This window comes from Schistocerca gregaria, chromosome 2 (genome assembly GCF_023897955.1).
Source record: "Schistocerca gregaria isolate iqSchGreg1 chromosome 2, iqSchGreg1.2, whole genome shotgun sequence".
NCBI classification, from domain to species: Eukaryota; Metazoa; Arthropoda; class Insecta; order Orthoptera; family Acrididae; genus Schistocerca; species Schistocerca gregaria.
Window position 1 is genome coordinate 32,541,465 of NC_064921.1, and position 144,179 is coordinate 32,685,643.

At 43.7% G+C, this 144,179-nt stretch overlaps 1 protein-coding gene across 1 annotated transcript; it reads right to left on the reverse strand.

The window, feature by feature from the left end:
* Positions 1-40,289: 40,289 nt before the first annotated feature.
* On the reverse strand, positions 40,290-90,467 carry LOC126335922 (uncharacterized). Its single transcript, XM_049999396.1, has 4 exons — positions 90,375-90,467; positions 53,997-54,160; positions 53,375-53,463; positions 40,290-40,738 (listed from the first exon to the last, which is right to left on the reverse strand). Exons 2-4 carry the CDS (start codon positions 53,999-54,001, stop codon positions 40,437-40,439), a joined length of 396 nt encoding a protein of 131 aa, XP_049855353.1. The 5' UTR covers positions 54,002-54,160; positions 90,375-90,467; the 3' UTR covers positions 40,290-40,436.
* Between the last annotated feature and the right edge of the window lie 53,712 nt (positions 90,468-144,179).

The window sequence follows — 144,179 nt, forward strand, 5'->3', positions numbered from 1 at the left end:
AATTAAAAAAATGGGAGAAACAAATACTAAAACACTTATTTCCATATTTCTAAGCGAGAAGTCAAATAGCAATTTCCATAAATGTAGCTTTATAATTTCTTTGTTAGTGCTTAGAAGTCAAATATAAATATTCGTAGGTTTCGCCTAGGGATCGAATTTTTAAAAAATGGGAGAAACACATACTGAAACACGAATTTCCAAATTTCTAAGCAAGAAGTCAAATAGCAATTTCCATAAATGTAGCTTTATAATTTCTTTATTAGTGCTTCATTAATGATTTATTTTGACAAAAATTAACCCCATATCTTACCCTCTTGTTGTTGTTGTTGTGGTCTTCAGTCCTGAGACTGGTTTAATGCAGCTCTCCATGCTACTCTATCCTGTGCAAGCTTCTTCATCTCCCAGTACCTAGTGCAACCTACATCCTTCTGAATCTGCTTAGTGTATATATCTCTTGGTCCCCCTCTACGATTTTTACCCTCCACACTGCCCTCCAATACTAAATTGGTGATCCCTTGATGCCTCAGAACATGTCCTACCAACCGATCCCTTCCTCTGGTCAGGTTGTGCCACAAACTTCTCTTCTCCCCAATCCTATTCAATACTTCCTCATTAGTTATGTGATCTATCCATCTAATCTTCAACATTCTTCTGTAGCACCACATTTCGAAAGCTTCTATTCTCTTCTTGTCCAAACTATTTATCGTCAATGTTTCACTTCCATACATGGCTACACTCCATACAAATACTTTCATAAATGACTTCCTGACACTTAAATCTATACTCGATGTTAACGAATTTCTCTTCTTCAGAAACGCTTTCCTTGCCATTGCCAGTCTACATTTTATATCCTCTCTACTTCGACCATCATCAGTTATTTTGCTCCCCCAATAGCAAAACTCCTTTACTACTTTAAGTGTCTAATTTCCTAATCTAATTCCCTCAGCAGCGCCCGACTTAATTCGACTACATTCCATTATCCTCGTTTTGCTTTTGTTGATCTTCATCTTATATCCTCCTTTCAAGACACTATCCATTCCCTTCAACTGCTCTTCCAAGTCCTTTGCTGTCTTTGACAGAATTACGATGTCATCGGCGAACCTCAAAGTTTTTATTTCTTCTCCATGGATTTTAATACCTACCCCGAATTTTTCTTTTGTTTCCTTTACTGCTTGCTCTATATAGAGATTGAATAACATCGGGGAGAGGCTACAACCCTGTTTTACTCCCTTCCCAACAACTGCTTCCCTTTCAAGTCCCTCGACTCTTATAACTGCCATCTGGTTTCTGTACAAATTGTGAATAGCATTTCGCTCCCTGTATCTTACCCCTGCCACCTTTAGAATTTGGAAGAGATTATTCCAGTCAACATTGTCAAAAGCTTTCTCTAAGTCTACGAATGCTAGAAGCGTAGGTTTGCCTTTCCTTAATCTTTCTTCTAAGGTAATTCGTAAGGTCAGTATTGCCTCACGTGTTCCGACATTTCTACGGAATCCAAACTGATCTTCCCCGAGGTCGGCTTCTACTAGTTTTTCCATTCGTCTGTAAAGAATTCGTGTTAGTATTTTGCAGCTGTGGCTTATTAAACTGATTGTTCGGTAATATTCACATCTGTCAACACCTGCTTTCTTTGGGATTGGAATTATTATATTCTTCTTGAAGTGTGAGGGTATTTCGCCTGTTTCATATATCTTGCTCGCCAGATGGTAGAGTTTTGTCAGGACTGGCTCTCCCAAGGCCGTCAGTAGTTCCAATGGAATGTCATCTACTCCGGGGGCCTTGTTTCGAATCAGGTCTTTTAGTGCTCTGTCAAACTCTTCACGCAATATCACATCTCCCATTTCATCTTCATCTACATCCTCTTCCATTTCCATAATATTTTCCTCAAGTACATCGCCCTTGTATAGACCCTCTATATACTCCTTCCACCTTCCTGCTTTCCCTTCTTTGGTTAGAACTGGGTTTCCATCTGAGTTCTTGATGTTCGTACAAGTGGTTCTCCATTCTCCAAAGGTCTCTTTAATTTTCCTGTAGGCAGTATCTAACTTACCCCTAGTGAGATAAGCCTCTATATCCTTACATTTGTCCTCTAGCCATCCCTGCTTAGCCATTTACCCTCTTAATGGATGAATTTCCGAATATGCTGAAGCACATATTTTTTTATTTCTGACTGGAAAGCCAAATATCAGTTTTAGTAATGTTTTACTAATTTTACCTTCAAAATTGTCTTAATAGCGATATATTTTCAAAAAAACTTTGAACCCCTACTTCATCATTGCAGTGGCAGAATTTCGAACAACCCTTTACTAAAAAGATGCCTACAGTACAAAGTAAACTTCACTTCGCCGGACGCGGTGGTCTAGCGGTTAAGGCGCTCTGTCCAGAACCGCGGGACTGCTACGGTCGCAGGTTCGAATCCTGCCTCGGGCATGGATGTGTGTGATGTCCTTAGGTTAGTTAGGTTTAAGTAGTTCTAAGTTCTAGGGGACTAATGACCACAGCAGTTAAGTCCCATAGTGCTCAGAGCCATTTGAACCATTTTGAAACATCACTTCAACATTTCAAGTGTCTATCCTTAGCGGTTGGGGCTGGACGATGATGAATCAGGAAGTCAGCTAGTCAGAACATTGCCTTTTACGTAGGTATATCGAATCCTGGAGCGTCTTTTTGATTATTTCTCAGTTTTTGTGCTATTGGTAATTTCTGCTTGTGATCACGTTTATAACAGCATTTTTATGTGTTTGTAATATTGTTTGTAATAGCATTTACATATGTTTGAAAGGTTTTTGCAGTGATGCTTATATTTTTACAATGAGTTTCATTCGCGAAAAATTTGTGGTAATTAGTACCAACAGTGTGTGATTTTTTTCGTTTCTCATACAAAGATGTTTCTGTTGATTCTTCTATTGTTTTTTACTTGTCGTTAAGTGATGTAACTTATCCTTTTTTCTTTTCAGATATCAACAAAGTGTTCTACATATTTATGTTTTCATTATGTTTGTTCATTAAGAATTACGTTTGGATGCACGTATGTTTGGGTGTACATTTCAAGTTCCTCCAGAATACTTGTTGCATATCCTTTGGATACTTTACATAGAATTTGTACTCTCTTTCCTATTTTTGCTGCATTGTAATTTGGTTTTGTAGGTGCATGTAAAATGTGGACTGACAGCCTCACACTACTGGGTGTGCTCCTTGAACCTTCCTCTGAAATTTCTGTTTGTGTGTTGTAAAATACACTAAAATTGTCGTATGAGACCCTGTAAAATCGTGGATTTGATAAAATAGGGATTTTAGCTTTCTCTGATGGTATTTTTGTTTTAAAATTATTATTAGTAAAAATTCTTAGTTTTGCTTCCTTTTTTAGTAAATAGATTGAACATTTTTTTGAAGTTTGGAAAATATATGGTGCTGTGACGTAGGTAGGATTGTTTGTGATACCTTCCTCTCCTTTTGGCGTTATTTGTTTGAGTGTGTCGTGTGGTTTCAAATTTGTGAACTGGTGTTCGTATAGTTTGCACACCATTCTTAGGTTAATCGTACTCTGCTATGCAATGTGTATCCATGTTTTCATTTCCTTTTGTATCGTGTCAGAGTCAAGTGGAAAAATTGTAATTCTATTAATCATTGATGTGAAAATGTATAATTATGCGGATTTGGATGATTAGAGTTCATTTATGATAATGTCTGTTGTTGTGGGTTCGTGTATATTTCAGATCTGTGGTAGTTGTTACTGTCACTAATTGCGAAGTCCAGAAAATTTATTGACTTGTTTTGTTCTACTTCCAGAGTGAAATTAACTTTTCATAGAATTTCATCATATAATCTAAGGAAAGATTGTAACATCATTCCAGGAAACTAATAGTGATGTAAATATGCCTAGTTAATCGTTAACCGCTGCAAAGCTTGGAAAAACATACTTAATATGCCATTCTTGGATCTAATACGTGGTGCAGAACATTCAGAAAGAAAGCTTTTGGATTTAACATCCCCAAATAATTGCTTGGGGTGATTATGTTGCTATATTTTCTAAGAGGAATATATTATTCACCAAAAGTAAACTTTTTTTTTCAATTAAGATTTTGTTTTGTAAGAGAAACGCTTCTTATTTCCATTACTTACAATTATGGGCTGACAAAATACCGTACACAATACTTTTGAGTATTTACATAAAGGATACGTAGGAGAGCCTCTTGTGTTGACTGTGGACCAGAATTGGACAACTAAGGTGGAAGAATGCATGAAGTACACTAAAGAAGTGGTTCGCGGTGAATAAACGTGCTGGAATTACAATCAGCGGGAGCCATATGCTACTATCTAGTCGCTAGAATACGCTACAGACTGTAGTGAGATTATTTTCGGCAGTAGGTGCGGCTCCCAGTAGAAAAGGCATACTTCATTTCCACAACAACGGAAATACCAGGTGCTTGTGTGATTTCTGATCAATTATCAGTCACCGACAAAACGCCTTTCACTATGTTTCATATGTAAGACTGTACTTAAAACAGCATCCACCTACAAATCATCATGAGACGATTGTTCAGAGAACAGCACCAAGTGGGTCGTGCTAATGGAAGTTAGAAAATAATAGAAATCTTTCGAATATTTCTAATCACGTAGAATACTCAACTACACATATAGGAACCATCGATTACCGTTGCTGATAATGATGTTTCTACAACGCGTCGTAATAACGCCTGTTGACTAGGCACACTTAGTGTCACGTAACTATTTGGATACCCATGTTTAACTCATGCATTATAGGCCGCTGAAGGTACTTCTAACAAAGAACTGACCAGATCCTCCATGAGCCAAAATAAATAAATAAATAAATAAAAATCATTGGATCGAAACGGCTTTCATATATAAATTGAGTCTTACAAGAAAAGCAGTTCTAGGTACAAGGTGTTGTTTTAAAATTCTACGAATTTGTATATTGTGGTTATACTTACAACATGAGTTTGTTCACATAGGCATTTCAATCGCTACAGTATCAATAGATTGGTAGCTGTTACCCAAAGAGAACGCCCACAGCTAGCGAAAAATTTTAAACATTGTCTGCTATAAAGCGCTTTCAGTTGTTGAAGATGGACTATCAGAGAATGCTCTCTTTGGTTACTGACTGATAAACTCCCTTTCATTTCTTCTGGTGGACTCAAAATCTGGGCCAAAGTGTCAATAGCTTTACTTGGCTGTATAAGTGAGAACTATATTCTGCGATTCTCCTGTCTCCACATGCTGGTGCTGACCGGGAAAACCAAATTAAAATACCGTAATTTAAGCAAAATGAAGCACATTAAGGAAATGTAAATAAACTGACATAAATTTACAATAAGCTTACGCAGATTTCACATACTTAAGAATGTGATCAAAATTGCGTGTGTACCTTTTGATGGAAACTTCTTTCCTTTTTGAACAACGCTTAATACTGAATGTGTCTGCCAATGTTATTCCTGTCAGATGGCTGCAATGGAAACCATAAATTGTGAGCTGTTGCTGGTGATAGATTTCTGAAAGCTTTGTTATTATTGTCATTACCATTATTATTATTATTATTATTATTATTGATACTATCACTATTAGTGCAGTGGTCAAGTTACTTCCAGTATTGCCTTTATGCGTTCGTAGTCAGTGTTATCTACTCACATTGAGACTTCAGTCACTCAAATCATTTTAACGCTATTTGTCATATTAAAATCATCATTTTTTAGGTAGCTGTGATGTGAAAAACTTAATGTATGCGTGAAATCCTCGTCCGATGTAGGTGAAGGTCTGTTGGCCCTAATGAGATCAGGTTGAATAAACAGATAAATAAAATTCTAAATGTTTGCTGTTTTGGGCATCATCGATTTCGAGTAAAAAGGCCAACCATAAATTTAAGGATATGTTACTTACCACTCTTATAGCACTGTAGATTTAGGGTTAAGTCGCTATTGTTTTCTGTTTTCTGTACCTTCAGGCAGGCTGGTAGGCCCCGACCACGTAAGTCAAGGCTAATGTCTCGTTACTTGAGAGGACATTGTTGACGGTTTCGTCGCTGAACTGCTAGCTCGGTTACGGCGGCGTCCTTTGACGCTGCGAGTACGTGACGTCGTAAGGAAATTACAAATTCAAAGCAGAGCAAACGGGGAGTCATTGTAGCGACTGTGGCAAAAGGTAGGCTGTTGTTTCCCTGTGCCTGGTAACGAGTAATGGCAATGCTGGTCAGTTGTTTACGTGCTGTTGTCGTGAGATTCTTTGGGATGTGGTGGGGGTCGGTGAAACCACGAATAGGCGGCAAAGTAAAACGCCTGTGTTGGCAAAGTGCTGAGTGCGTGTCACTGGACACGGGTGTCGCAGCGGACGATCGCCACGTCCTCCCACGTTCACCAAACGACGTCGTCACTTCCGACTTCCGTGGGCACGGGATCACCTAGACTTGACCGCTGATCAATGAAAATGAGTGCGTTGTCGGGTGGATCACTTTCCTTGTTACATAAATTCGCTGATCGTCTCCGGACACGTCGTCATCCAGAGGAACAGCTATCTGAATCGTTCTCAGTGCTACGATTGCTGGCTGATGGTGACAGTATTGTGGCGTGGGAAACAATCTTCCGTGGGACCTAAGTAACTGAAGGTAGCGTGAGAGCTGAGCGTTACGTGAATGTGGACCACCTGCACCCCTTCATATTTGAAGCCGTCCCCGACGGCGATGGCATTTTCTATTACTTTGTAGAAGTCTCGGCTTGTCAGCGCAAGTTCTTTCTTTTCGCAAATGCAGCATAACCCATAGTGAGACATTATCCCTTTCCCATAAAGAACACTCTGGAACTTGCATCTGTCATTTGTAGTTATAACTTGTTAAAAGCTGAGGCCCAATCTGCAAACCAATTACATACGTAGTAGACCTGTCCTAGTATCAACCATTTTTAACGTATGCTGGACACTACACCACTTAAGCATATCTGTTTTTCAATACAGAATGAGAATTCTAACAACCACTCCAGAAAATAAGGCGGCGTTATAAAATTCGTGGTGGATAACGATAAGAAAATTTGTGAACCGTTACGGGACGAGGATATTGACCGAGCTCTTCATCCTATTCAGAAAACCAGAATCAACGAGGACCAGTTGCCATCCGAAGGGAGAATTTTCCTTCCGTTTGTTAGTACGATCACAGATTGCATTGGAAAACTTGAAACTATTTTAAGATCCACCAGGAAGATAAAAGAATATTTAAGAACGCCAAAAGATATGCGACATGTTTTAGCTATACCGGTTGTATATAGAATTCCTTGTACATACTGTAACCACGAAAAGAAGTGTTAACGCCCGTTTAGTTGAACATAAGAAGAATTGGCGTCTGTGCAATCGCCAGTAGCGGAATATGTGTATGAAGGGGGTAAACATGATACAAAATTCAGTGAGACAGCCATCATACGGAGAAAACGCCACTACCAACACCGTATGTATAGAAAAGCTAATGACATTTGTAAACATAATAATTTTAACAGAAGAGAAGAAGGCGCAACTAGCAAAATATGGATGTCGACTTTGCATCGGCAGTGGGATGATTGATCACTTTCAGTCGATAGTCTTGGCACAAATAGTTGGGTAGCTAGTGTGTCCCTTGATGGGCTGTTGTGCCCCTACGTCACCAGCCATCTGACTGGTTTTAAGCGCCCCTCCACGGATTCCTCTCCTGTGCCAACCTCTTCATCTCAGAGTAGCACTTGCAACCTACGTCCTCAATTATTTGCTGGATGTATAGCGGTCTATATCTTCCTATACAGTTCTTACCCTTATCAGCTCCCTGTTATTCCATTATAATAGATGTCCTATCATCCCGTCCCTTTTTTTGACAGTGTTTTGCATGTATTCCTTTCCCTGACGATTCTGTGGAGAACATCTTCATTCTTTACCTTATCAGTCCACCTAATTTTCAACATTCTTCTGTAGCACTGCATTTCAAATGCTTCGATTCTCTTCTCTTGCCGGCCGGAGTGGCCGAGCGGTTCTAGGCGCTACAGTCTGGAACCGTGTGACCGCTACGATCGCAGGTTCGAATCCTGGCTCTGGCATGGCTGTGTGTGATGTCCTTAGGTTAATTAGGTTTAAGTAGTTCTAAGATCTAGGGGGCTGATGACCTCAGCAGTAAGTCCCATCTTGGTCAGAGCCATTTGAACCACTTGAACCATCTCTTCTCTTCCTGTTTTCCCACAGTCAATATTTCACTACCATCTAATGTTACGGTCCAAATTTTTATTCTCAGAAATTTCTTCCTCATTAAAACCCATGTTAGATACTAGTAGAATCCTCTTTCCCACAGACGCTCTTTTTGCCATTGCTAGTCTACCTTTTATGCCTTCTTGTTCCGTCCATCATCGGTTCTTATGCTGCGTAGGTAGCACAATTTCGTAACTTCGTCTATTTCGTGATCCCCAATTCTGATGTTCAGTTTCCTTATACTACCTGCATATTCTGCTCTCGCCTGAGTTTTGGTAGGAGTACGACGCTTCTCCTCTGATTCGGCGCTTCACCTCTGACGCCGTCTGCTGCAGCCGGAGACAAAATGTTCGGGGTAAGGCTTACATATCGACCATAGCCTGTCCGCCTGGGAGTTTTACCTGACGTATGAGAAAAACTATAATGCTAATTAATATCCTCTTGCTACTTGAACCGATCTATCCTTTGTTCGATAAATTATTTACTTTGCTTCTACTCCAGAAGTTATTTGAGGTGGTGAAGGTAAAGGGGACACACTGTCTAAGAAATCATGTCAATGGGGAAAAGATGTCCCAGTTACAGTAGATCGAGATATCTCATCCAAATGGGAACGTAGACATACAACGACATTTCGTTATCAGGATCAGAAACACGCGACATATGCGCAACCTTGTTGTGAAGGGGAGGCAGGATTCGGTTACGATTGTGGATGAGGTGGTAATCAGTTACTGTTGGTTGCCTTTTACAATTACACACAATGTGTTTTAACCAGTAATTCCAAATTCAAAAATAAATAAAAATACCACACATTGTTAATGAAGGAATAACCAACTGTGTACAATTTAGCAACTTACCATTAAATGCAGATACAACAGATAATGTTTTAAAAGCAAGTTTTAAAATCAAGCCAGTGTGATCTAGGCAGAAGGCCTTACACGCCAGGAATGGAAATAAATTTAGAATTGTTTAAAACTCGCTGCAACTTACAAATTACAGATATTGAAATATTAAAGGAACGTCACCATAAACACAGTAGAAGGCATCAGATGCCAGGAATGGCAGTAAACAAGGTTTTAAAGGCTTAATGCGTAAATAAAAATACCAAATTAGAATTTTAAGGCAAGTGACCACAATCACAGCTGAAAGACTTACACGCCAAGAATGGCAATAAATTAAGAATTGTGTAAGAACTCGTTGGAATTTACATTTTACAGGTATTGAAGTATTAAACGTAAGTCGCCACAAACACACCAGAAGGCATCAGACGCCAGGAATTGCATTAGACAAGGTTTTAAGGCATACTACTAAAATACAGATACCAAATTAGAATTTTAAGACAGATGACCACAATTACGGCTGAAGGCCTTACAAGCAGGAACAGCAATAATATTAAAAAAATTAGAAACCTGCTGTAAAATAGCAAAGACAGTAGCAAAGGTTAAATAAAAAACAGGCAACTGATCACCAAACGGGTGAAATAAGATGATGGTAAACTTTTTAACACAACCCTTAACATCCACTGAACACTACACTGCTAGATTTATTCGAGAAGGCGACCAGAACTGTTAACTAGGCATATATAACTTTTCATGTAGGCATTACAAGTTATTCTAATAAATAATACAATAACAAAACACAAGGACCCGAACATAAGTTTCTTAAAGGGTACTGAGGCATATTACACCCGCAGAAGGAGTGGACTGAAGGAGCGTTCCACTGAACTGTTGGCCATCAGACCTCCTTTTACAGCACACATGTCTTACAAGAACCAAGAGGCCACAGACGGTGCTCCATCAATCGACCTCTTAGACGTTCCGGCAACAAACACTTTCACAAGCGATGAGATAGACAGCCAAGAGTTGTATTCACTTCATAAGATGGTAACTCAAACTAGTGGCAGTCTAACGAATGACTAATGATAATCTTTCTGAAGCTACCAATTGCAACGATGGAACAATACGCCAAAGCCGGAACCGGCGATGTGCACTATGTCCAAAAATACTGTGTTTAGAGCGCGCGGAACGAGAAAGGAATCACTACCACCAGAGTAGAAGAATCTCAATCGGCGTACAATCAAGAAAGCTGTCAAATCTACACGCCTTAACGGTCAGCAGCGGCAAGGCGAGGATACGTACCCTGTCGTTACATACACTAACCCCCAGGGCAAGTAACTGGGGCGTTAGCGGCCACCAGGCAAGAAAAATTAGTGTTGGTTGAACTTAACAAGTTGTAACAATTAGAACGCAGTAACTAGTAATAAGCCGAGGAAAGCTGAACAGATCCGCCTTCTCCAAGCACTCCACTCGCTGCTCTTCGCCTCGGTGACACTGCAAGCACCAACACGAACCCTGCCGGCCAGAGTGGCCGAGCGGTTCTAGGCGCTACAGTCTGGAACCACGCGACTGCTATGGACGCTGGTTTCAGTCCTGCCTCGGGCATGGATGTGTGGATGTCCTTAGTTATGTTTAAGTAGTTCTAAGTTCTAGGGGACTGATGACCTCAGAAGTTAAGTCCTATAGTGCTCAGAGCCATTTAAACCTTTTTTTATTTTTTATTTTTATTTTTTTACACGGACCCAAGTCACTGGAGCGGACAGGACACGTTTGCGAAACAGAGTGGCGCCAGTCAACACGAGAAGGAGATAAACAACCGCAACCACGTCAACTAAACGATACGGTATGGCCTCCAAGAGGGGGCGGAAACCTACAAACGGCACCAACGCGAGCCGTAGCACGGCTCAGTATGACTCTGTGTGTTGGCTAGAAATTATTGTCTAGAGACCGTCTCAATTTTTTCTGAGAGCTTATCCACATACTGAAGAGCTTAGCTTGTAGCACCATGAGAAAGCCTTCGTTCAACTATAGTATGTTAGGGAGGGGCCCAAATATAAACAGCAAGACAAAAACGGTGGACCGCGCAGAAGATGAGGAGGAAAGGGAATGACGCTTCACAGGTGCACGTGATGTTGTCTCTGTGATTACAATACCCGATCAAATGTACAGAAATCTTGGCGTGTGGTGCCACTGATCAACACGACTGTATCCCCTCTGGCCTGGATCAGCGAACCGGTTAGATTGCTAAGGCTGCCGTAAAGCGGTTGCATTCTCTCCTGACACAAGCTGCCGCACGACTGTTGCAAATGGTCCTGGACGTTCTGAATACTGGCGCTCAGATGAGTACACACCCGAGCAGCTCCCACGTACGTTATGTCAGAGATAGACCTGGGAAGGTCGCTGGGCACGGGAGTAACCCAACATCACGCTGACAGTCTCATGTGTGGAGAAACACTGTGTTACTCAAAAATAAAATTCCACCACCATACCGTTTTGTGAGAGTTAACACATAAGGCCGCAGTACGTCCCTGCCGTCAATGTTCCCTCAAGCGCGACCGGTTGCGTCCTCAGGTCATACGCGGTGGCTCACCACACACTGACGCCAAGAGTAAATCTGCTGTGCCTCTTCAAAGAAAACAGTGGGGGAACGGGGTGTCTGGCCATGTCGCAGCCGTAGTTGCTCACTTCCCAGTCACAGCACCGCTCCAAGCGAAGCCGTCTGCGTTGTGGTGTTAACGGCAGCCTACACAATTCCGTAGTCTGACGGGCGATAGAGCCTGAACAGTGGTTGGGAATGACATAGAATGTTGCTGGGATTTCTTTACTTGTTCTGTAAATGGCCGACGCAGTTGTACATTGTAGCGATCCTCGCTTGTGGCGGTGACACGTGATCGACAGGGAACCGGACGAGGAGACTGCCTGCCCTCATGTTCGTTTGCTGTCCAGCATCGAGACACTGCCACATACCAATGCCCCACAAATCTGTATACTGCCAGATTGGACCACGCGGACAGATGGAGACCCCAAGTGAGGTCCCTTTCACACTGTGCCAGTTGATCGCGCTCTCTCACACTAGTACTAAGCGTCTCCGTGTCCGTCACAGTGATCACTCATTGTGTGACAGTGTTCACGCTCATTTCATTCATTACGACGCCTGGTAACGTCACTGAACCCGAACACTACGAATTCAGCCTGTAGGCCGCTCTCTCACAGAGAATTGCAGATTCTGTCATGAACGTACCAGCCGATGGCGTATGAATTCGTATCCAACAACAGTCCATGTCTTCTTTGTCCTTCAGTTTTTTTTCTTTTCTTGCCAGGCCTTACGTTGTCTAGATTCCAGTGTCACACACAAAGTACTCTTTTACTACTCTTTTTACGTAATATTGTTTATTTTACTCACTAATTTCTTAAACGTTTCCCACTTCAATAACACCGAACTGCTGTACCATCACCAGCTCCGGCCTGAGGTGGAAGAGAGACCCACGGAGTCAAACCACGTCGCACGGCCGGCGGCAACGAGTCGCGAGATGAACTGCGCTCTGCAGCTGCTGCCGCGGTGTGGTCCGGAGAAGCGTTCATCCTGGACTCCGATAAGACATCCACTGTCATTGTTTCTCTGTCTACCCCAATCAGACACCTGAAGCGCCCAGGAAAGAGCAGGTTAGGCCGGCACGAAGATCGTACCGCTATGAGGGCTAGCAAGCTACTCCCCTCACAGCTCTAAGAAAACAGACATCAGAACACTCTCCGCTGGTAATCTTGACGCCAAGGAAGGCGGGGTGTGATATCGCAACCAAAGTCGACATTCACTACAGCAGCGTCGCTAGTTAAACATGGTGTGTGAGGTTTCCTGGTTGTACTGAGAACACGCGGAAGAGAAATTATTATGTCATATATTACTCAAAATTGGTCCTTTCTTTCTTCTAGACAAGAAGACGAAAAAGCTTTCCTTCTTATAAAATTCAATGTTATGAGCCGTACATACACTAAATCGGGTTTGCGTCAAAATAAAACTTTTCAGGAGTTAGTACTATTGAGTAACAACTCGCTTAAAATAGTCCCTTTAACATCTGTCCAGCTTTGTTTTAACAGAGATACACCTGTTTGAATGCAGCCGAAACAAATACGATGCAGATAAAAACGTTTTTCATTAATGTCACCTCCACTTGCAATTTACTTTCGAGTTCCCTGACGTCATACGTAGTTCTTTCAGATTAACTCGGCGTTCTTTTACGTGAGGAGCGCTGTTCATCGAATGATCAGTCGTCTCTCGTGTTTACTTTTCATCTGCAGACTTCTGGTTCCACCCATTCCCTCATGAAATATTCTGAAGAGGCAAAGTGCACTAGGCGGCCAAAAAAAATGGGCTATTTCTGCCGATCCCTCTTCCGTGCAATGTTTGGTATAGATGATGTGTCACCTGGTCACCAGAATGTGCAGGACTGGAGTCTTGGTGGAGGAACACTCCCGTCTTCATAGCCAAAGGAACCTCTTCGTGCAATGCCGGATGTTCGCCTTCAGAGAAGTGTGGATAACGGGCCACTGCAGGAGGGTTCGGTAACACAACAGGCCAAATTAACTGATTGTCTCTCATGCCACACCACTATTTACAGTCTCCCCTACCGTTTCCCCTCCAGCCCGCCTCCCCCCACCGATGCGAGACACGACTGTTGTGGATACCGAAGTGGCTTTATCGGTAAATTGTGCTGATCGGACTAGTCGACGGTTTCCACTCAGCCGACAAAATTCAAATCGCCTGCCCCGTTTACTTCTCCAAAGTGTTGAATACACTGTAAGTTAAAGAGGCCGCGCATACGTAATGTCTGCTAATTCTTGTCCGATACATACAGAAATTATGCATCTGCTGGTTGAAGCTGTATGTCCTTCCAATTGAATAATGTCTTCTACTTCGTCCACGCTCTGTCGATTTGATGCATGACTACTGGGCACTGCAGCACTCACACGCAGCTTACAGAAGATCCGACTAAACGCCCTTGAATCTGGTACGCCAGTGCTAGGAAATCGTCAGCCGAATTCTCTACAAGTAGCAGCAACTTTTCCATTGCAAAACCCATCCACAAATACCATATAAGCTTACTCGTCACTTTTAAACACGTAAGCATGCTTCAGCGATACAGGAAACTGGCCAAGAAATCACAATCGCAGTAGAAAAAATCAGTTAAGTAAACTCGGGCTCAAATTGACAACCTGAACTTTAAAGTAAAACAATGTTTCTGAATTTCTTCCCCTAAACGTTTTTACGAGTTTTTATTGTTTTCTCAAAATCGGTGCACGCTACTTGACCGAATTAGCCGCCTCGCTGGCGCAAGCAGCCATCCTCTGCCACCAGAGGGCCAGCGGTCGCAGCACGCAGCGCGGCGGTATGTGACGCAACTACGGTGTGCCGGTGCGTGAGACACCCGCAAAACAGTGGAAGCATGAATTCCAACTCGTCCACACGTGTGGCAAGCTCTCATTCAGCAAGTCTCTGTTAGTCCAGCACCGTGCAACACGGTTCAATATAAAATGCAAAATTAACAACACCTTCAGCCCTCTATATTTTGAATTTATGCGACCAATTTCAGTGTGTCACTACGCCATCTTCAGATGAACTGACCAACGTGTAGGAGAAATCCAACGTCATGTGCAGTGGAAATAGTGACTAGAATTAAGTAAATGACATCCGTAGACTTCAACTTTCAACAGCGCTAAGCCTTCATTCATGAAGACTGCCAGTAGCAGACTGGCTCCCTCAGGATCGCAGAGCACACATGAACGCTGCGGCATTTGCAGCCATCCAATGGCTTTGGTTAAGTGCCATCGATCGTCCCGGATTGGTCCCATTCCATTTTTATCTGTTTCCAGAACTTAAAGAACACTTCCGAGGATCAGCTAAGACATTTTGCAATGTCGAGTTTGTAAACTTGAGAGCTGGTTGGATAACCTCGAAGGGCAGACAGGTTGTCTACCGCAGTCGTTGTCAAGACTTTATTAGTAAACTCTGGTTATTTGGACATATAGTTGACAACAGTGTGACAGTAATTACGGAAATACGCAGTTCATTATTTTGTTGAAGAATGGAAATTATTTGGGACTCTAAAGTGGAATGTAATTCTGCAGTTTCTCGTGTTCTGATAGTAAGAAGCGAGTGGCATCCCGTATAAACAAACTAATTGGAAATGTAATTATTTCTAGAATATCTGTTCCTCGTTAAGAGATTATTACACTCTGCTGTTTTCTGCGCAGGGGACAATAACCGCAGAAAACTTATGCATTCCACTCAGAGCTGTGGAAGCAAATAGGCATCTCGCGTGTACTGCAATCTTAGCACAAATGAGATTAGTGACACGTCACTTGTGGTAACACAAATGAGGTATGAAGGAGAGAAATTTTGGAGAGAAAGAGTTTATCATACGCACGTATATAAATCTCCCTCCCTCCCTACATCTCTTTATCTCTCTCTCTCTCTCTCGCTCGCTCGCTCGCTCTCTCTCTCTTTCTCTCTTTGTTTCTCTCTATCTCTCTCTCACTCTTTTTCAAACTGCCGCACATGGCATCCCTTGTGTGGAAGATCTTTGAAGTCGAAGTACTTCGGAATTATGAAGCTAGATTTTATCAGCGAGAACTGCGTAAGGACTGCGGTACTACTGGACTGTGAATGACCAGAGACCAAATTTTCCGTTAGAATGAGAGTAGTATCGGTGATTGAGGAATAGAAAGTGCTACAGTGATATGAGAAGAAACGTTAGTGTTGTGTGTGGGGTCCATGGGATTGCTTTGTTAACCATCACTTCGAGATCCTGTATGCTGCGAGACGGCGCAGCATGCAGAGCACCGTTAGGCAGCAGGCAGCAGCCGGCGCGGTTAGCAGCACGAGAGCGGAATTGTAGGCCGCGGTGCAGCGGCAATCAGCGGCAGTACGTCGAGCAGGAAAAGTGGTGTAAGTGTTGCGCTTGCATACAGCAATCTAAGATCTGTGACGGGTACATTAGTATAAGTAAAAAGTCTGGGGTAAAGGAAGTAAGCCACCGTAAGCATAGCTGACACCTTGACAACTCGCGGTGGTCAGGATAAGAGGTCTATCCTAAAAATAATTTTGCAAGAAGAAAAAGAATGTAAGGAGGAAGTAAGAAAAGTGCAAAAAGGATGCAAGGAAGAATAAAGAAAAACTCAAAATAAAATAGATAAGTTGTTAATAGAAGTCAATGTAGGCATATCTCAAATTAACGGTACAAATCATGAAGCTTAAAGTGAGGAATGTAGTAAGGAAATACATTATGAAACAAAAGAACAGGGAAAAATTTACAAGTTTGTAAGACAGAAATGAGTAGAAAGACTGGCCATAAAACATAGAAGTTACTTAAGGATTTTAAGAATCAAAATGGTGTAATACAAACAATTAATGATAGTAGTGATTTAGGACAAGAGCAAAGCAAAGTCATCACGAGTAATTGACAGAGTATCGAAAATGTGCGTGAAATACTCAGTTGTAATACTTCACAGGCAACACAAGTACGATGCGGAGCAAGCTGAGAGAAATAGAGCAGCCGGCCGGAGTGGCCGTGCGGTTCTAGGCGCTACACTCTGGAACTGAGCGACCGCTACGGTCGCAGGTTCGAACCCTGCCTCGGGCATGGATGTGTGTGATGTCGTTAGGCTAGTTACGTTTAATTAGTTCCAAGTTCTAAGCGACTGATGAACTCACAAGTTAAGTCGCATAGTGATCAGAGCCATTTGAACCATTAGAAATAGAGCACAAAGTACTTCCTGAGATGCAAGACAAAATAGAAAATAAAGTTAAAGAAAAAGTAGAAATTTGGTGTGAACAAGAAAGAAAGTAGTTGTCACTATAAACTACGTAGCAAATGACGCTAATGCTCATAAATTCCACCATTTTGTTTAGTAAAGCCCGATTGAAAAAGCAGGAGGGGGAGGAGTAACACCTCTTAAAAAAACCTTGGTTCACCTGGCCCGGGCGAAAGAACCTCGTGATGGCCCCTTGCCAGGGACACGGTGAAGACCTCAACGGCAGTGAAGGCGGAGATGAAGATCATCGCTACGGCGGAACTAGCGGAAGAGCCAACCTTGCTTTTTGGGATACTATAAAAGCTATCGTCGAAGGGTATTTGGACAAAGGGCACGACGGTTCCACAGGTTAGTAGCGGTACTCCTACAGCATCTGTTCCATGTGTTAGTGGCGGCTGATCTATAAAACTCAGAAGTGAAACTCTTGAGCTTCACAAGACTGAAATCTTAATTTTAATCACAAACCTAGTCCAAATAAGTCAACGTGGATACAACAAAGACAAATTACCCCAGTGGGTCAAATCCCACGGTTGAAAAACCACAAGTGGTCTCTTCGGATTCTGGGGAGACCACAGAAGAGTGGTTGGAGGTAAATCGGAGTGCCTCAAAACCACGTAATAACAAAATCAAACCAAAATAAATAATTTGACTAATGACATTTAATGTAAATTATCTCTTAAAATTGGGAAACCTAAAACACATCTTGGACAAATCCGAGAACGTAAAATCAAATTTATCACATTTCAGTAATCACGATACGCAGATGAAAATGCTTTTGGTTCAGGAGGATAAATTATATACAAAGGAAAATCTGGAAAACGAGCAATGGCGTTTGTCCACTATTTGGAACTAGACTTATAATAGATGCATCATTACTTGATTCAGTCACGACATTAAAATTTTACTCTGGTCGGCATTCTACGGTGACAATAAAATCAGCTAATAAGATATACACTCTAATCAACAGACATCATTAACAAAAACAAAGTAGAAAAAGTAAAAGATCTCTGGCACCAATTAGATAATATTCTGCAAAAATTCCATAATAACCATGTCAAAATCCTTATGGGCGATTTCAATGCAAAAATTAGTAAAGAAAAGAAACATCGACAGTGGGTAGGTAAATGGTCAGAACATACACAAACCAACCGGAATGGCATGCGACTCATTGAAATATGAAAAAACAACGAGCTATTTTCCGCATCGACATTTTTAAAGAAAAGAGCCTGAAAACAAATACTTGGATCCCTCGTAAATACAGTAGAAATCATGAAACGTAAAGCCCCTAACGGATTAGACCTACATTCCGAAGATTACCCAACCAAATTCTCCCTAGAGGTTTTTTTTTTCATCAATCTACTGATTGGTTTGATGCGGCCCGCCACGAATTCCTCCCCTGTGCTAACCTCTTCATCTCAGAGTAGCACATGCAACCTACGTCCTCAATTATTTGCTTGACGTATTCCAATCTCTGTCTTCCTCTACAGTTTTTGCCCTCAACAGCTCCCTCTAGTACCATGGAAGTCATTCCCTCATGTCTTAGCAGATGTCCTGTCATCCTGTCCCTTCTCCTTATCAGTGTTTTCCACATATTCCTTTCCTCTCCGATTCTGCGTAGAACCTCCTCATTCCTTACCTTTTCAATCCACCTAATTTTCAACATTCGTCTATAGCACCAAAATCTCAAATGCTTCGATTCTCTTCTGTTCCGGTTTTCCCACAGTCCATGTTTCACTACCATACAATGCTGTACTCCAGACGTACATCCTCGGAAATTTCTTCCTCAAATTAAGTATCTGATATTAGTAGATTTCCCTTGGCCAGAAATGCCTTTTCTTTCCATAGCGAGTCTGCTTTTGATGTCCTCCTTGCTACGTCCGTCATTGGTTATTTTACTGCCTAGGTAGCAGAATTCCTTAACTTCATTGACTTCGTGACCATCTATCCTGATGTTAAGTTTCTCGCTGTTCTCATTTCTACTACTTCTCATTACCTTCGTCTTTCTCCGATTTACTCTCAAACCATACTGTGTACTCATTAGACTGTTCATTCCGTTCAGCAGATCATTTAATTCTTCTTCACTTTCACTCAGGATAGCAATGTCATCAGCGAATCGTATCATTGATATCCTTTCACCTTGTATTTTAATTCCACTCCTGAACCTTTCTTGTATTTCCATCATTGCTTCCTCGATGTACAGATAGAAGAGTAGGGGCGAAAGGCTACAGCCTTGTCTTACTCCCTTCTTAATACGAGCACTTCGTTCTTGATAGTCCACTCTTATTATTCCCTCTTGGTTGTTGTACATATTGTATATGACCCGTCTCTCCCTATAGCTTACCCCTACTTTTTTCAGAATCTTGAACAGCTTGCACCATTTTATATTGTCGAACGCTTTTTCCACGTCGACAAATCCTATGAACGTGTCTTGATTTTTCTTTAGCCTTGCTTCCATTATTAGCCGTAACGTCAGAATTGCCTCTCTCGTGCCTTTACTTTTCCTAAAGTCAAACTGATCGTCACCTAGCGCATTCTCAATTTTCTTTTCCATTCTTCTATATATTATTCTTGTATGCAGCTTCGATGCATGAGCTGTTAAGCTGATTGTGCGATAATTCTCGCACTTGTCAGCTCTTGCCGTCTTCGGAATTGTGTGGATGATGCTTTTCCGAAAGGCAGATGGTATGTCGCCAGACTCATATATTCTACACACCAACGTGAATAGTCGTTTTGTTGCCACTTTCCCTAATGATTTTAAAAATTCTGATGGAATGTTATCTATCCTTTCTTCTTTATTTGACCGTAAGTCCTCCAAAGCTCTTTTAAATTCCGATTCTAATACTGGATACCCTATCTCTTCTAAATAGACTCCTGTTTCTTCTTCTATCGCATCAGACAAATCTTCACTCTCATAGAGGCTTTCAATGTATTCTTTCCACCTATGTGCTCTCTCCTCTGCATTTAACAGTGGAATTCCCGTTGCACTCTTAATGTTACCACCGTTGCTTTTAATGTCACCAAATGTTGTTTTGACTTTCCTGTATGCTGAGTCTGTCCTTCCGACAATCATATTTTTTTCAATGTCTTCACATTTTTCCTGTAGCCATTTCGTCTTAGCTTCCCTGCACTTCCTGTTTATTTCATTCCTCGCGGAACATGTTTGTACTTCCTCCTTTCATCAATCAACTGAAGTATGTCTTCTGTTACCCATGGTTTCTTCGCAGCTACCTTCTTTGTACCTGTGTTTTCCTTCCCAACTTCTGTGATGGCCCTTTTTAGAGACGTCCATTCCTCTTCAACTGTGTTGCCTACTCCGCTATTCCTTATTGCTGTATCTATAGCGTTAGAAAACTTCAAACGCATCTCGTCATTCCTTAGAACTTCCGTATCCCACTTCTTTGCGTATTGATTCTTCCTGACTAATGTCTTGAACCTCAGCCTACTCTTCATCACTACTATATTGTGATCTGAGTCTATATCTGCTCCTGGGTACGCCTTACAATCCAGTATCTGATTTCGGAATCTCTGTCTGGCCATGATGTAATCTAATTGAAATCTTCCCGTATCTCCCAGCCTTTTCCAAGTATACCTCCTCCTCTTGTGGTTCTTGAACAGGGTGTTCGCTATTACTAGCTGAAACGTGTTACAGAACTCAATTAGTCTTTCTCCTCTTTCATCCCTTGCCCCAAGCCCATATCCTCCTGTAACCTTTTCTTCTACTCCTTCCCCTACAACTGCATTCCAGTCGCCCATGACTATTAGATTTTCACCCCCCTTTACATACTGCATTACCCTTTCAATATTATCATACACTTTCTCTATCTGTTCATCTTCAGCTTGCGGCGTCGGCATGTATATCTGAACTACCGTTGTCGGTGTTGGTCTGCTGTCGATTCTGATTAGAACAACCCGGTCACTGAACTGTTCACAGTAACAGACCCTCTGCCCTACCTTCCTATTCATAACGAATCCTACACCTGTTATACCATTTTCTGTCGCTGTTGATATTACCCGATACTCATCTGACCAGAAATCCTTGTCTTCCTTCCACTTCACTTCACTGACCCCAACTATATCTAGCTTGAACCTTTGCATTTCCCTTTTCAGATTTTCTGGTTTCCCTACCACGTTCAAGCTTCTGACATTCCACTCCCCGACTCGTAGAACATTATCCTTTCGTTGATTATTCAATCTTTTTCTCGTGGTAACCTCCCCCTTGGCAGTCCCCTCCCGGAAATCCGAATGGGGCACTATTCCGGAATCTTTTGCCAATGGAGAGATCATCATGACACTTCTTCAACTACAGGCCACATGTCCTGTGGATATACGTTACGTGTCTTTAATGCAGTGGTTTCCATTGCCTTCTGCATCCTCATGTCGTTGACCATTGCTGATTCTTCCGCCTTTAGGGGCAATTTCCCACCCGTAGGACAAGAGAGTGCCCTGAACCTCTATCCGTTCCTCCGCCCTCTTTGACAAGGCCGTTGGCAGAATGAGGCTGACGTCTTATGCCGGAAGTCTTCGGCCGCCAATGCTGATTATTTATTGAAATTTAGGCAGTGGCGGGGATCGAACCCGGGACCGAAAACGTTTTGATTATGAATCAAAGACGCTACCCCTTTTTTTGTTTTTAATCTCATTTTGTTCGTTATTGTTCGTTTCAATTGTTCGTGGCGGACGTCACCTGACGCCCGTTAAAGTTCGTTATTGATCCATTAACTCAGTTTTTTTATTACAGAGGGCAGCTAACCCTCTGACCGAACACGCTGAGCTACCGTGCCAGCAGCCCCTAGACCACGGGTACATACCTAGATGCTATTCCAGAAAAAAGAAAATTCGTCAAGAAATCTCCACACCGTAAATATTATGTACAAACGATAAATGGTAATGAACGATTTACAAATTAAACACAAAACTTAAAACCACAAAATTTCTCAACAACTGCAAGCAGAACTTTTAAAAGCAGTTGAAACTGCAGCCCCGCAAACAAGGACACGTGAACACCCGTGGTGGACAGGTGAGTGTGGCCAACTGATAAATCTCAGACAACAGGCGTGGCAAAATTGGTTGTGCAACAAAAATCAAAATATCCTGGAAGATCTCAAAGATACCAGGAAATCAGTCACAAAAGCAAAACGAACAGTGCGTAAAAAACACGAAGACAAAATTATGCAAGACATAGAAGATGAGTCCAAGAAAAACAATTCCCGAATTTTCTACAGATTATTCAAACAAAAATTAACAAAGTACTCTCCTCCCACACTCCAATTCAAAAATGAACATTGGGAAATTGCCCATAACAACCCCGAGAACTGTGAAATTCTAGGAAAATACTTTTCTAAATTACTTAAGTGTGGAAAGCCTGCAGAAAAATTTGAGTTTCGTCATACACAACGAAACCATGACTCAAAGCCACCACGTTTACAGGATATTACAGAGATACTTCAGTCGTTAAAAAATAACAAAGCGTCAGGAGAAGACCGAATCATCGCAGAATTATGGAAAAATGCGGGAGAAAATCTTATTGCAAAACTCAAAGAAATTATAGAAGAAATCTGGAAAACTGAAGAAATCCCCACAGATCGGCAGACAGCAGTCATACATCCTCTGTACAAAAAATGAAGTAAAACAGACCACAACAACTATCGTGGAATCTCTTTGTTGTCAGTAACATACAAAATTCTATCTAAAGCCCTTATAAACCGAGCAGAACCTCAGCTGGATTCAAAACTAGGCGAATACCAAGGGGGATTCAGGAAAGGTCGATCATGCGTAGATCCTTAACTTAAAAAACTCAATGAAATATTTGCATAGTTGTTGTTGTTGTTGTGATCTTCAGTCCTGAGACTGGTTTCAAGCAGCTTCCCTCGCTACCCTATCCTGTGCAAGTTTCTTCATCTCCCAGTACCTACTGCAACCTACATCCTTCTGAATCTGCTTAGTGTAGTCATCTCTTGGTCTCCCTCTAAGATTTTTACACTCCACGCTGCCCTCCAATGCTAAATTTGTGATCCCTTGATGCCTCACAACATGTCCTACCAACCGATCCCTTCTTCTGCTCAAGTTGTGCCACAAACTTCTCTTCTCCCCAATCCTATTCAATACTTCCTCATTAGTTATGTGATCTACCCATCTAATCTTCAGCATTCTTCTGTAGCACCACATTTCGAAAGCTTCTATTCTCTTCTTGTCCAAACTATTTATCGTCCATGTTCCACTTCCATACAAAGCTACACTCCATACAAATACTTTCAGTAATGACTTCCTGACACTTAAATCCATACTCGATGTTAACAGATTTCTCTTCTTCAGAAACGCTTTCCTTGCCATTGCCAGTCTACATTTTATATCTTCTCTACTTCGACAATCATCAGTTATTTTGCTCCCCAAATAGCAAAACTCCTTTACTACTTTAAGTGTCTCATTTCCTAATCTAATTCCTTCAGCATCACCCGACTTAATTCGACTACATTCCATTATCCTCGTTTTGCTTTTGTTGCTGTTCATCTTATACCCTATTTTCAAGACACTGTCCATTCCGTTCAACTGCTCTTCCAAGTCCTTTGCTGTCTCCGACAGAATTACAATGTCACCAGCGAACCTCAACGTTCATATTTCTTCGCCATGGATTTTAATATCTACTCCAAATTTTTCTTTTGTTTCCTTTACTGCTTGCTCAATATACAGATTGAATAACATTCGCAGTACCAGCACAGCAAGGCCGTTTTGGTTATTGTTACAAGGCCAGATCAGTCAATCATCCAGACTGTTGCCCTTGCAACTACTGAAAAGGCTGCTGCCCCTCTTCAGGAACCACGCGTTTGTCTGGCCCCTCAACAGATACCCCTCCGTTGTGGTTGCACCTACGGTACGGCCATCTGTATCGCTGAGGCACCCAAGCCTCCCAACCAACCGCAAGGTCCATGGTTCATGGGGGGAGATGTAGTTATTGCCAATTTTGATATCAGAAGCTGCATCCTTGATGTCAGTCAGAAATTTTGTTTTTCAAATGAAATTTCTAATCCTTTTTTTGCCGCCTACTCTTATAATAATTCTAGCTGTTTCTGTGTATCAGTAATGTCTTGAGCGATGAGTGCCATGTCGTCAGCAAATGCTGAACAGTCTAATTCTACGGCCTTGCGTTTTCGTCTCAGTCTTTCTGCTGGTGCACCTGCTTTTCTCCATTCTCGAACGACTTTTACTAGAGAACAGTTGAAAAGCAGTGAGGATAGTCCATCCCCTTGTCGTACTTCTGTGTCTATTTCAAATTCTGTACTCAATTCTAATGAGGAAGTATTGAATAGCATTGGAGAGAAGAGGAGTTTGTGGCACAACTAGAGCAGAAGAAGGGATCGGTGGGTAGGACATGTTCTGAGGCGTCAAGGGATCACCAATTTAGTATTGGAGGGCAGCGTAGAGGGTAAAAATCGTAGAGGGAGACCAAGAGATGACTACACTAAGCAGATTCAGAAGGATGTAGGTTGCAGTGGGTACTGGGAGATGAAGAACCTTGCACAGGATAGAGTAGCATGGAGAGCTGCACCAAACCAGTCTCAGAACTGAAGACCACAACAACAACAATAACTACATCTCTCGAGTTAAAGAATTTAAATATTTAGGTGAATGGGTTGCAGAAAATTGTAATGAAAAGAAATCTGTCAGGCTAAGAGTCAAGAAAATGGAGGCGGCGTCTGAGTTAACAAGAAACGTTCACAACAAAAAGAGTCTCTCATGAAACTGAAAAATATAACACATCACAACCGTAATTAAACCGGAAGCTCTCTACGCATCTGAGACATTAAATCTTCAACACAGAACCCTGAAAGGGGAATTAGATGTGAAAGAACATAAAATAATGAGGAAAATCCTAGGACCGAGTACTAAAGAAGTTGTATATTATCCAAAACCCAATGCAAAAATATATAAAAATATTTCCAAAATAACAGACACAATACGCATGAGTAGAATCCAATTGACGGGGCATTTAGGAAGAATGGACTCAAACAGGCAAACGCACAAAATCCACACATTTTTAAAGAGCAAAACTACAAGATCGAACTGGCAGAAACATACGGAAAAAGACCTGAGAGACTTAGGGTCTCCAAACCTACATGACAGAAATGAAATCAGAAAAACCACACACACAGGATTTTGAGGAAGAAGAGAGAAAAGTAACCGACATACGTAGTCTGCGCAACGAAAACTAGCCCATTCGTTGTGTATGAAGGAATACTGGGTGAAAAAGAAGGCCAACAAATGTTGATTACGCGTGGTCCTAAATGATTCATCCGCGAAGAAAAGGAACTATACAGCCAGTAGCCTTGATCTGACAATTTGAGGGCAACATTCCTGAAAACGACTGAACAACAAAAAATCGAATTCGTGGCCAGTAGGTTAGAAGAGGCAAAATCATGGGGAACTGAGGTCAGTAACACGTGTAAAAAATATAAAGAATTTGTTCAAGCATTCTTGAATCTAGACTAGTCTTGCAACACACAAAACAGAGCGAGAGCAGAAGTAATTGTGGACAGAAGGTTTGATGGTGAAAAAGTCAATATACTACAAACTGATAGCAGCAAGATACTAGAAATTTCGTACTGAAGTTCAATGGCGTCAAGATATCAATAAACATTGACACTTGTTGTCTAGGGATAGCGTCTTTTTTTGATAATAAAAACATCCTCTGTCCCGAGTTCTAAAACCGCCACCATTTAAATTATGATTAATAATTAGCACTGCCGGCCGAAGACTTCCGTCATTAGAAGTCACCCTTATTCTGCCAATGGCCTTGTCAAAGAGGGTGGAGGAGCGAACAGAGGTTCAGGGTACTCTCTTGTCCTTGGGGTGGGAAATTGCCCCTACAGGCGGAAGATTCAGTAATGATCAACGGCATGAGGATGCAGAAGGCAGTGGAAACCATTGCATCGAAGAGACACAACGTGTATTCTCAGGACAGGTGACCTGTAATTGAAAAAGTGTCATGATGGTCTCTGCACTGGCAAAAAGTTTCCGGAATAGTCCCGCATTCGAATCTCCAGGAGTTGACTGCTAAAGGCCATGTGAAAAAAACACGACTAACCAACAACTAGGTAACGTTTTACGAGTCAAGGTGTGGAATATCAGAAGCTTGAACTTGGTAGGGAAGCTAGAAAGTCTGAAAAGTGTAATAGAAAGGCTCAATATAGATGTAGGAGTCAGTGAAGTGAAATGGAAAGAAGACTTCTGGTCAGAGGGGCGTAGGATGATAACAAAAGCAGCAGGAGTAGGATTCGTTACAAATAGAGAAGTAGGACAAGGAATGTGTTACAGTAGGAGGAGTAGGATTCGTTACAAATAGAGAAGTAGGACAAGGAATGTGTTACAGTGAACAGTTCAGTTATAGGGTTGTTCACATTAGAATCGGCAGCAAGCCAACATCGACAGCAATAGTTCAGATACGCACCCCGCCGTCGCAAGCTGAAGATGAAGAGATGGAGAAAGTATAAGACGATATTGAAAGGGTAATACAGTACGTAAGGGGAGATGAAAGCCTAGTAAGAAGGGACTAGAACACAGTTGCAGGGAAAGCAGTAGAAGGAAAGGTTACAAAAAAATATAGGCTTGGGTCAAGGAATGAGAGACTAATTGAGTTCTGTAATAAATTTCAGCTAGTAACAGCGAATATTTCATTCAAGAGGAGAATGAATATTTTGAAAAGGTTGTGTATGCTCGTCTTTGAAAGTCAGCAAAAAATATGCAGCCATTACATGAACGACAAGTGTAGAAGATTGCAGCCTGGTGAACATTTACTAGAACTTGTGCATTCCACTGTAGTCGGTGGAAGCAAATAGGCACTTCGCGTGTACTGAAATCTTAATACAAATAATATCATTGACACATCATCTGTGGTAACATAGAGGAGGTATGAAGGAGAGAAATTTTCGAGAGAAAGGGTTTATCAGACGCACGTATATAAATCTCCCAGTCTCTCTCTTTTTCCACGTGCCGTACCAAGAAGAATAATGATGTAGAATGTTAATAAAGTTAAGCTTTGTACATAATGTGACACTTAATAATAAGACACTTTAAATTGTTTGATTGTCAGTCACATTATATACAAGTTCTTTAACTGTGGTTGCGCGACCTGTGAGGTTAATTGTCTTTAAGCACCTCATGGTAAGTCCCAATGATATGCAGTTAATTTTCCACAGTGGGTGTGGCAGATTGGAGACTGTAAATCAAGGAAGCTCACGTTTAGTGACAAGAACGATAAAATTTGTGGAAACTTTTGCTGTTAGCTCACTGAAATCAGATGCCTCTGACTTCCACAAAAAAGCTGAGTGGTGGTAAGGAAGTAGCAATTTTCGAGAAACCGTTCTGTAGACAGAGAGACAATAGCTGAAATCATAGATGGATTTGATGTTAAAGGCAAAATTAGAAAACATAATTCGTGGAACTCCAAGTACATTATCCAAAGTGAAGTTTATACGAAAGTATCGAAGCCATTTTAAATTAGAACTGTCATTATACAAGAGGAAGACGTGTTTCTGTACTGTTTAACTGTATTTTAGAAACAAATTAGAATTAATGTTTGGAGCTAAATATCAAAAACCGAACAATAACGCTGTGTAGGAAATCCACCTGGCTTTTGCACACAATTGTGCAATACTTCCCAAAAATGTGATAGGTAGCATTCACTGAAGTAAACATTCTGAGATCAATAGCGAACAGGTCTCAGAACTTGAACTGAAGAAACAAAATTCGTAGCCAACACAAAAAGCAAGAAAATACATAGGAACAGAAATATGCGAAATAGAGCGACTTAGTAACTATAAATATCTTCCAGAAATTATACATCAGAATGGACTAGAAAAATTGGGAATATCTATAAGAGTTAATAAAATGGAAAGAGCATATCTACAACAAGGAACGCACATCTTTAAATACAAAACTGAAACAACGTACTATATTGGTACATCACTGTGCTCATATGCCGGTGATTACTTAATAATACAATATAATCCAGAAAGAAGAGAGATATTTGGAAGATGGATTGTTAGAAAACTAATGGGTAGGATACAAGATGCAGATGATTGAAAAATGAGATGTAATGAGCAGGCCTGTCAAAACATACACAAAATATCAAAATTGTGTGTGAATTCCTAAGGGACGGAACTGCTGAGGTCGTCGCTCCCTAGACTTACACACTACGTAAACTAACTTAAATAAAATTATGCAAAGAGCAACACACACACACACATACCAGAGGGAGGACTCTAACCTCCGGCGGGAGGGCCCGCGCAATCCGTGACATGGCGCCTCGAACTGCGTGGTCACTCGGCGCGGCTCGCAAAATTTGAGAAGTGATGGCAAACTAGACGTTAATTTTCGTCATCTTTGAATACCTCTACCAAATGAATAAGAATAGGACAATGAAACAAACATTCCTATATTTCCGGAAAAGAAATCAATCATAGCATAAATTACAGAAATAAGAAAAGAATCAGAGAAAATTCCAAGGAATCAGAAACAACAGAAAGAAAGCTTTTTAAGAGTAAAATACTAAATTTAGAGGCCACAAGAAATAAGAAATCGACACAACATTCACAGAACAGAGGGAGAGACAAAATGAAGATAAAAGAATAAGTTTTGGAAAACCTAGAGCCGCGCTAAGTGGCCGTGCATATAGGGGTGCCGCGTCACGGATTGCGCGGCTCCTCCCGCCCCAGGTTCGAGTCCTCCCTCGGGCATGGGTGAGTGTGTGCGTGTGTGTTGTTCTTAGGATAGTTTAGGTTAAGTAGTGTGTAACCTTAGGGACTGATGACCTTAGCAGTTTTGTCCCTTAGCAGTCGACACACATTTGAACATTTGGAAAACTAGAAATAACAATGGAGAAGAGAAACGTATATTTTTATACGATCCTAGTTAGTCAGAAGATAAAAAAGGCATGACAGCATGACAGTAATAAATAATTCCATCACAGTCTAAGAGAAGGGTGAAAATTATCAAAAGCTGACTGCTCAGTCTATACCGGAGCTGAGGTTTTATAACGAGTATACAACAGAGTTCTGGTCAGAAAGGCTATACCCTAGACGCCACCGATTCCCATTCTCTTTAACACATTGACGTGGGCCCTCTCAACCTATATACCTATATGACATGGTATTTTCGGTCAGGAAATCCCTTCCTGTCTTTATCTCGACAATGCGTCGTGACACATTAGTTACAAAAATATTCAAAACACATATGTATTCTACACCATGAAATCGAATGAAATACACCTCCTCACTTGTACATTTATTTTAAGACACTGGGATTATGTTCATGAAGACGCTGGTTTGCGTGGTGAGTTAACTATAAGAGATTGAATCAGAGATCAGAAATGGAGTGAGTTAAGACCGTATTGCTGAGGGTTGTTATAGCAAGGCGCCGCTGGTAGGTCAGTGCTGTGTTGGCTTCGTTCCTACAGCAGGCACGCGAGTGTGAGGAGCATGGAAGCGGCGGCGCTGCGATCGCCTCCTACTCGTCGACTCGTTGTCTCTCACTGAAGCGCATAGGCGTGTAAGGCCAGTCGTGTCGCAGGACGTAAGTTCGGAGAGTGATCTAGCTGTTGTCTATTATAATGTAGCACTGACAGGGCGATATGACCCACTGTCGGGACCTGATGGCCACTAAGGAAACTGTGTTGCGTCAGGCTCTGTAGGGTGCGAAAAGAATATTAAGTGATGCATCGTATACTGTTGTGTCCCTTCTACCTAAACGTGCGCTATTCCTGTTTTTCTTTAGACATTACAACTCATGTTTATGGATTAGTAGTAACTTGTGTACCTTATTACTCATTTCTGTAACTTTTTCGACGACTGCTGTAAATTTATTTTCATAACTTTGTCAACATTTGCAGAACAAACTTCATATTTGTGTCCTGCTTTCTTTTGCTGTCTTTCCACATTCAGTACCGTTTCAAAAGTCTTTGTATCTCAATGTAATTGTTAGGTTTCTCTGAATGGTGCTTAAATTTTAAAATAAACCTACAGCAGGTGTCGACAAAACTTTATACGCACACGTACATAAATACACAAAAAATAACATAAACACATACAAACATTCTACGAACAGAACTAATAACCATACTCTGGAACGTTAAGCTCAAAAAGGATTAAGAAAAGGCTTGTATATGTACACCAAAACATTTGCAAGAGAAGGTTTTATATATATATATATATATATATATATATATATATATATATATATATATATATATATATATACTGCGAATGGCTGAAAGCAAGGACAGACTACAGTAGTTGTATTTCCCAAGGAGATGCAACGCATAGTCCTGGCTGAATGATTGTGGCATCTTTTTGGGTAAAATATTCCAGAGGTGAAACAATCACTCACTCGGCTCTCCAGCTGTGAAGTGCTCAGAAGGAAGCTGACGTCAGGAAACACAAACCTGACGACCCACAGATCAGTACATGTAATGCTAGATACCTTACTCATGTAGGTAGGGTACAGAGTTTAAACTGGTGGAAGTTGGATATAACGGGACTTAGTGAAGTGGGGTGCCATTAACAACAAACTATCATGGTGATATCCGTACAGGCTTATTTCATAAAATTAAATTGGAGTAATGCAGGAGTAGGTTCAAAAACGAACGAGAAAATGGGAATGCAGGTTAGCTACCACATTGAACGCCTTTTAGTAACCAACGCAGAAACAATGCTAACACTCACGACAGTAATGCATACTAGTTCTGCAAATGATGGAAAGATTGAAACAGCGTATAATGCAGAAAAACGAGAGGGGCGTTCACTAAGTAATGGAACACTTTTTTTCTGAAAGAAGGTTGGTTCTATTCAGGATTTCAATACACAATATTCTTCCCATCTGAGATCTTCTTTTCATATATTCAATATTCTGTAAATTCTTTTCGACTTACATGTATATCAGATCACTGTTTACAATGCCCAGTTAGATTATTAATCATTTTATTGGCTGATATTGGTTAGTACAAGGTATTATCAATCTGTGTAGTACTGCTTGGCTAGGGAGGTAATTAGAGCAGAACGCTGACAGAAAGGGCCACATGGCCACGCGTTCCTCTGAAGCCACTGTCAGTGTCAGCTAAGGAGGGGCTGCGAAGAGAGTTGTTGTGTCCTGCAGGAGCAAACATTTATCGCCCTGACGGAAAGCAGAGCGATGAGGGGTACGTTTACAACGCTGGAGGCGGCAGGAACTCCATAGAACGGAGAGTGTGGGTAAGCGACTACATTCTGCTCGGTCACATAAATTTCAGAGTAGCGAAGCAGACCGAAGAGTATCAGTGGCGGAACAAGGCGAAAATATATCCTTTTAGTGTACAGAAATGCCTGGGGTCACGAACGATGGTCGCGAGCTGGCCTCTGAGGATCTTCTCACTCAAAGTACCAGGTTACACTCCCGACCGAGAAGCAAAGATGCAGATTTGATTGGTGAAGCCCTAACGATGTAGAAGGGGCAATGGAAACTACGAGAAAATCCTCATAAAGGAGTGTGAACTTCAAGCGATTGGTGGGCAGATTCATGACGCATGTAATGGGAGGTAATGTTGTTGCAAAAGCGGGGAGTAGGGGTACGAAGTGTTGACAAACTTCCCTGTGGCGATTCAAGACACTTCCCTCTGAGGATCAACCTAGTGACTACACTTGCAAGACCCACAGCGCGTAATCGGGTGGTTAGATTGTAGGTGGTCTTTATGTCGCCACATGAAGTCGTTTCTCTGTGAACATAGTTGATTCTTCGATTACTGACGCATTCTTTACCTCTCTATGAAGTCTGACACACACTGAAGTGCTTCTTTACAGATTAGTACCTGAGTCGAGTTTCTGTTCCTGCCTAAAGAGCGAAGCCAAACCTTGTCTCATATTCTATCTTCTCCGAGGTAGTTTTAGCAACAGGAGTTTGCCGTTGGCACATTGTGTCCACTGTGTAGGCAGAGAATTGGAGGTACGCCATATACAACATCTGCTCAGTGGCCAATGCCGAAACAAGCAGATCAATGATCCAGTATAGCTGCTGTCTGTACTTCAATAGACTATATTCGCATTTCGGCGGATAGGTAAACACTCGCAGTGTGATTCCATTTGTTTGCCTACTGAGCTTTTCCCGAAACTGTCATTTAGGGTGCACATCATTTGTTTCCCACCGCTAATCAGTACCAGCCGCCTCTGTGTTCATCAAAGAAAAGGGAGGGGGGAAGCGGTCTAAAATAAAAACTCGATATTAAAGTTAAGATAGAATTGACTTTGTGTACTTCATATTTATATAATGTTTTGCACTCTAAATTGTGTGTCTTTTTTTTTTTTTTTTTTTTTTTGTAACATCCCAGTAGGAATACTAGGTTTGATGTGTTAAACTAAGCTGAAGTAAAACCACAACACTTCGTATTATGGAAATCCCGAGGAGTAGATTGTTAATGACAAGGTCGTTTTAATCATTCGTAGGAGCGAGAATTCCACTGTGGAGACAACATTAGGCAATCACACTTCCACGTGTTATATGTTACATACACCAGAGGCGTTTACGCCCACTATTTTGGCTACAAACCCTATTTTTTAAGATAATCTCCGTTGAGTTTAACGACCTTACGCCACCTTACTGGGAGGGCACGTAGACCCGCATGGTACCACTCCACTGGTCAACATCTGCTGCATCAGTAACCTCCCCATCATCGACCTAATGGTTCCCACAGAATTCATTGGTCCGTAAAGATCGAAATCGGAAGATGCAAGATCCAGGCTATAGGATGGATGTGAATTAACAATTCACTGAAATTTTGTGAGCTCCTCTCGGGTGTGCAGGCTTGTGTGAGGCGTTCCATTGTCATGCTGAAGGACAACTTCGTTCGCATTTTTGTGGCGAGGAACGTGCGGATGTCGTTTCTTCAATTTCCTGTAGAAAGCACAATACAGTTTCGAGTTGATCGTTGCACCATGAAGGTGAACATCAAACAGAATAACCCTTTCAGAGTCCCAGAAGACTGTAGCCACGGCTATACCGGCAGAGGGTGCGGCTTTGAACGTTTTCTTAGAAGGGGTGGGGGAGGGAGTGCCATTTCATTGATTGGCGTTTTGTTGCCAGTTCAAAGTGACGGACCCATGTTTCATCGCCTGTGACGATGTTCTACGAAATATTGCCACAGTCTGCCTCCTAACGCACAATCAATTGTGCACAGACCGTCCTTTGTTTCTCTTTATGTCTTCTGCTAAGCAGCGAGGATCCCAATAGGCTCACCCCATCTCATGGAGGCGTACGTCAGCGACCACCAGCAGAGACGTCCAGTTGAGCAGCGAGGTGTCGATTGTGATACTTCGATCACCTCCAGTGAGAGTGTCCACACGTTTCAACGTTGTAGGAGCCACAGCTGTGTGTGGCCAGCCATCATGCAGGACATTTGACAGGTTTGCTCAACCTCGTTGCGATGGTGACAGACAGCTCGAACAATGACTCGCTCCAAAGACATTTTACAGGCACCTTCGAATATCTGCTATGCTATGGTTTTCCTCTAAAAGAAACTTGATGAGAGCTTCCTGCTTGGAACGCACCTCCTACACAGATGCCACTTAATAGGCTATGTATAGAGCAGCCACCTAGGGGAGGTTCATTATACTATAGATAAACCGATATGTTCTACGACGTCCCACAACAGATTCTACATTTCTTTAACTGAAGTGGCCGAGAAAGATGTGTTTTGCATTAATGGTTCACGTACATTATTCAGCTAGTTAAAACAGATGAAAATTTAATTATTACAGGGGACTTTAATTCGATATCAGGAAAAGGGAGAGAAGGCCAAACATAGTAGTGAATGGGCTGGTGGAATTAAATAAAATAGGTAGCCGCCTGGTACAACTTTGTAGACAGCATAGTTACATCATTGTCAATACTTCGTTTGAGAATCATAGTGGATGGTTATATATGTGAAACATACCTGCAGACACCGCGAGGATCCAGACTGATTCTGTGACAGTAAAACAGAGATATGGCTAGAAGGTTTTAAACTGCTAAACATATTCATGGAAAAACGTGATCTGTGACTATTTTACAGCTTATGAACTGCATTTTAAAACTGAATAAATAGCAAAAGGGTAAGAAATTACTGATATGGTTGAGAGATTTCAGGGCACTCTTACTTCTGATTTGGTGTAGGGAATACGATCTATGACGACTTGACTTCATACATTGTGATGAAATGGTGGACAGCAGTTTATGGTCGTGTTTGCATGCTCAGGGGAAAGAAATGCGGTAAGCTTTACCTGTGTCCAAAGGAACAGGGTGCCGACTGAAATGACTGCAGTAAAAGCGCGGTGTTGGTGGGGCGACAAAGCGCGTTTTTTCTGGTGGACGGTGAGGAGACATTTCCAGATGGGCCGTGCCGCTGTCGCATTGTGCAGAAACATCTACATCTACATGACTACTCTGCAATTCACATTTAAGTGCTTGGCAGAGGGTTCACCGAACCACAATCATACTATCTCTCTACTATTCCACTCCCTAACAGCGCGCGGGAAAAACGAACACCTAAACCTTTCTGTTCGAGCTCTGATTTCTCTTATTTTATTTTGATGATCATTTCTACCTATGTAGGTTGGGCTCAACAAAATATTTTCGCATTCGGAAGAGAAAGTTGGTGACTGAAATTTCGTAAAAAGATCTCGCCGCGACGAAAAACGTCTTTGCTGTAATGACTTCCATCCCAATTCGCGTATCATATCTGCCACACTCTCTCCCCTATTACGTGATAATACAAAACGAGCTGCCCTTTTCTGCACCCTTTCGATGTCCTCCGTAAATCCCACCTGGTAAGGATCCCACACCGCACAGCAATATTCTAACAGAGGACGAACGAGTGTAGTGTAAGCTGTCTCTTTAGTGGACTTGTTGCATCTTCTAAGTGTCCTGCCAATGAAACGCAACCTTTGGCTCGCCTTCCCGACAATATTATCTATGTGGCCCTTCCAACTGAAGTTGTTCGTAATTTTAACACCCAGGTACTTAGTTGAATTGGTAGCCTTGAGAATTGTACTATTTATCGAGTAATCGAATTCCAACGGATTTCTTTTGGAACTCATGTGGATCACCTCACACTTTTCGTTATTTAGCGTCAACTGCTACCTGCCACACCATACAGCAATATTTTCTAAATCGCTTTGCAACTGATACTGGTCTTCGGATGACCTTACTAGACGATAAATTACAGCATCATCTACGAACAACCTAAGAGAACTGCTCAGATTGTCACCCAGGTCATTTATATAGATCAGGAACAGTAGAGGTCCCAGGACGCTTCCCTGGGGAACACCTGATATCACTTCAGTTTTACTCGATGATTTGCCGTCTATTACTACGAACTGCGACCTTCCTGACAGGAAATCAAGAAACCAGTCGCACAACTGAGACGATACCCCATAGGCCCGCAGCTTGATTAGAAGTCGCTTGTGAGGAACGGTGCCAAAAGCTTTCCCGAAATCTAGAAATATGGAATCAACTTGAGATCCCCTGTCGATAGCAGCCACTACTTCGTGCGAATAAAGAGCTACCTGCGTTGCACAAGAGCGATGTTTTCTGAAGCCATGCTGATTACGTATCAATAGATCGTTCCCTTCGAGGTGATTCATAATGTTTTAATACAGTATATGCTCCAAAACCCTACTGCAAACCGACGTCAATGATATAGGTCTGTACTTTGATGGATTGCTCCTACTACCCTTCTTAAACACTGGTGCGACCTGCCCAATTTTCCAATCTGTAGGTACAGATCTATCGGTGAGCGAGCGGTTGTATATGAGTGCTAAGTAGAGAGCTATTGTATCAGCGTAATCTGAAAGGAACCTAATCGGTATACAATCTGGACCTGAAGACTTGCCCGTATCAAGGGATTTGAGTTGCTTCGCAACCCGTAAAGTATCTAGTTCTAAGAAACTCATGCTAGCAGATGTTCGTGTTTCAAATTCTGGAATATTCCATTCGTCTTCCCTGGTGAAGAAATTTCGGAAAACTGCGTTCAATAACTCCGCTTTAGCGGCACAGTCGTCGGTAACAGTACCATCGGCACTGCTTAGCGAAGGTATTGACTGCGTCTTGCCGCTTGTGTACTTTACATACGACCAGAATTTCTTCGGATTTTCTACCAAATTTCGAGACAATGTTTCGTTGTGGAACCTATTAAAGGCATCTCGCATCGAAGTCCGTGCCAAATTTCGCGCGTCTGTAAATTTTAGCCAATCTTCGGGATTTCGCGTTCTTCTGAACTTCGCATGCTTTTGCCGTTGCCTCTGCACACATTAAACTTTGGCGCCAGACGTCCAGGTATACGGCCTAGGGCCGAAAAGTCGCCGACAGCGCATTGTAGGCCTTGTTAGCGAGCAATCCGCCAAAAGAAATGTAAACGTTCTGCAAACGTCGGTGGGACAGGAAAACTGGGGCCCAGGCGTCCAGACTCTGTTTCAAAACATGTTTTGTGAATGCGATTTTATGGCCGTTCCCTGCAAACTTCGAAATGGCCGCAACAGGGGAGATAACAAGCTGTTTATGGAGGGCTGTGCTTTACCGTGTATTGTGTTAGCAAAAGACACAGCAAACGTGTGGGAAAGAGGCCAAGAAGCTGAACTTTTTTTCCGTTTTCTGCCAGTTAAGTTTAAGTCTCTGATTGGTCAAATCGGTTTGCACTGCAAAGACAATTCACCGAGCATAGAATCCCGAGCTCCAGATCGTGATTGACTTCTGCGAAATGAAGGGAAGTCAAAAAAGAGAAATGTGCTTTTGGAACCGATCTGAGGAGGCAACACAGAGAAAGGGAGATCGTGACTCTTGTACAAGTCTCTTGTACTGGCACTTCGCTAGTAAAGAACTGCAGGTCTCTATCTAAACGGTGAGGCTTGTGTCCTTTGCTAGGGTGCTACTTAGAGCCTGTGCCAGTCACCTTCTGAACCGTCAGAGGTACTGCTTGTATCATAACGGTCACAACAAGTGATGCGTGGGTGTACTTATTTGTCTTGAGTCATCTGTCTAATCATTTGACGTATTCCGACATGCACAGTCGTAGCACAGAGTCAAATTGGTTTGGCAGACCAACAAACATGTCCATCTGCACACTTGAATTCGTCGGGGTTTCAGAGACTCTTAGGGAAGTACTTGCATTATGAATTAACAGAACGCGAGACCGCGTACTTGCATTTTTCGGGAACTAACATTTACTGACAGATTGCCGCCGTCTATGACTTCAGTCGCCGAACGCATCATAGTGTGTCGCCCTGACTAGCAGGATGGTAAAGTATTCACTGCTGTGTTGTAGGGTTCTAATATCTATTTCTCAACACCCTGTTGTTTCGAAACATATATTTCCTTTCTTTTTGTATGGTAGAGTATATATGCTTGGTGGTGGCGTAGTTTGATGCCATAACCTGGATTCACGTGTGTGAAGTGAGATAGAGCGAGTAGTATTCTGGTTAGTGTCGTGTGTCAATCCCCAGCAGATCACTTTGTCCACCATGGATCCCATTTTAGTAAGGCTTTTTTTAAATATAAATTTTTTGTATGATGATTCTTTAATAATTTTGTTGTCTTGTCTTGTTTAAGATCAATAAATCGATTGTGAATTAGTCTACAGCTTCTCCCTGAGTTCTGATCAGCAGTTCCTTCGCATTTTTGTGGCTGTCTAGATCAGAAATATAAGCAGTAGCTTTTTCATTTGGTGTTTGACTGCATGGATCTTTTGCTTCAGTAACAGTAATCCTCTTTCATTACCTAGATAAATTGATGGTCAGATATTGTAAAGAATTACAAATAATCGTTAGGTAGCGACTGACTGAAACGGGTACAAGCAAAACAACAGTAACGACTCGATAGGCTTGAGACCTCACATAGTGAAAGCAGCGGTGGGTCTAGACAATAAAAGAGAAGGCCAAGTAGAAATAAGTGGATAACGTAGAGACACTGAATTTAAATGATGAAAATATAAAAATGTGACATTATTAGCTTCACCTCCTACGAAAATTTATGGGCGAAGACGAAACGGTCCCAGCGAGAAATCTACATCTACCATCTACATAACTACTCTGCAATTCACATTTAAGTGCTTGGCAGAGGGTTCATCGAACCACAATCATACTATCTCTCTACTACTCCACTCCCGAACAGCGAGCGGGTAAAACGTTCACCTAAACCTTTCTGTTCGAGAACTATTCAAACGGACAAATTCAGTGAGAATCTGCATGCGCTGCTATCGCAGTTTCAAGGACCTTCGCAGAACTCGGATGGACACTGGCCAGTACAACATTCCTTTTACGAGAGCTAGGGATCGTTCACAGTGTGCTAGGCCAAGGACAACTGCGGTTAGGCAGTAATGGTGCAGCATGTCGGTAAGCTATGTTATTGATTTCTAGCTTACTGGAGCAGTAAGTACAGCAGTAATGACGTGATTAGCACACATCGTATACACTGCTTGACAAAAAGAAGTGAATCGCAGAAGGAGTGGAGGAAATGAAACGAAAGTTCACAGGTTGAGAAGGTGTTTGATGTCGTTTCAGTGAATACAGAATCGAGTCAAATGAACAAATAACTTATCAGCACGACGTTACACCCTCACTGACCTAGATGCATGCACTGATGTGGTTGGAATGGGTGTTATAAGGCCGTTCTCTCCTCACCTGGGCAAGCTGACTCACATCTGTAGTATTCTCTGAACTGGTGCCACACGTCTTCTGTCAGTGCTACATCAGTTACACAACCTCAAGCAAGAAGCCTACACAACCTCAAGCAGGAAGCTAACAGAGGTATCTGTCATACATGGACAAGCACTGTTCTGTTGAAAAACGACGCTAGATTCAGAGTTTCGTCAGCCACTACCAACCTTCACCTGACGTCACAGTAAACTGTATTTCGAGATATTTAATTGGCCAGTTTAAATTTATTCGAATTTCTTGCCTTAGAAAAATGTTTGTAGAAGACTGCCACCAAGTGTATCAATTTCAGATGTAAAGTACCAAGACAAACAATGCGCGGTATGCAGATTTAAGATTAATACATGTACGTGAACAGAGCGCAGGTTGAACCAAACTTCGCCTTGTCTCACGACACCGTGACGGCGTAACAACGCTGTCCTTCTGAAAAGCGTCAGAAGAACGGGAGTTCGGTGCACAACATGGTGATCCTGCGACCGTACCGACGAGTACGCCCGCCCTCAAGATCCCATGCAGTGCAACATGTGACCACTAGCACTGTATGAACCCCGAAAGCATATGGATAACGCACGATTCGACCAGCTGGCGAAATGGAGAGCCACGGTGTGACTCTTTTAAGGGTCTGTGGAATCCTAATGGCGCTGCCTCAGGCGAGTATGTATCTTTTTCATGTACTTCAGTTATAACCCAACAACTGAAGATATTGACACCCTTATAGATCCTGCTAGGCCAGGTAACAACACTAATGCCTTCTCTGGACCATTCTACCTATCATAGAGAATTACAACTCTCTTCAGTTACATACCCATAGCCGGCCGGAGTGGCCGAGTGGTTGTAGGCGCTTCAGTCCGGAACCGCGTGACCTCTACGGTCGCAGGTTCGAATCCTGCCTCGGGCATGGATGTGGGTGATGTCGTTAGGTTAATTAGCTTTAAGTAGTTCTAAGTTCTAGGCGACTGTTGACCTCAGATGTTAAGTCCCATAGTGCTCAGAGCCATTTGAACCATCTGAACATACCCATAATTGCTGTGTACCTGTAGGAAGTTAGTATTGACATTCGTCCGTGTGCTGTGGTTCTTCACTTCTTTTGCCAGGCAGTTTACTTATGCGAATTGAATTTGTGTCTTAGTTGAATATTGTATGCTTGAGTGAAGCTTGTAGGCCCATCATACTAACGTTCTGGCCTGACACGTATAATAAAACATTAGGTGTCTTCTTCTTTGATCATCACTTCATTAAGGTAAGATAATGTTGCTCTTAGACATAGTCTGGAGGCAATCATTTAGAGTTTCAGGCTAGTAACGTGTTTCGTTTTCATGAAATTACTTCTGGCTTAAATCAATAGATTTATAGAGGCTAAAGCAAAGTGTCGGATATACGAGAGGGGTAGCACATGGAACCACAGCTGACTACTCGACTAAAATCAGCTTAACGGTGCAGTTGACATAATGACACATGTAAAAGGCAGTGCATGCATTATAGTAAGCCACGTTTCGGGTATCCACGCTTTTGGTCACAACCAAATTCTCTCATAGCTGGTGTCCGAAACATCCTGCGGTCGGCTGCCACACCTGCTGCCAGCACGTCTCGCAACACTCCACTCCCGTGACAGACTCATGTAGGCCTGGATGGTTCTTAATGGCGACGTAGAGGTCTCTCTTCAGCGAGGCAGCTGTGGTAGTAGACTGTAAGTTTGTACTAGACTGGAGAGCCAAACAAGGAAACAATTTTCGGGATGTATATAAAATTCTGTATGTGTTCTCTGTATTTTAATCAAAGGTGCATGGATGAGGTGCAAGGAAATCATAGTGCTAGTATCACAGACAGACATCTCAAGGTGCTTCGTCACAGTGGACTTTCAGTCGACAGCCCGGTCCAGGTCACCACAGTGCTACGCCCTGCGTGGCGATATGGGCGGCGCCGAGGGGCGCGGTGTGGTCTCCGAAGGCGGCGGAGGTGGCGGGGGCGGCGGGGGCGGTGGCGGGTGCTCGTAAGGCGGCGGCGGGTCCGGCCAGGGCGGCGGCTGCTGCGGCTGCGGTATCCGCCAGCCCGGCGGCGGCGCGGGCTGGGGGCGGAGGTGGGGGTGGACGGCCACCAGCTGCAGCTGCGCCGGGTGGTGGGCGGCGGCCGGGGGGCGGCGCACCAGCCACACGCCCGCCGGCCACACCACCGCCGGCACGTAGCCCACGGACACTGCGGGCACAGCGGCGAACGTCTCTACACCAAGTACACTGACGAGAGCACTTCATTCACTGCTTTCCTTTTATTGAATCGCCGTAGAGAATTGCTTAATAAGGAAATGTACAGTTGCTCACTGTTCTACCTGTCTCTAGAAAACAAGAATTTTAATAGACGATCTGTTATCTGCGATAACAAATACTTAAACCAAGAAAAACATTAATAAATAAATTTGAATAAAAATGACTGTTTCGAGACTCAACAATATTCACTTTCTTAATAACGTAATTAAGTACATTGATGGTCGTACCTTTTAAGATCTGTGCACTTGCCGTTTACGTTTTTTGACAGTTTCATCTACTGGTACGGAAGTACATGCTGTAGCAAAAGACAACGTTAATAATCACTGTCCCTACGCTTGTCCTAAAAATAGAATTATCCTCGAATCTTCCTCACTGCCAAAGGTGACGTACTCAGTCTAAAAGTGGCCAGATAATGATTACGAAAGGACTAGATAATAGGTCTAAAATTCAGCAGACAGTGACCAGAAGATAAATCGAACAACGGCACTAACAGTGACCAGACGATGATTACAAAATAAAGAAGGAAAGGCACACAGCACTCATTCGCAACCCCATTAGATTTAACTACGCCTGTATATTTAGATTCCGGCTGTAAATAGCCTTCTTCATTGCATTTGAGCTAGCAAGTGCCACCGTACGCTCTTACTGTTGTACAGGCAGGCCAAAACACCACTAAATCGTACGGCGACATGTACTGCCTCGAGCCTGTCAGATTGCAACTCGAATGAAACATAATCTACAGTCGCTGTCCGCAGCAGTCCCTTACAGAATCTGAGTTGATTATAAAATAATTCAAACAAAAGCTCTTGAGTGCGAATGATACATGAAGCTCAGGTATGCATTGTCATTCAATCTGCAGTTCTAACTCGTTACCCACAGCATCCTACATTATCATTTCAGTAGAGCTGATTTAAACACCTGCCACTGAAGGAGAGAAATTCAATTTATTCAGCTATGATCCAAAAGCAGTGCAATGATGATCAGTCACACGTATTAGTACGACACGTACCACGATGTTCACAGGTGCTCTACAGAAGTGGCCAAGCATTTGCAGAAGTGAGAATGCTCGCACCTCGGTACCGCGCAGCCGCGCAGCAGCAGCAGGCTCTAGGCACGCTGTACCGCTCTACAGCCAGCCCGGACACGACATCAAGCCACAGACTCGTACTGAAGCACGTCGCTCCCACTGTGGTAACCTCGGCAGTACGCTGACTTCGGCAATAACATTACCGGTAAAATCCACACCAGGCGTTTCCATCGTACTGGGGTCGCCTCCACTGTTAGTAATTACTGAACTGTCGTCACACACTCGACCACCGCTTACAGGTCACCTGCACTTCAGTGGCACGCCCGTCAATCTTCTGGCTCTGTGCGTGTGCTTCGTATTACTTGGTGGTTGGCCAGGTGACGGAAACCAGAGATAGCTCTCTGACAGTGTGCTGTGGCGGATGCAATTGACTGGGCCTTTGATAGAAATGACTAATTTTTCTTTGGTTATGGTTCCATTCCAAGCAAAAGTGAGTTGTGTGAAATTATGGCTGAATGGGATATGGAGAGCTAATGCGGCGTTCAGAATCGGAAAATGCAGAAAATAAATAAATAAATAAAACCACCAAAAGAAGGCAGGTCGTTTCGACCCGTCTTTCTTGCTTTTCATTTAATCAGTCTTTCTAATGATCATACACTCTCTGGTCAATGAGACTGTGAGTGAGGGTTGGCAGTGGTGTAATGTTGAACTCAGTAGGTAGGTGCATGTAGTTACTTGAAGTGAAGGGCAACGGAATGTATCGTCTACAGTATCATTACACAGATACACATTTTATAATGATTTGCATTATAATCAGCTGTGTTTCATTTTTTTAATTGTGTCGCTGACGTGGTGACTCTGTCTCATAAAAGTTATTGAGAGACAGAGGTTCACAGAGATACCCAGTGCTTACCAACCTGGGAGACACTTCGTATAAGTTGGCAACCCTCCCACGGTCTAGAATTTTTCGGTACTTTTGCTACAAAGTGAAGCCACTATTGTTGAATGAATCTTCCATAGAAGTCATTCCGTTAGGTTTGAGTTTTGCTTAAATAAATTTAATTTTCTGACTGATAATATTCCAATTAATTGTCATTCAATTTCATATAACAGGACTATGAACCTTTAGTTTTGTGATAACTGTAATGGCTAGTGCGTATTTACTAACCCACTTATTCCTTTCCTTAGGTGAATAATTTTGTTGTGTGTGTTGCCCTGTGCTTTTCTGCACCATGTGTTGCATTGTTTACAGTGCTGGTACCAGCATTCTTCTTTTGGAGAGCATACTTTTTACAAGTGTGTCATTCTGCTGAAGCGATTATGGATCAAAGCCCGATATTTCGCGTCATGTTGGCTTGTAAAAATATCCAACCAGATCTGAGCCAGTTCAAAGAAAACTCGTAGGAAGTCAATGATCTATGTCCCACGAGGTGCGCACAGTGCAACGATACTGATCATAGTGCACCATGTAGCCACGCAGAACAGGACGTTCGCAGCGCATACCAACAGTAGGAAGCACTGGCTGGCAATGCGATAGTAGGGCAGGGATGAGTGTGAGGAGAAGACAGTAATGAGGATAATAAGATAACAGTGTAGTTGTGCAAAATTAAAGAAAGTTTTGTCATAATTTTCTTGTTATGATATTTTGTTGCAAGGAAAGAAAACTATTTTATACCGGCAAAAATCACGTGCAGTGGTCGCAGGGAAGCTGAGCGAGAGTCAACAGGTGTGAAGAAAAATTCCGAACACGACGGCAGTAACTATAATAGGAATTTCGGAAAGTGGATCTCTATTTTGTTATGTGCCGCATTTTTTTGCATTAAACTGGTCTGTGGGTATATCACCTACACACTTTATAGTTTTAGTGTTCAGGCATGTCATCTGCGAGGCTTGTTTGTATGCAGTGGGGTACAATTTTCTTTAACAGGTGCACCAGCAGGAGGCACAGTAAGCCGACTGGTCTGAGGCAAAGGGTCTGATAGCACAGACCGTATACTGAATCGAGGTATTGGTTGACACACCTACGCGAGAATGGACAGGAGGAGAGATTGCCTGGAACAAATGGTATCGAGCCCAGAGAAGAGAGAAAGAATTGGCAGAGAGAAGGTATATATTCAGAATGATAAAGAAAATAGCAAAGACCGTATACTCAAGACTGAGCGACGCAAGGACGAGAAGGTAGTACCAGAGTGCAAGGAACTGGCACAGCATGTGATGTAAGTGAGGATGAAGAGGCAACTGGTTCAGACGATGTAGAGACAGCAGTTATCATCAAAAAGGCGACGGCAAGAAATAATGAGTGATCTGGTTCGTCAACAGAGGAACATAGTGAAGTGAGTTCAGGAGCATCTACATCAAGATTAGCAAAAGGAAACAGTACGCATATCAAAACAATTTTCAAATTATTAAAATAAGTGGAAAAAAATGACAGGGAGACAGTAAAGAAAGTAAAAAGTTTTTAAAAGAACCAGCCGAGGAAAAACGGAAGTTCGAGAGAGGCTTAAGAAGAGATATACGCGATATCTATGACCAAACAAGGAAAATCTGGCAGATAGTAACTGAATCAAAACATATAGCAACTGGCGCGAAGGAAGATGCCAGGTAGCTCGTATTGAAGCGCTAGGAGCAAGGAAGGAAGCACTAGTCGCGAAAAAACGCGCGACACAAGCTATACAAGCAGCGTGCCGAAGGAAGAAGGCGCTGCCTGCAGCACAGGAGCACGGGAAGAAAAGTGAAGTAGACACGCAGGAACAAATATCGCAAAATTCGGAGAGTATAAGTCAGCTGGAGCAGCAGCATGAAGAAGTAATGGAAGTACGGGAGAACCACTCATGAATTAGTTAAAGACGTGAAAGGGTAGGACGATCGCGTGAAACGCATTGAACGTCGTTCCACGAAAATACTGATGGAGGACAGCCATAGCAGGAAATGAATGAGGCAAGAAGAGTATACGGAAAGAACGCTTTCAGATAAAACGGCACCTGTGAATACCACAGAATTTCCAGAGTGCGGCCGTTGCGTGCCCGCCACAAGTAAACACAAAGCGACTCACGGGCCACGACTGTGAATCCGAGCTGTCCCATAACTGTACACCACTGTGGAGATGTGTATCACACGTTATCGGGAAAGTAGCGCAGGAATTTGTAGTGACATCTGGCGTACACCATAGAGAATTAATTCACATTTCAGAAGCAACAGAACGAATGATCGAAAACAACTAATATACGTGCTTCGGTTATAAACATTTTGAAATTACAGTGAAATCCAGACCATTAGTTGCTTACAGGAGTTCATAAATATCAACGGGTAGAGTTGAAAATGTGTGCCCTGACCGGGACTCGAACCCACAATCTTCTCCTTACATGGCAAACACTCTATCCCACTGAGCAATCGACGACGCCGATTATAGTGCGACTGCAGGGACTTATCTCTGGCACGCTCCCCGTGAGACCCACACTTCCAACTCACCCAACTTTCTGTCCACACACTACATTTGCAGTGCCCCTGCCCACTACACACATTACTCGAGGAAGTCAATCTATCGATCACCATAAGAGTTTGAGCAATGTGAGTGCATCCGCACTGAAGAAAATCATTGGCCGGTTAAGCTTAGCAATATGATGATGGTACCTGTGCTTTCGGATATGTCCGACGGCTGAAGAAACCAGTATAGAAACTGTAACAGTACTGGCTCGCGCAAAGCCTCCAAAAACGTAACTGTGGTTCAGAGGAGCACCATAAAACGCCTGAGTGCACATAATAGTTTTCTAATTCTGCTCGCTGACAACGAAAATGCGACGGTTGTTTTCAATCTGACCGATAATCACATTAAGTTTAACGACTTACTAGATACACAGACGTTTAGAAAACTTACGTAACATCCACTCATGACGTTCTTACCACGTTAAGCGGTTGATAAACAAATCTTCTATCGAACAGAGCGCTGAGGAAAACCTCTTCAACTCAGTTGCGATATGAATAAGACCTAATGAGCTGCGGAGGTGCATAAAGAACATAGTGAATGCCATTGTTTCGGCCACCTATTCGATTGCCAAGTACTTGAAAATATTGTTGCAACCATAAGTGGACCGAACAAACCTGTGTTCTGACAAATAAATCGGTCTTTTTCCTCCCGTTATTGCAGAACTGTTTTAATTTTGCTTCACGAACCCTTATTCAAATGGAACGATGAGTTCTATGAACATACAAAAGACGTGGCTATGAAGGCCCGTAAGCCTGTTAATAACGAATTTCTTTGCAGAAATATCCGAGGAGCAAGCACTGGAAACGGCAAAAAAAGACAAAAATAACTGAATATTTCGTTCCACTACGCCGATGATTCGTTTGTTTGGTCGTTTTTGCAAGCATCTCAACGGGATTATTCAGAAGATTCCATTTACGAGGTAGGCGGATGATCAAATTTTCTTGTTGTGCTAGTTTTCAAGAAAGAATATGACCCACTCACAAAGACTGGGATTCGAACCATCACCCACGTCAAAAGTGAGACATCACAAACGCGTTCGGAGATAGAGCAAGGAAAAACTGCGAACCACAGCTGCTTGACGCTGAAGTAAAACACCTCGCTATTACATTGCTCAAGAGTGGTTATTCGTCCGCTGAAACAGCGTCACGACCGCTACGTAAAAATCTTAGCGATACAGAAGTGACTGTGAAATCGAAAGTGATCCTGCGTTTCATTAAGGTATTACTGACTGCACAGGAAAACTTTTGAAAAATGGAACAGCGAGGTAGTTTACATATCTACGCAAAAGATATAGGATCCCCTATCTCGAAGCTCGAAAACCTCTGAAAAAAATCAGGAAATGGGGAATTCCCTGTAGTTATGCGGAGATGGACGTGGGTGCTAGAAAAATAACAGTCAAAAAACGACTAGAAAGGCACTTCGGCAACTGTAGATAGAGCGATATTGACAGATCAACAGTTTCGGAATATGCTTTGCAGCCATCAGACCATCAATTTATTTTGATATAGGTACGAAACGAGTGTCACCACACTTTCAACCACCTAGTACCACCTGGTTTTCAAGGCCATCCAACTACTCACTCCGCCCCCTCCTCCAACTCCCTGTCTGTCCATTTTTGGAAAGTGGAAGTGGGTAGTTGGATTAACCTGAAAAGTAGTTGAAAGTAGGAAGTTGAAAGAGCACTGACATTCGTCTCGTACCCTATTATAAAAATTATGATTTTATTGCATGACGTCGAACTGATGGACATCCTCGTATTGAATTGTACTATGAGGCCTGCAAAAGAAGCAAATTAAGTATATTTTCGTATTTATGTTTTTCTTAAAATCTCGCCACAGACATTGTGCAGTCACTATAGGTTAGCAACTTGGAGAGGGTGGTACAGAAGTGGGAGGAAACATTCGTGGGTCTGTGGAAAGCAGAAACTCATCGGTTTCTTACAGCGTTACCAGGTGAGAATATATGAAGTGAACGATATTAGATTTTATAAACTGCGCAGTCCAGATGAACAGAATTATATAAACTCTGGCATTTTCAGAGAACTATGAGATTAGTACTGGCGAAGCAGCACCATTGTTTAGGACTCTGGTTCTCAGTGAGTTGTAGTAAAAGTTCGATCCCTTGTAATGACACGATGAATTCACGACACTCACACAAATGATTATTGTTTCTCTTCTCTCTCAATTGATTATATCATTTATTTTAAGGTATCTCAGTATATGCCATGAAAGTAACAACCAGGGCCACCTTTCAATGGTGTGTAGAATTCCTGTACGTTGTCTTCTGTATTGTTCTGCAGAACTGTAATTTTATTTTTGGTAAAATGTTTGAACGGAACGAAATCAAGACCCCTTCGGGAATTACCCAGAGGGATTCTTCTCCAAATTTTCGTAGCCAAATGAAGTGTCTCAAGTGGACAAATGAGGTATTAAATTGACACACGTCAGGTGCAGTTTTGGAAAAAACTATGTGAAAGAAGTGTCGAAAATATACCTTTCCAATATCTATTTATTTTTCGCATAAAACGTGTTACACATATGTGTATTAAAAAAACTGAATTAAAAAATTCCGAAAATAAGGACAAAATTTTTCGAAATGATTTGTCTAAAAAAGAAATATTAGAGAAACATTTGAGGTGCCTTTGAATGATGTTTGAAATCATATATTGCGAATGAGGTGCCAACTGAGAATTTATATCTCAGTGTTAGAATCTTAAAATTACTAGCGCACTAGGCGACATTTCTCTGGTGGGTTATGTAACCCATGCAGTCTGTTAGGCGTAGTTCTGATAGATTTCTAAGGTACTAAATGAGTTGCAACAGTTTTTCAGTTCGAAAAATTTTTCAGTAGAGAATCCTTCAAATATCAGAAAACTGCTGTTGGTATCATTGTTCTTAAACACTCGTTTTTCCTGACAAAAAAACCAGGGAAAATAAGAAATAGAACAAAATTTGTAACGCAAATCACAAAGCAGTTGCAGTCCAACTGCTAATTCTAATTATTGTATGTGATCTTCCCACGCCATGAACGCACGAGCGCTGTGGTTACTACAGTCCTTTGTTTACGGTGTTTGAGCTAAAAATTTCGGTATCTGAGAAATATTTGTTTGGTGGATATTGTTCACAATACTCAGTGCCACTGTGTGGGTATGACATGTATCTTTAATCTGTGACAATAGATGTGAAAATAATTCAGTCATTGTTAAAACACTAAAAAATGTTTCATTAGAGAACTGTACAAATAATAGAAAAAGGGATGCGTGTGGTGAAGAAGTAGTGCATCTCTTCCCATGTATTAGTTTCGATGGAGGAAGCCGGCCGTAGTCCAGTTAAAGCCACTTGTGTACGACACCCACTGCCTATTTTAAAATATTGTTTTCGTTGAGTAGGAAACCCTCTTCCCGACGTGAAGCTGCTGACTCCGGTGCTGAATGCACTGCGAACCGTGTCTCACCTCAACGAGTCGCATCTCGTCTGCTGGAGGGGAGGGTCGCCCACGACAGACGTGACACACGTGTCTACGGAGCCTCTGCTCACAAGAGGCGAATTTGAAGCTGCGGCTCGCTTCCACTGGTACTACCCGCTGACCTCACGAGGATACGGCGGTGAGTTCTGGATAGCAGCCGCTGGGGCCGGTGGTCGAAGACCGTACAGCAGTCAGCTGCCATCTCTTGTCGCCCGGAACAAAGCCACCTGTGATTTCGTGACAACGATTTATAAAAGCGGAGGTAGCTTAACACGGTCGCAGCGTTTCTGATTTAACGGATAAGCTGAGTTCACGCTATGTCACAGCACAGCGCAATAAAGTGAGTACTGTCGCCTGCATAGCGACACGACTACGGAAGCACGACGCTAACTTTATTCGGCGTTTGTCCTGCAGCAAGCACATGGTGTTGAATATGTAGGCACCTATGGAAGCATCTGTTCTTTCTATAACGCTTTCCTTCCACCCGGTGCACAGTCGTAGAAACATTACTTGCTTAGACAGCCCTCAGGTAACGACAGATAGGATTAAAGTAACCCGAACCATACGACTGCAGAATAGAGCAATACATTTTATGCACTATTTTATGTTGTATAAAACTGATATAAACTGGAGGGGCAAAAAAAAAAAAAAAAAACAGGTACAGGGATGCGTATTCAAACAGAAAGATAAGTAAACAGGTAGAATACGGTGCTGAGGTCGACAATGCCTATATAAGACAACAAGTGTCTGATGCACTTGTTAGATTGGTTACTGCTGCTACAATAGCAAGCAAGTTATCAAGATTTAAGTGAGTTTGAACGTGGTGTTATAGTCGGCGCACGAGCGATGGGGGGAAATCATCTCAGAGGCAGCTATGAAGTGGAACGTTTCCCTTATGATCATTTCACGAGTGTATTGTGAATATTAGGAATCCGTAAAACATCAAATCTTCGACATCGCCGCGGCCGAAAAAAGATCCCACAGAGAGCGGGACCAACGACGTCTGAAGAGAATCGTCCAACGTGACGGAAATGCAACCCTTCCGCAAATTGGTGCAGATTTCAATTCTCTGTCATCAGCAAGTGTCAGCGTGCGAACCATTGAACGAAACATCATCAATATGAGCTTTCGGAGCCGAAGGACCACTCGTGTACCCTTGATGACTGCACGACACGAAGCTTTACACATCGCCTGGGTCCGTCGACTACGGCATTGGACTGTTGATAACTGAAAACATGTCTCCTGGTCGGACGAGTCTCGTTTCAGATTCTATCTAGTGGATGGTCGTGTACGGGTAAGGATACAACTTCATGAATCTATGGGACCCTCCATGTCAGCAGGGGACTGTTCGACCAGGTGGAGATTCTGTAATGGTGTGGGGTGTGTACAGTTGGAGTGATACGTGACCCTGATACGTCTAGATACGACTGAAAGGTGACACGTACATAAGCATCCTGTCTACATCTATTCATGTCCGTTTTGCATTCAATCGGACTTGGGCAATTCCAGTAGGACAATGAGACACCCCACACGTCCAAAATTGGTACAGAGTGGCTCTAGAAGCACTCTTCTGAGTTGAAAAACTTCCACTGACCACCAAACTCCACAGATATGAACATTGTTGGCCAGACCTGGGATACCTTGCAACGTCCTGTTCAGAAGAGATCTCCACCCCCTCGATTTATGATCAGCCATGCAGGATTCATGGTGTCAGTTCCCTCCAGCACAAATTTAGACATTAGTGGTGTCCATGCCACGTCATGTTGCGGGACTTCTGCGACTTTAGGCAAGTGTACCAGTTTCTTTGGCTCTTCAGTGTATTTTGAGTAGGGAAAACAGTCTACACTGCAAAAAAGGAGCATAAGCGTTTCTGGCGCGTCTCGCCTTTTGAGGCCAGTGGAACTTTAGTCCGCTGCATCGGCAGCGTCCTGTCCGCAGTCTCGCCTAGCGTGCGTCTGCGCGGTCACCTTCGTATTCACGACCACTACAAGTTGTACATCAATATTTACGGGACTGGGGCTCTATCATGAGAGCATGCGTTCGCTGATGCCGCATACCAAAATTTAGACTGCTTAAGACTAATTATTTACCGGTAGTTCCTACACGAATTCTGAAGATACCTCAAAAAAAGCGAAACGCATCAATAAAACTTGTGCAATTTAACAAGGATGTGAATGGAAGATGGGATGCTATTGCTAAACCATGAAGACTGATATGTTGACAGTTAGGATAGACTGTGAGATGCCTGGGCTGGCTGTTAGCGCTCGTTAAATGACACGCACCGCATGCTTTGCACAAGAGGCCGTGTACCGCGCACTGGTCTCAGTTTGTATCTCAAGACAGGTACATGCACTGGAGTGCGTTGTGCAACCTTATCTGAACAAATACAAGGTGCGACCTCGACGAAAACTTTCATAAACTCCGAAATCAGTTCTAAGAGTTCTACATAGAAGTCTAGCTAGTCTGCATTTCTGATGTCGCTGTTTGCGAACGAAGAATAAAATACAACAATTATAATATTGAAATAAGGGAAAACGGCCATTCATTTAACTTAATAGGATCACCAGAATTACGATATTTACGTATTTATCCTGTGGGACGTCCTTATAGCAATAGATGTATCGTCCTCCAACAAGCCCACATCCTTTCCTTTTGCTCCTGTAGCAGTTTTGGACGGCTGATCTTTTATTTGACGTATCGTAATACCAATTATATACTGTTCGAATAGTTCATTACGTGCTCTACACTAACCAAATTGTGCTTTGGTTCATAATTATCTGAATAAACGTCTGTTAGAGAAAAGTATAGATGATTCAGCAGGTGAAGAAGGGAGAATAAGATCGTCGCAAATTACGAGACTAGCTGTTGCTCGTTACATGAACTTCTTCTTATTGACAGAGAGTTATGCAGATAATGTACAAATGAAGAAAGACGTTTAAATAAAACTGTGGCACAGATAGAAAAGTCACTGAAACAAAATAAATGTTTTAATCTTAAATAAGAGGCGAGATTTAACAAGGAAATTTATTTTGTTAGTTCTCTTTATTTATCCTGACAAGATTATAACGTCATTACGATCTCTCTTACAGGATTATACAGTCAGATAAAGTGCAGAACGGAGACACTTTACTATTATGATGTATAAAAACCTAGAAGTTTGTCAAAGAAATACCGATGAAAATGAAACATTTAAGTGTAAGAAAACACTGCAGATTGACACATAAAACACTCTGTAGTCTGTGTTCTCAATACAGAAACGTAATAAGGATCAAGTGTTGTTCGATAACAGATCCCTACATCAACACACGAATTTAGAAGGCACTCAATAGCAGTTATGGCTTTTAAGAAACTTTCGTGTAAGTCATGAAAGTGAAAGGTTCGAGTACATACTGAATTTCTCTATAATATCTTCTGAGTGGAATAGTGATTAAACATCGGTAGTTTCGCACAAGCACTTTAAAACTCCGGGTAAGCAATTAGAATCACGTAAGATTGTAAATGGAAGTATATAATTTCACAAAGAGAATTTCGGAAGGTTGTCTGGCCGTGACGTCGCAGAAGTCTGGGGTATTATTTTGAAATAGTTCAAGATGGAGAATACATGACCGCTGTGTCTCTGCTACCAAGGCACTGGCGATTCACAGTCCGCTTGGTCTGTATAACACAGAAAACGCAGACGGGAAATTCTGCACACGCCTGCTTTTCAGAGATTAGATCCGGCGGAACCAGGTACTGCCTCGACATAATGAAGAGCTGCGTGAGGCACCTCACTCACCTCCCACTTCCACTGGATTCTTTCGCATCTGCTGGCCTCCTACGTGTTGAGCCCTTCACTTTGTCCTTCGCTTTCACAGAACGGGAACCGACTCCAGTCCAGGAGGAACGGCCTCTTCCTCTCGGTGCATCCACAGTTTCGTTACAGTTCATTCAAGACGGCCACCCTAGATTTATTTCCCCATCGTGATCCAACACGAGCTCGCCCTTCGTCTGAAATGGCCTTGTGGTTAACGCTACGTTAATTACAAATAATTTATTTATTCATTCATTTATTCATCATGTTCCATAGATATCGGCAAGAATGGAAAACCTAAGGGATGTGTAACGAATCAAGATATGCATTAACGTGAGACAAGGCATCACTCGAATTTAATGTGTGTATTAGAATTACAGTGGACGCCCACTGTACTAGTTTGTGCTGTTCGTATTAATGCCATTTAAATTTGACCCTAGCTTTCCATTCACTGTTTCCTTTAGATTTTTGATTGGCGCCTTCTTTCACACATTGCCAATATAAATATGTATATTATTTTTCCCTACGTGGCTATCGCTTATTCTTAACGATAGAGGAGATAAATCTGCACAGAGTCCGCAAAGCAACATTAAAGCTAATTCGAAAAGTGACTAATATTTCTTGTTTTATGATTGTTGCTGTGTTACTGTTTATTTCTGATAAAACACCCAGAAGAATTTCAATCACTACGTTTATTTCTGCTTTACGTGTAATTTCACATTTTGAGACGAGCACACAGAATGTATGAAAATCGAAATGCTTGATGCCGCGGAGAGAACTTTGCACTACTGGTTGAACTCACGTTGTTGCCGGAGCCTTTTAGAGAAGCGGAGCAGCACGATGAGCAGGATGAGCAGGCAGACGAGGCAGAAGAGTCCGAGCTGCCCTCCCCTGGAACACAGCAGCTGTGCCACTCAGCCAGCACCGGCGAGACCAACACGGCACACAAGGGCAGCAGTTTGTCTGACATCTGATCCAAGAGGTGGCTGGATGTTTAAGTCATAACGAGGACCAGGGAATTCCTAGGGGCAGCATGAGGCGTGATTCCAGGACTTATATTTCTGTTCTCAGCGTTACTGGCTCAGATGACTAAACGTCTCTACGCTTCAATCTTTCAGTATTAATTATTCCTTACATGTAAAATCCTTCTCTTGGATGGAGATTATTATGTTATCGTCTATACCAATAAAGATAAAAGCACAGTAACAATGAAGATAAAAGATAAACTTCTTTAAAGGACCGTTCTATTCAATGGAAATTAACATTTTTTGTTACTGTTAAGGCTAGTCACAAGTTCTCTAAATTCTTAAAAATAGTTCTTACAAGAAGAAGAAATTTCCCATCACATAAGGTGTAAACGTAACAATGCTATATTATATGGAAATGTGTAGCAGTTTTTAAATTGCGGAAGCTGACGCACAAACCTCATGTCGTCTTCTATGGTGGCCACAAAACTCTCTTTGCGATTTCTGAGCTGAAGAGGTCCACCACGGCTTGTTTCATACCACCACAACTGGTGTCCATGTGTTGCACACCATGAACGTCCCTCGTACTTGGGTACCGGTAACGCGGGTTTCTCCAGCCCCACCTCAACAGCACAAATACGTAGAACATGAACAATACATACTCGTAGTAATTGCAGTCATCGTACATGTTTTGAGACTCAGCGTTAGTCCTTTTGTCCTTCTTTAGTCTAGATAATGTCATTCGAAATACACAGATACAACATATAAAAAGAAAACTATTGTTCAGGCGTTTACACACCTACGGAAGTTTCCCCTGAGACTTCTAAAGAACCATCATATTCAGGCACTGCGTTGATGACAATACACACACTATAACGACAGAAGGAAGTAGCGCAATAGGAGAAACGTGGCACGAGTGATAAAGGTGATCCAGCAAATCTAAACAAAAAACAGCGAGAGTTTAGGTAGAGTAGCAACAGTGAATGACACGCCTGAGAAGCAAGTAAAATCATGGGAAATTGTGAGGACCACAAGGTTATTAGTACTACGCAGAAAGTCCAAACAAAGCGTTACCAATACATTAATGCAGAAGCCAATAGTGATTAATTCTGAAGCAAAGATATGAACTTATTGACATCTTAGGCTTATAGGCTGTTATAATAATGTAAAAACAAAAGTAAAAAAGGATGATGGTCATCAAGTGCCAGTTTACATACAAGATACCAGACAAGTAGCTCTCAATTGATTGTAGTAATGAAAGGATGACTGTAGAGAGTCCAGTATCTGAACAAGCCTTCGACAACTTATGTATAGGGTTGTGGAATAAAATCCTCAGACGATTAATGTAGAGAGGCAGAGCAGTAATATATTATACATGCAAAAATACTATGTGTAATACAAGTGGAATACAACTGAGGGTTCCAAGTTATCGCCAAGGTTGTGTGGTACTTATCTCCTTGCTACAGCGAAGAACGTAACACAAAATTGTAGAACATTAAAAATCTAAGCGGAAAAGACACAACTACCAAGATTCATGAACTAGATACCCTTCTGTCTGATAATAAGGTATATTTTAAATAATTGTAAAATTTTGTTGTCACGAACTATTATCTCTCTCTGCACACTACATTTAGCACAAAATACAGGAGCAGAACATAGTAGGCTTCGACAAAGTTGAACAACATCGAAAATCGAAATCTCAGTTCTCGGGGAAGCGGACGAGTTATGTTAATTACGAAGCAATATAACGTAGAATGAAGGGAGATATTAAGGGAAATTCTCGCGGTAGAAGAAATCTTTCTTCTACACTTGTATCAAATATTAGTACATAAGTCAGATTGTGGAACAGAAGCATAGGGACAACTGCGAGTAAACGAATTATTTGGCGTACTGAGTTACAGCAAAGTGTTAACAATTACGTGAACAGGTATTATAATAAAATAGTATATAGTCATCCCTCACCAGAAAGTTGGATAGGGTTTAGTTGATTTTCTATTGCAGTACCTGGGAAGGTTGAGTTGATTTTCTATTGCAGCACCTAGGAATTGTTGATTCGAAACCATGAAGGGTGAGCAGAGGATAAAAAGTGTGAGGTCAAGTAAATACCGGAATCTGATCGAGGATGTTTGCTGTGATAAGTAGCGACGGAAATGTTACTACACGGTTAGATCAGACGATAAACTAGCAGACAGATCGTTTTTAAGGTATCTGAGATCGCTGTGGTATTTTTCTGTATGTTGTAGTTGTGGTCTTCAGTCCTGAGACTGGTTTGATGCAGCTCTCCATGCTACTCTATCCTGTGCAAGGTTCTTCATCTCCCAGTACCTACTGCAACCTACATCCTTCTGAATCTGCTTAGCGAATTCATCACTTGGTCTCCCTCTACGATTTTTACCCTCCACGCTGCCCTCCAATACTAAATTGGTGATCCCTTGACGCCTCAGAACATGTCCTACCAACCGATCGCTTCTTCTGGTCAAATTGTGCACAATCGTCTCTTCTTCCCAATCCTATTCAATACTTCCTCATTAGTTACGTGATCTACCCATCTAATCTTCAGCATTCTTCTGTAGCACCACATTTTGAAAGCTTCTATTCTCTTCTTGTCCAAACTATTTATCGTCCATGTTTCACTTCCATACATCGCTACACTCCATACAAATACTTTCAGAAAAGACGTCCTGACACTTAAATCTATACTCGATGTTAACAAATTTCTCTTCTTCAGAAACGCTTTCCTTGCCATTGCCAGTCTACATTTTATATCCTCTCTACTTCGACCATCATCAGTTATTTTGCTCACCAAATAGCAAAAATCCTTTAGTACTTTAAGTGTCTCGTTTCCTAATCTAATTCCCTCAGCATCACCTAACTTAATTCGACTACATTCCATTATCCTCGTTTTGCTTTTGGTGATGTTCATCTTATATTACTCCTCTCAAGACACTGTCCATTCCATTCAACTGCTCTTCCAAGTCCTTTGCTGTCTCTGACAGAATTATAATGTCATTTTTCTGTATGTCTACCTAAAATTTATTATGCTGGGTTACAGAGCGTTCACCCACTGAAGAATCATTCCATTGCTGAATTTAACTTCTGGACTACGTTATCGCTCTGTCACAAGTAGTAAATTTGTCTATAGGTTTTTCGATAGCCATATTAAAACGAAGTAATTTTCAGCTTGAAGAACTTGCGTAGAATTAAATAGTGTTTCTCATAATTTTCATATCAACTACGCCCTTTTTTGTTTCCAGTGTTCCAAAAAAAAAGTGCGTGATCTTTCGTTCGAACAAAAACCCATATATATTCGATTTCGACACACCTTGACCACAACAGTTACTCCAGGGCAACGTCATAGACTTCGTAAATCTCGATCTAATGCAATGAGACTGAAGAGGCTTCACAGATTGGGGGTTGGGGGAGGGTAGACATTTATGGGGTCCGCGTAATACCTGAAAAAAACTGTTATCCGATTTTTTAAAGTTATCTATCGCTTTGACAATCGTGCTAACATTTTTTGCGCGCTAAAACTTAAAGAACTGTAACAATTCACAGTTTTTCATATTTTACTGTAAACAGTAACAGCATTTAGTAGTTATGAAACTTCAAAACTCGTCTATTGTGGTCGTTTGTGGCTCTGTTGCCCCACCTTTCAGCTGCTGGCGTAAATTCACGGTCACTTGGGCGGTAGCATTCCATGTGCAACGTGATGATATGATATCTACAGAGTTGCTGAAAGCACAAAAAAGGTCGACATTGTGCCTGCGCTACCTGTGCCGCAACGTGGTATAAGCGACCACAGCGCGCTCCATCGGCCCTTCGCTGCTTTAGTGTTTTTGTTTTCTTATCATTATTTATCTTCTCCTTGCCCCCCCACCCTCCCCCCCCCCTCCCGCAAAAAAAAATGAGGTTGAAAGCAGTCGAAGTATTTACATGTGGAGGAAACATGGCTTTGTTCATGTTTAATTAAGACAGTAATAGTAAACTGTACAATGAAAAGTAACAGAAGTTCACATAAAATACGATGTAAAAAATGCTCATCATAACACGAAACTCTTCTCTGTCACTAAAACGGGAATGACCTGCCCTGTAACAGCTAGTATTTTGATGAGGGAGAAGAGGTTGGTGGCTGACGAGGGTAGGAAGGTGATGGTATAAAGATGGAACAGTGCTGCCTTGGATCGTTGTGGTAGGATTGGCCGCTGGGAGACAAGAAGAGAGGTTTAGGGAGGGGTACCGGTGAGGCTATAATTTAAAGACGAAAGGAGATATGGAGAGAAAGGGGAAGGGGAAAAGGGATAGGGAAATCTGAGGATGGGAGGGGAAGGGTTTTCTGATATGGTAGAATGGGTAGGGTGGTTTCAGAGTTGGTCGGAAGGGTAAACGTCGGGACGGAGTTCCTGGTCAAGGAGGGGGAAACGGGTGTGGTTTCTTTGGCACAGGATGTGGAGGATATGCAGGTGTAGGCTTGGTGGGACATACACGTAGAGGCATGGCTGCGTACTTCGACTGGAAATTACAGGGAAAACTGAAGGGTTATTGGAGTCAAAATTGTGGATGGTGTGGAAGTGGGAATTTGACGAGATGGTCAAGTATCCATGTAGGGGAAGGTAAACGGATCCAGAAAGCGAGGTGGAGTGCGTGTGTTCAAGGATATGGAGGGACTTATAGAACTTTGAAGGGAACGTATCCATGCAACATTGGCGTAGGAAAGGATGGATCGAATAAAGGTTTTGTAGGTGTGTAGGACAGAGGAGGGACGCAGTTCCCGAGTTTGGCCTGTTACCAGTTTTTGTGTATTGTTCTCTTTTTGGGGCATGATCATTAGATAACGACATAAAAGTTTTCTGGGCGTTGTACCGCATCATAATGCGGCCTAGAAGAAGGCCGCTGCAGCCGTGGCCGAAATGTTGGCTTTTCTCCAGCAGCAGTAGTTTTGTACACACCCAGAAAACTTTTATGTCGTCTGACTCTGGCAGCGAAAGCCTACGCAATTATATCAGTAGTCATCATCATCATTTAAGACTGATTATGCCTTTCAGCGTTCAGTCTGGAGCATAGTCCCCCTTATAAAATTCCTCCATGATCTTCTATTCAGTGCTAACATTGGTGCCTCTTCTGATGTTAAGCCTATTACTTCAAAATCATTCTTAACCGAATCCAGTTACCTTCTCCTTGGTCTACCCGACTCCTCCTACCCTCTACCGCTGAACCCATGAGTCTCTTGGGTAACCTTGCTTCTCCCATGCGCGTATCATGACCCCACCATCTAAGTCTTTTCGCCCTGACTGCTACATCTATAGAGTTCATTCCCAGTTTTTCTTTGATTTCCTCATTGTGGACACCCTCCTGCCATTGTTCCCATCTACTAATACGTGCAATCATCCTAGCTACTTTCATATCCGTAACATCAATCTTATTGATAAGGTAACCTGAATCCACCCAGCTTTCGCTCCCATACAACAAAGTTGGTCGAAAGATTGAACGGTGCACAGGTAACTTAGTCTTGGTACTGACTTCCTTCTTGCAGAAGAGAGTAGACCGTAGCTGAGCGCTCACTGCATTAGCTTTGCCACATCTCGCTTCCAGTTCTTTCACTATGTTGCCATCCTGTGAGAATTTGCATTCTAAGTACTTGAAACCGTCCATCTGTTCTAACTTTGTTCCTCCTATTTGGCACTCAATCCGTTTATATCTCTTTCCCACTGATATTACTTACGTTTTGGATATGCTAATCTTCATACCATAGTCCTTACATTTCTGATCTAGCTCTGAAATATTGCTATGGAAACTTTCAATCGAATCTGCAATCACAGCTAAGTCATCTGCATATGCGATAATGCTTATTTTGTGTTCACATATCTTAATCTCACCAAGCCAGTCTACTGTTTTCAGCATATGATCCATAAATAATGTGAACAACAGTGGAGACAGGTTGCAGCCTTGTCTTACCCCTGAAACTACACTGAACCATGAACTCTATTTATCGTCAACTCTAACTGCTGCCTGACTATCTCTTTAAAGACCTTTAATTGCTTGCAATAGTTTGCCTCCTATTCCATAATCTCGTAGAACAGACAATAACTTCCTCCTAGGAACCCGGTCATATGCCTTTTCTAGATCTATAACGCATAGATACAATGCTCTGTTCCACTCGTAACACTTCTCCATTATTTGCCGTAAGCTAAAGATCTGGTCCTGACAACCTCTAAGAGGCCTAAACCCACACTGATTTTCATCCAATTTGTCCTCAACTAATACTCGCACTTTCTTTTCAACAATACTTGAGAAGATTTTACCCACAACGCTGATTAAAGAGATACCTCTGTAGTTGTTACAATCTTTTCCGTTGACATGTTTAGAGATTGGTGTGATTACTGCTTTCGTCCAGTCTGATGGAATCTGTCCCGACTACCACGCCATTTCAGTTATCCTGTGTAGCCATTTAAGACCTGACATTCCACTGTGTTTGATGGGTTCCGACTTAATTTCATCCACCCCAGCCCCTTTATTGCACTGCAATCTATTGACCATTTTGTCCACTTCCTCAAATGTGATCCTATTTCCATCATCATTCCTATCCCATTGTACATAGACATCTGAAACATTACTGATCTTGTTTTCACCTACATTGAGCAACTCTTCAAAATGTTCACTCCATCTGCCCAAGGCATCAACAGGATACACCAGCAGTTTTCCTGACCTGTCCAAAATACTTGTCATTTCCTTCTTACCTCCCTTTCGAAGACTGCTAATTACACTCCAGAATGGTTTTCCAGCAGCTTGCCCAAAGTCTCCAACCTGTTTCCAAAGTCTTCCCAAGATTTCTTCTTGGATGGTGCAATTATCTGTTTGGATTTGTTTCGTTCTTCAATTTAACTTTCTCTGTCTACCCGAGTTCTAGTATGTAGCCATTTTAGATACGTCATCTTTTTCCTTTTACAGGCTGCCTTGACTGTGTCATTCCACCAAACTGTTTGCTTCATCCTACCTTTACACACTACTGTTCCAAGACATTCTTTAGCCACTTCCAGTACTGTGTCCCTGTACCTTGACCATTCCTTTTCCAATGACTGTATTTGACTACATTCAACTAACTGATACCTTTCTGAGATCACTGTTATGTACTTGTGCCTGCTTTTCTTATCCTGAAGTTTCTCCACTCTTATCCTCCTACATATGGACCTGACCTCCTGCACTTTCGGCCTCACAATACCAATTTCACTGCAGATTAAATAGTGATCCGTATCATCAAACAATCCCCTGAATATACGTGTGTCCCTTACAGCCTTTCTGAATTCCTGATCTGTTATTATACAGTCAGTGACAGATCTGGTTCCCCTGCCTTCCCAAGTATACCGGTGAATGTTCTTATGTTTACAAAAGGAGTGATTACTAAGCCCATACTGGCACAGAAATTCAAGAGTTGTTTCCCGTTCCTGTTGCCCTCCATATCCTCTCCAAATTTACCCATAACCTTTTCATACCCTTCTGTTCGATTTCCAATCCTGGCATTAAAATCACTTATGAGCAGAACACTGTCCTTGTCCTTTACTCTAACAACTACATCACTGAGCGCGTCATAAAAACTATTCATTTTATCTTGATCTGTCCCTTTACAATGCGAATATACTGACACAATCCTAATTTTCTTGCTAGACACTGTCAGATCTATCCACATCAGTCTTTCGTTAACATACATTATTGCGACAACGCTGGGTTCCATTTCTTTCCTGATGTAATGCCCTACACCCTACTGTGCTATTCCTGCTTTGACTCCTGACAGGTAGGCCTTGTGTTCTCCCTCTTCTTTCTCACCCCTTACCCGAATGTCACTAAGATCTAAAACGTCCAGCCCCATCTTACTTGCAGCCTCTGTCAGCTCTTTCGGCTCCCCATTGATATTAATAGCTCCCCATCTCGTTACCATTTGTTTGCCAAATCGTATCTTAGGAATCCCTGGTTTGTCAATTAGAGGTGGGACAGTCACCTCCAAAGGTCCGCGGCATTTTGCTCTGATTGTTGCCAGTATTATACACTCCTGGAAATGGAAAAAAGAACACATTGACACCGGTGTGTCAGACCCACCATACTTGCTCCGGACACTGCGAGAAGGCTGTACAAGCAATGATCACACGCACGGCACAGCGAACACACCAGGAACCGCGGTGTTGGCCGTCGAATGGCGCTAGCTGCGCAGCATTTGTGCACCGCCGCCGTCAGTGTCAGCCAGTTTGCCGTGGCATATGGAGCTCCATCGCAGTCTTTAACACTGGTAGCATGCCGCGACAGCGTGGACGTGAACCGTATGTGCAGTTGACGGACTTTGAGCGAGGGCGTATAGTGGGCATGCGGGAGGCCGGGTGGACGTACCGCTGAATTGCTCAACACGTGGGGCGTGAGGTCTCCACAGTACATCGATGTTGTCGCCAGTGGTCGGCGGAAGGTGCACGTGCCCGTCGACCTGGGACCGGACCGCAGCGACGCACGGATGCACGCCAAGACCGTAGGATCCTACGCAGTGCCGTAGGGGACCGCACCGCCACTTCCCAGCAAATTAGGGACACTGTTGCTCCTGGGGTATCGGCGAGGACCATTCGCAACCGTCTCCATGAAGCTGGGCTACGGTCCCGTACACCGTTAGGCCGTCTTCCGCTCACGCCCCAACATCGTGCAGCCCGCCTCCAGTGGTGTCGAGACAGGCGTGAATGGAGCGACGAATGGAGACGTGTCGTCTTCAGCGATGAGAGTCGCTTCTGCCTTGGTGCCAATGATGGTCTTATGCGTGTTTGGCGCCGTGCAGGTGAGCGCCACAATCAGGACTGCATACGACCGAGGCACACAGGGCCAACACCCGGCATCATGGTGTGGGGAGCGATCTCCTACACTGGCCGTACACCTCTGGTGATCGTCGAGGGGACACTGAATAGTGCACGGTACATCCAAACCGTCATCGAACCCATCGTTCTACCATTCCTAGACCGGCAAGGGAACTTGCTGTTCCAACAGGACAATGCACGTCCGCATGTATCCCGTGCCACTCAACGTGCTCTAGAAGGTGTAAGTCAACTGCCGTGGCCAGCAAGATCTCCGGATCTGTCCCCCATTGAGCATGTTTGGGACTGGATGAAGCGTCGTCTCACGCGGTCTGCACGTCTAGCACTAACGCTGGTCCAACTGAGGCGCCAGGTGGAAATGGCATGGCAAGCCGTTCCACAGGACTACATCCAGCATCTCTACGATCGTCTCCATGGGAGAATAGCAGCCTGCATTGCTGCGAAAGGTGGATATACACTGTACTAGTGCCGACATTGTGCATGCTCTGTTGCCTGTGTCTATGTGCCTGTGGTTCTGTCAGTGTGATCATGTGATGTATCTGACCCCAGGAATGTGTCAATAAAGTTTTCCCTTCCTGGGACAATGAATTCACGTATTTCAATTTCCGGGAGTGTATTTAAAGTACCAGGGAATTAGGTTGCTAGCCTTACTTGCCCTAGTGCCCATTGAGTTTTACCCCTAGCGGTTGAGGGACTAACCGGTGGATTTGGTAGTCTTTGCCGTTTGAGCACAAAGGTGACGATGACTCAGAATATGTCCGACATGCCCTTATTCCAAAGTAACTGGCATCCCGACTGTCTGGAACACTCACTTGGCCACTCATACGTTTCCCATGGTTCATGAACTAGGACATGACAACAGGCACCCACACCAAAACTACTAATCAGTCGAAGATATTTTAGTGTTTTAGATAACTGGGTAGGATGGTCCTAAACGGGAAGGTAGAAGTCAAGGAGGTGGAAGGTGTGGGTAATTCATCCTACAGTTATTGCCTGGGGTTTGTAAGAGCTGGTTTTGAGGATCGAGTTGTTAAACCAGAAGGTAAAGGTAGCGCACTTACACTTAAGTACTAATATAACTATGACTACATTTCTAAATATATACATATGGCTATCTAGTAGACAAATTAGAGATTTTTATATTATTAAGTTTAATGAGCTAAAGCGAACCCAACACTACATAAACAAAAGGTGAAACATTATTGCTTTCCATTCCAATTTCATAGAAGGATTAAAAATATCATAAATATTAACTTCACAACGACAAATCTAAATTAACTTACCAAAGGTTTGATATGTAATTTAGAACCCAGATTACACAACAATTCCACAAAACATCTACCAACCACTAAAAATATAGTAATTTACATGAGGGTCAATTAGAAAGCAAAATGAAGTAGTAGTTAATATATCAAAAATTGTGGAAAAGGAGTTAAATAAAGCCAAAATACATAAAAACAAAAGTCATAACACAGTGTTTTTCTAAGACATAAATCAATAATTACAAGCAAACGATGCAATAGCAGTAAAACTGGACAAAGACTAACAACATCCCAGATCTGTAACATAACTTAGCAAACAAATATGCAGCACAACTAAAGAAAAATATAAAACATAGTGACGAAATACTAATGGCATAAATCCTGTATTATTATGAACCCACACTCGCCAATGTTATGTGCTCAAGCAAATAGACATAAAATATCGACTCAGATGTGCCCAGTTGTAAACTGTCTCAAAACGCCAACATACTTGATAAGTAAAAAATTGAACACTCTTCAAATAAGAAACATACAAAAAAACTTTCGTACTCCGTTAAAAGCAATAAAATTTAATGACTTAATTCTCTCTTTCACAATTAAAAACCTATATACTAACATTCCAGTACAGGTAACAATAAAAATTATAGAAGAAAATACTTAACAACAAAGAGAAACTTCTATCACAGTAACTTATGAAATAATAAATTTCTTCAAGACTTCTTTACCCCAAAATTATTTCGAAAGCAATAGAATAATTTACACCTGGGCAAATGGAATAGCTATGGGAAACTGTGTACCTGGTGCAATTGTAGATATATTTCTCTAAAGAGCAGAAGAAACATTTTTCATTTCACAGTGGACAATTCTCAGTGAATTCATCTACTGTTATAGACATGTAGATGGCACTTTAATGCTGACTGATGGAAACTATACAGACATAAATATTAGGCAATCAGGCGCTTTTAACAACCTCCATCCCAATATTAGTTACTGTGGAATTGGAAATAGATAATTCAACAAACTACCTTGACCTGAAATTAGCAAAGACAACAACTGCCACATATTTGACATATACAGGAACCTTACCAACACAGATAACATAACAAAGTCCAACTGTTTCCTTTGTAAAATACAAAAGCACACCTTCTTACACTCTATGGTTAATGGAATAATCAGTTTACGTTTAAAACAACCAGCCATACAAAAAAAACTGAAAACGCGCTGTTACACAGCATACAGCAATAATTTAGATCCAGATACTGTAAAAGTGTTGTTTAAAAATATACCGAAACCGATCACAATACTTAATGACATTCATCTTACTAGACAAACCTTAATAAAACATAGAACAACCTAAATATTTACAATTTACCTTGGACGAATATCAAATAAGATGCACTATTCAAATCCACATACATACGACTGGCTTTCGTGTTGTTGCTATGATCTTCAGTCCTGAGACTGGTTTGATGCAGCCCGCCATGTTACTCTATCCTGTGCAAGATGCTTTGTCTCCCAGTACCTACTGCAACCTACATCCTTCTGAATCTGCTGGGTGTATTCATCTCTTGGTCTCCCTCTACGATTTTGACCCTCCACGCTGCCCACCAATACTAAATTGGTGATTCCTTGATGCCTCAGAACATGTCCTACCAACCGATCCCTTCTTCTAGAAAAGTTGTGACACAAATTTCTCTTCTCCCCAAATCTATTTAGTATCTCCTCATTAGTTATGTGACCTACCCATCTAATCTTCAGCATTCTTCTGTGGCGCCATATTTCGAAAGCTTCTATTCTCTTCTTGTCCAAACTATTTATCGTCCATGTTTCACTTCCATACATGGCTTCACTCCATACAAATACTTAACAGTACAAACTACCTGACACTTAAATCTATACTCGATGTTAACAAATTTCTCTTCTTCAGAAACACTTTCATTTCCATAGCCACTCTACATTTTATATCCTCTCTACTTCGACCATCATCAGTTATTTTCCTCCCCAAATAGCAAAATCCTTTACTACTTTAAGTGTCTCATTTCCTAATCTCATTCCCTCAGCATCATCTGACTTAATTCGACTACATTCCATTTTCCTTGTTTTTCTTTTGTTGTTGTTCATCTTATACCCTCCTTGAAAGACACGGTCCATTCCGTTCAACTGCTCTTCCTAGTCCTTTGCTGTCTCTGACAGAATTACATCTACATCTACATCTACATCTACATCCGTACTCCGCAAGCCACCTGACGGTGTGTGGCGGAGGGTACCCTGAGTACCTCCATCGGTTCTCCCTTCTATTCCAGTCTCGTATTGTACGTGGAAAGAAGGATTGTCGGTATGCTTCTGTGTGGGCTCTAATCTCTCTGATTTTATCCTCATGGTCTCTTCGCGAGATATACGTAGGAGGGAGCAATATACTGCTTGACTCTTCGGTGAAGGTATGTTCTCGAAACTTCAACAAAAGCCCGTACCGAGCTACTGAGCGTCTCTCCTGCAGAGTCTTCCACTGGAGTTTATCTATCATCTCCGTAACGCTTTCGCAATTACTAAATGATCCTGTAACGAAGCGCGCTGCTCTCCGTTGGATCTTCTCTATCTCTTCTATCAACCCTACCTGGTGCGGATCCCACACTGCTGAGCAGTATTCAAGCATTGGGCGAACAAGCGTACTGTAACCTACTTCCTTTGTTGTCGGATTGCATTTCCTTAGGATTCTTCCAATGAATCTCAGTCTGGCATCTGCTTTATCGACGATCAACTTTATATGATCATTCCATTTTAAATCACTCCTAATGCGTACTCCCAGATAATTTATGGAATTAACTGCTTCCAGTTGCTGACCTCCTATTTTGTAGCTAAATGATAAGGGACCTATCTTTCTATGTATTCGCATCACATTACACTTCGCTACATTGAGATTCAATTGCCATTCCGTGCACCATGCGTCAATTCGCTGCAGATCCTCCTGCATTTCAGTACAATTTTCCATTGTTGCAACCTCTCGATACACCACAGCATCATCTGCAAAAAGCCTCAGTGAACTTCCGATGTCATCCACCAGGTCATTTATGTATATTGTGAGTAGCAACGGTCCTATGACACTCCCCTGCGGCACACCTGAAATCACTCTTACTTCGGAAGACTTCTCTCCATTGAGAATGACGTGCTGCGTTCTGTTATCTAGGAACTCCTCAATCCAATCACACAATTGATCTGATAGTCCGTATGCTCTTACTTTGTTCATTAAACGACTATGGGGAACTGTGTCAAACGCCTTGCGGAAGTCAAGAAACACGGCATCTACCTGTGAACCCGTGTCTAAGGCCCTCTGAGTCTCGTGGACGAATAGCGCGAGCTGGGTTTCACACGATCGTCTTTTTCGAAACCCATGCTGATTCCTACAGAGTAGATTTCTAGTCTCCAGAAAAGACATTATACTCGAACATAATACGTGTTCCAAAATTCTACAACTGATCGACGTTAGAGATATAGGTCTATAGTTCTGCACATCTGTTCGACGTCCCTTCTTGAGAACGGGGATGACCTGTGCCCTTTTCCAATCCTTTGGAACGCTTCGCTCTTCTAGAGACCTACGGTACACCGCTGCAAGAAGGGGGGCAAGTTCCTTCGCGTACTCTGTGTAAAATCGAACTGGTATCCCATCAGGACCAGCGGCCTTTCCTCTTTTGAGCGATTTTAATTGTTTCTCTATCCCTCTGTCGTCTACTTCGATATCTACCATTTTGTCAACTGTGCGACAATCTAGAGAAGGAAGCACAATGTCATCGGCGAACCTCAAAGTGTTTATTTCTTCCTCATGGATTTTAATACCTACTCCTAACTTTCATTTTGTTTCCTTTACTGCTTGCTCAGTATACAAATTGAATAGCATCGGGGAGAAGTCAAAACCCTGTCTCACTCCCTTCCCAAGCACTGCTTCCCTTTCATGTCCCTCGACTCTTATAGCAGCCATCTGGTTTCTCAACAAATTGTAAATAGCCTTTCGCTTTCTGTATTTTACCCCTGCCACCTTCAGAATTTGAAAGAGAGTATTCCAGTCAACATTGTCAAAAGCTTTCTCTAAGTCTACAAATGCTAGAAATATAGATTTTCCTTTCCTTAATCTATCTTCTAAGATAAGTCGTAGGGTCAGTATTGCACCACTTGTTCCAATATCCATACGGAATCCAAAGTGATCTTCACCGAGGTCGGCTTCTACTAGTTTTCCATTCGTCTGTAAAGAACTGGCGTTAATATTTTGTAGCTGTGACTTATTAAACTGATAGTTCGGTAATTTTCACATCTGTCACACATGCTTTCTTTGGGATTAGAATTATTATATTCTTCTTGAAGTCTGGAGGTATTTCGCTTGTTTCATACATCTTGCTCACCAGATGTTAGAGTTTTGTTAAGGTTGGCTCTCCGAAGACAGTATTTTTAATGGAATGTTGTCTACTTCCGGGGACTTGTTCAGACTTGGATCTTTCAGTGCTCTCTCAAACTCTTCACGCAGTATCATATCTTCCATTTCATCTTCATCTACATCCTCTTCCATTTTCATAATATTGTCCTCAAGTACATCGCCCTTGTATAGACCCTCTATATATTCCTTCCACCTTTCTGCTTTCCCTTCTTTGCTGAGAACTGGGTTTCCATCTGAGCTCTTGATATTCATACAAGTGGTTCTCTTTTCTCCAAACGTCTCTTTAATTTACCTTTAGGCATTATCTGGCTTACCCCTAGTGAGATATTTCTCTGCATTTGTCCTCTAGCCATCCCTGCTTAGCCATTTTGCCCTTACTGCCGATCTCATTTTTGAGACGTTTGTATTCCTTTTTGCCTGCTTCATTTACTGCATTTTTATATTTTCTCCTTTCATCAATTATATTCAATATACCTTCTGTTACCCAAGGATTTCTACGTTTCTACTAGTCCTCGTCTTTTTACCTACTTGATCCTCTGCTGCTTTCACTATTTCATTCCTCAAAACTACCCATTCTTTTTCTACTGTATTTCTCTCCCCCATTCCTGTCAACCGTCCTCTAATACTCTCCCTGAAACTTTCAACCTCTGGTTTTAGTCAGTTTATCCAGGTCCCATCGCCTTAAATTCCACCTTCTTTTGAAGTTTCTCCAGTTTTAATCTACAATTCATAACAAATAGATTGTGATCAGAGTCCACATCTGCCCCTGGAAATGTCTTCCACTTTAAAACCTGGTTCCTTTAACTCTGTCTTACCATTGTACAATCTATCTGAAATTTTTCAATATCTCCAGGCTTCTTCCATACAGCCGTCTTTCATGATTCTTGAACCAAGTGGGTTTCGTACAAATAATAATTTTATTACGAAATTGCTTTCAAGCACAAAATAAATCGCAGAATATGCTGCTCCTGGAGTATAGAAAATCAACTGTGACCATTGCAAAACAATTTACATTGACCATAAAGGACGAAATTTTATCACCAGATGCAAATGTTTCAGCATGAAATCTTCAGTTGATGATAATTAATTTGCTTAGTGGACAACGGTACACACAAGAGCCTGTCAACCAAAGAGCAGGAACAACATTAATTATGGCCGGTCATTGCCAACATCAGTGCACCAATTTCACTGAAAAATCTACACCACAAAGGCGAGAAAACTGAAACAGTGTTAGAAATATTGCACAGAATACCGCAAGGACTTAATATGAACATTCTCGAAGAACTTTCTTCGTCGTTTGCGAAACTTTGACCTTTGACAGGTAGTCAGGTGAGTGGCCGCTAAAATTCAATTAAGGGTTTGCTTTGGCCTCTGTTCCGGACGCCGACTGCTGTTTGTTCGTCGAATGTGTTCAATGCAACCGCTTGTCTCGAGATGGAGGCACTCAGTATGATGTTTCAAAGTGTCTGATGAGATAGTTGCTTGCTTCGTCCCTTCGCCTGTCATTGACGTTGCTAAGACTTCATGTACTTTCGAAGCTACGCTAGAACGAACCAACGGCCCATATTGCATTTGATTTGTTGAGGGGTCTAGTGGTCTTTGTGAACCATTTCATTTCGCCTCTACTAGTGGAACCCAGAATCCCGTTTTTCATATCCACACGTGAATACGTGTGACTTAATGGACTTCTCCCTCTGTCTGTCTCTTAAAATCACGGTGATGAACTATGTGTTACTATTGTAAACGTTTGTGCGACGACAAACAAGGTGACAATTATTGAACTACACTCCTGGAAATGGAAAAAAGAACACATTGACACCGGTGTTTCAGACCCACCATACTTGCTCCGGACACTGCGAGAGGGCTGTGCAAGCAATGATCACACGCAAGGCACAGCGAACACACCAGGAACCGCGGTGTTGGCCGTCGAATGGCGCTAGCTGCGCAGCATTTGTGCACCGCCGCCGTCAGTGTCAGCCAGTTTGCCGTGGCATACGGAGCTCCATCGCAGTCTTTAACACTGGTAGCATGCCGCGACAGCGTGGACGTGAACTGTATGTGCAGTTGACGGACTTTGAGCGAGGGCGTATAGTGGGCATGCGGGAGGCCGGGTGGACGTACCGCCGAATTGCTCAACACGTGGGGCGTGAGGTCTCCACAGTACATCGATGTTGTCGCCAGTGGTCAGCGGAAGGTGCACGTGCCCGTCGACCTGGGACCGGACCGCAGCGACGCACGGATGCACGCCAAGACCGTAGGATCCTACGCAGTGCCGTAGGGGACCGCACCGCCACTTCCCAGCAAATTAGGGACACTGTTGCCCCTGGGGTATCGGCGAGGACCATTCGCAACCGTCTCCATGAAGCTGGGCTACAGTCCCGCACACCGTTAGGCCGTCTTCCGCTCACGCCCCAACATCGTGCAGCCCGCCTCCAGTGGTGTCGCGACAGGCGTGAATGGAGGGACGAATGGAGACGTGTCGTCTTCAGCGATGAGAGTCGCTTCTGCCTTGGTGCCAATGATGGTCTTATGCGTGTTTGGTGCCGTGCAGGTGAGCGCCACAATCAGGACTGCATACGACCGAGGCACACAGGGCCAACACCCGGCATCATGGTGTGGGGAGCGATCACCTACACTGGCCGTACACCTCTGGTGATCGTCGAGGGGACACTGAATAGTGCACGGTACATCCAAACCGTCATCGAACCCATCGTTCTACCATTCCTAGACCGGCAAGGGAACTTGCTGTTCCAACAGGACAATGCACGTCCGCATGTATCCCGTGCCACCCAACGTGCTCTAGAAGGTGTAAGTCAACTACCGTGGCCAGCAAGATCTCCGGATCTGTCCCCCATTGAGCATGTTTGGGACTGGATGAAGCGTCGTCTCACGCGGTCTGCACGTCCAGCACGAATGCTGGTCCAACTGAGGCGCCAGGTGGAAATGGCATGGCAAGTCGTTCCACAGGACTACATCCAGCATCTCTACGATCGTCTCCATGGGAGAATAGCAGCCTGCATTGCTGCGAAAGGTGGATATACACTGTACTACTGCCGACATTGTGCATGCTCTGTTGCCTGTGTCTATGTGCCTGTGGTTCTGTCAGTGTGATCATGTGATGTATCTGACCACAGGAATGTGTCAATAAAGTTTCCCCTTCCTGGGACAATGAATTCACGGTGTTCTTATTTCAATTTCCAGGAGTGTATATGAAGAAAACGTAAATTAGTTACAAACTTGGGCGTGAAACACTTTATTCAACATGTAAATGTCACTACAGATATTCGGATTTAGTTTATGACATGTTCGATATGCATGCCATCACTGGCGATGATGTGCGTCAAACGAATAGCGAAATTCTGCATGATCCGCTGAAGTGTCGGAACATCGATGCTGTCGACGATCTCGTGAATGGCTGTTTTCAGATCAGCAATGATTTTCGGGTTATTGCTGTACACTTTGTCTTTCACATAGCCTCAGTAAAAGGAGTTGCATGTGTTCAGATCCAGAGAATCGAGGATCTTGCCAGTAGCCTCTGGGTACCCCGGAGCCACTGTGTGGTCCCCAGAGTGTTCCTCCACGGCATCACTCTCATGATTCGACGGGATCGAGCTCCGTCTTGCTTGAGCCACTTCTTATCGAAATCATGGTCACTCTGGATAATGAGGATGAAATCATCTACCAAAACCATCACGTACAGTTCAGTAATCACCGTGCCATCAAGAAACAGATTGTTCTGTGACTGGAAATTGCACACCACACAGCTACATGTTGAGGGTGAAGAGACTTCTCGATCGCGAACGCGGATTCTCAGTCCTCCAAACGCACCAATTTCGCTAACTGACGAACCGTTCCAAATAAGAGAGAGCTTCACGTGCGCATGCGCATGCAGATTCCCATCATGCCCCCGGCCAACTGTGCAGTTTGAACTTCATAACGCAAACCGTCCAGAAGTTATAACGATTTGATTTTATAGAGTTCAGTCACTGTCACCCTGTAAATTTGGGATGTTGAAGATCATGACTCAGATGCATTCTATTCGCCTACGACGGTAATTAATTCTATACTACCTCTGAGATCATTATCATGCTTATTCAGCACTTTCGGTGTCCATAAATTCATTACTCTATATACTTCTCTTTGTATATGCTTCCGAAAATGTGTTCCTCATCTGTTCATAATTATGTCAGAGTTGCTTCATAGAAACATATCTCATTTTTCCACAATGGTTTATTTTTGTGGGCAACAGGATTTAATTGTACAGCACCTTAGCTACTGTCTTCTTTAGAATTCACACGATTATGGATAAGGCAACGAGATCTTCTTCTCAAAACATGCATTTTCAGAAACAGCATCACCTAAATTCAGTCTTTCCGCCATTCCAGCTCATGAATTGTCAGATTATTGATGCAATGAAGGCTACGTACAGATGGCAAGAACATTTGCCCTGCAGGAGCTGAGTCTGTAACTGAAGGCTCAACACACCACGATAGTTAATTTTTTAGCGTTGGCTATCAGTTTCTAAACGTAAATATTTCAGAATCTCTCTGGCATAGCCCCATGTTGCGCGCGCAGAGGTGCCGTTTCATCCAAATTATTAATATCTAATTCGCACGATAGTTTCAGCGGACTGTGGCCAATAAGTTCTGGGTAATTTTAATGAAAAGACACGTTCAGAATTTTTCATAAACATTCAGAGTTAAACTTTGAAGTCTTTCTACTGTAGGCGAAACTATCCAGCTAGCAGTTTCAGTAAGAACGTATGACATTATCCGAGGTCATCAACTCACAGACGAATGAAAAAAAAATATTGAAGATCAAATTATACAGGGAGTAGACGTATTTTGGAATTTAGCAATCACTTCGCTTAGCTGTTGACACGTGTCAGACTCCCCCCTGCGGGTTCGCGGGTAAGAATAGGCCCGCGGTATTCCTGCCTGTCGTAAGAGGCGACTAAAAGGAGTCTCAAACGTTTCGGCCTTAATGTGATGGTCCTCTAAGGGGTCTGACCACTACCTTTCCAAATTTCCCGTTAGTGCGTACCATTTGGGGAAGGACGCCTTACGTGGTGCATCTTAAAACCGTCTTGCCCTAAGATCTGGCACACCTGATATTTTCATGGAGTTGGACTTACATCGAGCTTCCGGCCACATCCGCTGCAGTGTGTTCCGGATAGCTTACATTCCCTCCATTGTGCACTTCCATCTATGCCCTCGTGACGTACATGGATATTTTGACACCCGACATCCAGCATGGTAGCCAGTCCGTTGTGGTGGGGTCGTCATGTACCCTCTTGGTGGTAGCCCCCTGACTACACACGGATTGCACTGCTGATGCCTGAGCTGCTACCTCCCCACGTATGCCGAGGAGTAGATGCCTATCCCTCTGGGGCATCGGGACTCCTGGCGAAGGCCATCCTGATAAGTGGTCTTTGCTGTGGCTGGGTGGCGCCTGTGAGGAGAGCCCCTGGTCGGGTGGCATCAGGGTGGATGACCCGCAATGAAGTGTGGTACATCATCTCTCGCTGGTGGGCCTCCACCAGCAGTCTCTAAGCGATCGCGGTCTAACCTCAATGGAAAGAAATTTGATCAGAGATCATTTCCCTTCTTGGTCACTACATGGGAGGAACTTTTGTCCAAAGAAGGCATTGGAGATTATTCACCCCGGTACCTCATGTGTACGCGAGTAGATGGGGAATCCTTTATGTCGACCAAGCCCCAGTTTTTGTGGAGCATTTAGAGGACAAGTTCGGTGAGGTGGAGGGCTTGTCCAAAATGCGCTCTGGGTCAGTACTCATCAAAACAGCATCCTCTGCTCAGTCACGGAGGTTGCTCATTTTCGACAAGTTGCGGGATGTTTCCGTCACCATCACTCCCAATAAGAGTTTAAACATGGTCCAGGGTGTTATATTCCACAGGGATCTTCTTTTGCAGTCCGACGATGAACTATGCGCCAATCTAGAGCGACAAGGTGTTCACTTCGTCTGGCGCGTCCATTGGGGTCCGAGGGATAATCATGTGGCCACCGGTACCTTCATCTTGGCCTTCGAAGGTGATATTTTACCCGAAAACGTCAAGGTGATGGTTTACGTTGTGATGTTAAGCCATATATCCCTCCTCTGAAGCGGTGTTTTAAATGCTGGTAGTTCGGGGCACATGTCATCTCGCTGCACTTCCAGCATCACAGTCGAGATTGTGGACGTCCTTCGCACCCCAATACTCCATGTGCTCCGCCTCCTATCTGTGTTTACTGCGGAGAACACCATTCCCCCTACTCGCCGGACTGTAGGATGTTCCAGAAGGAACGAAATATAATAGAATATAAGACCCTGGACCGCCTGACCTACACCAAGGCTAAACGGAAGTATGAGTGGCTCCATCGTGTAGCAATGACGTCGATCTACGCCGCTGCTGCAACAATGGTTCTCCCATCGTCCCGTATAGTTGGCTCTAAAATCTGTCAGAATACACCGGCCCCCTTGGTTGTGGGGGGCACTTCACTCCCTCCTGTTGCTGTTGCTCCTGCTCCATCTCCTTCAGGAGCAACACCCCACCCCCCCGCCAACAATCAGGGACATCAGTTTCCCCTTCCCAGCCGGAGGAGAAGAGTAAGACTTCTTCGGCAACTCTCGCCAGGAAGGGGTCCCTTGGGGACCTTCCTTCGCAATTTCCAACCAGCGGAAAAGCGGACACCCGCAAGTGGCTGAAGCAACCAGCGGTCCCTGGTCGTAGGGCCTCACGGTTGTCGTCTGTCCGTGAGACTGACCCAGTGAAGCCCTCCAAGTCTGAACAACCGAAGGCACAGCGCGAGAAGCAGTAGAAGAAGAAAGTCCCCAAGCCTAACGACATTGTGGTGGCACCCGTCCCACCGCTTCCTACAAGCTCTGCGTCTGAGGACGAAGTGGAGATTCTGGCGTACGCTGAGGACCTCGATCTCGCCGGTCCTTCAGACACCATGGATAACACTATCACAGGTGCTAAATCGGAGGCAGCAGGTGACCCAGCGGCGTAATCTCCCTTCCCAGTTCCGTCACGCCTTCCTCAGACATGGACAATATTCCAGTGGAACTGCAGCGGTTTCTTCCACCATCTAGCTGAGCTCCGACTGCTTATCAGCCTTCACCCTTCCTTCTGCATCGCTCTTCAGGAAACTTGGTTTCCAGCAATGCGAACCCCCGCCCTCCGTGGCTATCGGGGTTATTTTAAGAACCGGGCAGCTTCTGAAAGGGTGTCTGGTGGCGTCTGCATCTATGTCCTTAACTCTCTTCACAGCCAGTCTGTCCCTCTACAAACACATTTAGAGGCTGTCGCTGTTCGGATGTGGACGCCACAGGCTGTTACCGTCTGCAGTCTTTACCTTCCACCAGATGGTGATGTCGCGCAGCATGTCCTGGCTGCGCTGATAGCCCAATTGCCGCCACCTTTCTTGTTACTGGGCGACTTTAACGCCCATAACCCTCTGTGGGGTGGGTCAGTGGCAAACGGTCGAGGCGCCAACTTTGAGCATTTATTGGCACAGTTCGATCTCTCGATTTTAAATGATGGTGCATCCACACACTTCAGTGTGGCGCATGGCACATACTCCGCCATTGACCTTTCGATCTGCAGCCCTAGCCTCTTACCGTCTGTCCAATGCAGTGTGCATGACGACCTGTGTGGTAGTGACCACTTTCCGATCATTCTGTCACTGCCACGGTGCCACTCTCTGGGCGCCCCAACAGATGGGCTATGAATAAAGCTGACTGGGACTTGTTCTCCTCCATTGCCGCTATTGAGCCTCTCTCTAATGCCGCCATTGATGTGGTGGTTCACTCCGTCACCACCATCATCGTTAATGCCGCGTAATCTTCAGTTCCCAGTTCTTCTTGGTCCCCTCGGAGAAGGACTGTGCCTTGGTGGTCGCCAGAGATCGCTGAGGCGATTAAAGATCGCCGGCGGGCGCTATAGCGTCACAAGCGATATACCTGCATTTAACACCTCATCACCTTCAAACGGCTGCGTGCGCGGGCCCGCCGCCTTATCCGCCAAAGCAAGCAGGAGTGCTGGGAGCGGTATGTGTCCACCATTGGCCTCCATGTCTCTCCATCGCAGGTCTCGGCCAAGATCGGACGCCTCTATGGCTATCGGACCCCTGTCAGCATCCCTGCGCTCTCACTGAATGGAGCAGTTTGTACAGACTCCGACGAAATTTCCAACAGCTTGACAGAGCATTTTGCTCTGAGTTCCACTTCTTCCAATTACCCACTAGCCTTCCGCTCCATTAAAGAATCTTACAATGTTCCCTTCAGTGAGTGGGAATTTCACAGTGCCCTCGCCGCCTGTCCTGATACCGCTCGTGGGCCAGATAGCATCCACTGTCAGATGCTGAAACACCTTTCAGTGGACTGCCAGTGACGGTCGAGGGTGAGTTTCCGTCGCAATGGCGGGAAAGTACTATCATCCCCATTCTGAAACCAGGGAAGAACCCTTTGGATGTGGACAGCTACCGTCCCATAAGCGTCACCAACGTTCTTTGCAAGTTGCTTGAACGGATGGTTAGCCGGTACTTGAATTGGGTACTGCAGTCTCGGGACCTTCTGGCTCCATCTCAGCGTGGGTTCCGTAAAGGCCGCTCCGCCGCCGACAATCTGGTGAGTCTGGAGTCGGCCATCCGTACTGCCTTTGCCCGCCGTCAGCATCTGGTCGCTGTCTTTTTCGACTTGCGGAAGGCGTACGATACGACATGGCGTCATCACATACTTTCTACGCTTCATGGATGGGGTCTTCGGGGCCCTCTGCCGATCTTTATCAGAAATTTTCTGTCGTATCGTACCTTCCGCGTGCAAGTCGCGGCCTCCCATAGTTCCTCCCGAGTCCAGGAGAACGGTGTGCCACAGGGTTCTGTTTTAAGTGTCTGCCTGTTTTTAATAGCTATTAACGGACTCGCTGCGGCGGTGTTAACGCTGTCTTAGCGTCCTTGTGTGATGACGACTTCTGCCTTTACTACAGCTCTATTGGCATTGCAGCTGCTGAACGTCAGCTACAGGGCGCTATCCTTAAGGCGCAGTCTTGGGCTGTAGCTCATGGGTTCCAGTTTTCGGCAGCCAAGACCTGCGTTATGCATTTCTGCCGGCGACGCACTGTCCACCCGGAGCCACGACTTTATCTTGACGGCGAACTTCTTGCAGTGGTGGAAACACACAGGTTTTTGGGGGTGGTTTTTGATGCCCGGTTGACTTGGCTGCCTCATATCCGGCAGCTTAAACAGGCATGTTGGTGGCATCTAAATGCTCTGAGATGCTCGAGCCACACCCACAGGGGCGCCGACCGATCTACCCTGTTACGGCTCTACCAGGTGTTAGTCCAGTCTCGTCTGGATTATGGGATCCTGGCTTATGGCTCACCATCCCCATCTGCGTTGCGGGTGCTGGACCCAATCCTCCACAGTGGGATACGACTTGCCACTGGTGCTTTCCGGACCAGCCCAGTGGACAACATACTTGCGGAGGCAGGTGTCCCTCCATTGTGGTTAAGGCGCCAAAACTTACTGGCCGCTTATACTGCCCATGTTTTTAGCTTGCCCGGACATCCAAACTTTCGTCTCCTGTTCCCGCAATCGGTCGTCCATCTGCCAGCACGTCGCCCCCGTCAGGTTGTACGATCGCGGTCCGCGTCAAAGAGCTTCTCTCCGGGCTTAGCACCTCCTTTCCGGACCACTTTGCGTACACCTCCATGGTGTGTTCCTCGCCCTTGCCTTCGGCTCGACTTGGCACAAGGCCTGAAGGACTCAGTCCCTCCAGAGGCCTTCCGCCGCCGCTTTTATTCCATCCTGGCCACGTATCAGGGCTCTGGCATTGTTTACACTGACAGCTTGATGGTAGCTCGTCGTGTCGGTTATGCGCTAACTCTAGGGGACCATTCCGAACAACGTTCATTGCCGGCTGGCTCCAGCGTTTACACTGCTGAGCTGGTCGCCATCGTACGTACCCTGGTGTATACCCGCTGTCCTTTGTGATCTGTAGCGATGCCATGAGCGGTTTACGAGCTCTCAACCAGTGTTTCCCTCGTCTGGTGATGGCTATCCAGGAGTCCCTGCATACTCTTGCCCGTTGCGGCCGTTCTGTGGTCTTCGTGTGGACCCCAGGCCATGTTGGGATACCCGGCAATGAGAATGTTGACCGCCTGGCGAAAGAGGCCACCAGTACACCATCTCTGGACATTGGCCTCCCGGAGACTGATTTGCGAGCAGTCCTCCGCCGAACCACGCCCAATAAACTCCGTGCTATAAAGGACACGACGACGGCGTGGCGTTCCTCCATGCGAGCCAACCGCAGCGACTCCGTTGTCCTTTGTCGGCTCCGTATTGGCCACACCCGGGTGACGCACGGTTATTTATTGCGTCGTGAGGGCCCGCCTCTCTGTCGCTGCGGGGCGGTTTTGACGGTGGTGCACATTTTATTGTCTTGTCCGCTTTTAGCTCTGCTCAGGCAGACCTTTGCGCTGCCTGATACGCTCCCTGCCCTTCTAACTGATGACCCTGCTATGGCTGACTTAGTTTTACGTTTTATTCGGGCTGGGGTTTTTTATCATTTAATCTGAGTGTTTCTGTTTTATTTTATTGTGTTGTGTTGATTCTGGGCCTCGGCCTACGATTTTAAACTGAGTTTTTAATGTGTTCTAGGTGGTTGGCTTTTCTTTTTTTATCTCTATGGTCGGCCAACCACCGTCACACTTGGTGTGATTTTGTTTTGTCTGTTCTCTGTCGGAGTATTTGTTGTCCTGTTCCATCTGCCGTCTTTCCTGTTGTTCGTTTTTATTCTCTTTGGGTGGTTTTAGTTTTTTGGAAAAAGGGACCGATGACCGTGGCAGTCTGGTCCCTTTCATCCCAAAAACCAACCAACCCATCTCTTACTGTTCCTTTCAGTTGTTGGTATTTTAATCTACTGTTTTCATCACAAAGTATTAACTAAGTATTTCGCTAAAGTACCTTTTTGTCAAATGTTCCGTGGAAGAATTTAATCGCTGCGGCTTTCAAAAAGAGGGTCTTCGGGATGGATACAAGTAAATTGGTTGTTTGAATACGTTGGTTATACTAACAACATCTATAACACAGAGTGGGGGTCGCTTCTAACTGAAAAACTTGAGGAACCCTGCCACAGAACACATAGAGTAAAGCAAGACACGACACGTCAACATTTTCTGAATGTTGATTGGAGAGTGAATAACTGTAACTGAAAACTATCATTGTAAACGAATTTCTGTCTGTAGCGTCAAAATTGTCCTGAATTTGTGTTTCAAAAATACAGTATGTTTCAAAATGAATATACGGACTTTAAGGCTTTGTAGAATGTATTACTTTCACCTTACAATTATAAATAATACACCAAATGAAAGAGAAACACAAACAGTTTTTCCTATAATTATTCAGTGTGAACACCGATTACACATCGAGTCGATAGGCTAGTTGTTTCGAAACCCTGATCAATGTGTCAGGAGTAACTGTTGCAATAACACTGTTTCTGCAGTCGGAGACACACGCACATGATCGCGTCAGATCGTGTGTGAACGTGGAGGTAATCCATAAAATGCTGTGCCAAGCGGCCCCTTGCGCCCTATCCACCGGTCGGATAGAAAGTCAATAAAATGGCTCTGAGCACTATATGACTTAATAAAAAAAATGGTTCAAATGGTTCTGAGCACTATGGACCTTAACATCTGAGGTCATCAGTCCCCTAGACGTAGAACTACGTAAACCTAACTAACCTAAGGACATCACACACACCCATGCCCGAGGCAGGATTCGAACCTGCGACCGTAGCACAACGCCGCTTAACCAGCCGCGCACTGAGTCCTGCCAGTGAGGCGGCCCGCCATCTTGCTCCCAAGTAAAGACGTGTTGTTCAGTTTGTTCCCATTGGCGCTTGTGTCATAGATGTAGCACATCAAGATAAGAACAAGTAGTTACATCTGATTCACCGAAAAAGAAAGACCCATAAACTTTCTGCGGGGATATTTCTTGGGGCTAAGCGTGGAAGACTCGCACTCATTCAACACGTTTCTCTGTCACTCTTTGTCATTGCATACTCTTCCCGTTACGCACAGCTATACAAACAAAACTGTTTGAGTTGCTCTTCCATTTGGTGTTATATTTACAATTGTAAGATGAGCGTAATAAATGCTACAATTCTTTTAATCCGGTATGTTCGTTTTGTAACACCCTGTATTGTAAAGGAAGAAACACGTAACATGTAACGTCCACAACAACTTGAGAATTAGAAGTTGGATAGATTCCTACAACAACATCAATATAAACGGAAGGGATTTCAAGCCACCAGTGGTGCACTGTTATGCCTCTAGGGCCATTATGGCGTTACAATAAGGGCGTATCAGTAATGCTGTAAAAACAAAAATCTGGTTCAGTTGTAAGACCTTCGGTACACACACCATCACATTATTTGACTTGTCGCTGTAACGAAGTAGGTGAGTGTCAGCAATATGTCGTCGTGGTCTTACTGTGGCGCGTTTATCTTCTGCCGTTGGGTCAGTCGTTAGAAATGCCACTTGCACGCTTAGAGTAGCAGATTGACAGTGACAGTACGTCATTAATTTTCACACACATTTAATAAAAAAATAACAAGCATAAAAATTACTTAACTTGGTTCTGGATGCTATTTAGAATTGACAATTGGAAGTTCCTTTGGTACTGGTACGTTAATCTTATTCTCACATATATCTCTGATACTTGACAAAAGTGTCTATACATTTATCTTCATGGCTATGTACAGGAATATGGTAATCTTATTAGGTGCAGACTAAAACTTGACTATAGACTGGTACAGATAAATGTAGATCTCGTAAAGACTGTTGCAGACAAATGCAGACTGACTAATCGGAGGTCTGTACACTCGTTATAATACCTCGCGCGTTCATGTATCACTGCTCGAGTGTGATCCACGAGGAGAAAAGGTTCTACGTTAGCAGCAATCCCATTGGCTGCGTTACATATTAATACATGGATCGGCGGAAGCAGAATTTGGTCCATCTCTATGGCAGCGCCATCTCATAGTGCGGAGACAGACGAGCGCTGCGCTTGCGCTGTTGTGCTTAGCGGGGCGCGCTCTAGAGGAAAGTTGTGTACGCGCTGACTACGTGGAACTACGTATGTACACAACTATTTGCATTCTGTGTAAAGAAACAACGTGAGTGGTAGCAGTCTCGCTAGAGTAGCTGAAACCTTCAAGTCGCTCTTACAAACTTCGGTGGACATATTTATAAGATACGATATCGCACTACCTTTCTTATTCCGAATTGCGATGCAGTGTTCCTTCGGACATTACACTGCAATTCGGAATAACAGAGGCACTGCAATATCGTATTGTTCTGCCTACACTGGGCAAGTGATTTTCAAGTGACACGTAACTCCTGTACGGGAATATACATAATGGATGTACGAGCATAGATTGTAGAAACATGGTGGACGACATACGGATGTTTAGCTGTGGTCGTGAGTCGTGCTCGATGAGCCGAATGGCAGGCCGCGTTGGGCTACCTCCTGGCGGCTGGTAACATTTTAAGGGGAAATGATACACTTGGCCTTCCCCGGAAAGTCGGGTGACTTAGTTAGACTTACCAATTTCGGGTGTCCTGCGGCGGTCTTCTATTTTTTTGTGGACCTTAGCTATGTATGTGTGCACTTCTCCCCCCCCCCCCGTCCCCCCCCCCCCCCCCCACACACACACTCACACGTCGAAAGGGTTTCTACATTCAATTACTGCGTGGCTGCCTTGCAACGACGCTAAGACCAGGTATCCGTTAACGAGGTGGACGACGGTGTGGCGCTGTCTTGATCAGCTGTTGCCCCCGACTTCAGTCCGAGCGACACGGTATGACGTCACCTTTGAAAAGTTCGTCACTGACCAGCGTTTACACGTGATTGGTTTAAGGGACGCTCCTTTATGCTCCACGTGGCACTCGGTGGACGATGACGCCCATCAGTGAGCTGCGCCGGTGTTCGTAAAATCTGGACTCTGGGCGACAAATGGACGCCTCTTTCCTCCACGCCCCTCCATCCGTGGTCGAACCGCACGCTTTCATTCTCGCGAAGGACCTGACTTTCCCCACAGCCGAGACTCGTGCGATAGCCACTTTCAACAAAGGATGGAGACGGGGACAAATGGCGGCTCGGTGTCTGGACCCTCCTGCAGAATGGACGCTCGGTGGCTGAACGGCGTCCATGCTACCGCGCACACTTCGCCAGTTACCTCCGCGGGGTTTTGCGCGGTCCCTCGCTCAACTGGAATGTGGCTGGTGCCGAGGTGCACTACCGACTCCCCCTCACGTCATTTCAAGCCATCGGCGGCAGACCGCCTCCATTCCCGTCTCCCCTACCACTTCCGTGTCACACGATGAAATTTCATGCTTCTTACAGTTAAGGAGCTCTTTCATTTAATGTCCCCTCTTGTCGACTTCCGACTGGTTGGTGGTGTTGGAAACGCAGTGGGCGGGCCTCGTGTGACCGATCCCTGCCCACAGCCTACATTCCTTCTGCATTCCCCACTGTATTTCCTGATGTTATATGTTATCTGCTGATTTGCTGCAGTGCTTGTTGGGTAATGAAGTTTATATTTCCCTCTCATCTTCCTCAAAAAATTATGTGTACTTTGTAGAGACACCATGAAAAATAAGTGTACTTTGTAGAAGCACAAAGAAAAACAAAGTGCAGTTTGCAAAAAAATAATGGTAAGGCGACCGTTCGCAATAAGCGGGAAATCCGGGCTCGAATCATGGTGCAGCACAAATTTTAATTGTCGTCATTCCATTATATAAATGATTTTTGTCCATATTCAGAACTACGAATACATTTCATGTCTTTACTAAACACTGGGGAAAAGCAGAAACAAATCTCGTGCCACGAAGGGTGATCCATAGACATCTGGAATCCTAAAACGTGCTAGTTTTTGTTGCACTTCTCCTGTACGAACCTCTGCTCGTTATTCCGTAAAGTAAATTATGCAGCAAATTGTAACTCTTTGCCGTTAACTGAATAGTTCATGAAAGTCTATTTATCGATATACGTGCTCTAGCATTTATGGTATTTATTACACATTTCAGAAATAGAAAAGCAGATTTTCATATACATAACACCAAATGGCACTCGGTGTTAAATTCAGTGTTTTAGCAATTCGTTAGAGGCTTGAGATAAACGGGAGTCACAGTATAATCTTCTGTTCAGAAAGGCAGTTCAAAAAATAATTTGGATATTCTAAATATACAGCAAAGTGTAACGTGGTACGAAAGGTGAGACAAAACTAGAATCTGTCTCTGAAAAAGTTTCTGACGAAAAATAAATTTAAAAGTGACTGCATCGATGTTATCTGTTCAGAACGAAGCACTCCCCACAGACGATATTTTTAACCTTCTATTACATTTCAGATTTTAAGCTCTTGCATACCCATGTACATCTACATCTACATCTACATCCATACTCCACAAGCCACCTTACTGTGTCTAGCGGAGTGAAGTTTCCTTGCAACTGCCACTTGCCCCTGGATTGTATGAACGTATACGTTATGGCAGTAAGGACAATGTCAAACGTTACGTTACGTAATCACAGAGTAAATTGAAATAGGCGAATTTTAATTCCGAACATCGTATTCAGATTGTAGAAATCAGCGCAACGAGCCCACTGGACACTGACATTAATAACAGTTACGGAAGATGAAATAATTATGCTGACATATAAAACCAAAATTTGCGTGATAATAGGACTTCAAAATCTGTGTGTGGTGCGACTGTAGAAATCAGATCACCCAACCCATGCAACAACTTCAGGCAAAACGATCGGACGCAAGAATGACCAACAGCCACGCCAGCAAACGAACCGTTTGCAGTTGCCGACAGTGTGCACACGAACCATATTAATTTTGTAGGTGTTTATCACATCAGAGACACTTTGTTACCGGAAAATGACGAGCGTGAAAATACACTTGCCCATTCTATTGCAAAAATTTCAATAGGAAACGTTTCGCTTCCTCCTGCACTTGATTCTAGTAGCACAGTTAATTATGATTAGTGAGCCAGTGTTTAGTAAACGTCCTGAATCATCTGTTTGTCTAACTTTGCCTCTATTAAGAACTAAAATGAAGGGAGTGATTCAAGGGAAGAATGTAGATATACGTAATCAAACTTCGTTAGTTTTCATGTGTCAGGGCCACAAGTTTTCTGCAAATTTTCTCATACTTTCTCTTTTGTTATCATAAGCAATTTTGGGTGTACAGTTTCTGCATGAATATAAAGCGATGTCAAATTTCTGCGATGCTGAAGTAATATTACAAGAAAATATGCTACCTGTAACTCTTAAATTTAAAGGATGGTTGACAAAGGAAGATGAAGACATGGACTGTTTGCATTTTCTCTTTCGGCTCGATGCTCAACACTCGTTGAATTTGTCTGGCGATTGCATGAACGACATAACAACATTTCATTGTGAAGCTGAACAATCTATTACCACACAAAAGTTATTTAAAAAGAAGGTATTCAGAAATGAAGTAGATTCTGAGGCAGACGCACATTAATTATTAGAAATTTTACAGTCCGATTCTGAATTTTTTCACACAATACAGGAACTATACGAAATTTTCTTTATGAATTCATGATTAAAGAAGATAATAAATTTTTTGTACCACCTTATGTTATTCTGTTAACATATATAGAAAGGGTTAAGCATGAAATATAATCGATTCTAGATTAGGGAATAATGCTTTGAGTTCATACAACAACCCGTTGTTAAAAGAATGGCGATTCTGTTACACTTGTTCTCGATTACAGACTGATCAATACTATAACACAAGAATAAACAGGTCGACCACAAACACTGAACTAATTATTACAGAAATTTAATGGTTGGTAGGTAATGTCTTCTCTTGATTTATGATCTTGCTTTTGGCAAATCGAATTACATACTGAGTGTAGAAAATATATGGCCTTTCTCCATTTTAGAAATTACTAACAATTTTGTAAATTACCATTTGATTTCAATGTTTCATCTTCTGCATTTATGCGAGATCTGAATATTATCTTATCTAAGCATTTAAAAGACAGGACCAACACATATGTCAACGACATTTTGGTTGCGGAAAATTCGTGGACAGAACACAACCAGGTACTGAGCGAACCATTCCTTGAGCATGGCATTACAGTCAGTTTGGAAAAATCATAATTTGGTAAAACCAAATTAAATTTCTTCACGACATTGTTTCTACAACAGGTATATCAAGAGATCCAGAAAAACTGAAAGCAACTGACGAAATGTCGGTACCTATAAACAAAGTAGAACTTAGAGGATACTTAGGTCCCGTCATTTATACAAGTTTCATCTGCTTAGAGAACTTATCTACACCTCACAGGTTAACTCACAGTTAAAGATACTCTTTGGGACTGGGATGACGTCGTCCGGACCGAATAAGATGCTCTGCATTGCTTAATGCACCCGTATTACCGCACTCCTGATTTGTCGCACTTCGTCTCGTGATTTTGCCTTTGCACAGACAGTTCAAAATCCGGTCTTGGTGTAGAAATATAATTCTCATACAGAAAAGTATAGCTTCTCTCAGTCCAGTCTTAATAAAGGCCGAACGGAACTATTCTGTCACTGAGCTCGAAGTATTATCCATATTTCGGGAATTTGATAAATTACGTTACTTTCTACAAGATAAACACAGTAGGAGACATAACGATCGTCGGGCACTCAAGTTTCGTATGAGAGCTAAACTAACTCCTGATCGCTTAAGACGTTGAACTTTGTGCCTTCAGGAAATCAGTTTCACTGTGGTATACATTCCACGTGGTATACATTCCACGTTCATAAAACATTCCTCATGCACTTTCGGGTGCAGCTGTTGGTTTAGGCCAGAGTAATGAGGAACGTTGCAAAGAAAATAATTTTAGTTTGTTATAAATGGGAAAAAATGGCCTTTCAAAACTTTATTTCATCTTCGTTATGTGATATTGCTCATGAACAGGAGAAACCTCCATTCTGGAAAGACATAAAGGAGGAATTGCAAAACAAATCAAATACTGCGATAAAACATTTCGACCTTGTACGTAACAACATTTTATTCAGACATAGATGTCCTGACCGTCTTATTTGGATACTGTGCATCCCAGACGAACACCTCAACAAACTGATTTGGTACATACACCCCAGTTACGTACACTTTGGTGCTAATAAATGTTTTCAGAAATTGCAGGATACATGTTACTTCAACACTATGGAAAAGCGAACTCGTACTATTTTGGGAAAATGCAAACTGGACGAAAAGGCAAAACCATCTGTCGCAACGCACGCAACTCCACTATTTCCGATCACTCCTGTGAAACTAAGAGAATTAGCTGCTGTTGACATTTTCGGTCCTGTTACGTGATGTAAACATTGTGATTCAATTGTTTTTGTAGTTGTCGAGCTTACCTCTAAATTTGTACGATTCACCCCTCTATGGAAAGCCACTGTAAATCTGTTTCTATAGCATTCGTAAGGAATTTTCTGAAGGAAGTATGATGTGTCCACAAAGTAATTTCTGATAATGGCCCAAAATTTCGTTATAATACACAGCTAAAAATTTTGAGACGTAGAAGAATTAAAACAGTATTTACATCACATTTTGTACCATCTTGTAATCATTCAGAAGTCATTATAAAAGGATTAGGTAAGCTTTGCAGACTGTATTGCTAACAGAAAGAAATTGGGATTTACACTTATCTGATTTTCAAAATATCATTAGCGAACTACTGACTGATTCTGCAACTTTGCCTCCACCCCTTGTATTAAAGAATACACCAGCAGCAGATCTTGTAAAACAGTTAGTAGCCTTCCCTACACAACGACGGTTAAGACATCGTGAAATAATTAATTTAACTTTGAAATACATCAAGAAACCTACAGAAAAAATGAAGAAGCTACAGAATACATGATTTAACGTCAAGAGTTTACAGGGAGATCAGAAAGTATTGCTCAAATCGCATCGTTCATGTCATAAACAATAGTGTTTAAGCAGCAAGTTTTTCTTGGTGTATGAATGTCCTTTTCGCTTACGGCGAATCACACATACAAATACTGTGGAACTTGAAAGCATACGCACATACAAATCAAGAAGTCTTCATCATATATCGACATCAAAGTGTATGAAGAAGAGTACCCGAGGGGGTTGACTGTACTGTGGGAAACATGTGCAGTGGCGAGCAAAGATGCCCCAGCTGTAGCTGTACATTTTCTGATGCCCCAGCTGTAGCTGTACATTTTCTGACTGTAGCTTTCAGCACCGTTTCATACTCTTTGACTAATCTGTATATCTGGTAATGTATCTCTTTCTGCCAAACAACTTAATAGGGAATTCTTATAAATAGCGGCTATCTATGATTTGTGTTGTCTCTGGAAAAGGAGTTGGAATTTGCCAAGCATAGTCTGACAAGGTGATAACACAGTGAAAGCAGACAATTTTTTTGTATCTATATTTGCACTATAACAATATGGAATGGTAAGCCATATGTGGACAATTTATACTCAGCTGGTATTATTCTGAGTTCACTGGTGAAGTATCTGATTGAAATTCAATACTGTTATCTTATCTCATTAGTTTGGAACATCTCTTTTGAGATCTTGGTATAGAAGAGTAGACAGCTTTGAAGTTCTAAGATAATCATTTTTTTTTCTTCAGGTCGTCAAACTAATATAGTAATATTTCGGTGCGGTTGTCAGTGGACAAAGTGTGAGGTCTCCCTGCATCAGCTGAACCGAAAATGTGTGTTTCTTTACCCAGTTCATCGACGCGCAGGTCGCCGAAGTGGCGTCAAATCGAAAGACGTGCACCAGGCGAACGGTCTACCCGACGGGAGGCCTTAGCTACACGACATTTCATTTTTACCCAGTTTACTATTGCCAGATGATTTTTACTATCTTGAAGAGCTGTAAATAGCATTTTCTTATCGTGTCAAATGAACTACCGCCAAAGTCATGCAGATACGAGTGCTTGCCTATGCAATTGAATCGAAAAGCTACACAACAGAAAAACGTTTTTTTACACTCTTGGTGCGTTACAAGTTGCATTTTGTTATCCTGTCAAACAAATTACTATCGGTGTCAGGTGGAGATTCGTGCTTAGATGCACAAGATGAATCTTGTTTATAATTTATTCTTGGCTGCATTTTACAGCTTATCAGTTTCCTATTATGTACATGACTTTTGTAATACTTATGTTTACATATTCGACCAATTTTGTAAAACATCTGAGTTTTTCTCAATTTTGTTATATAAGAATTATGCATTTGCTCGTTGCGAAGATGTTAGACGAGAATCATCCCACAAAATTCTTAAAAATGGAGAGTGGGGGTCATGAAAGTTGTATGTTAATATTTCTTTGCAAAGTGGACCAATTATTCTGATGTGGTGTGCATACACAGACACTGTGTCTGAGATATTATTATCGCGAGTAGCAACGAGCGAACATTTGTTGAGAGGAGTTGGCCGTGGTTGGACGCAGCCTGCGGTGAAGAGAAGCGGCGCGACATGAGAAGTCGCAGCCTGCCGTCGTCGTGCTGGCAACGCCGGAGGAGACTCGGGTATTAAATGAAGATATTTTGGAATATAACTTCTTGCAGCAAGTAGTTGTTGCTTGCTTGCGCTTTGGAGGGATTTTCTGGGAATTTGTTAGGTTAGGTTAGGTTAGTGTTTTTTAACGTCCCATCGACAACATTAGAGACGGAGCGCAAGCTCGGGGTTAGGGAAGGACGGGGAAGGAAATGGGCCGTGCCCTTTCAGAGGAACCATCCCAGCATTCGTCTGAAACGATTTAGGGAAATCACGGAAAACCTAAATCAGGATGGCTGGAGACGGGATTGAACCGTCGTCCTCCCGAATGCGAGTCCAGTGAGCTACCACTGCGCCACCTCGCTCGGTTGGGAATTTGTGAATCCATACATATATTCGTATCTTTATTGTGCCCAGAGACCTGTTTATTGATTATAGACATTGTGGAATAGATAAATCTGTGTAAGCATTGCAAGTGTTGAAATAATCTATATTGCGAGTGTAGTAAAGTCTTTATTGGTTTCTTTCATTCTTTTACGGCTTTTTAAGGCTGGTCGACCAAATCCCTCCTGCTTATTCACTTTCCCTAGAAACAAAATATGGGAGTAGTTATTGCAGTCATTTTGACCACGCACTGAACTCTGCATGGATTGCAGTATTGCTTTTGAAATATTCTAGCATGTTCCTTTTCACGTGGCTGCAGTGGCAAGACGAGATAATTTGTGTGTTGCGCACAGGAGTAGTGCAGAACGGTTGTTCAGAGTTGTTAGAGAATTTTTAAAACTCGCAGTCAGATACTTGGGAATTGATTTCTTTATGATTTGTAGGAAGACTAATTTGTTTCTCAATCCTAATTACATTGTTGTCATAAATGCAACGTCACACGTTTCCGTACGTCCTTCAGCATAACAAACAATAATTACAATGACACACGAGTTTTTCAAAAATAATGAGTCGGTTTCAGGTTCCCTGCATGTAATACCAATCTTCCAACATTGTCTAGTAGATCATTTATACACTTTGCTAAAAGTAATGGCCCTGTAATACTCCCATCGACACATCAGAAAGTTAATTTACGGCTGAAGATTCCGTTCATAATATGCTGAGTTTTTGACACAAACTCTATAATCCAACGGCACAATTGATCTGATATTCCGTACGCTCGTATTTTGATTATTAGATGGCAGTGTGGAACTGCATCGAACGCCTTCCGAAAGTCAAGAAAGACGATGTAAGACTGGTCGCCGGACGTGTACTTACGGACGGAGCGAGCTGCGTTCCACACCGTAGTTGTTTTCGTAACCACGAAGAATATAACCCTAACCGAAGCAGTCACCACGTGCAATCTAAGTACTTCCGCTGTGCTACTATGGTGACAGTAGGCTTACAAAATGCAAATTTACTTAAGTTTACACAAAAAAAAATTGGAATACGTTAGTATACAGCAGTCAACACAAAAATTCACAGAAATGTACTTCTTCCCAGAAGAGCGTAAGAATAAAAAAAAAATCTTAAGCAAGTCATGTGAAAGAACAGAGTCTGCTGCTGCCCCCTAACGTATCCGCGTTTGCGACTACAACAAGTTGATGCTACAGTCTCGGTTCAGATCGGTTCAGACAGCGCCCTGCTGACTATATTGACGACGTCTTATACCAGTCTGACAGTTTCTGGTCTGTTTCATTCGACACCTGAGGGACACTTGTGCTTCGTCCGTTACTCGTGCAGGATACACAGTGGTTGTGTCCGGTAGACTCACTGTCAAGTGCGGCGGCCAGCTGGACCTCCCTGCGGTTGTGGCTGGGCGGCAGCGGCGCTGGACGGGCCACCCGCGTGGTCGCCGACCCGTGCGTGACTGGCCGTCAGCCACGCAAAAGGCATAACGGCCGGCGCCGCGCCGCGCCCCGTTGCCACGGCGACTTCGTGTCACATAACACGGCTGGGCTGCGACCCCGTCAATACTGAAGCAGGTCAGGGCCACCAGGTGCCCGTGGCGTTGTACCCCTCGGCTCTGCGCTGGAAATGTTTTGTTGGCACCATCAAAATGAACGTTCTCTCTGTCAGAAAAAAAATCGCAGCGGCTCCGTGACTTCCGTGGATGAAATGAAGTCACCTGCGAATTCACATCCTGTACTACTGATTTAAAAGGAGTCACTGCAATCAATATGAAGTTCCGGAATGTTTCCAAGGAGCCATGACCAACTCAACATGTCACTTAGCTCTCTAGTCATCTCTAAAAAAAAATGGCTCTGAGCACTATGGGACTCAACTGCTGTGGTCATTAGTCCCCTAGAACTTAGAACTACTTAAACCTAACTAACCTAAGGACATCACACACATCTATGCCCAAGGCAGGATTCGAACCTGCGACCGTAGCAGTCGCACGGTTCCGGACTGCGCGCCTAGAACCGCGAGACCACCGCGGCCGGCTTCTAATCATCTCTGTTTAATGTTTTTGCGAGCGAGATTTTCTTCATCACAAACTAACACAGCGAGTTTTCAATGATAAACGATATATGTATCCACTGTTCAAGGTAATTTGTACCTCATTGGCTCTTGTTTCTAAAGTAAATGTGAACGAATTAAGTGTATTCTGTAAATATTTATTTATTTATTTAACCTGGCAAGATTAGGGCCATCAGACCCTCTCTTACATCTAACCAGACATTCTACTTATTTTACATTCATATGTTTTAGTAGTCATGTTAAACTACAAAAAGTGAAACAAACAGTTACAAAGGCACACCTGCAAAAATACATACATATAGAGTTTATATTCGTAGATCATAAGTAGTGTTATAATTAGACATTATTGAAGAGACAGAGTTTAGACAGGAGTGCTGGCAGCAAGGAGTATGAGGGAGACTCATGGTGAAGGGAGGAAAAGAATACAGACATGATGAAACAGAATTAAGGAAATACAAAGGAATAGAAGATTGCGTGGCTAATAGACAGAGATGAAGAGGAAGGCATCTCAGGAGCAAGATAGGAGAGGCTAGCTTTACTATCTGACAGAGGAGAGGACTGGCCTTGTACATTAATTTTGTGGAAAACGTTATGAGGATGATAGTAGGAAATGCTTCAGCTTCTCCTTATGTTCTATGTTACTTCGATTTATGTGATTTATATGCAAAAGAGAATGCTTCGACTTGGCGAAATGTAAACTGTGGAAGGTTTTATTCAGAGAAAAGTGTCACGTGACAATGAAAAGTTGATGATTGTATGCTCAGCCGTAAACATCGATCGAAGGCATATGGTGGATTATTAACGGAAAAATCAGTACTGTTTTCCGAAAGGAAGGTGTTTTCTTGGTATAGAATGGACGGAGAAATTTGGAATGAGAATCGAAATACTGATCAGTGAACAGCTCAGCTGCGGCATGGCAATGTAAACACGGACAGACAGGAGATGTAGTTCTGTCAGTGGAATGTAGACACAATTTTGTGGAAAATAGGCAATTTCCTTTGTAGTATTACTTTGAAGGTATGATGTAGAGAGAGAATTCGCCTGCGGATGCAGTGGAAGCAATTGAGCGTGCAGAAACGGGAAAAACAAATAAGTGACCAACGAGTTATCGTTCCAGTGTTTTTGCAGAGAAATATCAAAATTTTAGACGAGACGGTGACTTCTCTAAATTATCAACAGAGAAGGGAAGACGGAAGAGAAGGAAGACGGAAGAGACTAATTCAGAAACTGAAAATTCATTAGGCAATCGAAGCAGGAGACAAAAACTTTTCAAGATGAAGAATCAATACGTTAGACGTACGTGAAGGACACAGTCATCTTCACAAAACGCGAGTATACGTTGCAGAGAGAATGTGTACGAAATGGATAACGCCTTTCTTTTAACCAGGAAGAAAGGAGACTGAGTTGCAGACCATGGTTATAGCAAGTGACTATTTGTTGATTTCCACACTTGAGAAAGCGGACTGTGAACGCGGGCACTAGTCTCAAGCTACACTCCTCAGGCAGAACATTGCACACCGACCTATTATCGGTATAAGCCCGTACAGGCGGCAGCAGCGTCACCTGGTGAGGAGTGGCTGCCGGTCAGACACACGCACGGTGCCTGTAGTAGCAGTGGGGGTGCTGTTTGTGAGCAGCAAGGGGAAGGCGTGCTGTCTATCTGAGTGTGGCCGAAGGCAGACTACGGTGGCCCGGAGGCTCTCTGCGAGCATTTCGGAAACTTCAAGATTTGTCAGGCGTTCAAGGACTACTGTGATGAGTGCCTTCAAAACATGGCGAAACCGAGATGGAACCCTGTCTAGGTTTCTGGGGTTGGGCGCCCACCTCTCGTTAGAATCGTCGGGTATCGTGGGCTGGATAGACTGGTAAAACAGGACAGACGGCGAACATCAGAATTTAATGGTGGGCAGAGTGCAAGATTGTCTGAACACACAGTGCACCGAACACCCTTAACGATAGGTCTCCGGGCCGACGACCCATGCATGTGCGTGTGTTAACACCACCACATCGTCAACTATGAACAAAACGTGTGCGAGCCCATCGGCACTGGACGTTGGTGCAGTGACAGATTGTTGCACGGTCTGATGACTCCAGATACCTACTTCATCATGCGGATGGGAGTGCGCGAATCCGTCGTCTTCCGGGGTAACAGCTCCTTGACGCCTGTACTGCGGACGGAGAAGCTGGCGGTCGCTCCATTATGTTCTGCTGAACGTTTACGTGAGCATACTTGGGCCCTGTGGAGCTTGCGCACGGCACCGCGACGGCCCAGGAGTGTCGAACACTGGTTGCAGACCACTACACCCTTTCATGTTTCCCGACAGCAGTAGCATTTTTCATCAAGGCTATGAGTGTGAAGGAGTGATACGAGGAAAGCAATGACCAGTTCCAATTGGTGTGCTGGCCTTCCAACTCAGCAGATCTGAACCCGATCGAACCAGTCTTGGATGTGATTCAACATGGCATGAGAGCTCATAGCCACCCTTCCCGAAAGTTACGAGAATTAGGTGACTTGTGTGTGTAGATATGGAGCCAACTACCTCCAGCAACCTACCAACGTCTCATTGCTTCCAAGCAAAGACGCGTCGCCGCTGTTATCCGTGCCAAAAGTGGATAAACCGGCTGTTAGGTAGAAGGTCACAACGTCCTGGCCAGTCAGCGTATTTAATGTAAGGACCAAAGCAGTGAAATATTAATAGGCAGGTGACATGTTACTCAAATGCATCAGTACGTTGGTGTCCATTGGTATGTTCAAAACTGCGTCTATATATTAATCCAGTTCATCCCATTCCAGGTTCCCTTCTAAAGAGTTTTAAAAAGTTTTATGGGTAAACACAACAACATGAAGTATCTGAACGGCAGTGGGAATTAACACAGTTTTCAAACCAACTTGTTCATTATCACGAAGACTCATTGACATCTTAGGAGCTACCTATCGATAGCAGAATATTTCATGCTCTATTGATCCTGTAATCGTCACCTGCTGCAGAAGATACTTCCCAGCTGAGGAAGCTTTCATACATGGCTCGTATCAGCCATTAGTGCAAAAGCAACAGTCACTATTTACATCAGAACGAAACTTAATGTGGCAGGCTTCACGTAAGCAACAGTAAACAACGTTAAACCAAATCAGTTATCTCAAGGCAATAACAATAATTCCAAATATACTTTAGTTTACACTTACACACAGAACCTTCTTACAATTATATTTTTTACCCAACTATTTAAGAATACCAATGATATCGTACATCCTTGATAGCAAACAATAACGCAAAATATTATTTGTTTAACCTTTATATAAGAGTTCTGTCGCTAAATGATCTATCGTTTTACAGTTTTTGCTGATAACAGTTAAAATAGTCATAATTTTACACAAGGAAATCCATAATAGTTACGTTGATAGTATAGTTTCTGTCAGGTCTTCACTTTAACGTACAGGTAAATCAGTAGATTCAGCTTGATCATAACAGTTAAAATATTCGCAATTTTACAGAAGAAAATCTGGAATAGTTACAATGATGAAACACCCATTCAGTCAGAACAGTAGAGTAACTTATGTATCCATATAATTACAAAATTACTATTGTGATTTTATGTTTGTATTTATGGGTGTGTGCGCGCACGCTGGTGTGTGTGTGTGTGTGTGTGTGTGTGTGTGTGTGTGTTCAAATGGTTCAAATGACTCTGAGCACTATGGGACTCAACTGCGAGAACACCGCGGCCGGCTGTGTGTGTGTGTGTGTGTGTGTGTGTGCGTGCGCTCATTTGTGTTTGTGTGTAATTAAGTCTTCTGTCCATAGGCAAGAGCAGTATCATCTTTACCAGATCTCTCGCTTCCAATAAAATATTTTATCCGCTGCTCACTAACATATAGCCAGATCTCCCTCGGTACTTAACTGTTCTCCACGTCCACCATTTACTAAAAGTTCACAAACGGAACCTTGCTGTGAATGTCCTTCGACTATTTCAAATCAACTAAGGACGAAGAAGAACCTAATTCACGACGCACCGCAAGTGTTAGTATTCCGCTGCGGTTAGCACCAATATAGTCACCAATGGCGTTCATCGCTTGTACTGAGAATACGCAGTTCAGTCAGTTGACTCTACCTCAAAAGTAGTTAACAACGACTGACTCAATCCCATGTAAAACCAATTAACGACCATTTACGAAACAGCGATACCTTTACTTTGAACAATTTAAAAGTTTTTAGAACGCTTTCGACTCATTTCATGGCCAGCTGCTGTCAGTGTCATCTTTTCCATTCCTATCATTCTCTGCACGTTGTAAACAGAATCCTTGGCTCTCAAATCTGAATTTCAAGCATGCATCAGCAACAGTGCACTCTTAGTTACAGTTCCAAAGGAGACATACAATCAACATGCAACAATAACACAAAGTACATATTTAATACATATTATCTGTTTCCGGCCACTGCGCCAATATATCAAGAAGAAAGACTACTGTGACGGCCAGATAATACAGTTTCCTTTCGATCCCTCACAAAGACTAGGTACAAGGTACCAAAGTGGCAATAATTCCCACGACAGGTTCTTGATGACCTACAGCTAATGAAAGTTTTATTGGTATCTACAACAAAATAGTGTAGAAAGCAAACTTTGGAATAGCACAGAAAACAAACCGAAAATCAAGATCTGCAAGAGGCACGGAATTGTTGGTTGGTTCGTTGATTTGGGGGACGGGTCTAAACAGTGAGGTCACCTGTCCCATCGGACTACGGAATGATGGGGAAGGAAGTCAGCCGAGCCCTTGCAAGGAAACCATCATTGCATACTCCTGAAGCGATTTCGGGGAAATCACACAAAACCTAAACCTGAATGGTCGGATGCTGGTTTGAAGCGTCATCCTCCCGAATGCGAGTGCAGTGCGCTAACCACTGCGCCACCTCGCTCGGTGGCTCGGAGTTATTAACCCTTTGGCTGCTGTGGGTGTGTATACACGACCTGCTACGCCATTCAGCAGGCGCTGTGGTCGTGCGGATGTGCGCCGCTTAGGTTTACGTACTGTGCCACGGCTGTCGGAAAGCGTCCCGAGCTGCCGACCTCTGCTGCGGAGGAACTGTTTCCATTTCTTGCCGAACAGAAAGCATTCAAGTATTTTTCATAGGACATATGAGCCTCATTGAGTGCTGTAAATTCCAAAAAGTCTCATTTCAATAGGTTGAATGTTTTGTGAGACACGATGGTTTTTGTGACCACGTGATTTGCGATGTGCAGAAACATGAATGGACGTTCTGCGCGTGATCTTCCATTGGATGTGAAACCCACTAACTCAAGAACAAAATGAGAAACGTTCTGTTGTCGATTTCAAATTAAATTTCTATGTCTTTTTTTTTCCACCTGGAAGGCGACGCGTGCGTCTGCTTCTGTAAACTGAAAGGTAGGCCGAATGTAGGAAGTGAGTAGGAACAGGAAAAGCGAAAATCTCTTAGTACTTCTGCTAGAAATGGTTTTACAATATCAGAATATTAACTGAACACATAATAAAAGCTGGCCGCGGTGGTCTCGCGGTTCTAGGCGCGCAGTCCGGAACCGTGCGACTGCTACGGTCGCAGGTTCGAATCCTGCCTCGGGCATGGATGTGTGTGATGTCGTTAGGTTTAACTAGTTCTAAGTTCTAGGGGACTAATGACCACAGCAGTTGAGTCCCATAGTGCTCAGAGCCATTTGAACCATTTGCCAACATAATAAAGTGAATACCTAACTGCACTGAGGAGCACGTAGGTGCGAAGTCTTAGACCCATCGTACGTAGTGCAAAGTCTGTATATGAAGCGCCACTGAAGCGAAGTGTCCTGGCCGTCTGCTCTTGATCAAATGGGCTGAATCTCGAGCAGAGCCAGTAGATCTGGACAGCGCCGGCTAGAGGGTGCCGTCGGCAGTGTCGGCGTCGTAGTGCCAACCTAAGAACTTGCACGTGGGCCGTGGCATCATAGCTATCAATACCACATCCCTCCCCCCTGAAACGATGCACCGTGGTTGAGTATGGCTTCCGAATGTGGGTGGAGGGACCCAGGGGGGGCGCAGCTGAGGGGCGGACAGCGGAACTGCAGGGACGCCGAATTGCTCGCGAGGGGGCGAGGAAGGCGCCCCGGGGAAAGCCTACCCAGGCCGCGCACCGCCACTGGGTATGCTCGGATGAGGAGGTGGAGCAAAGACCATCATGACCATCGTGGGCGACGAGGACGGCGGTGGCGCTGGCGTGACGGCAGTGTCAGCGTCCATCCGTTCTGGCACCGTGGAGGAACACGGCGGTGGCGGCGACGGTGGCGGCCAGAGATGGGGCCGTGGCGGCTGGGGGAGGCGCCCGTCCGGTGTAGGTGACTGGACCGGCAGCGGCGACGAAGGCAGGCGCGCCCGCGGTGGATTCGCCGTCGGTGCAGTCGTGGGCTGAGGCGGCGAAAGCCGTGAAGCCTCTAATTCTCCTGGGAAACAACCAGCGGCAGAAGACCGAGGACGGCTCAAACGGGTCTCATTCTGGTGTTGCTTGACAGTAACGGAGAGACCATAAATGACAAATAAGGTGCGGCCAAGCTGGCGAAGAATGCGCCCCTACTCCAAGCGCTGAATGCCAGAGAAACGCGATACAACACCAAATTATGCGTCGCCCAGCCGGAACAATGCGAAGCAGTGGGAACGCGCGGCGGAGGGTGCAATAGCTGCAGGAGCGGCCGATGGGCGCGGCCGTGTAGCAGTTCTGCCGGGGAACGGGTGCCATGCGGCTGGGACCGATACGAAGCGAGGAAAGTGTAGAGTGCGCGCTCGCGGGAGTGCGTGGCGCGCAACTTGCTCATCTGCGACTTAAATGTACGCACAAAACGTTCAGCCTCGCTGTTTGACTGGGGGTGGAATGAGGTCAGATGGCGAATGCCATTAGCAGCACAGAACGCTTCAAACTCTGAGGACACGAATTGGGGGCCATTGTCGGAGACAGTAACTTCAGGAAGACCCTCCAAGCATAAAATAGATACCAAAGCCCGAATAGTACTGGCAGATGTAGGAGAAGACATAGGTACAACACAAGGAAAGTTTCTGTACGCATCAATAACTATCTACCAGCTGGTGTCCCAGGAAGGGCTCGCAAAATCAATATGAACGCACTGCCAAGGCGCAGTAAGAAGCGCTGGCGGGGAGCAGATTGATCCTCCGTGCAAGATCGAGAATTAGCAAGCAAATTCTCAATATGTCTATCAATGCCGACCCAAGTGCACTGACGACGCGCTAATTGCTTTGTCCGCACTATACCCCAATGACCAGCGTGCAGTAATCGGAGGCTTTCCGACTGCAACGAACGAGGTACAACCACACGAGACTGATCATTTCCAGTTCGTAACAAAATAACACTGTGGTTTGCAAACAAGTTGTGACATTGCGCAAAGTAACGTCGAACAAGTGGATCACGAATTTGCGTAGCAGATGAAGGCCATTGAGTACGAATATACTGCCAAGAGACATCGGTGACTGTCGTGGCAGCAATGCGATGAAAATCCACCGGAAAACCATCAGCTAATTCTTGCAAATCAATGAACATGCAGGACAGTTCAGAAGAGTCAAATACTGCGTCAGGACTGATAGGCAGACAAGACAAAGCATCATCATTGCCATGCTGGGCAGTAGGCCGATACAAGATTTCGTAATTTTAGTTAGACAAAAACAACGACCTACGTTGCAACTTTTGTGCCGTATGGGCCGGAACTGGCTTTGACGGGTGGAACAACGACGTCAAAGGCTTGTGGACGGTGACCAAATAGAACTTACGACCGTACAAAAAATCATGAAACTTTGTCACTCCATATACAATAACTAAAGCTTCTTTCTCGATTTGTCAATAGCTTTGCTGGGCAGAATTGAGCAACTTAGACGCAAAAGCGATCGGGTTGTCAACGGAATTGAAGTAGTGCGAGAGAACCTCTCCGATGCCGCGAGAAGATGCATCGACAGCCAATACAACTGGTTTGGAGGAATCGAAAGGAATGAAACAGCGATCACTCAACAAACCAGATTTGAGCTAGTGGAAAGCAGCGTCATATTCCGAAGACCAAACAAAAGGAACGTTCTTACGCCGAAGGCGACGCAAACGTTCTGCAATCTGCACTGCATTTCGTATAAAGCGAATATAATATGTAATTTTGGCCGACACAGACTGACGTTCTTTGAAGTTCCTGGGTGCTGACAAGTCTCTAATTGCACTGAGATGTGACGGCGAGGAGTGGATATCCTGTCCGTTAATGATATGTCCTAAATACTGAATCTCAGTTTGAGAAAATTAGTACTTGTCTCTGTGACACTTGAGTCCTGCCTGCAAAAGTACAGTAAATAAGGCACGCAAATTCTGCAAATGTTCGGCAGTGGTGCAACCTGATACGACAATGTCGTCCAGATAATTGGAACAACCAGGGACAGTGACACACAACTGCTGTAAAAAGGAGGAGCCGAAGCACAACCAAACAGAAGGCGGCGAAATCTGAACAATCCAAGGTGGGTGTTGATCACGAAACAGCGCCGCGACCGCTCGTCGAGCGGAATCTGAGAGTACGCGTCCGGCAAGTCAGTCGTGGAAAAGAACTTTCCCTCACCAAGGGTATGAAAAAGCTACCATTGTCTGGGGATTTACTGTAGACTTAAAGTCAGCACAAATACCGAGAGCACCGGTTGGTTTCTTCACACACACTATAGGCGAAGCCCATGGCGAAGCAGAAACGGGTTCAATGACACCACTGTCTTGCAAATGCTGAAGTTCAGCAGCTACGGCGTCGCGCAGTGCGTGCGGTACTGGGCGTAAGCGCCGGGAAACAGGCGTGGCGTTGTCTTTCAGTTCAACATGCGCTGCAAAGTCTGTGGCACAACAAAGGCCATCAGAAAAGAGTTGAGCAAAATCATCGAATAGTGCGTCAACACTGTCTACATGATAACTAGCGTTGATGCCAAGTACATTGTCCAGAATTGCGAGACCAAAAAGTTCAAATGCGTCCATACCAAAAATATTCGTAGCATCACTTGAGCGGAGCACATGGAAAGACACTGTACGGGTCGTTGCACCGTACGTGGCTTGCAAACTACACACGCCGAGCACTGAGATTTACTGACCAGTAAATGGAGTCAGTGTGGAATGCGAACGACGAAGCGGGGGCGAACCAAGTAAGTCATATGTTGATTTTTTCAGTAAAGAAACTCACGCACCAGTGTCCAGCTGCATGCAAACAGAACGCCGACAAATGTGCGAAGTCACAAAATGTTTCCTCGCATCGCGCTGAATGTGAAAGCAAGTGTTGGCAAAACTTGATTCACACGACGAGCTGTTGACGCTCGCGAAGCAGGAGGCTTTGAATAATTGGCATTAAAGTCCGTAGGCTGATGTGAATCATGATCATGGCGGTTGCCGTTGCGGTGACACCCACGCGAGTCACGCGAACGGGAGACATGTTGTGAATCACAGTTTCTCTTAGTGCGCACAACTAGCACGTGACCTTTCTTATTACAAAAATAAGACTGTGCTTGAAAGGGTGGGCAACTGTCCCGTGGGTGGGCAGGAAAGCAGTTCGGACATGATTTCAGTTTCTAAGAGGGTGCCTGTTTGGAAACGTGTTTAAGTGCGCGCGAGCGCCGCGGCGTGGCTGGCCGCGCTATCGGCCGGGAGGGCCCGCTTTGTGCCGCGCTCACAGTACACACACCCAGGGTGACGTCGAACGCGGAAGTAGCCACGTCTAATGTATCTTGTCTGTCTAGCGAGTCCACTACTTCCTCCAAAGAGGGGCTTTTAAATCAGAGGATTTGTTCGCGGATGCGGTGATCCACCACATCCTGGTCAATAGCGCCTCTAATCATTATATCCGCATATGTGCGTCCACATGAGCTATAAAAGTCACAGTCACGTGTTAGTCCCTGAAAGTCCGCTAACCGAGACTTATTGGACTGAATAGTGCCACGCCGGAGACGGAAGAATTTGCAGCGTGCAGCTACCACATTTACACTGCCACAGAAGTGGGAGTTCAAAGCATCAATGACTTCCTCGTAAGCTTTAGTTTCTGGGCGGGTGGAGGGAAACAATTTCACGAGCACACGATATAACACAACACCCGCGTTGGCAATGAAAACAGCAAGCCGCTCTGTACCCGGTATGTTATATGCTGCCAAGTGTGCCTCGAGCTGGGCGATGTTTTCTGGCCAGCGTTCAACGTCAGAATTAAGGCACGAAATGGCGGCGCCGCCGGCGACGGCGTCGGTACGGGCAGTGGCGTCGGAGGCGTCGGAGTAGCTGCAGTTTGTAGTGTGACCAGTCCATTTACGGCAGCAAGCAGCTGAGTCATTTGCTGAGCCTGAAAACGTACGAGATCGGACAGCGGAGCCTGTCCCTGTGGCGAAGACATGGTTTATACAAATGAAAGTCTATATAGTGAAAGGTGGGACCACTTAGATACAGTCACTCAGTCACACGGGAATATCACAAAAAACTAAAACAGTACCGAGCATAAAGGAAATGATAAGAGCGGGAAAAAAAGCCTCGTCGCCAGTTTTTGTATCCCGCCTGGAAGGCGGCGCGTCGGTCTTCTCCTGTAAACTGAAGGGTAGGCCTGATGTAGGAACTGAGTAGGAGCAGGAAAAGGTGAAAAACTCTCGGTACTGCCCTTAGAAATGGTTTTACTATGTCACAATAGTAACTGAATACATAATGACGTGAATACCTAATTTTGCACTGAGGAGCACGTACGTTGAAGTCTTAAACCCCTCGTAAGTAGTGCAAAGTCTCTACATGAAGCAAAACTTGATTAGATGGACTGAATCTCGAGTGGAGCTCGTAGATCTGGACAGCGCCAGCTAGAGGGCGCTGTCGTCGGTGTCGGTGTCGTAGTGCTAATCTAAGAACTTGCACCTACGCCATGGCATCGTAGCTATCGATACCAAACAATGCATTATGTATGTTTCCTTCACTGCAATGTTTACACGCAAAGTTTACACGCAAAGTTTACACGTTTTTAACTCTGCAAAATCTTTAAAATTTTGTACAATTTTACTTAATTTGATCCAGGGCACTAACTGTGGCATATTAGGAAAATAAATTCATTTCCTTATCAAGCAAATTTATCAGACTCTAAGAAATTAGCAGAGAACTAGTTAAAAAATGAATAAAATCTTCGTAATGTCATCAAATCCTATTAATCAGAAAAATATTCTTTTAATATTTATTTTATTTTATGCTTTTCACATGAGGTACCACACAGTGATTAGCTGTCAAACTCTTGATGTTTAAAAGTCATTACATTTCTTTAGTAATGCTTCGTTCAAGCTGCAAGAAAAATATGAACAAAATGGATTATTACAGTATAGTGGATAGCAACTTAATCCTCTTAGCGAATGTGACTCTATACACGTTCTCATAAACAAAAAATAAATTTAAAAGTTCTATAAGAAAATGCACTCAAAAGATAAGGTAATAAAAGTAAAATCCGTTTTAAAAAACCGAAACTTGTGTAACGCGTCCGAACTAAACTGACATCATGTCAGGCTTTCGGTGTGAAATCTGAATTCAAATGCCATTCAAACTATCCTTTAACAAGATGTGCTATTACTAGGGAAAGGCTGTCAGTCCTAGTGGTCTAGTGATAAATGTGCCTTTCTAGAAACCGTTAGATAGCTGGATGGAAATCCGAAAGGACCACCTAATATTTCAGTCTGCTTTCACTCTAGCCTACACTTCTTATTTCTGTAAAGATTCACCATGAACGGCACGTTGCAAAGGAAAGCCCCCGAAGTGGAGTCAAATTAAGAGACATGAGACACTCTTTGAAGCTACGTGGAATAATAATTATTATAACACAATCCAAAATCAACTTTTATACTACTCCTAAAGGTAGCAAATACTCCCCACTTTAATGCGATCAGGTACAAATGTTAATATTCTAAATGTTCATTGGTGAAATACTGCCAACACTTTGGTTGTCACTAGAGTTCAGGCACACATTTTGAAATTATCTTAACTTTATGATGATTCATTGATCATTATTCTTTAAGAGGGTTTGTTAAACGCCACATTACCCTTAGAAAAAATTCAGTTTCACCTCACTGAGGCATTAAAAGGATTTTTACATGAACTTTTGGCTTGAAGAAGCAGGATCATTTAATGGTGTGCATGTATTTTACCAAACAAATGTCAGATATTTGACCATCTGACCACATGATAAAATTCATTCCAGCTTTTAGGTATGATCAAAATTTAGATTTTCGTTCCTCGGATGAGAGCCCTCTCTTAAAATCAATAGGATATGTAGTATACAGTGAACCTGAATACTATGCAACGATGATTGCAGAAACGCCCAGACCTGTGTGGGAAACCGAGATGGACAGCCGGATAGTTCGTTTGTCAACTTTCGAACAATTATATTAAAGCAGCCATCTCAGTCTAGTTATGTTCAAGATTATTAAGAAGTATATGAGTCCTTTCATAAGAAAACAGTCTCCTCGTAAACTTTACCACGCTGATTTCATGGTGTTGAATTGGGAATACGAACGAATGTCTCAAGAGAACTTAAAAAAGTGAAGTTGGTTATTAGAGGGTGCTGGCGTATATATCTAGGGGACTAAAACAGAAGTCGTGCTGTACAACTCCTACACAATTCGTTTCATCCTACCCAGCGACGATGATCGTTTCAACAGAACCAATCTACTGGGCGTTAGAAATTCAGATATCTACGATGAGTGACATCAGATGACGAAGGTGTAGATGCTGATGACACCCGTCGGAAAACCACATCTCGGAATAAATGACGTTTATCTGCCATAGTTTTGTGTGACACAAAAAAGTCTTTCCGAAACAAAGGCAAAATATGAAATCGCTGTGTCATCTGCGTACAGCAGAGAAATGCTTATCCGTTTAGGTGAGTGCATATGGACGTCTTTTGTATCAGAGGAACACTCCTTTCACGTCCAGTAGTTGCGCGACGGTGAAATACTTGGCGTTCTCGCAGAAAGGAGCGTTTTAGTAACATTAAATACAGAGGGAAACCTGTATCAGACTATTTAGAAAACTGGTTCACTAATACTTTCATACTTTCATCACCTCAGAAGCAATAGTGACAGAGGCCTTCAGCAAAAATTTGAAAAACATCACACTTAACATTTCTGATTATACTTTGGTAATCTGGGGACGTGTCAGCTTTCCAGCTATAGTTTTGGATGTTCAAGTGATTAGAACAAATCACATGGACAGAGACTCGTGTGGTCAGTAGTAAACATCCTATCTGAATGTTATCTTGATTAGTAAGGAAACCAATTCCAAAGAGCAGAATCTTAAATACCCGGGAGGTCATCAAAGTTTTACTTGTCAGTTCCGTTTGTAAACAGAGAAATGTTTAATCATGGGGATATTATATTAGAGCTATTTAAATGAAATCTACGGAAAAGCAAATACACTCCTGGAAATGGAAAAAAAACACATTGACACCGGTGTGTCAGACCCACCATACTTGCTCCGGACACTGCGAGAGGGCTGTACAAGCAATGATCACACGCACGGCACAGCAGACACACCAGGAACCGCGGTGTTGGCCATCGAATGGCGCTAGCTGCGCAGCATTTGTGCACCGCCGCCGTCAGTGTCAGCCAGTTTGCCGTGGCATACGGAGCTCCATCGCAGTCTTTAACACTGGTAGCATGCCGCGACAGCGTGGACGTGAACCGTATGTGCAGTTGACGGACTTTGAGCGAGGGCGTATAGTGGGCATGCGGGAGGCCGGGTGGACGTACCGCCGATTTGCTCAACACGTGGGGCGTGAGGTCTCCACAGTACATCGATGTTGTCGCCAGTGGTCGGCGGAAGGTGCACGTGCCCGTCGACCTGGGACCGGACCGCAGAGACGCACGGATGCACGCCAAGACCGTAGGATCCTACACAGTGCCGTAGGGGACCGCACCGCCACTTCCCAGCAGATTAGGGACACTGTTGCTCCTGGGGTATCGGCGAGGACCATTCGCAACCGTCTCCATGAAGCTGGGCTACGGTCCCGCACACCGTTAGGCCGTCTTCCGCTCACGCCCCAACATCGTGCAGCCCGCCTCCAGTGGTGTCGCGACAGGCGTGAATAGAGGGACGAATGGAGACGTGTCGTCTTCAGCGATGAGAGTCGCTTCTGCCTTGGTGCCAATGATGCCCGTGCAGGTGAGCGCCACAATCAGGACTGCATACGACCGAGGCACACAGGGCCAACACCCAGCATCATGGTGTGGGGAGCGATCTCCTACACTGGCCGTACACCTCTGGTGATCGTCGAGGGGACACTGAATAGTGCACGGTACATCCAAACCGTCATCGAACCCATCGTTCTACCATTCCTAGACCGGCAAGGGAACTTGCTGCTCCAACAGGACAATGCACGCCCGCATGTATCCCGTGTCATCCAACGTGCTCTAGAAGGTGTAAGTCAACTACCCTGGCCAGCAAGATCTCCGGATCTGTCCCCCATTGAGCATGTTTGGGACTGGATGAAGCGTCGTCTCACGCGGTCTGCGCGTCCAGCACGAACGCTGGTCCAACTGAGGCGCCAGGTGGAAATGGCATGGCAAGCCGTTCCACAGGACTACATCCAGCATCTCTACGATCGTCTCCATGGGAGAATAGCAGCCTGCATTGCTGCGAAAGGTGGATATACACTGTACTAGTGCCGACATTGTGCATGCTCTGTTGCCTGTGTCTATGTGCCTGTGGTTCTGTCAGTGTGATCATGTGATGTATGTGACCCCAGGAATGTGTCAATAAAGTTTCCCCTTCCTGGGACAATAAATTCACGGTGTTCTTATTTCAGTTTCCAGGAGTGTATTTCTGCTAAGCATGAGAAGATAGATAGTGCTTATTATTTGAGCAGCCAACTTCACATATTCATTTCTATGAATGATTGTATAATTTTAACGAGTTTCAAGAGATTTCTACATTGTACTATAGACAAGTTTGCGCCGAAAGAGTTTGTGAAGGGCAGGAAAGATCCGCCGGGTTCCACACCGATGCCAGAAGATTTCTATAAAAGTGAAGGAAGCATCATCAGAGAGCTGAATGAAGAGAAAACGTTGTCGGCAAAGAAACGCAGAAAGTGTCATAAATAAGAACGGTGGCAGCAGTATGAACGTTATGACAAACGTTCTAGGGTGCGAAGGTAAAACTGATAAAAATTCATACGAAGTTTATATGTTAATAAAGTCAATTAATGAAGCATAGTAATCTATCCATCCACTGATCCATGACATTACACTAGTATGAAAAAATATGACTCATAAATAAGAGCGAATTATCGAATTACATCTTTCGAAATAGTTTCAGTACAAAAGATCGTACTACGAAGTTCATTTCAACGTTCACACCGGAACCAAAATGTTTGCGTAAGCGGCCGCTGAACAGAGAATCAACAGCATCCTCTGTAGAGTTTGAGCAATTGGACAAGATGGGATACATGTCCGACTCTACATAAACAATGAGACAGAGCTTTCTGTGTGTATCGTGGATCGCTGGAACAGGGAGGAATTTCTAGTGACTGCTGAAAGATGGATGTCATGCCGCTGTTTAAGAATAAAATATGAACGTACCGGCCTACAAAAATATCGGCTGCACATTGTGAATATACAGCAGGTTTCAGAGCTGTATTTGTAAGTACTGATTTATTATTAGATTTCTGTACATCACTCAGCTAGCAGTCTGCCTATTCCCCTTAGAGCAATAATTGAAAGGAAAACGATGCACGTTCACGCTTAGCGATAACCACTTTGCTAGTTAGTAATGGTAACTGCGTGTAAGAGGCACAACAAAAGGTGTTCGATGAGTCCGTAGTTCGGTTTCGTCGCGTATCAGATTTGTCTAGAACACTTCATATCGACTTCCCCGTTTTTTCATTTGTGCCAACGGCAGCGACCTAGCATATGTAATGTAAAAATTGCGTGGTGTAGCTAAACATTGTAGTTGCTGTTGGAAGTGCCGAGCGGCGACTCCGTCAGCATCTTCACTCACTTGTCTATGTCCACCATAAACTAATCTTGTCATTTATAATTTGTTCATCAATTTCAACAACGGTTTTTGTGGAATGCCTATGTGAAGAAGCAGCACAGTAGCTAGGTTAAAAGTAGTTTTTTAACTCAACTGGTGTGTTATTTCCTCACGTCGGGAGCATTGTCGTTCCATTCACACCGCCACCCGTTACCCCCCACAGTCGGACTTCTTCTTCGGTGCCATCTATACTTGGTTCACACGGTCAAAGAGAAAGACTGGAAGTGATGAAGTCTCAAAAAGTAGGAAGACGTCTTCACACAGTGAAAGTAAAAATATGTTGTACTACCATGTCAAAAGACCAACTTGTATCCATCCTACTCGTCAAATACGGAGGGCCTAGGAAAACTGCTTTCTCGGACGGCTAGACAACAATTCAAGCAAACTGTATTAATGAAATTTATTGCAAAAGGAAATGATTACAATACTTACTATGTGAAATACAGATGAGTCGCAAGCAAATGGTGACAGACAAAATAAGAAATCTCTTCAGTGTAGACAATGCTACACAGTAGAAACGAAGTGGCTAGTCTCGATGTTGTTCTCGATCTCACTGCTGAACAAGTCGCCTAACTGGCCGGTGTTCAACTGATCGGCGGCCGGTCGGCTGCAGCGCCGGTGTTCGCTTAGGGGGCGCTGTTGTCCTAGGAAGGGGTCAGTCCATTTGCAGTTGACTGACGTCTTCTCCACAGCCCTCTCTGCTCTAACGTTCCCGACCGCCGTGCCGGCGCTTTACTTTACGTCAGAACACAATTTCAAATATTTACCGAAAATTGTGAAAAAAGGATAACATAAAATAAACCTATAGGCTCTAGGTATAGCCGTTTTGAATTTGGTATATCGATATATCATCGCCAAAATGTCGCCCATGTATATCGATATATAATGGACAAAATATCGCCCATGTATATCGATATATAATAGACAAAATATCGATATATTGGCATATGATTTCATCAATAGCCCCACCTAGCAGAATACTTTGATTATACAAATCCCAAAGAATTGTCAATGTCAACCAAATTCACCAACAACTGTGTAACTTAAGATATTACTTTATTTTATTGTGAAGGCTACCAGTTTCACCATTTCGTTATACGATACTTAGGCCCCATAAGATGGCACAATAAAATGCTGAAACAGATAGCCTTCACAATAAAATAAAATAATATCTTAAGTTACACGGCTATTGGTGAATTTTGTTGAGACTGAAAATTACTTAGCCAGCGTAAGTCCCCTGTCCATAATGGACCAACAGATATTGAATACTTTAAGATGTGGCATTTTGAATGGACAGACAGTATTTTATTTTTGTTTCATTTCTATTCCAGTGATAGTTTTAGATCCAAGAAACTTAGTCCTTGATTCTCTGTTGCCTTTGAGACTTGGCATAATCAATGATAACCTACCGACAAACGAAGGAGTACAGAAATTCACGTAAATGGTCAACGCTTTCATGAGATTCAAGGCTCTGTTATGCGCGAGTTGAAGAATAGCCCAAAGAAGAACTACTCAGGCAGTATTACATCGTGTTACGAATGTTCTGCGCGTTCTTCTAAAGTGAGGACAGAGTATGTAGATCATGTGAAGCATTAAAACCACCTTCTTAACTTTCCATTTTTTTCTTATTAGTCTAGTCTCGAAATTTTTTGAACTGATGGCTTATGCTGAGAGGACCGACATTGTTTCAAAGACAGCGAGTTAATTGAAAGTATAAATTAGTGCTAAATACTAACCACAAGAACAGTGAAGAGATGATTTGCATGCCGATTAGACGTTTAACTCTCTGTCTCTGGGAAACAGTAACAACTATGAAGTGCTAGTAGTATTCGTTCGAGGCAACCTAAAGTGTACAGAGAGCGTAAGATCAGTTGGAGGTGTAGTAAACGCTAGGACTCTAGTTCGGCCGATTCTGGGACAGCTGTCAAATGTCTTTGATCTTCAAGAGGTGGGATTAACAGAAACAGGGAGGTAGAGTAGATCCAGCAAAGAACAGCACATTTTTACGCTAATTCCTTTACCAACCATGATACCGTCGTTTAGTTAGTCATCCATACACAGTGGCAGGTTCTGCAAGCGAGGTGTTGTGCATCACAAAGAGGTTATGTGTTAAACATCTGAGTACGTACGTTCCAGGCCAGAGAACATTTTATTTGAATTCATTCGTGAAATTAAGATAAATAAGAAGAAATTCGATGTCATGCAGCACGCTGCCTAAAATTATTTTCCGAGTGCTCAAATAGTAACGTGCTTTACATAGCATAATTCTGTATTCGTCTACTTTATTTATCGACGTCGTTTTTCGTCTTGTTCATCACCAGAATTTTTGTGTCGTTTCGTTGTCACTGAAGGCTTGTACTATAGGAAGCAAGGAGAGGATGTTGTTAGGTGGCCAGTATAATATTTGTACAACACGACTAAATGCATGTATTAACAGCGTTCTTACTAACTAAAACAGAAAACTACTAACTAAAGCTCTCCATAATAACCCACGTCAGCCTCACAGGTGGTAAAGAACAAAGTCCCGCTGAACCGTGATTTATTTTCAAAGAATATTCTTAAGAATTTATTTTATTTACCAGCGATTCATCAAGAACATTAACACATTTAATCACACTATGTAACCATGGAAGTAGTTGCCACGGAGTAACTGATGAAATCATAACCAAATGCCTTTTAACAAATGGGAATTTTATTCAATTTAATAGTGCGTAAAAGCATTTTTTGGAAGATACAGATTTAAAATTATAATCAGAAAGCACCCTCTAAATATCAAAGTTACAATTTATTCACAGGCAGAAAGAAACAAGTTTTGACTGTATGAGCTTTCGGGTAGACAACCTCGCCGCTCCCTTTTGACACGACCGTAGTTACGACCGCTCACAACAGCCTCTGAAAGACTACACTGGTGCAAATCTGCAACACACCAGACAACTTTAAGAGTTTTAACAAGTTATACAAGCACACAACTATCCACCCCCCATAGGAGGGATGTAAATGGTACAAAACACTAACAATTAAAACATTAACCTTGCCGCCGAAGGTGCAACTTTATTGTAACTTCTAAGAAAAGTGTTATGGTGAAAGGGTGGCAACTTTATATACTAAAAGGATCATTTAAATAAAAGCCCATGAAATGCAATGTTATATAAAATTCTACAAGATTGGCCAAACAATAGTAAAGAAGCTCTACAGTACACAGATACCGCCTCTCAAGATCATAGGAAATAATATCAAAGTTTCCAAAGATCAAAACATATTTCAGGTTTTAGGCCGGTACACTGCAAGCAATAAATTCGTTAACACACGAAATCCGACAAAGATGACAGAGACACCTACTGACGTACGGCAGATTGATAGGAGATTACCGAAGAACCCGAACCGCAGGTTGCTCTAACCCGCCCCTACTCCACAAGGGAAAAACTGACCACCCAATTTTTCAACAACGTCCTTCCCGCGGGTGGGCAAATGGAGAAGAATGGTGGGACGACCCCAAAGCAAACGGCTCGTGACCTCACCAAGAAAACAAGTGGAATTTAACAAGAGTAAATCAAACAACATATCACCAATCACTTAACTTCTAATAAACTGCGATTTCTTGAGAAGACCTGGCGCAGCACGCCAAAATCGCTCTCCCGAACCGTCCGCTGCCAGCCGCTTCAACGGACGCAGTAAGGCGCGCCGATCTCCCGTCTCACGGCGTCGCAGCTCGCGCCGGCCAGACTGATGTCGTGGGTTGACTCCTGTTGTTCTCGTGTCGACCGCGAAGTCACTACCCCTCGCTATACGCCGCGGCCCACTGGACTCACGTGGCGACCTCACATGCGCCGACGCTCAGGGCGGACCAGTCATCCTGTGTCTCGGTGCACGACCGACCAACCGGTCGATCCAACCGCCAATGACCATTGCCTGAGCCAACTCGAGCAGACTGGCGGCCTAACGTGCAGACTCCGGTGCAGGAACTAAGCCCCGACCGGGCGACCACTCGCTGAGTTCTCTTACTGGCGGAGTGGAAAGACTCTCATTTTGCCGGCTGTAAAGGTTGATCCGAACGACAGACATACCAGCACTCCGAACGACAGACAGACAGACAGACAGACAGTAACTGCCTAACAAATGCTGATGAGAGACAGACTAGCAAGCTGGGGACGAGGGACTGACCGACTGGCTAGCTGATAGCGCCCGTTAAATGGACGTGGACAGCCAACCTTTCCCCTTTCCCACCAGAGGGAGAAACCAAAGCTGCGACTGCCACAGCAGCGCCACCGCCAGAAACGGAGGACGAGTGCTTCACACTACGCGCTGCTTCGCGCTCTTCAAAACAGCAATTTTTACCACGGCTCACCCGCTATGTACGCTACTCTCGTCGCTATGTGCTGTCTGACTCTGAGCTAGAGGCTAAGCTAACTGCGACTCCCAGTGGCCTGCGACTGATGACTCGCTGACTCACTATATGAGTGACTGACGGGCCGTCTGGTCGGCGGCGGAGACCTACATGCTGGTGGCTGAGAGGGCGCTGGAGGCGCGTCACTTGCGAGCCTGTCGCTGGCCTCTCTCTGAGAGGCTCGCTTGTCCCAGTGCCCACAATCCACCTTCTCACAGCCTCTTTGCCGATCGAAGTGGTGGCGACAGCTTAAGCCAGCACATTTCTCCCACCTGAAATGCGCAACGTGGGTCGTGCAGTGAGGCTCCGAACGACAATGGGGAGCAAGGCCGGACGCTGGGGGTAGAGGTGAGCTGGCAGCCGTAGCCGTGGAGGACGGCGTCCACCCGATCTTACCCCGCCATCTGGCTTGTCAGGCGACAGGAACATCCTCCGGAAAACTGCTGGCGGGCCACATGTCCAGCCTGAGGACGTGTCCTGGGGCGAGGACAGCGACGGCGGCGGAGGTGGCAGGTCCAGCCAGGTTCACGAGGTCTGCGAGCGGGGACGGCTGGGGCGCATCCGCTCCTCCTGGGCTGGGCTGGTGGAACCAGCGGGCGGCTGCGCAGGCTGCACGGCCCCCTCAGACCGAGAATGTGGGGGGAAGAAAAGCAGCAGAATCGCGGGGCAAATGACACCCGCGAATTTAGTTCAAACCATCGGGACCTGCAATACAGTACATAGAAAAGCCAATGCGTTCCTGGATTACGACTCTTTTCCAGCACTCACGGTTGCCATTAATCCTGAAAAGAACAAGATCTGGTGGCGAAAAGCGATAGTTACAGACCATTGGCGGCGCCAGATCCTGTGGTGGGTGTAGCAAGTGCAACAGCGTCCGATGGTGGCGGCAACGCAAAATTTCCGCTGGTGATGGTCCGTCTGGTGGGTAGGAGTGACAGGAATCGAGAAAGGGCTGCACCTCCTGTTCCCGTGTGTGATGATGCAAAGCTCAGCCATCTGTTGCTTGAAAGTGCGTACCGAGCGTTCTGCTTCTCCGTTGGACTATGGGTGATGAATGCCATTTCGTTTACAAAACTGTTCACGTGAAGTGAACTGCTGTCTCTTGTCCGACATAAACACTTCCGGCAAACTTCTACGAAAATATGGAGGACAATGCTTGATTGGTGCTATGTGATCTGATAAAAGCCATAGACACAGCAAATGGGAACTTGTTAAACGAGTCTACCACTATGAGTCAAAGAGTGCTCCAAAATTATACTGTAAAGTCTATGAGCACACATTGCCATAGCGAATGAGTCTTGGGCCTAGCTGAGAATGTTTGTGTCGGAGCAGATTGGTTCTCAGCGCATGCGCGAGACTGCGACGTAACCTGTTCAGTGTGGGCGTCCATGCTCTGCCAAGTACAGTGCCGGCTCTCTAACTGGTAAGTTCGAATGATTCCCCAATATCCGTGGTGGAGCAATCGCAGCACATCCACCTCAAACACATTGGGAATAAGAACACGCGATTGTCCACTGTTATTTTTAACTGGAACCACACCCTTTTGAACTGAAAGGCTATGCCGACGTGCAAAGTATCAGCGCACAACTGGGTTCTGGATACTGTTCAATGAACGGAGCCAAGACGTGCGAAGACATTTCAATAAAATCTTGAGATGTAGTTCTGCTTCCCTGGCCTACGTATCGATTTGGCAACAAGATGCTGCAGATGCATCAATATCAGAATCTGGGCCAATCAGAAGGCGAGATAGGGTGCCTGAATTGCCATGCGATTTGGCAACAAGATGCTGCAGATGCATCAATATCAGAATCTGGGCCAATCAGAAGGCGAGATAGGGTGCCTGAATTGCCATGCTTTGTCGTAGATCCGTACACAATTTCATACCGACACTGCATAAGCAACAAAGCCCAACGTTGCAATTTTTGAGCAGTGCATGTAGGAACCGGCTTTGATGGATGAAACAAGGACTGCAAAGGCTTGAGATCTGTGACTAAATGGAACTTGCGACCATACAAATAACGATGGAATTTTGCCACACCTTAGACAATAGCAAGAGCTTCTTTTTCAGTCTCAGAATAATTGCACAGAGATTAACTACCCTGAGACAAAAGCAATAGGTTTGTCTCGTGCACCAGCTCTGTGCGGAAGCACAGCGCCGATTCCGTAGGAAGAAGCGTGGACTTGCAAAACTACCGGCTTTGGCAGGGTCAAAATGCACTAAACGTCTGTCACCAAGCAAAGCATTTTTGAGTTTCTGAAATGCATCTTGACAGTCTTTAGTCCCCACAAAATGTACCTTTCTGTGACGCAAGCAATGCAATGCGTTCGCTGAGTGGCATCCGGTGTGACCTGACCGTCGTATCTCATCTTGCCTACTACTGACTGCAGTTCAGTTTTTTGGAAGTTTGTGCTAAGATCTTATGGGACCAAACTGCTGAGGTCATCGGTCCCTAAGCCTACACACTATTTAATCTAACCTAACTAACTTATGCTATGGACAACCACAGACCCATGCCCGAGGGAGGACTCCAACCTCCGACGGGGGCAGCCGCCTGTACCGTGGCAAGGCGCCTCAGACCGATCGGCTACACCACGCATCCTGCAGTTCACATTGAGAGGAGCAGGCAGGTCACTGAGACTGGAGAAGGTGGACACCGTCACTGTTTATCACATGATCTAAGTACTGTAGTTTATTCTGAACAAAAGTCAGGTGTGCGATATGAGACAATATCGTCAAGGCACTTTGAAGAAAATGACCAGCTGTTCCAAGTGAAGTCGAAAAATGGCGTTTGCGAAAGCACTGCCGCAGATCAAGCGCAAATACTTGAACAGTCCTAAGTGTGTATTTACAACAAACACTTTCTGTGATTCTTCATCCGATGGAATTTGCACGTATGCATCACGCAAATCGATCTTATAAAAGTAATGCCGTGCTCCAAGCTTGTCCATGATTTCCTCAGGACGAGCTATCGGATAAGTGTCAACCACTGTCCCTTGAGTTCACTGTACACTTGAAATCAACACAAATGCGAATGTCAAAAGAAGGTTCAGGCAACAAGATCAGAAGACTTGCCCACTGACTAGTTTCAGTGGCAGCAATTACACCATTATCTTGCAATTCTTTCAGTTCAGTGGCTGCTTTGTCTCTTAAAGCCACTGGAACGGGGCAGGCCTGGGAAAACGTAGGCTGTGCATTGCCTTTTAGTGTTACAAGCGCAGCAAAGTTATTATCTTTTCCCATTGCTTCTGAAAGTATTTGAGGAAATTCTAGCTTTAGCGACACAGTCTTTCGGTGCAAATGCTGATATGGAAAGTGCATTATCTTGGATGCTAAGGTCAAACAAGTCAAAGGCATCTAAAACGGAAATGTTGTCACTGTCTCTTGATTTCAACGTAGTCAAATTCATTGTCCTGGTCTGACATTTCTAAGTAGCAAGCGAACCACACTGTCGGCAATTTCCTGTACGTTGTAAGCAGTGAGCTGCTAGATTTATAAAGGAGCGGTAAGCCTAAGTGTTCGTACGTGGCACGATTTAGCAAAGCTACAGTGCCACCTGTGTCTAACTGAAGTTCACTCGATGGCCAGCAGCAATTAGTAGTGAGACAAATAGTTTGTTCGAAGATCACTGCACAGAGCTAGGGTGAGAAGGAGGCACAGACTTAATCTCGGTTATGTCAGTATCTGTTGTAGCTTTAGAAAACGCAGCGTCCACTGCATGTGCACGAGCCTATTTTTTCTGGGAGCTAACATACTTGGCGTTTTTGTGCCGTTGCAAACAAACTGCTTGAATACGGCCTTTTTTATCCACACGTGTAACACTTTGCGTTAAGTGATGGACAGTAATGTCTTTTATGGCGAGCAAAACATCTGGGGCAAGACTTCACGGAGTCCACAGGCCTGTTTACCTGTCCACGGGGCTGCCCGCGCGGCTGTGCACGCGCTCGTTGTTGTGGCTGCTTGGGGCGGTCGCGAGCGAGGGGCGACTCCACCCTGCAAATCTGGGCATGGTCACAATTATCGGCCGCTGTGGCACCCGATCATACTGCTCTAAGATTTGCAACTCTTGGGAAGTGATGGATCAGAGCACTTTAGGAAATGTTCCCGTATTCTTCCATCTGGGACATGGAATGTTATAGCATCCTCAATCTTTAAATCACTGTAAAGTTGCCACAACTACGCTTAAATTTACACTTCATAGCCACGCCTGTTAGTTCTGTGTATCACTGACGGTACGTCTGCTCTGGTTTTTCCTGGAAGCGAAAGAACTGATACCTGGCTGCAGCTCCTTGAACTTGCTGGTCACAGTACTTTGTCCAAGCCGAGAGCGCCGCGCGGAGTGGCCGCGTGGTCTGAGGCGCCATGTCACGGACTGCGCGGACCCTCCCGCCGGAGGCTAGAGTCCTCCCTCGGGCACGGGTGTGTGTGTGTTGTTCTTAGCATAAGTTAGTTTAAGCAGTGTGTAAGTCTAGGGACCGATGACCTCAGCTGTTTGGTCCCTTAGGAATCCACACAGCTGGCCGGAGTGGCCGAGCGGTTCTACGCGCTACAGAATGGAACCACACGACCGCCACGATCGCAGGTTCGAATCCTGCCTCGGGGATGTATGTGTGTGATGTGCTAAGGTTAGTTAGGTTTCAGTAGTTCTAAGTTCTAGGGGACTGATGACCTCAGAAGTTAAGTCCCATAGTGCTGGGAGCCATTTGAACCATTTTTTGGAATCCACACACCTTTTAACATTCAGAGCTGTGTGTGTCGGGAATTGCAGTTGGTAATATTTGTTTGTATTAACCTGAACACAAAAAATAATGTAGCTTCTCAGTACCTTGAACTCGATGAACTTAGCAATGTGCTCGGAACTGTGTCAAAAATTCGGGCCATTCCTCCTCTGTTTCCTTAAATTGCGAGAACGGTGGTATGGTGGTCGGCAGCACGTGGTGAGTAGTAGAGCTAAGTTCATTGTGCTCCTCATTCCACTGTTGCCAAATTTATTCAAGATGGTGGAGATGACGTCATAGAAGATGGCGGCCTGTACACTTGGCAACAGCATATGACCTCATCCAAGATGGCAGATTTTGGTGCGAAGTTTGAATTTTGGCGGAAAGATAGGTCAATTGGGCTACCTCCACTAACCTAACCCTCCAGAAAAAATTGTCGGAAAATTCAAATTCCAGCAGGATAATGCGTCACACCAAGAAAATGGCGGGAAAAATAGACTAATTGCGTTACATCCACTAACCTAACACCCCACCCCTCCAGAAAATGTCAGCAAGTTCAAATTACAACAGGATAATGTATGACACCACTCTTATCTCTACTAAGTAAACAAAATTGCAGGAAAATGCCCACTTGGCCTACCTCCACTAACCTAAGTCACCTGACTGCCACCTCTTCCTACGAACTGGCACCAACTTTTAATTTTTACAGTAAACAAAATTCAGTTCCCATATACTATGCTAACAAAAATGGCGCGAAAGAAAAGACACTTGTACTGACCTCAGCCGCCAGATTGCCACCACCTCCTAAGGATTCATGGGAAAAGGACTCGGACATAATATTTTATTTAAACACTTCCATGTATGTGTCTTCACCACAAGGTCAGGACTCCAACTGACTTAGTACACATTGCCACCACCAGAGGGCACTCTCATCTGTGATGTAATCCAAGATGGCTACACCCAGTCTATTCACCACGAGGTCTGTACTCCAACTGACTTAGTACCTATCATTGCCACCAGTGAGCGCCACCGTGATGTCATCCAAGATGGCGACCGTGGTGTCAATCAAGATGGCTGCACCCAGTGTATCCACCACGTGGCGTAAGATCAAAATCATGTCAAATAATAAACTACAGTTTTACTAACGTAATTCACATCCTGTGGTTTTGCAGGCAAAAAGGACTGAAGTCTTTATTTCAAGCAGTACCGTTATCACTTATTCTCCAACAGATTCAGTACATACCTCTGAGATCGCACCAGCATCCAGGAGGTCTAGGCCTCAACTGAATTAGTTCAAATCGTCGCCGCCCCTGGCGCCACCGCCGCCCCGCGAGCGAGCAGGAGCGTCGCCCCACCTCACAGCTGTCGGCAGCGAACCACGCGCTCCAGCAGCCGCTCGGACCGCGCAGGTCCAGCGGTGTAAACATGGTTTGCTCATTCGAACCTGCTGATTCTGACGTCACAAAGGTAGGTTGTCCGTTCACCACGTGTTTTCGTCTCTCCCACACGTTTCACGCCAAAATTGTTCACCTCAGAGTGGAATCTTCCCCAACTTCACACAACGGTGGGGCCATTGTTCCACCACGTGGTGGACAAAGAACGCACTGCCTCACTTATAGGGCCAAAATTGTTTTCCTGGACAGATTCGAACCTGCCGATGCCGACAACGGTCAGTCAGTTCGCGATCCACCATGTGTCTTTGTGGGACCAAGAACGCACTACCACATTTTTTGCACCAAAGTTGTTTGCTTGAGACTGGAAACTTCCATGACCTCACAACAGCACATGTGTTCGCCATGAGGCCCCTCGCTAACTTCATTCATCACGCGACTCTCATTATTCAATCCACATGACACCACAGCCTAATTCAAAATCGTCCCTAAAAAAAGCAAGCCCATATACGTGGGCCTTACGTCCCCAATTTAATGTAACACGAAGTTCTCAACTCAAATCCCTATTTACAAAAAAAAAAAAAAATACTAACTCAATACCTCCTACCTGCAAGTGAATCTAATGCGAAGTATGCAACTCAAATCCCAAATTAAGAACTCACCGAAATTCTATATTATCCCACAAACACTTAACCTTCTCTTTACTCATACAAAATTCTCTCTTCACCAAGAAAAATTTTCTTCTGCTATTACTAAAGCCGTTTATTAGCGAGTTCTACCCAGTGCATGACTTACGTTTTCTCATTCGCATGGACAGTATGGGGTGTCGCGGGATCACACACTTTATGTGCCAATGACCCTCCGTCTAAACCGTATAAGTAGTGACGTGTATTGAATTTTCCGTAACGGTAAAAAAGCATAGAATATCTTTCTTAAATATGCAGTTACCCTTTTGTCAAACGTGTTGAACACCCACTTGTAAAACTCGTATCTTAGCTGCCACAGGAGATACTTTCGAATCCATAGTAGAGTTGTTAAAGTTTCGAGAACATACCTTCACCGAAGAGTCAAGCAGTATATTGCTCCCTCCTACGTATATCTCTCGAAGAGACCATGAGGATAAAATCAGAGAGATTAGAGCCCACACAGAAGCATACCGACAATCCTTCTTTCCACGTAGAATACGAGACTGGAATAGAAAGGAGAACCGATAGAGGTACTCAGGGTACCCTCCGCCACACACCGTCAGGTGGCTTGCGGAGTACGGATGTAGATGTAGATGTAGAGCTAAGATGGTATACTGTTCCCGTGTTGTGAACTACATATGTAGTTTCTATCATGTTAACGGCCGAAAAGCTTCTCTCTGCTGAAGCACTAGATGCAGGAATAATCAAAATCAAAGAGTTTTACAGTTTCACAGCAGGCAATATGGAGTGCATTTTACAGTAAGCTTTGACAAATCACCGACACTTTTGCGACGCATTTTTTTCAGAATATACGTAATCACTATCTGTAACATTAAACAAGACAAAACGAAAAATGACGCATACAAGTCCTTTAATGATTGTCATGTAACTTCAGGATGGCACATTTTATACTAATCCACAATACCTACATTTAAAGGTTCCAAAAGTAACAATGTCGAATCTACTGAATCTATTACGCAAGTGTCCATCACTCAGTCCAAAATTCAGTGACATTCTGTTTCAAATCTTTGGCGGGAAAGAAGTAAAACATGGGAATGGAGAAATGGGTCTCAAGTTACAGTAAGCTGTGTAGAGTATACTGAAATGTAAAGTTAGGTACAGTAACTTGGTAAATAAAGTTTGTGTCCATATCTTTCTTCTTTGTTTAATTACGCTAAATCGTTCTTTAGTCTCTCTACGTCTTTCGCAGATCGGAAGACACCCTATCTGTGACTGACGAGTATGGCACGCAGCCTGGACCTCGTACCTACACTCGTCATGTTTGACAGACGTTCGTTGATTTTCGTTAGCTCGAACATTATTGATTTATTTATTAAGATTATCGATTTCTGCCGTTGTAGTATTGTTCTATGTGCTTATGACCTGTATGCTTCTCCTAATATCTGTATGTTATTAGCAAATGTTTATTACGCACTAATACTTGTTTCGCGCCGGAATAATTGTGCTTTCCTACGTATCTCGCTGCTGACGCAACGGGCTTCTCGTGTCTAGCCGCAGCGCCCCACACCACAGTCCGCTGGCAACGCCGTATGGTCCAGCAGCTGCCTCCGCCAGCGTGGGAACTGAGATGTTACTGCCGACTGTGTGTGTCCTGCAGTACCGCTTTACACACTGAATGCTGCATGATATCGGCAGACGCGATAGAAAATTGTAAAACAAAAAAACAAAGAAATAAAATGTAGCTTCAACAGAAGAGGTACCTTACGTCTTGGCACTCTATACTTCCGTGTGTAATTTGTAGGTGGTATTAATTGTCAGTGTCATGTACGTTAAATCTCGCTGATATGGTAATGTCATGCCGCTACAGTCCATGAGTACTAACAGGGCGAAAGAATTGCCACAGTTTGTGACACGGAGACTATCCAATAGGGGACCCAGTCATTTTTCATGCAAACAGTTCTCTTTTGCCCACTGCACGTAGCTTCTCCAATTCAGCATCTGACAAACTCTCCAAATCTAACTGCTGAAGGGCTTTTTTTTGCGTTTTGCGTTTTCGTGGCGTGCCATTTGCCAGGGCACGCAGCGGCCAATCGATACCTTTTATAGCTCGTCTTTCGCAGAACATTACAGACATTACAATACTTAAACTTATAAGCGGAATTACAATTTCACATTAATACAGAACTTCATGGATATAGGAATATTTTAAGCGCACGAGACAGGAAACGTAAAATGACAATTTCACAGATGACAGTTACATAACGTATATTGAAATAAACTCAAAACCTGAGGTATTACAACGCTTCCTGACAGGCGAAGACAGGAAAATCAAAGAAAGAGAAGAAAACGAGTATACCGTATTATAATAGAATTTTCAAAATGTGCTAACATGTTTACTCGAATGCCAGATTTGTTACACAACGTCACCGAAGTAGAGCAACGACGTGGTCTGCCACCACACGGTAAGTTTGGCTAGCAGGTCAGCGGCTCCTCGCTCCTGGCACAACGCTGCCGGGGCGTTTATCTGCGCTGACGTCAGAAGGAAAGAGGGCGCTGCGGCCTAGCGAGGCCGCCGTATTGTCTGCCGCTACAGCAACACTGCGACGCGTATTAATTCAGCCGATATCAACGGCGAAAAAACAAGCAGCGAACAGCAGACCGCGCGAATTGCGGTCAGTGTTATCAACTTTTTCTGTTTGTTTCCCGTTTTGATTTATCTGAAATTAGCTGCTACTATCTTGCTCACAGTGGTGACATATGTTATTTGTGCATGCGGCAAAATGGGCCACAGTGGGAGAGAGTTACGTTCAAAAAAAATGCACGCCGTTACCGGATGATATCGCCGGGAGCATAAATTTTGCCCCACACTCGCACTGCAGGGCAACCAACCACCCTGGGTACCGGTTTGTATCACAGCGATTAATCTGTTCTTGAATAACAGTAAACAGCAATGCCGGCCGAATAATTTCTATGTAAGCAGTCACCCAAATTCAACTGATAATCATGAAAAAGACGGCGAAGGAGTGTTTAGAGGATCAAAATAGTTCAAATGACTCTGAGCACTATGGGACTTAACAGTGAGGTCATCAGCCTCCTAGAACATAGAACTACTTAAACCTAACTAACCTAAGGACGGCACACACATCCATGCCCCAGGCAGGATTCGAACCTAAGACCGTAACGGTCACGCGGTTCCCGACTGAAGCGCCTAGAATCGCTCAGCCACACCGGCCGGCTTTATAGGATCAGCGTCTAAAACACATAATGTGTATCATCAGAAAGTGTGACCTCTGGTGATAAAATTCCTGGTGCCAGACGATTCTGGCCTGTCATCAGTAACACACTAAGCTTTCCCTGCCAGTCCAATAACTATCATAGTTTTTAGCCCTCGAGTATTCATCAGTGGACCTCGAACATTTATGTTCTAAAAATCTTAAATTAAGTACCTAAAATAGGTTCTATCACTTACAGAAATAGGTTACAAAAATCAGCAAATAGGTGACCAAAATATGACATTTTATTGTCTAGAAACATAAATAGATTGACAAAAATCCACGTTATGTTATCGTCCATGTCCATAATTACTGTCACAGTAAATAACTAACACTTGCTTTAGATCTTCCGATGAAAAATTGCATCCCTTGCTGATAATAGCATCTTATATGCCGAGAATGAGCGTTTCTCGTCAACGGATGTCAGATTTACTTGATAATATGTCAGCCACTGTGTAGAGGGTGGTCAGTACGGGCCTTTTTTTTGTATTGTCTTTAGTTTCTCACTAACTATCATACCAATAGAACATGGGACAAAATAGATTTTTTCTGTCACCTCTTCTATTAATCGCAGTTGCGTGTAGATTGGTTTCCCTGAACACTCTGGAGCTTTAATAATAGGGACCAAAAATACATAATGAGATTTTATGTATACAATGTCGTTGGAAATTGTTGGTTGCTTCAGAAGATTTTTAGCTGAGGTAATGCTCACTGCATCCTCCCGCAATTTAAAACACTGTTCTTAATGTCTTCCAAATGCTCGCTTAATATTCCACGGTATCTAGCGACGTTCCCCAGCTAGTAAGTATGGGTTCTGGTGCAAGTGTTACATTGGGAAGTTCCTCTCGAAATAACTGGATTCTTGTAGGTGCTTTAATAAAAACCTTTTTGACCGTTGAAACTAGCTTATTTACATGTGGAAATTCGCGATGTATCGTCTCAGCTACACGATTAATGGCATGGGCAAAACATATGATATGGAGCAAGGCTGGGTAAAATACTTTAAACAATTTAACAGCAGCAATGATGTATGCGGCTGCAGAGGAGGCTGTAACAGCCTGGCGTAAATGCTGTCGTAGTGTGACTCACGATTGGCGTTCACGCATGCAAGAAAACCAGTTGTCATCCAATTACTGTATTCTTAGTAGCTGGGGAGGCCAGAAGAGTAGTTTTAGTTGTACAAATTTTATTTGACAAATTTTTTTAAAAATTAGATACGTTCAGGTTTTGACATAAAATTAGGTATTTTAGGGTTAAAAAAAAAAGATGTACAGTCAGGTTCTAACATCAAATTAGGTATTTTAGGTACTATAAAACTAGCATTTTCGATCATAAATTGCCGTAATTTGTGTATGTACGACTTTTATTTGACGAGGAACAAAATAGGTTTTTACCTTAAATCCAAGGTCTATTCATCAGGTTCGCTAACACGCCTTTCGGTCCAACGTCGCTCTATGCGATTGCCCTAGGAGACCATGCAGCGTGTTAGAACTTACACGACTGGGGGTGCTCACACGACTGCAGACAGCTGACAAGTTTCTCTAACAAGTCGGTTTCTGACTGACAAATCTTGGATTTGGTGCAGAGAACAGTCGTCTTTTCACAGCAGCAAGACTGAGAAACATGTTTATGTTTCTTACTTTGCTAGCCGGCCGTGGTGGCCGTACCGTTGAAGGCGCTGCAGTCCGGAGCCGTGGGACTGCTACGGTCGCAGGTTCGAATCCTGCCTCGGACATGGGTGTGTGTGATGTCCTTAGGTTAGTTAGGTTTAAGTAGTTCTAAGTTCTGGGGGACTGATGACCTAAGGTGTTAAGTCCCATAGCCCTCAGAGCCATTTTTTTACTTTGCTAATGACAAGGTTTCTTCTTATTTTCAAAAAGTTGTGGATAACTGCAACATGGGCATACGTTTTGAATGAGCTAACTTGGATTACGGATCTGGATTTTGATGATGACATCGTCCTTGTGACAAAAACCTCATGAAGTTTACAATAACGACTACCAAGCTGGATATAATGGCCAGTTGTGTAAGGCTAAAAATATGTATTGATAAAACGAAAATAATTGCATAAAGATTGGAAATGTATCTACTCAAACTGTAGAGCAACGGAAGGTATTACAAGATGTTGACAGATTTCCATGTATCGGGAACTTTATTTGTAATAACGGGGACGCAGATGCAGACATCACCAACAGAAATGGGAAAGCTTCTGCAATCTTGGCAATCCATTTTCCGATAAGACACTATAAATACGTCCACAGTACTCGGTTGTACTCCTCTATTGCCACGTACGCGTACGAGACACGGAAAATGTCGGCAATAGCGGCACACGAGCACAGTGTTTTTCTCCAGTTATGCTTGAAGCTAATTTTTCAAGATCAGCCACCACGACCACCTTCCAAATGACGAAGCTTTGAGAAGAATGGTCTGTACAAAATGGTTCCTAAAAGAGAACTGAAGATCGTGGGACATGTTCTTCCCACCTTTTTCAAGGTGGAAGAACCCCAGAAATCAGGACTGTTGTAGAAAGCAGAGGATAGACACAGAAGTAGAGGAAGACCACGTAAGGCCGGGAAATGAACTTTCCCAAAGGATCTGCAAAACACGGACATGCAATGGGAGGAAGCTGAAAACCTGGCACCTGATTCACTTCGCTGGAAGAATCTTGTTGCCCGATATGCGACCTAGCATCAGTTGGACTAAGACTAAATAGCATTTACTTACAGTATATCGAAATAGGTGTTGCATATAGTTATTTGTTGAATGTTCTCTAAACAGCATACGAGGTGCTCACTGTTTCTTTATACATACTTCATATGTGTACCAGAGATGAGGCAATCTTTACAGTGATAACCCGCAGATGCAAACTCTGGAGCTTGGTAGTTTCATTTGCTAGACATTCAGTTGGGAATTTTTTAAGTATGGTCATTTTGTGAGCATATATTCCACACAAACGATTTCCACAGCTGAGAACTGGGGGAAAAGTACTTTAATACAAAATGCGGGTCGAATTTCTGTTGGCCGGCGGAGGATCGCAGACACAGAGTACGAATACCGGTACTGGTACAGAGTGCGCCACGAAAACACCGCATTCGTTCACTTCTTTACACGACGCGTTTCATAGATCTCATCATGGAGGATAGCTTTAGCAGGCAGAAGCAACCTCGGTGAACAGCTTCTGTAAAGAGTGCTATGAAACCTTACTGGTTTCAAAATGTACAGTTTGCATTTGAAGAGCCGGCCGAAGTGGCAGAGGGGTTCTAGGCGCTATTGTCTGGAACCGCACGACCGCTACGGTCGCAGGTTCGAATCCTGCCTAGGACATGGATGTGTGTGATGTCCTTAGGTTAGTTACGTTTAAGTAGTTCTACGTTCTAGGGGACTGATGGCCTCAGATGTTAAGTCCCATAGTGCTCAGAGCCATTTGAACCATTTTGCATTTGAAGACATCAATATTGTTGTTGTTGTTGCTATGGTCTTCAGCCCTAAGATGCAGATCTTCACGCTACTCTGTCCCTTGCGAGTCTCGTCGCCTCAGAATAACTACTGCGACCTAAATCCTTCTGAATCTGCTTACTGTACTCATCTCATGGTCTCTCAATATGATTTTTACGCCATACACGTCCCTGTAACACTAAATCGATGATCTTTTGATGTCTCAGAATTTATTGTATCAACCAGTCCCCTCCTTTAGTCAAGTCGTGCCACAAATTTCTTGTTTCCCCAGTACTACTCAGTACCTCTTCATTAGTTACGTGTTCTACCCATCTAAAATTCAACATTATTCTGTAGCACAACATTTCAAAAGTTTCTGTCCTCTTCTTGTCTAAACTGTTTGTCGTCCATGTTTCACTTCCAAACATGGCTACACTCCAGACAAATATCTTCAGAAAAGAGTTCCTAACGTTTAATTCTGTATTAGCAGTTCACAAATTTGTGATTTTTTGAAGCTCTTTTCTTGCCGCTGCCAGTCTACATATTATATAGTCTCTACTGCGGCCATTTTTTTTATTTTGCTTCCCAAATAGTAAAAATCGTCCACTACTTTAAGTGTCTCGTTTGCAAATCTAATTCTGTCGGGACCACCTGATTTAATTCGACTTCGTTCCATTATTCTTCTATTGCTTTTGCTGATGTTCATCTTATGTCCTCCTTTCCAGAAGCTGTCCTTTCCGTTCAATTGCTCTTACAAGTTCTTTGTTGTCTCTGACACAATTATCATGTCATCAGAGAACCGCAAGTTTTTATTTCTTCTTTCCAAACTTTAATTCCTACTTCAAATATTTCTTTGGTTTCTCTTACTGCTCGTTTAATGTACAAATCGAGTAACATCGAGGATGGCTACAACCCTGGTCCATTACCTTCTCAATTACTGCTTCCCTTTCATGCCCCTCGACTCTTACAACTGCCATCTGGTTTCTGCACAAGTTTTACATAGCCTTTCGCTCTCTGTATTTTACTGTTGCTGTTTTCTAAGTTTCAAAGAGAATGTTCCAATCAACATTGTCAAAAGCCTTCTCTCAGCCTACAAAAGCTATAAAAGTAGGCTTGCCATTCCTTAACCTGTCTTATAAGATACGTCGTACGGTTAGTATTACCTCGCGTGTACCCCACATTGCTCCGTAATTCAAACTGATTTTCCCTGAGGTCAGGTTCTACCAGTTTTTCCATTCTCCTGTGAGGAATTTGTGTTAGTATTTGCAACCGTGACTTATTGAACTGATAGTTCCGCAATATTCACGCCTGTCAGCGCCTGTTCCATGCATCCTGTGCACCAGTGGATGAGTCCTGTCATGGTTGGCTATCAATAGTTCTGGAGAAAAGTCGTCTACTCCCGGGGTCTTGCTCCGACTTACGTCTTTCAGCGCTCTGTCAAACTCTTATCGCAGTCGTATCTCCCAACTCATCTTCATCTACGTCCTCATCACTTCCTGTAATGTTGCCTTGAAGTTCATCTCCTTTGTGTACACCCTATATACACTCCTGGAAATTGAAATAAGAACACCGTGAATTCATTGTCCCAGGAAGGGGAAACTTTATTGACACATTCCTGGGGTCACATACATCACATGATCACACTGACAGAACCACAGGCACATAGACACAGGCAACAGAGCATGCACAATGTCGGCACTTGTACAGTGTATATCCACCTTTCGCAGCAATGCAGGCTGCTATTCTCCCATGGAGACGATCGTAGAGATGCTGGATGTAGTCCTGTGGAACGGCTTGCCATGCCATTTCCACCTGGCGCCTCAGTTGGACCAGCGTTCGTGCTGGACGTGCAGACCGCGTGAGACGACGCTTCATCCAGTCCCAAACATGCTCAATGGGGGACAGATCCGGAGATCTTGCTGGCCAGGGTAGTTGACTTACACCTTCTAGAGCACGTTGGGTGGCACGGGATACATGCGGACGTGCATTGTCCTGTTGGAACAGCAAGTTCCCTTGCCGGTCTAGGAATGGTAGAACGATGGGTTCGATGACGGTTTGGATGTACCGTGCACTATTCAGTGTCCCCTCGACGATCACCAGAGGTGTACGGCCAGTGTAGGAGATCGCTCCCCACACCATGATGCCGGGTTTTGGCCCTGTGTGACTCGGTCGTATGCAGTCCTGATTGTGGCGCTCACCTGCACGGTGCCAAATACGCATGCGACCATCATTGGCACCAAGGCAGAAGCGACTCTCATCGCTGAAGACGACACGTCTCCATTCGTCCCTCCATTCACGCCTGTCGCGACACCACTGGAGGCGGGCTGCACGATGTTGGGGCGTGAGCGGAAGACGGCCTAACGGTGTGCGGGACCGTAGCCCAGCTTCATGGAGACGGTTGCGAATGGTCCTCGCCGATACCCCAGGAGCAACAGTGTCCCTAATTTGTTGGGAAGTGGAGGTGTGGTCCCCTACGGCACTGCGTAGGATCCTACGGTCTTGGCGTGCATCCGTGCGTCGCTGCGGTCCGGTCCCAGGTCGACGGGCACATGCACCTTCCGCCGACCACTGGCGACAACATCGATGTACTGTGGAGACCTCACGTCCCACGTGTTCAGCAATTCGGCGGTACGTCCACCCGGCCTCCCGCATGCCCACTATACGCCCTCGCTCAAAGTCCGTCAACTGCACATACGGTTCACGTCCACGCTGTCGCGGCATGCTACCAGTGTTAAAGACTGCGATGGAGCTCCGTATGCCACGGCAAACTGGCTGACACTGACGGCGGCGGTGCACAAATGCTGCGCAGCTAGCGCCATTCGACGGCCAACACCGCGGTTCCTGGTGTGTCCGCTGTGCCGTGCGTGTGATCATTGCTTGTACAGCCCTCTCGCAGTGTCCGGAGCAAGTATGGTGGGTCTGACACACCGGTGTCAATGTGTTCTTTTTTCCATTTCCAGGAGTGGATATTCCTTCCTCCTTTCAGCTTTCTTTTATTTGCTTAGGACAGGTTTCTATGTGAGCTCTAGATTTCATACAGCTACTTCAGTTTTCTCCAAAGGCTTCACTAATTTTCCTGTAGATGATATCTACCTTTGCCGTAGTTAAACGCCTTTCTAAATCCTTACATTTGTCCTCTAACCATGCACTTCATGTCAATCTCATTTTTTAGACGTGTGTATTCTCTTTCGCCTGCTTCATTTACTACACTTTTATATTTTCAGCAATTACAGTCAACATCCTCAATGTTACCCGAGGGTTTCTGCTAGGCCTTCTGTATTTCATCTCTTCAAGCTATCCATTCGTTTTCTACTGTATTCCTTTCCCCTGTTCTGGTCATCCATTGCCTAATGCTCCAACTGAAACTCTCGACAATGTTTGGTTCTTTCATTTTATCCAGAACCATTTCCTTAATTTTCTCCATTTTTGAAAATGTTGCGCACATTCACCTACTTTGTATTATATTTCCTGCTCGTAATTTCCTATTCCCGAATTCCAGTCCCCGATCAGAATCAAATTTTTGTCCCCCTTAACTATCTGTATCATTTTTGTTATCCCTTCATGCATGTATTCACTCTCTTTATCATATGTGAATCTAACAGGCATAGAAGCTTGTAATACTTTGGTAGTTATGGGCTTCGTGTCTTGGCTACGATAATGCGTTTGTTGTGCTATTCGTAGAAGATTACCCGTTTTCCTATTTGCTTATTCACTCTTAAACCCACTCCTACATTACCCTTGTTTGATATTGTATCTATTACCTGGTATTCATGTGAGCAGAGGTCCTGTTCCTCCTGTCAGCGAACTTCACTAATTCCCACAAAGAGAAGTCCTTGCGCGGAGTGTTTATCCATCACCATTTAACCACACAGTAGTAGTGCATGACCCGGAGAAAAAATACGGCCGTAGTTTCCCCTTGCTCTCAGCCGTTCGCAGTTCCAGCTCAGCAAGGCTTTTCTGGTTGATGTTACAAGGCCAGTTGAGTCAATCATCCAGTCTGTTGCCCCTGCAACTACTGAGAACCACTCGTCTGTCTGGCCTCTCAACAGACACATCTACGGTACGGCTATCTGTACCGTTGAGGCACGCAACCCGCCGAACCGAGGGCAAGGTTCATGGTTCATGTGGATTGGGGCACATCAGCATAACTAGAGTATTACGTACTTGCAGGGATCATCCGAGTAAGGCGTGTGGAGTCCAGAACATATAGCGTGGAAAGCTGTCGGAATATACTTCGGAAAGTATCGCTAAAATAATTACGCTCTTGAATGTGAATTATAAACCTGTTCAGCTTGCAAGGAGCAACTATTGGAATTTGATTCGGAATGGAAGAAATATACTGCATCCAGTCACTGAATGCAATGCATGTCCTCTTTCCTTGCGAAACAGTAAATTACATGTTATTAAAATTCTTGACTACGCTTCTTCTAAGACCAAGAGATACATCTTTGCGGTGGAAACTTCGATCAAAAATAGTGTGATACATAAAGTAACGCCTGGTGTAGGTTTATGGCGACATGGATCCACTGTAACGGCGGGAAAACATAAATAAATCTGAGGAAAATTACTGACATACGCACAAGGTCAGATCTGGTATTACTATATTTAGTTTGCAGCTCTTCACAACCCAGTATCGAATGGAGGATGGCTCGCAGATTAACGTTGTGCAGTATCCGTCAAGATGAGTGAGACGCTAAGAAGAAACCGCTTGCGTTCTTCGCGTCACATTAGCTCACAGAATAATAAAATAACTATGTACATATGGTTCTGTTCCACAAAGAAAGACAGTAGTTGGGTACGTATTTCCAAACCTCGCAAATAAGACTCAACAGAAAGTTACTGAACGTTTCACTAACTTGTTGTAACTAAGAAATGCTACATAAACACTATAAAAGTATAGATTACGAAAAACTGGGTGAATTTCTTCATCCACATATTTACGAAGGTCAGATAACTTCACAAGACACCGAGTTTCCATTCCAGCAATCCGCATATACTTTGCCTGACAATAAAAAGTAGAAGCACAGAAGGCATTGTTGGATTTTAGTGTGACTTCATTCACGTGCACACGATAGGCGGGTTTGTGAGTGATCAGACATACAGTTATCTGTGACAGAGTGTATTAGTGTTTCTGGTGTTCTTTGTTGTTACTAGACCGGGTGGGCTGCGTAAGGAGCTTAAAGAACTTCAGAGGTGGAGTGGTGTCTGTGAATGAGACGCAGATGCTACGTACTCGTATGAGCACCTAATGCAGTTGGAAAAGGGATCCTTGCGGGTTTCCGTTTGGCCACGTGGTCGAACTGTGCAATTACCAAATCTTTCGAGCATGCGTATATCACAGTGACCAGGCACTGGACTGCACGCTAACGAGAGGGTCGGTTCCAGTCGACAGAACGTGACCACCACAGGGGAAGATCGCCGTACTGTGGACAACTCACATCTCAACCCCTTCACATTTCTGCCTGCCATGTAAGGAAAGGTGAAACTCTCTACAACACAACTTCTCATGGCACACTATCAGTCGGAGGCTAGTAGAAGCCGCAGAAATGAATTACCGTCCCGCGGATAGGCTGTCGTTGACGCCACAACACAAACGGCTGCATCTGAAATCGTTCCGTGGCTGGGAAGCATGGACTGCTGATAAGTGGCATCGCATTGTATTCAACGATGAATCGCGGCGCTGCACCACTGTCATCGGCGAGTATTGCGGCGACTACAGCAGAGCATTGTTCCAGTGTTCTGGAGAGGCACAGCGGTGTTGTTCCCGCCGTCATCGTGTGGGGAACCGTCACATTGGTTTACTGCTTACACTGTGTTAGGAAAGGACTCCGCGCTCTGTCTCTCTCTCTCTCTCTCTCTCTCTCTCTCTCTCTCTCTCCACGCTGGGGAGACAACTCTGTCACTTCTAAAGCGTTTCCCTCTGTATGGGGGTACGAGTTTTCATAGTTTCCCACCGACGCTAGACAGACCTATGCACCACGTTTCTTCTCCCTGCTCTGGCCGCTCTGGATACTTACACGCCAGACTGGTCAGACTCCACAGATCAAACACTTGTCTAACTCACCCTACTCGATTGCAGGAGAACGTCTGGCTTGGCGTGTGCTCATGAACAACTTGTACTTGGTACTACACATTTGCTGAATGAACTTCTGCCTCAGCATTCAGCCAAGTAGACAGATTTACGATTAACCTGCTACTTTGTCACACTAAAATTTGTCTTAGATATGAAATTTGATGGACGTTTGGTTCAGATTTTTGAAAATGTAGAAAACTCAGCATTTTCAGATCCAAGTAGGAGAGTTTCACTCTGTGGCTTCAATATGGCCATATGAACAGAACTACTTATTTCAGTGAACAGAGTCCTTCTAACTTTATTCACACTAATAGAGTGTTCCTTTGTGATTTGCTTGCTTGATAGTTGAAAGATAGACTTTGCATTGGAACGGACGCATAATGTTGTCCTCATTAACGTGCATTTGAACAGGGGTTGTTTGGTACCTATTTCAGCGCAGAGCAAAACTATTCACATTTTTGCCAGCAGCGACCAGACGTGTCATTAGAAACAGGCCCGTCATGCAGCATATGAGCAATGCCATCACATGAGCAATCGCACTCATCATGGTGCAGCTCACATGCTTCGTACCGTTCAGTACAGCTCAGCTCCGGCAGTTTAGGAAATCCCACTATCTACTCTTGCTCAGCTCTGGCCATGATGCAGTTGGCCTTTGGAGTTTTTTGGACAATTTAATTTTACGATGCACATTCATTGTTGATTACGAAGGGCATCTCCCTTCGTTAATCTGCAGCAGGAAATGTCTCTCCATTCCTTTTCCCTTGCTTTTAAAACATTCATCAAGCATATTAGAACTAAGCCCTCGGTCACAAATATTAAGTCAAAATTTACCAGGTTTCGACGCTACTATGAGTGTCGTCTTCAGAATTCAGCTAACTGTTGTAAAACATAATAGGTATATGATACATTCATAAAATAAGGTGTGTAGTGACTGGAAAGAGATGCAGTACTTACAAGTCACATTCTAAGAAAATCTAAGCTGCAAAGGCGACGTCATGAATGAGATAAGATGGCGAGCCGCCAAGGGCTGCTCCTGGCTGAGTGAACACGGGTCGCGACGCCACGTTTACCTGCGCGCACTCTCTAACGTGGGCGCCTCAGCCCCTTCCCAGTCACTAGTGCCGGTCGTCGGCAGCACCCGTATGCGACTCTCAAGGGTGACACAGCCACTCAATTTTACACAAGTATTTTGGTCAGGTGCCAAACTTTTCATTGAGTTTGTAGAAAGCGATTATTCATATGTGAAAATACCTAACGTTTGGTTGACTTTCATAGTCTAATTTGCTTTTCACGTCATCCCATATCCGCTGCGTAGTTTTGTTAGGCATTTAACTTACGGGGCGTGGTCTGGTGTTTAACATACAAGCACACAATTTGAAAAAGCATGAATATACAAACACTCAAAGGACATAGAAATGGCTTACTCTGCCGGGATTGGAAGTTTCGTGGATCTCCTGTAAAACAGTCTCCAGATTTTCCTTTGAAAGTGCATTCAGTTTTCAAACTTAAATCAAAATTGACGTCAGTTTCGCGACGTTTGTTGTGTAGTACTGTCACCTTCTCAGCGTCGTTTTATAGTTTTTGTGCTGCCTCCTGTTGCACATCATTCTTCGTAGAAATGTGTTGAGGAAAAATACTTGTGTAGTATGTAGGATAGTAAGGGATATACTTTTTGAACACACGTCACAGATACGATATGAAACAGTTATAACAATTTTCGTTGCAGCGCCGGCCGCGGTGGTCTCGCGGTTCTAGGCGCGCAGTCCGGAACCGTGCGACTGCTACGGTCGCAGGTTCGAATCCTGCCTCGGGCATGGATGTGTGTGTTGTCCTTAGGTTAGTTAGGTTTAAGTAGTTCTAAGTTCTAGGGGACTAATGATCACAGCAGTTGAGTCCCATATTGCTCAGAGCCATTTGAACCATTTTTTCGTTGCAGCGCAGAGTGAAGCCAGAAAAACTACACTTGCATCGTTTGTATGTATGTATGTATGTTTATTCGTCATAAATTGTATGTTAACTCGAAGTAAAACAAGGCTTCAAAAAGATAAACGACTTAATAGTTCAGAAAATACATGAAACTATCACAAGATACTGTAGAACTGAGCAAGAATTACTTGGACAGCACAACACCCAGAGCCTAGTGGCTTAGAAACGGGAACATCTGATGTTGGAATCATGGAACCAGAAAACGAAAATTGACGTGGAGATAGCGGTCCGAAATTTTGATGGTGATGACGATGACAGCGTAGTTTCTCCATCCATTAGGCACGAAAATATGACGTCGCGTGGTTCGTCATCAGTCAGGAGGACTGATAGTGCAGTAGATGACAACGAGAAATTCCAATTGTTGTTTGATTTTATGAAAAAAACCATCAAGGACTTAGGTGAACACAAGAAACGTGTAATAATCATACTGAACGTGTGATTCGAAAACTGTAATGGACCGTGCTGAAAATTACAAACGGATAAACGATCAAACTAAGTATGTAAATGCAAAAGCTGTGTAGCATTATGCTGGGTGGTAGGGACAGAGCATCGAGTGACATTATACTGAGTGCACTATCCGAAAATTACATCGAGCAGTTAAACAGAGGACCGAGATAACATCTTGGACCTAATGATAACAAACAGACCCGAACTTTTCGACTCTGTAAGCGCAGAACAGGGAATCAATAATCATAAGGCTGTTGCAGCCTCCCTGAATATGGAAGTAAATAGGAATATAAAAAAGGGAGGAAGATTCATCTGTTCAGCAAGAGTAATAGGAGGAAGATTTCAGACTATACATCATAACGAAAATATCTGTTCCGACACTGACAATGTTGAGTGTTTATGGAAAAATTTCAAGCCAATCGTAAAATGCGTTTTAAACATCTACGTGCCGAGTAAACTGTGAGGGACGGGTAAAACCCACCGTGGTTCAACAACAAAGTTAGGAAACCACTGCGAAAGCAAAGAGACCTTCACCGCAAATTTAAACGCAGCCAAAACCTCTCAGACAAACATAAGCTTAACTATGTCAAAGTCAGCGTAAGGAGGAATATGCGTGAAGCGTTCAGTGGATTCGAAAGTATTATCCTATGTACCGACTTGACAGAAAATCCTAAGAAGTTCTTTCACGTTAAATCAGTAAGTGGATCGAAACAGCATATCCAGACACTCTGAGATGATGGTGGCATTGAAACAGAGGATGACACGCGTAAAGCTGAAATACTAAACACCTTTTTCCAAAGCTGTTTCGCAAAGGAAGACCGCACTGCAGTTCCTTCTCTAAATCCTCGCACAAACGAAAAAATGGCTGACATCGAAATAAGTGTCCAAGGAATAGAAACGCAACTGAAATCACTCAACAGGGGAAAGTCCGCTGGTCCTGACGGGATACCAATTCGATTCTACACAGCCGTGTATCGCAAGTCTCTAGAGGAACGGAAGGTTCCAAATGATTGGAAAAGAGCACAGGTAGTCCCAGTTTTCAAGAGGGGTCGTCGAGCAGATGCGCAAAACTATAGGCCTATATTTCTGACTTCGATCTGTTGTAGAATTTTAGAACATGTTTTTTGCCCGCGTATCATGTCATTTCTGGAAACACAGAATCTACTTTGTAGGAATCAACATGGATCGTGTGAGACTCAACTCGCTTTATTTGTTCATGAGACCCAGAAAATATTAGATACAGGCTCTCAGGTAGACGCCATTTTCCTTGACTTCCGGAAGGCGTTCTATACAGTTCCGCACTGTCGCCTGATAAACAAAGTAAGAGCCTACGGAATATCAGACCAGCTGTGTGGCTGGATTGAAGAGTTTTTAGCAAACAGAACACAACATGTTGTTCTTAATGGAGAGACGTCTACAGACGTAAAAGTAACCTCTGGCGTGCCACAGGAGAGTGTTATGGGACCATTGCTTTTCTCAATATATATAGATGACTTAGTAGTTATTGCCGGAAGTTCCATGCGGCTTTTCGCAGATAGTGCTGTAGTATACAGAGAAGTTGTAGCATTAGAAAATTGCAGCGAAATGCAGGAAGCTCTGCAGCGGATAGGCACTTGGTGCAGGGAGTGGCAACTGACCATTAGAAAGACAAATGTAATGTACTGCGAATACATAGAAAGAAGGATCCTTTGTTGTATGATTATATGATAGCGGAACAAACACTGGTAGCAGTTAGTTCTGTAAAATATCTGGGAGTATGCGTGCGGAACGATTTGAAGTGGAGTGATCATAAAAATTAATTGTTGGTAGGGTGGGTGCCAGGTTGACATTCATTGGGAGAGTCCTTAGAGAATGTAGTCCATCAACAAAGGAGCTGGCCTACAAAACACTCGTTTGACCTATACTTGAGTATTGCTCATCAGTGTGGGATCCGTACCAGGCCGGGTTGACAGAGGAGATAGAGAAGATCCAAAGAAGAGCGGTGCGTTTCGCCACAGGTTTATTTGGTAAACGTGATATCGTTATGGAGATGTTTAGCAAACTCAAGTGGTAGACTCTGCAAGAGAGGCGCTCTGCATCGCGGTGTAGCTTACTGTCCAGGTTTCGAGAGGGGACGTTTCTGGAGGGGTATCGAATATATTGCTTCCCCCTAGTTATACCTCCCGAGGAGATCACGAACGTAAAATTAGAGAGATTCGAGCGTGCACGGAGACTTTCTGGCAGTCGTTCTTCCCGCGAACCATACGCGACTGGAACAGGAAACGGAGGTAATGATAGTGGCCGGCAAAGTGCCCTCTGCCGCACACCGTTGGGTGGCTTGCACAGTATAAATGTAGATGTAGAGTAGATAAATGTGTGGTCGAAAAATGCAATCAAATTAAATAAATCCAAGGAATATACCAATGGATGAAGAAGAATTTTAAAGAAAAAATCAGAAAAGCACTAGAAAAATGCCATACAAATTCTAAGAAAATGACAGATTTCACAAACGCGATGTCGGCAATGAAATTACAGACACATCTACATCTTACATTTTTCCGGCTAATGCTGAACAAAGACGAGGAAGCAATATACAAGGATCAATATAGGGAAACTATGAATAATAATAATAATAATAATAATATTAACCACAGAGAAAGATGTGATATGTGGTACTTACTTTTCCACTTCCTCCTCCTCTGCAGGGCCATCTTGGATTGCGACCACTGTTGACACTTCATGGTTCTTCTTCTGCTGGTGCTGACTGACTGAGCAAAACTGAGGTCCCAGAGCTGCTGAGCCCGCCCTATATCCCCTCCAACGATGTCATCAGATACTGCCTTCCTACTAGCTGATGTCTAACACGTGACTGGATTAAGAGTTCCTATTGGTTTCCGCCATTTCCCCCGCCCTGGACCGTTATCTTGGATTATGTAATGCGAGCGATGACAGAGCGCTCTACTAACAGTACTGTATATTAGGTATAGCCCTCGTGGTGAACACACTGTTTCCTGGCAAAATCTGCCATCTTGGATAATGGTACTTGTGTCATCAGCTGAAATCATGGTCGCCATCTTGGATTACGTCATGGAACGGATGACAGCGCCCTCTGGTGGTCTTAATGTGTACTACGTCAGTTGGACTCCGAACCTCGTGGTGAATACACTGTGTACGGCACCATAGTTTAGATTCCTTCCACCTCAAAACAGAATGAAAATGTTGTGAAAGTTCGCGACTCTTACAGTTAGGGAGATGGCTGATGAACTTAATTTAAGTTACTATGCAGTTCAGTCGGTCAAAGGGGAAGACGGTAATTTTTTTCGATTCTACCGGTATTGTGCATCATGAATTTACCCCTGGAGGACAGACAATTAGCCAGGAATACTACAAATGTGTCTTTGAGCGTTTGCGGACGAAAAGGCCTGCATTGTGGAAAGACAGGAGTTGGGTGCTACACCGTGACAATGCTCCGGCTCATCGTGCCTTCTCCATCGTTGAATTTTTGACCAAATTCAAAATTCCTGTGCTTCCACAACCGCCATATTCCCCTGATTTGGCCCCTGCGGAATTCTACCTGTTTCCTAAACTGAAATTTTCACTGAAAGGGAAGGGATTTGACTTGACTGAAGACATCCAGGCAAATACGGAGAGTGTCCGCTACACACTTCATGAAAAAAATTTCCAGGAATGTTTGCAAAAGTGTTCAGTTGGAAGGGGACTATATGGAAGGAGATGCATCACAATAGCATGTAAGTACAGCCACTGTACAACTTCATGTCCATTCTTAAAACTTTCCAACCATACCTCGTATGTACGGTCAAGTTACGTTTTTAGCAGCGTTTTAAAATGTTACTTCTTTTACTCATACTTTTTCACAGAATTGTAATTCTGATCAAAATACATACAAAATTGTTTCTTTAACCAAGCAAAAGCAGCAACTGTGTTACATATATGCCATTTCATCAAATTATCATAGAAATACCTTTATTCTTGCAGGATATGAGCAAGTACACGTTGAAGGTCTTGAATTTTGTTCCTGTTACGAGCCCCTGGTAGTGTAGGCCTTCCCAAAATTAAAAACAACAGGCACTTCCGGAAATAAGAAAGTGAATTATGAGTCTGTAGTCCTCCTATGTAACTAGTAGCCACAACACCTGCTGTCCAAAATTCTTAAAGGATCGAGGTTGAAATCTGTCTTTCTAGTATTTTGGAACACGTCTGCTTTTTGATTCGTTCGACAACGGCATTTCCTGTAGTTCGTTGGCCACCACTTAAAGCTGTAGATATCTTAAGTTCCTGTTATCTTTATGGTGAGCTTACGATGTTTGGGAGCATTTGGAACGATTTCACAGTATTCTTTTACCATATACTCTCTACCAGCTCTTCTGGCTACCCCTTTCACCGTGGAACATTTCCGATCACATATCCACAAATAGGAAAAAACTGTTACACTTTATCAAAATGTTTAGTGTTCACCAAAAAAGCACATATTAGAACTTTACACGTATTATTCTTTTGTCCAACGCAATCATCGGAACGGAAACGTAGCTCTTTCACATTTCCTGGGACATTTTATTTTGTATAATCAAAGAGAAGGATCATCTTCTCCTTTCTTCGCAATGTCTTCATGTTATACATTACAGACTCACTATTCTTCTTATTATGCACACAATTTATCAGTATCATGCAACATATGACATGAACTACAAAAAACGAAATATAACACTAGTGCATTAGGTATTCAATAGATGGACGAAAAGTTAATCATCACTGAATAGGCATTATCCCATGAGTAAAGCATTTTCAGAAACGATGTCTCTCTACCGAAGTCGCAAAGACTCATTTACGATATGTGGAATCAGGTAATGTTCATGCAGAAATATATATCTATGTGTACAGAAGCCGGTACTGTTTTTGTGTTTTCAAAATTTCGAGTAAGGTTCTTTGAAACATGGTTGAATCAACTGTAAATACCTCACACAAACCTGGCACACTCGCGTCAGTTAAATTGGGCAGCATCCAGATGATGTCCGGTTATCCAAAAGTGTGCTATACACGGCGTGAATGAGTGTGGGCTATCTCTCCGTGCTATCTTAATTGTTACGTGTGGATATAGCGTTGGCAATTCTTAACCTCTGTTTCCCTCTCGAACCCTTTAGTTCCATCTTGCATGCAGTGAGGCGTTCGAGTTAGGTGGGATTTTTTCTTGGTGTTGTGCCACTTTATCCCCAAGTCTCAAGTGAGGCAAACACAATGCATAAAAATGCTGTGTGAGAAGCGGCGGGAGGTAATACAAGATGGCAAATTCTCGCCTTTTCATACATTTTGATGGCCCATCACACCAACATACCTTGCATTTTCCTATCTGAGTTTCCATACGTGCAATTAATATCATTTTGCAACTGCATTACACTGTCATGTAAATTAGAAATTCGGATGCTATGTTGTGACACGCACATGATGGGTATAGGATGCATCGATATCAGAACTCTGTTCATTTCACACTGCAGACGAGCTGCAGCAGCAGAACATTTGAGCTTGAAACTTTTGAGTGGAGGGGAGAGCAACCGCTCATAGTAGCAGACCGAGCGATGTGGCGCTGTGCTTAGAACCCCGGAGGGCGACAATTCAAACCCACAGCCGGCCATCCAAACTTAGGTTTTCATTGATTTCCCTAAGTAGCTTGAGGAAAATGACGGAATGGTTCCATAGCAAGGGCACAGCCGGCTTCCTTTGCCGTCCTTGGCACGATCCGAGCTTGTGGTCCATGTTTGAAGACCCCGATGTCGATGGGCGTCAAACACAACCTTCCTTCCTTTCCCTCTCACAGTAGAAGCGAACGTTCCGGAGGTGGAGCGAGCATCCGGTGACAGGGACGGACGGATGGAGTCCCGTCCCGTGTCTACTGTTTTCCTGTTTTGATTTCGAATCTCAAGGGGCTACAGTGATGGACGCTCGCTGTTTTTGCAATGGCCGAGGGCACTTGTCTTGCGGAAGCCTCATGTTTTCGGCAGGAATGCACCAGATCACTGCCACGGCTGTATTATTCTGTCGGATGTTTCAGGGAAATGGCCTCCTAGCTCCACGGGCTAGCCGACGGTACGGCGCCACACTCCGCACCTCAGTTATCATATTCCGTTTGCGCCTGTCGCTGGGAAGCTTCCCGCGTAAATACCTGCCTCAAGCTCTGAGAGGGTTCTCTTGACTGTTACATCAGCACACGTTTGTAATCTTCATCGAGAATTGGCGGAAGAAATGGATTGGCGCGTCGGCCGATGGAATGCGATAGTGAGGGTCTAGACGAATTTGTTGTAAGGCCGTAATTGGGGAAAGCTTAATCGGCGACGATTGGCCGAGTTCTCTACACAAGGGAGCAGGCGCTCTCTTGACGCACGGTGAAAGAGAATTGCAAAGAGGGTTCGTTACTGGAGGTTGCAGGAGTCAGTTGCACACAATGCCGCGCTTGCTGTAAAGTACTTTCGTTCTCAGTTTCACTTGTGAAGCCACCCAGACAAATACTTCGAGTTTTCGCGCTCGTGCTTCGATCGGTCTTCGAGGCAGAGCACAGTTCCATGCTGCGAAGCCGACCACGAGTATCAATCATTAGCAGCACACCGTCTTGAGGCGTAGTGTCTTGAACATATGCATGTGTGATCTGAAGTGCTTCAGTTGACATTTCAGCCACCCAAAATTCGAATTGAGGTTTCTGAGCTGTTGCATCCGCAGAACTGCTTTGCCTCCTTAGATGATATCGTGTTAGTGCTTCTGATAATCCACTTATTTACCGATATTGTACACTTCACCTGTTGTCTTTACTCATCCTTACAGAGAAGAACATTAGTTTGCATACAGTGCAGTTTGTACTAGTTTCTTGCTAACACCTCTGTCAGATTAAGACTTTTCGTATGTTTCTTTATGTTCATATTAATGATAGTACCTTGTTTAAATCGATGATCAATTTTGTCCCATTTAAAAAAAAATAAACTTATTTGTAATACTTCAGGGCGGCAATTTATCTGTTAAACAGTTCCATTCACGAAGATGCTTTTCCATCATCATTCGTGAAGGGGAAATTCGATCAATCAGTTTAATGATGAATTATATAAGAGGCATGCCACTACAGGTACGATTTATATCAGAGCCCTCGTAAGATTGCATCAGAGACCTGATGGAGATTCACTGTAAACCCATTTGGTCGTGATTTGCATGAAACTGTGATTCTGCCGCCTAACTTGAAATCAGTAAAGGGTCCCACAATAGGAAATACGTAACTAGTTTCCACCGGACACCACAGTGTCATCAGCAAATGAGAGCAGATTGCTGCTCATGCTATCTGTTAACACACACATAAATATGGAGAACATAAGTGATACTGTAAGACTTCCCTGGGGCAGACACCGTTGTCTCTGATGAACCCCCGCCATACAGGACGAAGCACTGAGCCCTGTTACTCAAAAAATACCTCGGTTTGTAACGAACGGTGTGTCACGGTGTCGAAATGTAGGAATATATAATCCATTTGAAATTTACGACGACAGTAATAGCAGCTGCCGGAACATTTCTCTTCGGATAACAATCCCCGTGCAAAGGTAAAAAGAATAAATGGCTGCGAGAAGACAGCGCGCTGGAAACTCGGCCGCAAGTTGAGCGCCTCAGTCATCTGTCAACGGCGACGGTGGCGCTCCTTATCTCGCTTCCCGTCCGGAAGCACGTGGCCAGTCGGGGCTGCGGAATGAGGCGGAGGACGTGGGCGGGGCTGACCCGGCAGGCAGCACCAGACGCGAAGGCGTAAGGCTGGCCGCCTTCAGGCGGCGACGCGCTTCGCGCGATAGCGCTGAGCCACGGCGGCCCAGATAGCGCCGCGACGGCCAGATGGATGGCGCGCCTCTGCTCCCTGGGGAAGGCGGAGCTGGCCGGATCCCACCTCCAAAGTAAGCCATCACGTTGACACAGACTGCGTTTCTTTCCTGCGTGTGAATCCTTAGAAAAAGACGATCATTATATTTCTCTGTGCATTAAACTTTAACCTAATGGTTACACTTCCACATACACATCTATCTTTGTACTCAATAAAGGGGATGAAATGAGGATGATTAGGACAACACAACTCCCAATCCCCGAGCGGAGAAAACCTCCGACCCAGCCGGGAACCGAACCCGGGCCCTCAGGATAGTCATTCTGTCGCGCTGGTCACTCAGCTACCGGGAGCGGACTCTTCAGTGATAAAGGCATTGTAATAGTCGATGTCAAGTGTTGTGATGATATATGTAATGTAAACTAGGTTTTGTAGTATCATAGCTCTGAACTTGAGACATTGTCCTGTAACGATAAGTGGGTTAGATATTTTAATAGAAGCAAGCATGTGGCGAATGGTAATTATGGAATCGTCGCATGTTCACCCCTTACCTGTTCCATTCGTCAAAAGCAAGTGGAACGAACTGTCACTGGTAAGCCACCGTTTTAGCTCTGAATGTCTCTGATTGACTGGTTCTGATAATTTCGGGAGACGTACGAGTACGTAGTAGGTAAAACTTCACCAAAGTCTCCCCGGAACATACTGCTTTGGCATTTCAACAGTAAACCTCCCCGTGATGCACAACGATTCTCCGAGTTCGTCTGTTTCTGGACTTAGCCCGCCGGCCGCGGTGGTCTTGCGGTTCTAGGCGCGCAGTCCGGAACCGTGCGACTGCTACGGTCGCAGGTTCGAATCCTGCCTCGGGCATGGATGTGTGTGATGTCCTTAGGTTAATTAGGTTTAAGTAGTTCTAAGTTCTAGGGGACTAATGACCACAGCAGTTGAGTCCCATAGTGCTGAGAGCCTTTTCTTTTGGACTTAGCTGAATATTTCCGTAAGGCACTCAGGCCGGTTAAACAGCCCCGTGACGAAACGTAGCACTATTCGTTGAATCTTTTCTGTCTCCTCTACTAATGCAGCCTGGCAAGGTCGCAGACGAGTAAACAATATACATAAGTCGGTCTTATAAGGTTTTTGTAAGCCCCTTGTTACCTCCTTTTACAGAATTACGACATTTAGCTTGAACTTCCGAACGAAATGCTATTAATAGATAGCACAGCGAACTCGGTCTCGAAATCTGACAAAAAAGGACAGATTCCGGTCATACGTAAAGCATTACAGCGACAATTCACTGTCAATACATTCACTGTACGATAGCAATGGCAATTTTACCGGTGATAAATAAGGTTTTCTAAACATGGTATTTTGAAATTCCTTCATCATAAACGGTGCAGTAAACATTCTAGACTTTGAATAACGAACATCTGCCAGCGTGAGAAATTTGAAAGTAGACATCCTCGGTGTAGTGACGCAACTTACGTCATTCAAAAATTGCTAGTCTTCCGGTCCAGATACTGTACCACTCAGGTTCCTTCCCGAATATTGTGATCAAATAGTTTCTTGTTTAACGGTCACATACAACCGGTCATTGCACGAAGAATCCTTACCCAAAACCGTAGTACGATTTTGGAATACAGACAGTGTTCCAACATTATGAAATAGTTCGAAGAAAACAATTTATTGTCACTTTGACAGCAGAGATGCAGAAAACATCGATCTTGTGAAACACAACTGTTTCTTTATTCATACGAAGCAATGAGTGCTATCGACAAAACATCTGAAGTTGATTCGAGAGTTCTAGATTTTCAGAACGCTTTTGAAACCCCTCCCCAAATGCGGCTTCTTATTAAAATTCCTTAAATTTCGTGCATACAGAGTGTCATCTTAGTTGTGCGACTGAATTTCAGACTTTCTGTTCTGTATGTCACAGTTCAAACTAAACGAAGAGAAATCATCGACTGAAACAGGAGTGATATTTGGGATTCCCTAAGGAAGTGTTGCAGAGACCCCTGCTGTTCCCAGTCCGTACATCTGATTTAGAACACAATCCGAGCAGTCCTTTTAGATGCAGACGATGCTATCGTTTACTTTTAGTAAAGTTGTCAGAAAAGCAAAGTATGTAAGATATCTGACTGGTGTTGAAAGCTGTGACTCACGCTAAATAATAAGTGTAAGATATTACACATTCGCACTAAAAAGAATTCGTAAGGCTACAGCTACAAGATAAATCACACAAAATCAAAAACTGTCGATTCAGCTAAATAGGCAGGCATAAAAATTACGAGTAACGTGATTAGGAACCGTCACATAAGAAATGTTGTAGGGAAGGCGAACCAAAGACGGCGTTTTATTGGCAGAATACTCAGAAGATTCAGCGAAACTACTGTAGAGACAGTCTACCCTATGACTCTCTGCTCTCTTCTGGAACACTGTTACGAGGTGTGGTATGCTAACCTGATGGACGGCATCGAAAAAGTTCAAAGAAAGGCAGGACGACACAAATCATAGCGAAATAATGATACACGAGTCGGCCTGGCAATCACTAAAACATAGGCGTTTCCCATCGCGGAGATATCTCTTCAGGATATTATCTTCCGATAGCGACAATACAAGGTGGTCCACTGATCGTGACCGGGCCAAATATCTCACGAAATAAGCGACAAACGAGAAAACTACAAAGAACGAAACTCGTCTAGCTTGAAGGGGGAAACCAGATGGCGCTCTGGTTGGCCCGCTAGATTGCGCAGCCATAGGTCAAACGGATATCAAGTGCGTCTTTTTAAAATTGGAACTCACATTTTTATTACATATTCGTGTAGTACGTAAAGAAATGTGTTAGTTGGACCACTTTTTTCGCTTTGTGATAGATGGTGCTG

Excerpts from the sequence above, each read along its gene's own strand:
- LOC126335922 (XM_049999396.1), bottom strand. Across the intron at positions 40,739-53,374 it reads TAAAAGGCTCCGGCAACAAC|TGTCCGTGGGCTACGTGCCG; the intron begins GTGAGTTCAACC and ends CTGTGCCCGCAG.